Consider the following 108,266-nt stretch of genomic DNA (forward strand, 5'->3'; position numbering starts at 1 on the left):
CAAAGATCAGTATCTGTAAACGTTCCTCAGCCTTCCCATCCCTGACCGACTGAAGGCAGATTGTATTATTGTGTCTGTAGAAGTCTGGCAGCTCATATTGGTGGAACCAGTGCAGGTAGCCTGAAACATGAACCTTAATGCTGACAGGATGTGTGCTGAGGCAGCTGACCTGATGTAGCCTTCACAACACTTTTCTCATTGTTAGATACGGTGAACAGTGTGCACTTCTTTTGTTTTTCTTTCATATCTCTGAGTCCTTGAACAGTTTCCTTGCAGGGTTGTGGAGACTACAGGAATGAAAGGCGCACCGCCGTCACTGCTGGGAAGTGTTTCTGACTGCTCAGATGATCAAATATCAGATGGTTTAGGTTGACGAAGCGTTTTATTTCTGTGCCGCCAGACATTCTGCAAGCGCTGAGTATGGGAACTATGCTGAATTTGCACCATATATTTTCTAATAATTCATTTTTAGGAAGGTTTGTCATCACTCAGTAGGTTTAATAGTATTTTTTTCCAGTGATTTTATGTTGTCATATCTTTGTTCAGAAAATCCCATGTAAATTTTTTATATAGTAACTATTTGGACTTCATATCAAATAGACTGAGCTTTAAACACTTCATTTAGGCCAGTAGACTGAGATTACAGCAGTACATCTATGTGTCAGCAGGGAGCTCTGTTGCACTCGTTACAGTTGTGACCTCAGTTAAAAAACAAAAAACAATTAAGCACGTAATCAGTTTCATATTTTTAGAATAGATGCATCTTCCTTTGAACTTTATTAAGACTTGAATAAAAATCCTGATTGTTCACCATTGTAGCTTGAACAAAATAGTTTGTTCAGTTTACAAATTTAAGGTCAGGACTTTAAAAGCTCATAAAGAACTGCACCAGAAAAGAAGTGTTCAAGATGTCTTTGCTGAGCTATAAATGTAGCGCTTGTAAACCATTTTCTACTTGTGTGTGCTTGTGTGGAGAGCTGCTCACAGGTGTCCCCGTGGAAATATTAGGCGTGTGGAGACTTCAGTTGTCTTGGATGCAGTCTCAGTTCAGTCAGCCAGAGTGGCAGAGAGGACAAGGCCAACACCCGGCAGACAGAAGAACGACTTCCTCGCTTCAACCTCAGGTAAACACAACTGGTAAGATGTTTGCAAAATTTGCTTTGTGTAGCTGTGAGTGTTTGTGTATGGCAGGGATGATCTTAAATGGTTTCAGGAAGCTCATTTTTTGAAGTAGGACTGGGTGGGGTTTGCTTCATGTAACTGGGAAGAATACCTGAGGCCACAAAGTTACTTCAGGTGAGTGTAGCAACCAGGAGAAAGCATACATGTGGTTATTTTCACAGTAAGTGGAGGATAAGTGAGGATAGACTGACTGGCATGGCTAATAATCATGGCCTATATTTTGCTTTTTTCAGATTATCTGTATTTCTATCGATTGGTCAGGTCTGATGCAGCTACTTCTCTGTCTGTATCACTCTGTGGTGTCAAAAATGTCTCTCCAGCAGACTACAAAAACTGAACAAGAAACACAACCTGTTGCCACAAACCAGGACATTGTCTCACATTGACTAAGGCTATGCTAACGGCTAAGTTAGAAAGCTGCCACAAATTATACATAGATGGATGGATAGTTATTCATCCGCTTGGGGAAATAAAGCAGAGTCTGGAAAACAGTTGATAATGCTTTCAGAGAGGGGTGTCAAACATGCGGGCCGCGGACTAAAACTGGACCACCAGAGGGTCTAATCTGGTTCTCAGAACGACTTCGTAAAGTGTAAAAATTACAAAGATATTAACTGCAAATTGTAAATTTGTCAAACTATAAATTTAAAATAATTTCTAGACCACGAAAAGTTGTTTTGATCTTAAGTGAAATACGGTATTACTCATTGTTCTTTTGTAATTTTGTGTCTCATTTTTGTAATATTCTGTCTTGTTTTTGTTGGGTTTTTTTGGCTGACTTTTGTCATTTGTCTCATGTTTTTGTCATTTTGTGTTTCCTTTTTGTCTTGTTTGTGTTTTTTGTCTTATTTTGTCTCATTTATGTTTTTTATTTGTTGTTTTGAGTGTCATTTTGTATTTTTGTCACACTTGTTTCTTTTTTGTCATTTTTTGTCTAGTTTGTGTCATTTATGTAATTTCTTGTCTTGCTTTTGTCAATATTTCATCCAATTTTTTGTCTCTTTTTTTGTTTCGTGTCGTTTCTCAAATTTTTTGCCATTTTGTTTCTCGCTTTTCTCCTTTTGTGTCTCATTTTTGGAATATTTTGTCTTGTTTTTGTTGTTTTTTTGTCTTACTTTTGTTTTGAACATACAGTAAAATACTATATCATTGAGTTCCAGATACTTGTGATTAAATGTTGTGTGCCTTTTTGTAGATAAACTCTGATCTGTAGGTTGTAATGTCTCAATGATAAACTGAGTCATAATGTTGTTGAAATTAAATTTATTTTTCTTATGAAATTTTGGGTTGTTCATAATGTTTTGTTAAAAGATAATTCCTTAAAAGTGAACATTTTCAGAATGTACTTTCTGGCAGTTTAACAAAGGAAAAATTTGGAATTGTAACGCACAGTGTAGTGCAGATATTATTTTTGTTTTCATTGCTTGTCCTTTTCCTTGCAGGTGTATCAGTGGATGAGCCTCATGGCGAGCCTGGCAGCGCTGTGCCTGCTGCTTGTGTTTCCACTGAGCAGCTCCCAGAGCACCCAGCAGATCAGCAACCATCAGGCCCCGGCAGCACCTCCTCATCCTCCTCCTCCTCCTCCTCCTCCACAAATACGAGACCTGCTCAGGAACGAGGAAACCGTTCATTTAAACACCAAGCGGACATGTAAGTCTAGCTCCAAGGTTTAATATTCGACAGATGCAGGTCAAACCAGGACGTTCAGCGTAGACTTATAGCCTGCAGTACGCTGTGATAAAGAAACTTTGTAAATACATTTAACTGTATTTTTTTTTTTTGAACAATTTACTTTTAGTTTTTCAGGTTTTCCCTGTTTTGTTAAATTACAGATTAAATCACAGCAAAACCTATAAATTCACGTTAACCAAAGATAAATAAATAAATCCCAAACTGTAAACAATTCCCAAATTTCACAGAGTAATTTGTTCTTTTACAGTGTTTGACTGTAAAATTACACTATTTTCAGCCCAAAATATCATTATTTACAGATAGTTGCTTTTATTTCAAAGCAAATTATCTACATTCAGTATTGAAATTGAGAAATATTTTTATAACTGTTATTCTAAAGTTATCAACAGCATATTAGCAATTATATATCATTTAATTATGTTATAAAGATGACAATAAAACATCTGTACTGTTCATTAACAGATTAAAAAAGTAGCTTTGTGTACCAATTTAAAAAATAAAAATTAGTAAACATATATATTTGCAGACTAAAACCTATATATGACAGAATAATACACGTCAACTATTAGATTATCAATTACAATTCAACAATAAATTGATTCTTACAGCCGCTAGGGGTGATGATGTTACATGGGTGATCGTCATGTCTCTTACACATGTTAATTCAAAAAATCAAGAATGAAGTTATTTAAAACAAAAAAAACAACATTGCACTTTACATAAGAGTAAAACTTTTATTTATTAAACTGATTGATGTAAATAAATGTGTAGAATTAAAATTATGTTCGCATTTGCTTTTAAACCCAGTGTCCTTAAAATTTCAAAAATTGCACCTCATAAAATAAATGTTTTTGCTGCAAGAATCTGCAATGCATCACAGCTTGTCACAGGACATGTGCTCACAAATGACCATATTTAAAAATTAGCTTGTATTTCTCTGGTGTTGTAAAAAAAATAATAAAATTGGATCAAAAATGACGTGCATCTTAAGACCCGTCAAATGTGACGCTTTTATTTGTTATTTACTCTGATGTAGTTTGGGTGAATGAACCTTATGATAGTTATTGTAATAGCTGCTCTTTCGGAATAGCAGAGTTTATCTGTTAAATTTCTGGGATTTTTCTGTGAAGAATTTGAAGTTTGTAATGTTCATTTCGTTTGTGCCTCCACAGATGCTCATGTAGACAAAGATAATGGCAAAGTAGGTCTGTTCATCGCCGCTGCCATGGGGACCTTCACTCTGATGGCTGCAGTTTACTGTATCTACAACAGGTTCTACACCAAACAGCAGTACCTGCACACCGAGCTGAACGACGACCCAGGTAGAGAGCTTCATTGTTATCGAGTCACACTTGGGGAAACTGTGTGGCACTAATTTGCATTTTCAGAACATGAAAGAAGAAAAGGGATGGTTGAGGTAATTTAGAAACATCATCACGTCCAGCTGAGTGGCTCCAACTTCATTGTTTTCGATCCTCTCAGCACTGTCTGCAGCACATGTAGCAGAGCACCTTTCACATCTGAGCATGTTGTATGTATACATATGTAAAGAATATTGACCTATATATCAGTACATTTTTAGCTCCATACGCACCAGTTTTGTTCCAGTTACCCAGGTACTATATTGATTAATTCAACTGGAAATTGGAAATATGAGCTTAGCTGAGCAAACATCAGAATAAGACGAAGTGAAGGTTGAAGTGATGGGGATTCATCCAGCGGCTAACTGTCCTCTGCCTGAACCCTTCACACTTCTATTTCACTGTCCCTCTTACCGGTCAACCCCAACAGTTTGGCTCATGACAGCTCCATTTTATCTTTTATTCTGCTTTCTGGATATTATCTAGGCTGCAAATATACTTTTGCTGTCAGGATAATGTTGATTTCAGGGTCTAGACCAGCTGACAAGAGCCTTCATCTGAAGCCTTGTGACTAAATAGAGAGTAGTGGCACAAACCTTCAGATAGCAAACTTCGGAAGAATTTTCTTTAAATGCATATAATGAGCTTTATTTGATTTGATGACTTTATTTACAGAAGAAGAGGGTCTGTCACTGCAACAGATACTGGAGTCAGTTTGCCTTTGCTTGTCCTTGCTACTGATAATGCCTTTATCTACCAAGAATGTGCTGCTAGTCCAGCAAAAGCTAGCAGTTCTCAAATAATTTACAAGCTGTTTCATGAAATGGTCTAGGAGTTCCTGGCAGCGGCAGGGTAAGGACAGAGCTGCGTGAAGGAATCTGATGAGTCCTAAATGAAACAGTCATGGTCGCCACGACAGACTGCTATGACAGAAGATGCCAGTAATAAACAATACAAATGTTATTCAGTTCAAAGGTTTTGAATGCAGAAATACAACCATCAACTAGAAAAGCACTCAGAGAACACAGTACTCCACCAAGGCTGCTCAGTCGTTGTATAATTTCTGATGGATAAGTCCCGATAAGTCCCCGGCGGTCGATTTATAGTAGGATTACAATCATGTGATCATCAGCAGGCAGCTGACGTAGTGTTCACTTGTCATAATTCCAATGACTCCGTGCCGTTATCAGTGATACAGAAATCGTGGATCCAGACTATAAGCCGCATCACTGCCAACATGTAATCACTTGGTCTTTGTGTCATTTCTGACCTTCCCTGAAAATTTCATCCAAATCTGTTTGTCCATTTTTGAATATTGTTGCGAACAAACAAACCAGCGCAGATTGCCACATAACTCCCCCACGGAGTAATAAACAATTAAATCACTCTTTCCCTATTTTTATCTGTTCTAATTTGAGCTGAAAAATCTCAGACATTACTGCCATCAGCTCTAGTAGTTGTTTAATGAAATCAAAAAGAAGATACTTCTTTTATCAGTCAAAGTGGTGCAGTGTCAGTCGATAAGTGCATGCTAAAAATAGCAAGTTTTTAAAAAAAAAAATCTTTTACTCTTCTGTTAGACAGTTAGAGATAGCATGACTGAGCTCATGATGTGTCTGTGATCAGGTTCATTGACCTACTAGGGTCAGAACGTCCCCAGTTCTCTAGTAGACTAAACAGACAACAAAAAAAGTCCAGTATTACTAAAGATCTAGTAGAAATGTGTCATTTTCTGCTTCTGTGTACAACTTTATAGTGTGCTCTGCTCAATCATGTGTGTCCTATGAGCTGAAAACAGCTTTTACATTTATAAAAAATCACTTCAAGTTTCAACTTTCTTGCATCTCTGTCCACAGAATTAACCACAGACCCGATGGACCCTCCCGCTGTGTTTTTCCACGCCTCTCCAGGCTCCAGTGTGATGGATGTGCATAAAGCAGGTTATGGTTCGCTCTCAAACACTCCGTCCATCATTTCTGTCCCACCCAGTCTGTCCCCTCCTCCCTCAGCCATGCCCTTCCCTCCCCTCTTCCTCTCCTCTCACTCTCTGAGGACTATATCAGCTAAGGACCTGGAGAAGAGCTTTATCTGATATAGGAAGTTATCGGTAGCACAGTCAGGTTTTTGAATCACAGTAAAGGAGACGTAGCTGTTATTTGAATGTGATTGTTGTTTTCTAGTATCAATACATATCAGACTACTTTTGATTTTAGCTGAAAACTGTAGAAAAACACAGAAGAAAAGAACTTTGTCAGTAGCATTTGGTGACAGGTTTACAGGAGAACTGAAACCACCAAATCTGTCAGTTATTGTATCGTCTCCTCACTGCCTTTAACCTTCATATCTATCTTAAACATTCATAACATTTACAGTCATATATATGAACTGCAGTCACTGTTTGTTAGCTCCATTTAACTGGAACTTTACTGCATCTTATCTAATACCAGCCACCTTTTCAGTAGAAAATAAACTTTACAGTCACAAATGACATGTTGTCTTTCAGATTTCTGCTTTTCTGATCAATATTTACAGCACCATAGCTAAGATGTAACCTATTTAAGCAAAACACATAGTTCATAGCTTAATAATTTAAGAGATATGCAGATTTTCAGATTAAAGTCAGTGTTTGTGCCTGTTTTGTTAAAAATAAAACAACAAATTAATGTGGAGTCTGACTTTCTCCTTTTCTCTTGCTACTTCTTATATGACTGTGAGGCTTTACAATTAAGAAAAACTGTTCCAATTTGAAGGCATTGTCTTCAAATTATCATCATATCGAAGTCCAATAGCTATAGATCCTTTTTGACTACAAACATGACTTGCCTGTGCTTTCATCTCTCACCTATAAAGCTTGACAGTGATCCATCATAAACCCAAAGCAGCTAAATGGAATACATCAATCACTGGTTTAATTATTCATATTTTTTCCTACAGTGATGATTTTAGATTTTAAAAAAGTAAAAAAAAGCACCCCTTGGTGGAATAAAAGGAATACTAGCAGACAGTGAAAGTCCTGCATTGAAAGTATATAACTTGAGTTAAAGTGTGTATTATTATATTAAAAGTAAAAATACCAAATGCAGCTATTATGCTATGCTGTTATGCATCAAAGTATAAAATTAATATTGCATGCATTAGTCAAGAATTTCCTTTGAGATTAAAAAAGTTTTATCTTACTTTATCTTATCTTAAGGTAAAAGCAGCTCGTGTAGCTGAAGATAATTTTGACATTGCATTCAAATGCACCTCATAATGATTTTCATTCATCCGCTGATTTTTTTTCTCCAGTAATTAATTGATTGTTTGGTTTGTAAAAATTCTAAAATAGAGAAAAATGCCATGAGTGCTAGAAGTGATTATCAGAACAGTTGTCAATTTTCTGTCAGTTGACTCACTGATTAATGGACTATGGTCTCAGCTGCACTAAAATGGAAGTGTAGTTTAATTAATGACAAAACATCTGTTTTTATTTGTGCAAAAATCATGATTATTAGAGTAACTAAAGCTGTAAGTGAAGCAAAAAGTTATTTTACTGAGATGTAAAAGAAAAAGACTCAAGTGAGGTAGAAGTGCCTCAAATTTATACTTAAGTACAGCACCTGAGTAACTGTGTCCACACGCATAATGACAGCAATATCCTTAAACTCTGCGTTCTTTATAAACTGGGCATTCATAATTTACAATTATATTGACTGTCCTTTGTGCTTCATATCCACATGTCCTCAAAGAAAGAATACCTGCTGTTTGTTCTTTTTATTTAGCTTCTCCAGCCACATGTCCTAAATTAAAGTTATAAAGTAAATGTATTGACCAGCTCTCACACCCATATCTAAGTGTAGGCAGTGTTGATGCATTATGTAGCTCTGCTGCCGCTGCCGCGACGCACAGGAGACGCTGAGATCAACGCACAACAAAGTAGAACCACAAAATCTGGAACCTGCCTCATCTCCAGAAATCATCATCTTTTTTTTTCCTTTTACTTTTAGTTTTTTCTGCACATCTATGGTCTTTTTAAATCGAATTTGTGGCCTTGAAAGCTCAAATAACCAATAGTCCACACCCATCTCGTCCTCCAAATACCTGGGAGGTCTGTTAATATGCTTCGATCGGACACTATTTACTCCAAATCTCTCCATTCAAGGCTCTGTGCGCTCCCAGAATAGCCGCCGCTTGGAGAGTCGGTGCTTAAAACGCCGGGCTGCGGGGAAGGAAGTGACATGCTACCTTCCACTCACTACACACACTTGGAGAGATTAGCGCGCAGGGAGCAGTAATCTGTTTTCAGGACCACGGCCAGAGACACCGTTTGGCCATGAATCCTGTCGAAAGTTGCCAGCGGCGCACTGCGAACCTTTACGGACACCAAAGAGTGTGAAGAAGTTCGTTTGGACCTCAAGGACTCTGGGAAAGTGGAGCTGAAAGATGATGATTTTACACAAAGGCACTTGAAGTGAACTAAATCTCTGGACAATCTGAGCCGCTGACTGTAGATTCTGTTGCACCGCGGGTTAAGGAGCCTGGTGACCGAGTGAAATCTTTTTTTTTTTTTTTTTTTTTTTTTTTTTTTTTATGTGAGTGAGAAGAACGAGGCGTAAGGAGCCGAGGAGAAGGGTGTGCGCGCAGTCAGGAGCGCGCAAAGACTGTACATCGGTCCGGTCCTGGAGTCGTGAGGATGGAGATCCGGCCGGACAGGTTTAAGGCCGTGGCAGCCAAGACTCTCGGGAAAATATACGGGTATGTAAAACCCCTGTGGGTCCAGATACAACCAGAGAACAGCAGGCTGCACTTAAATGTTAAAAATAAAGTTAAAGTCACAGATAATCTGAGCAGCTGGAGGAGAATTGCACCTTTAGTTGCTGCTCTAATTGGAGCATTCGTCATTTGAGAAGGTAGGAGCTAAAGAAAAGATCAAGGTGTCCATGATCCTGGATAACCTGCCACATCTGCCTCCACAGTCACTTTGTGAGGCACTGCAGGCGTATAGAAGTATTTCCTCTGGAACCTAAAAGTAATCTCTACAGTCTCTTTCGCACGCAATGCTGAGTAAATTATCCTCATTTGCTTCTGAGGAGTAAAAAAAATAAAGCTGAATTAAGTTTCATATCAGGCACAAACTGTTCTGTCAGTGTAAGATGAAGCGTTGGATCAATAAGTGGATCCATTTCTCCGAGCTTGCCTGCAGTGCTGTCACATTGTTATATCACAGGAGACTTGTCACACTTTTATCTTGTGGAATGAACAATCAGACATTATGTTTCTATGAATTACTTTGATAATGTGATATGCTTATTCCTCCAAGACGTAACTGTGTGTTTAGTGTAGAGGAGGCCTGAGAGGCTTTTATTTTGTCACACACTTCATTGTTGGAAAGCAACTCAAGGAAAACTGTCATTAAGTGAAGGCTCCAGCGTCTTTGCATTGTCAGGGAGGAAACCTGTGATGGGTCAAGGTCAGATCACGCAAGAAAACCTGACATTTTTGGACATAATGAAGCATTTCAGTTTGGCTTTTTAAAAACTTCCATGTCTCTTATTGGTCCTATTGACAGCAAGCTGCAAAAAATAAATCCAAAATGCACTTGTGCATAGTGTGTGAGGTTGCGAGGTGTGAAGAGCCTGGCTAGTGATCTGAAAGCAAAAAAAAAAAAAAGGTATTGATGGACTCCCCTTTCTTTCTCTCGGGATTTGATGCAGAGTCTAAACACTTAAATCCTCTCCAGAAATAGCCTCTCCTCGTCCAAGCTGTCGGCCCACGTAAATCCCTGCAGGCCGTACACCTTGGACACTTGTCTCTCTTCCTCTAAGTAGCCCGATAGCTCGTCATTGCGTCCCTTCCCCCTCCTCCTCCTCCCCACCTTCCTTCCTTCCTACCTACCTTCCTCAGGGCATCTGACAGGCAGGATAAGGCCGGAGAGCGCGCAGCTATCGGTTCCGTGAAGCGCACGTGCTCTCAGGTGCTCCCAAGGTGCGTCGCTGCTGTGCGTAACGCGCAATGGCACGCAACGTCCCCAACGGGGGCGCATAGAGAGAGGAGCAGGCAGATGGTTTCTGCGTAAAAAAATCTGTTGTTGTGCGTTTTGTTGTGAAGGAATGGAGCTGCCTCTGTTGCTCTGCCCAACTCTGTTTTCCCATCTCCCATCTTTTTCAGTTATTTTATCTGGAATTCTAGTTTAGATCAAGATCACACAGCAGCCACCTATCAGCTGCTGTGAACATGATTTCACTGATGTACAACCAACTGATAGTCCCCTCCTGTCATTCATCCATTCTATTTTAAATCTCTTGTTTATTGGGCTTCTTGAATGAAATCTCCTCTCTAATGTTTATATGATTAACAGTCCGGATCAGAGGAGAAAACCATTAGGACTGACATGTGAGCAGGATATGAGAGAAAAATAGCTTGTTCAGTGCATGATTTGGCATTTTTGTTACCTCAAGAGCAATAACTTTGCAGTTAAATTCTGCAAATGATGTTCAAAATGTACTTATTTTGTTATGTTACGATGTTTGTAGCAGTTTACAATAGATATTCTAACATTTTGTGTTCAGTAGGTACAGTGCTGAGGCTTTTCAATCTTTCAAACACCAGTTTTTTGACTCATCTCTTATCCAATCAATGATTCCGAGCTGCTGAACTGCCCTGACATTTGTCCTTGACATATGAATTAAGAGATTAACCTGAAGAGACAACCAAGTCTACTCCATGAACAGCAAGGGCAATATGAAATCAACATTCTTATGTATGGTTAAGATTCAAAACTGTGCTTGATCTCACTGAGGTGAAGCTGCCCCCCCAGATTTGCTGCACCCAGATCTGTCCTCGTGGTGTGAGAGCGACTAGGAGAAGGTCAGCTAGCTTGGAAGGATTACAACGGATTTTCCTTAACTCGGGGTCAGTCATGAAAAGTCAACTGATACGATCAAGAAAATGTGGTAAAAAATCGCTGTATTGCAGAGGAAGAAAACTCCACATGGACACAGTTCAGATGCAGGGAAATAAATTGGTGTCGAGGACGAAAGAAATGTTGTGAATTGTGTGTGAGACTCTGCGTGAGTCAGGGGAGCTGACGGTAAAAGGCAGGGTTAAAGATGAAGAGGAGACAGGAAGAATGAAGCGAGAGGCCCGCCCAGACAAAAATAGTCCAAGAGAGCCAGAGATATAAATAATTTAACAGTGAGAATCATTAATACTTGATCAGTGTTGAAGATTGTTGGAACCCCTGCTTACAGTAACTAACAGAGCATGTATGTTTTATAATTGTGGAGCTGTTGTTTCCTCATCTCTGTTGGTTTGTTTGCAGGGATTCTGCTGTTGGAGCTTCTCTTTTTGTGACTTGATATCTTAGAATCCATGTCTTTTTTTAAAAATAAAAATCGTCACCTGAAACACATTTTATACACCTGGACAGCTGCAAGATCTGCTGCTGTAAGCTTTGCTGAGTGGACAGTGTGATGACACAACTGGCAGGATTAACCTGGTGAGCCGACAGCATGCATGAACAAAGGCTTCTTAATGCTATTCAGTATCTAAGAATGACACATTTTTTGGTCGAAATGTAAAGGAATCTGAGGTGTGTGTTTAAAATCGATGATTTATGATTATCTGTCTCTCCGCTTTCAATTATCATCTCCAAATTCATTAAGTTACTTCAACTTGAATTTAGTTTCAAATAAACTAATGCAAGAGTTTGAGTTTAAAATGCACAACCATATTAAGTTGAGGCAACTACCAACCTCATCATGTCAACCCAAACCTTCGAAAATAATGTTGGTAACTTAAAAGCTTTACCTAAATCCTTAAATTTGACTTTTTGCAACCATGCATTTAATTCAGTGGTGGGAATAGATCCTTTGAATGACTTTTTAGAGCTTTGAATGAACATATTACATCTCTGCTGAACCGACTATAATTAAGATAAACTTAGACCGCAACCAATTCTCCACAAATAATTCTACAAAGCTCTCAACAACTAAAAAAATTCCAACAAAAAGTGGAGACTGACACCGAAAACTTATTTTCAATGAATGCCTTAAGGAAATATCCAACAGTAAGAGTGTGGAGACAATATAAGCTGGAGGAGCAACATGCCTGAAAGATTCAACCTGGAGACCTGTGCATCTTTTTACTCTTTCAAAATAAAAGTCAATGCATTATGTTATATGTGATGACAGGTTTTGTTTAATTTGTATCTAGATTACTGAGATTGAATGCAAAGTTTCACATAAATATAACTGTTAAAATTCAGAGGAAAACTTTAAATTGACAGTATGGGCTTAAACCTTTATATTAAGGTCTACATATTTAATTACAGATGATTATTATCGTTTTTATCTAGATCTGTGTGTAATTTCAGAAGGCAGGAAAACAAATAGTGTTGCAAGAAAGAGAGAGAGAATTTAGTATTAAAAGCTGTTGGGTTGTTCATTTACAGATTATTTCTGTAATTTTATGGACATTTCTATACATTTTCTAAAAAGAAAAACAGAAAACTAATGTAAGATTATTGTGGTTTTTCCATAAACTTAGATTTCTACAGTGCATTTACCAAAGTGACATATAAAATAATGGATGAGGTATTCAGAGCTGGAGGTATATTATAAAATATGCCTATTAATTTTACTAATTCTAAGCTTGACTCTGACTGGTAGACACACACTAAACACATGAAAACAGTATAATCAACCTTTTTGGCATTTGACTGTATTGGCCTTTTTTTATTGCTTTGCTGTTGCTGTAATTGAGTTCTTTCAGTGTGTTTTTCACAGGGGAACTGATGTTTGCCAGATTTCATATATTCATAAGATACTAATCTGCATAAGCAGCTGTATGGTTTACAATATCCAGGCTTGTAGTTAGAGACTGTCATCCCGGCCATGATAAATATTCACAATGGTCACTGTGAGTGACTGTTATTAATGGGGCACCCTGATGATAAGAGTCTTAATAAGAATCATAATACAGAATCAGATAAGAATCATGATACACTTAAATGTGGTTCATTTCAACTCCCCGTGTCATTACAACCAGCTGCCAAATAAAAAATAGTCTAGAAAATACACTCCAACCCTCTACTCCAAGCTCTACTGTTGCAGTTTGGCTAAAAGCTGAGTTGACTGATGCATTTGGCTCAAGTATAACAGAGTACTGTGTGTACAATTTAGCTGTAAATCACATTTACCAGACAGAGGCTATTGGAATATTTGTTTTCAGCTTTTGTACATATGTGTGAAAACCTAACTGTGTATAATAAATAAAGGTGAAATATGAAAGCAGCTCTGTGCTCCAACAGCTGGAGCTGCAGAGCTCCAGTGTGATGTGAGAACTCAGCATTGCATATGTCATGTTTAATAAATGACTGCTGCCTTTGGATACATATTTGATGCTTGTTAGAGGCGGGCAGAGGTCACGGTTTCTCCATAGCTTTGTCTGAAAGGAGAAGAGGAGCACGAGTTTCTGTCTTTTATTCGCGTTGTTTCCCTCGCTGTTGGCGGGTTCTGTCAGGAGATCTGCCAACAAAACTTCTCAATACATTAACACCTTGAAAAGACATCAGAAGTCAAAGCTTTTCCAGCCGAGCCTTAGCTTTGGGAGACAAACAGACAACTGTGCTGACTGTCTCTTGTTATGGTGCTGCAGTTACTTGTCGGACCGACAGCGAGAAAAACTGGCTGAACATCCGGACCTTTGCACTTTTATCTAGCCAAGCTGTCAGTCAGTGAGGTCTTCAGAGCCGGATCTGTTTTCACTGTGGCAGCAGGAGTTTGGAAAACCTCAGGCTCACAGACAAACTGATTCGTCTGAAAGAAAATCAACAATATAGAAGTCAAAAAGTAAACAAAACATGAACTCTAACCTTTCTGGAGGGCTAAATAAGTGTTCGAAGTTGAACCACTTCCTGTTACTGTTGAGAAGTTAATCTGAAATGAGTCAGTAAACTCTTCACTTCGACTATTTGAGAGGGGTTTCTGAAATGGTTTGCATTAGAGGACGTTTTGATGTGCATTGTCAAGGTTTTTTCTGTGGCAAACTATATTGAGAGGTCAAAAGTTGCTATGTAATGTTAGAAAGACAAGGTTTAACTGTTAGGCAGCCCAGAAATTCATATAAAACTATCACAAGCGAAAATATTTTTTTTTCAGAGAGCAGATTTTCTTAGTGCATGTATACTAAAAAAGCGACTTGAAGCCAAATTATAATAGTCATTTTTGGATTTTCCGATCTCTTCCTCACAGAGCTCTTGAGAAGAAACAGGAAAATGGCGAGACCATCGAACTGTCGGCTGAGGGCCGGCCGGAGCTGGTGGAGGAGAAGGAGATGCCCGTGGTGGACTGCACATGCTTCGGCCTGCCCAGGCGCTACATCATCGCCATCCTCTCCGGCATTGGTTTCTGCATCTCCTTCGGTATCAGATGTAACCTGGGTGTGGCCATCGTCAGCATGGTCAACAGCCACACCATCTACAGAGACAACAAGGAGGTCATAGTGGTGAGTTATGGTTTTTTTGGCTGTTTTTCATGCCAGAAAAAGCACAGATGAAGCATGTTTCATCCACCAGACCTCCATCCCATCAAGTGTTTCAGTAAAAGCCATGACAGCACAAGATCCTGCAACAAGACTGTACCTCTCCTCTATCAAATGTTTTAATGCCGAGCTTTTCCTGTTATGACGGATCAAAATGTCTGCTGTGAGACAGGTGAATTCATCCCAAGGGAAGCCTTAATGCTAAAGCGTCCGGTCATATCTTAGACAACAGTGTACATGAGTCAGGGAGAGGCCTTTCCTCATACTAACTGTTTTGCAAGTTTAAAGCAGTTTTGGAGGTGGAAATTCTAATTTGCAGGTCAAACAAAGTGGGTTAGTCATCAGAGTTAAAGGTTTAAGAGTTGTGGAGGAATACTGGAGAGTGTTCAGTAGGTGTCAGTGGTGGACCATGACACTTGCTGTCCTGGTTCTTCCTTCATGTAAGCTGCTGGTTATCCAACCTAACCTAATATCCAGCATCATAGAGTCTCTGCTCTGTTTGACACCATATTACAGATTCTCATGTCTTACTGTCTGTCCAAACAGAAAGCACAGTTCGACTGGGATCCAGAAACAGTGGGAATGATCCATGGTTCCTTCTTCTGGGGATACATAGTCACTCAAATCCCTGGAGGCTTCATTTGCCAAAAGTTTGCAGCAAACAGGTCTGTTTATCCACCTTATTGCGTATTTATTGTTTGCAACCCTTCCTATACAGCATATTGAATGTTAACTTTCTCTCGGTCTTCTTTCTCAGAGTGTTTGGCTTTGCTATAGTGGCCACATCTTGCCTGAACATGCTCATCCCCACAGCAGCACGGATGCACTTTGGCTGTGTTATCATTGTCAGGGTGTTTCAAGGACTTGTGGAGGTGCTTTACTCAAATAGAAAAAAACTGCGATGAGACAGATCTCTATTTACATAATGCATCTTCAGACTATTTGTCACGGTCTAAATTCCTGCCTTTAACTTCAAATCCCCCAGGGGGTTTCATATCCTGCCTGTCATGGTATTTGGGCAAAATGGGCGCCCCCTCTTGAGAGAAGTCGTCTGGCCACAACAGCCTTCTGCGGTGAGTCCATGGTCACCAAGCCTTTCAATAATGGATGTCCATTACCACTGTGCAATACATGTTGCTTCATGTAGCTGCAATTTTTTTTTCAACCAACAAATCTGAGGAGTTCCTGTTTTCCTTGTTCTACATTTAATTACATCTATCTATATAAATACCTTTGAGTTGGGGCTGCCATGATAATATTACGTTTACTATTTACTTTTAGTATGACTATAATTGCTACATGATAACTGTGGCCCAAATTAGTCAATATAACAATATTAGTACAATTGTTTAACAACTTTTTTCAACTGTGGGAAGACTCATATCCGTCACTTCCTGATGTTTTTGTGTGCCAGCAGAAGCCACACTGTGATAGTAGATATCTAATTACACCCTTTTCCACCTCATCTTTTTCACTTCTCATGGTGGGTAACAACCAGCACCAACTATGTTTGCGTGTCACCCAGATTGCTATTGATCTTGGATTATTTGAAATATAATAATAACACCCAGTAATAATACTTATATTTACATATAGGTATTATTAGTATGGTATCAATGTAGATATTTTTTTTTACATATTATTATTGTCAACACCACCACATTGCAGCACCCTTTGTGTTTATTTTAGACACTTGGCAAACTGAACTTTTGGTAAATTGTTATGGCTGTTTTAACAGTTGTTTTGTTTTTTTGCCATTTTATAGACAATTGGCTTGAGTGACAACACAGGTGGCAAATTTATATGTGATGTATAAATGAAACAGATTATAATAACCTAAAGTGCCACCCTAAACCCAGTCTTCCTCCCTGTTTAGGTTCTTATGCCGGTGCTGTGATTGCCATGCCGTTAGCTGGAATCCTCGTGCAGTACTCAGGATGGTCGTCTGTTTTCTACGTCTACGGTAAGAAACCTTTGATCTTTAGATCTACAGCATTCATGAAATGTGGCCTGAATATTGATTTGATGTGTTTAAAAAAAACTGAAGCAGGATTTTTGTACCAAACTACAGCACATTTGTAGCAACATACAGTGTAACTGTTTTCACAATAAAGCTAATAGCAGACTGACAGTCATGAATCTGCAGTAACTATAAATACATTAAAGGATGATTCTTGTGTTAACAGCAACACAGTAGGGACTGACACATACTGAAACTGCAAGCACAGGAAACCATAAAAGGCCACCGCCAGAAACACACAGAGTGGGTCAAAAGTAGGCTAAAGAAATAGCTTAATAACATTTCCAAAATGTGAATAAGGGATATGGACTATTGGTAACAGACCCCTCACACACATTATTAGTGAACCGAACATTTAATTCTGTACCAAATCATCTACAGTCCAAACATCTGTTCTTTTTGGCCTTTCTTCCAGTTTTAAATTGCTCCTTTTTTTCCATTTCTGTCCAAACAACTCCCCACCTCCACCTCCACCTACAGGCACTTTTGGTGTCTTATGGTACTGTTTCTGGATCTTGGTGTCGTATGAGAGTCCGGCAGTTCACCCCACCATCACTGACGAGGAGAGGAAGTACATTGAGGAAAGCATCGGCGAATCCGCCCAGCATACAGTCACGGTCAGTGCATGCAGCTGCAAAATACCTCAACCACTGAACCACATCATAGTGGCTGAAGTTAAAGACATTGTTGTGGCTTGTTCTGACATTTTCATACAAGTGAATAGTTTGCAGCATGCTGGTACTATTTTTGTTCATTGCAAAAGTCCTAAATAAGGATGAGATCATGTAGATATTTTAAAGATGAGTGCATAGATGGTAAACAAACATGCTGAGTCAGAAGAACAGATAACGGTTTATAACAATGAAAGCACTGCTGATAGATTTAGAAACTTCTCATCCGTTGTCATTTTTGCTCTTCTGTCTTTACATTCTAGTAAAACGAAGAAAGTTCCACTTTCTCACTGATCTGTTCTAGTTTCTACTGAAAAAGGACGGATCATCAGCTATTTATCTGATCATATTTTTATGTAAGTAACTGTGTATGTATGCTGAGCAAAATCACTAAAACTGGTTGCACATGTTGCTCTTACAGAAGTTCAACACACCGTGGAGGGCCTTTTTCACCTCCATGCCGGTGTACGCCATCATTGTGGCAAATTTCTGCAGGAGCTGGACCTTCTACTTGCTCCTCATCAGCCAGCCTGCGTACTTCGAGGAGGTGTTTGGGTTCGAGATTAGCAAGGTAACAGAAACCAAATGTGGGCAGTGGGTTGGAACAAAAGCTTCCACAAATGTCTGCTCTCGATGTTTATCTCAGTGATCATCATCACAGGGCTTAGATCTGACTTTTTTCCTCTCTTTCCTATCAAGGTGGGCATAGTGTCTGCACTTCCCCATCTGGTTATGACCATCATCGTGCCCATCGGTGGTCAGCTTGCCGACTATCTGCGCTCCAACCACATCATGACCACCACCAATGTCAGAAAACTTATGAACTGCGGAGGTGAGAAGACGATGAGCAAGCACAGTTGCACTTGCAAAAATGAAACACATGCATGTACTAGAGATATAGCTAACTCGCTAACAGGCCAAAGCTGTTGTGAAAGTAGGATAAAAATGCGTATAAAATAGCATTTTACTGCCTTTTCGACATTTTTCAGTCAGACCGTATGGTCGTGTAAACAGTCACTCAGCAGCTAATTACAGCATTAACCACATGTGAACTGGTGTGAGGAAACATTTGCTGCTTTAGGGGTAAGTGATGACTAACTGTAAAGCAGAAGCCCTGAATCTGTTTGCTATTTTTGCTCCATAGAGATAAACTGATAGCAAAGTGAACTGGAGAAGCATGCAGCGTCCCGTACATATCACTCAGCAACTTGAGATACCTGCCCTGTCAGCTGCATCTTATGCAAACAAAGGAATGGACTAAAATAACTTGCAGCTAAATATGGATCTTAGATTGAAGTGTAATGTATTAAAGTGAGTCTTTGTTTGCTTCTGTGCTTGTGATGCTGCTGTGGATCAGGGTTTGGGATGGAGGCGACGCTGCTGCTGGTGGTTGGTTTCTCTCACACTAAAGGTGTTGCCATTACATTCCTGGTCCTGGCTGTGGGATTCTCTGGTTTTGCCATTTCAGGTGAAACACAATGTGTTCCTTAAAACATTACGGCATTTTGGAGATTTGGTGGATATCTAATCTTTTGTTTTGTTATCCCTCGTAAGGTTTCAATGTGAACCACCTGGACATTGCTCCACGATATGCAAGTATCCTTATGGGCATCTCCAACGGTGTGGGCACTCTGTCTGGGATGGTGTGTCCACTTATAGTTGGTGCCATGACGAAGCATAAGGTGAGAGTATAGACATGTACACATATAAAGAGTGACGCTGTATACTGACGCATTTAATTAATTTATTTTTTGGCAGGATCTTAGAGTCATCTTCGGTTAACTGTCAACAACAGCAGCAGAGGTGTCACTTCCTCAGAGAGGCCTTTAGAACATTTCCATGAGTCATTTTAGCAGAAATCTGTCACTGAAGAGGAAATGACATCAGTTTAGAGAATACAGAGTAGCTCAATATACCAGAGTTCTCAGTTCTAAAATACAACACGTGAAAAAACTCTGAATAAGTTTATAATTTTAGAATATTTTAAAGTCACAGTAGCAAACAAAACCCATTTTTCATGTATGTAACTTGTCTTATATATATTTTTCTCTCTTATTCTTTCTTAACAGACGCGAGAGGAGTGGCAGGGCGTGTTTCTTATTGCCTCACTTGTTCATTATGGAGGTGTTATATTCTACGGTGCGTATTTACCCTCTTCTCTACTCAGTAACATTTAAAACAAGACAGTCCCATATGTTTGTATAGATATTCTTCTATTTATATTAATATATTGTGATACAGTACAGTTGTGATACTGAGATCTTAGATATGCAAGTATTTTTTGCACACTGCATATTTTTTCATATTTATTTAATACTTCACTGTAAGTCTTCAGTATTAATAAATTAATACTTATGTGTATTCTGTATGTCCATATATCTGTCTATCACACAGCAAGAAATACACAGCAGTCTGTGTGTTGTTCTTAATGCAACCATAGTGGAAGTTCAGATAGATAAGTTCTGCAGATTTGTTGTCAGCTCTGTTAAAGGTCAGATTGTGTAACTGATTCATGCAGCTGATTGGCTGATTGTCTGTGTGCTGCAGGCATCTTCGCATCTGGAGAAAAACAGGCCTGGGCCGAACCAGAGCAGCTGAGCGATGAGAAATGTGGCATCCTGGACGAGGACGAGCTCGCAAATGAGACAGAGGAACTGTATCGTACGAGCGGCGGGGCCGGCTACGGAGCCATGAACCAGGGGTCGGATCCCAACGGAGGCGGAGGCGTGGGAGGAGGAGGAGGAGGAGGAGGCTGGGTCTCCGACTGGGACAAAACCGAGGAGTACGTCCAACCAGCTGGAACCAATAATTATCTTTACGGAGGAGAGGGAGACCGAGAGCTGACATAAAACCAGCAGATCCTCCTCAGAAACAGTGTTTCAACAATTGGAGTCTCACCTGATGGCATGAAAAACTTTGGATTTAAAATGGAAAGTGGGAAGGGACAATTTTCAGCAGGTCTGAACTGATTTCAAGAGACTGCACAGTGGAGGTGGAGACGTTAGTAGATGTAAAGTGTGTGTTTGTGTGTGATTGCAGTTGTGATGATCTAAGTAAGAGTGTTTTAGCAGATATCGGCCTTCCTGTTGGGGGGAGTGCTGAGCTGTAGGCCTGGTGTGGCTTCCTTTGGTGTTTATTTGTTGTAATGATTGTAGAAATTTCTATATGAACTGACACAACATGGATTTAAGTTGTTAGCCTCGAATTTCTATCTGAATCATTCAAGATTTCAAATTTTTGAGGCACTCATTCATCACTCTCACATTTCATTTTTTTTTAAAAATCAAAGTTTCTGCCTCCCACAGCAGAGTACGCACCTCCAGTAGTCTCCATGCAATAATATGAAATCATATTTCCTAAGAACAGTGTTGTTTTGACCTTAATCTGCACACTTTTAAGAAAAAGCATGCTACTTGTGCCAATACAACAAAATATTTTGTTCTGTAGTATTGGTTTACCACTGAGAAAGTAATTGAACACCTGCAAATAATACTGTACTGCGGCTTTCTGTGGAGTTGTCACTTTTAAATAGCCCATATTAACATTTTTAGACGCAATTTTGATTTCCTCACGCAAAACTATACTGGGCCTCAAACCTCTCTGCCTGCCGACTAACTGGGGATTTAAAATGCCTCATAATTGACTAGAAGGAAGGGAAAGTGTCTCTTTTTAATTTAGTCTGTTAGTTAGAGCAACTTTTGTTTTTAATCAGGCATCTCTGAGGTTGTTTTCTTTCGAGTCCAACACAATTTTGTTCTTTCACTTTACATCTAATATGTGATGTTATTCTGTCGTGCTACACTTGTGGCAAAGGAGGCAATTCATGCTCTTAAGAAACACACTTTGCTGTCAGTATATATCCTAGAAAATCCAACATATGCACTCTGTCACAGGGGCAACGCACAAAAAGCACTGAGCCAAGACTGTGGTTTGACCCCAGTAATGTAGAAATAAAAGGTGCACTTTCATTGCCCTTTATTTTATAGTGCTGCAAATCGAAGATGGAAAATGGACAATAAAACATCAGCATTTCCCTGTACAGGAGCAGTATGTTTAATCTGTGTTAGTAGATGTTGTAATGTCTCTAGCTAGTCCCAAAATGAAGGTTTAAAATGAAAACATATACCCAACTTAGGACATGGGATGGTTCTGTTTCACTGAGTGGAATCCACTGATAGAATGAATATTAAATGTTAGGATTTTTACAGCTTTTCTTTTTTCATTTTTCATTAATTTATTGTTCAATGTTTTGTTCTGGATTCTAAACTCAAACCGTATATGTTAAAAAAAAAAAAAATCATGTACATGTTGAAAAATATTGTATAATAAAACCTAGAGGTGATCACTCCTGTACAGTCTTTATGGCAGTTTATGCTTCTGCGTTGCTGCCATGTTTATGCTTTAATGTTTGCTGGTGCATAAACTATCTTGCTATAAATAGATGATTTCAATGCAATGCTACATTTTTAATCAGCTTTATTTGTAATTACAGCACCCGTTTTGTCTTGTTCCAGCCAACTTTCCTCTGCTTCAGAACTGATTCAGCCTCTAATAATGTAGGTCTCTAAGCCCTCTGAGGCCGAGGTTTCATGTTGCCTCTAATGCTGTACTCCTCTCCACACGGCATATTGATTACCGAGCTAAAGCCTAAGGAGCATTGAAAGGGAGGAAAAATTGATTCTGATGGCACCAGAACAAGGGGCTCACCAGTTTTCCCGCAACCAGTGAGAGGAAGAAGTGCAGAGGCTCGAGGATTCACCGTCACTGCTCTGCCCCGGTCTCTAAAATCAATCGGATTATCCTGAACCCATCTGCCAGGAAGAGAGAGGAGGAGCAGGAGACACATATTCATCTTCGCTGATATCTGATAATGCTGCAGTACTGCATCCCCTGTGCTTTGTTCGTACCTTTGCATGGCATTATGTTGCAGGATGAGCATAGGCAAAGGACACAAAGAAGAAAGAACTGAAAATGCAACTTGGGCACATTAGATTAACATAAGAAGTTACTATTTGTGCTTTATTTCTAACTTCCTCTGTTTGACAGGAATGCAGGTATGAGAATGCAGCCAATGGCCTCCACTCACCTTGTTCGGCTGTACCAAGCAGTCATGGGAGAGAGAGGGGCGGATGGACGTGGGGTTTGGTTATTTTTGACTTTTATTTTGCATTATTGCAGTTAATATGCATTTAGGTTGATCGTTGTTACTCAGTGGCCCTATGTAGTTTGTGTAAGCGTCAGTCCTAAGTTTGATCTGAAAATGCTTGGTTCCATATGTGTGGTTTGACTCCCCCTAATCTGTGTTGGGAGTTGGTATGGGCTAAAGGTACAAATACTGCAGGGAGCTCAGTGAATGGTGTCAAGTTGTGTCTGACCTTTGCTGGTAAAATCTTTTGAGCCTATAGTTCTGTTTGTTGCACCAAAACCTTTTTACTTCTTTGTGTTGGGAGAAAAAAAAAATCACACTTCCATTATTTGCTGCTGCCCATATTTCTACCATCCTTTAAACCTCAGTCCTACTGGCTTTCATTCTGCCCGCAAGAGTTTAGCACCAAAAATCTTTTTCTGATTCAGGTGGAAGATGCCATGAACGCTGCTGCCTTGCATTGCATTGCGTTGTGACTCCCTGCATCTCTGCAAGTCTTCCAGTGACAGCTGTACATTTTGACAAAAGTTTTTTTTTTTTTTCAAGACCTGAAGAAGAGAAGCAACAACAGGCACACAATGTTTGGAAGTCATCTGACTGGACTGACCCTGCTTTCTGAGGACAGAAACGTCAGATATCCCAGAGAAGGATGTCAACAGCAGAGCTCGCACATGGTGAGGTATTCAGCTTTGTATCGTTATTTAATGTTTTTCTGCTGTTTAATGAATCTGGGCAGGGAAACCAGATTATTCCTGTGCACACCTCTGAGCCGCACAACATCTTGAATATGTCTCGAATCAATACGGGACGCAAATTGTTCCGTATTTTCATAAACGCCCCGGACACGTCTGTCACACACTCATCCAAACTGCATAAGGAACAAAATAAAAGACAGGAAATATTAAGGGCAGCTAATAATAAACTTCGTAGGACCCACGTAGCGAGGACCCGATGCCAGGTCCAGCAGATCACGCTGCACGCGTGTTTAAAAATGTTTACACCCGAAACTCCACCACGTCCACAGAAGCAAAAACGTCTGCAAAATTACCGATGTGAGTGGGAAGAGAGAAACCCCTGGCAATGAGAACAAGGCAGACTGTGTTTTCTGTTGCTCGTGGACTGGCTGAAGTAAAGCAGCATCAGGAGACCAACATGTAAGAAACATGAGAACAGAGAGAACCCAACCAGTAGGTCACAGTTTATCATCCCCCAGTCATCTCCTGAGGTCCATATGGTGAGAGACATCAGTATCTGGTTGTTCATTTACCAGAGGATGCTTATAATCATGCTGATGTGGTCTGTACTCTACAGTATTTTAGTGACTCAATAAATGCATAAGTTATTTTTTTTAATGCTTTTCAGTTTTTAATAAACATTTATTAGCCTATATGTAATCAATAAAGGACCTTTGCCTGTCTAAAGAAAAACTCACTCAGAACTCTGATATGTTAACAGCACTAAATAAATCAATAAATACATGCATACACATAAATAAGTTAATACATTAACTGTTAAGATAAAATTTACATTTAGATGAAAAAAAATGTCTGTAGAGAATTTCTTTGTCCAGTATTCTGCATTCAGTTGTTTATGTTTTTGCAGAATCCAGTATTTCACACTGGTTGGTAATTATATTTCATTAGTTTGGTTTCACTGTTTAAAATGAGGCCACTTCTGTTCAGGCAGAACCTGTGATCATAAAACAATACAAAACTCTTAGTTTCATGTTAATAAAGCACTTAAAGCTTTAAGTATGGCTAAATGCTTTTTTCAAAATTAAATATATCACTCCTTAGGTGGTAGTGGCCCCAAGTTCAGTAAAGTTGGAAAGATATTCACAGATTCAGACTTCCAGCATCAATAACTCATTAGATATAGGTTGTCAAAACATAAACAATGCCTCTTTCCCATTGTTGTAAGGTAGACAATGTGCTACAAGGCCAGTTTTATCAACAGTAGCTGTCTTTCAAGCTGCAGAAATAACATTGGTGTCTATGTGCAGCTGGCTGTGTGACGTCTGTCTGCAAAACCACTGCAACAGCGAAGAGAGACACAAATATTCAGTAACTTCAATCTTGTACTCTGTAGGTACACAATGTGCTACAAGCCCAGTTTTATCAAGTAGCACATTGTGTACCTTATAATGATGGAAAAGAGGCATCGTTTATGTTTTCACAACATATATCTAATGAGTTATTGATGCTGGAAGTCTGAATCTGTGAATATCTTTCCAACTTTACTGAACTGTGGCCCCGAGGAGCCGTGGTGGGCGTCCTTTATTTTCATTTCTGAAAGGTGGCAACCCTAGTTGCAAGGCTACAAACATCTTTTAGTGTCAAAAAGCAGGTTTTGAGTGACATTTTTATTCTGAAACACTCCTTTCAAAGATAACTTTACCGTCTGGAGAGAAGTCGGCACCAAAGAGAAATCCAGGAATCATGTTTGTTGGAATGATCAGCGTTTATTGTGCAGACATGTGGGTTACAGTCTATCAGCACAGAAGCTGCATCAGACTGTCACCAAATGAACAGAACTCATAAGTCAGTTTTATTTCTTCAGAGAGATACATACCTCCCAAATATGATCATTCTTCAGAAGAGAGTGAGAGAGTTCCATATTAAAAAACAGACAAATTATCTAGTAAAACACCCATCACCAACAGCAAAGGACAGATAATTCGTTTTACAAGAAGTCCCACAAAATCTGTTGTTTGATCTACAAAGGAAGGAGTTGTAGAAGAAGGTGGATGCTGCCATGATGAGGAACTTTCTGTCAGACAAACGCTAAGCTTTCTTTAAGGTTAGTTAGTTTTGTTTAATAAATGACCGTTGCTTAGATGGTAGCAGATCAGCTGTTTGAAATGTCTCACAGCACTGAGTATGGCAGCTTCGCACCACTAGTATGTCTAAAGTGCTTCATTAAAACCGGTTAAGCTTAAAATGTGTGGACCACATACCATTTGGAGACTATAAAACATGTGGACACAGAGCTTTGTTAGATATTCCTGTATGTCTCATTTCACTATGTGAGATTTATTGTAGCAAATGATATAATTCATAAAGGTTCCAGTTCAGTTTGTCGATTGTTAAGACTGTCAAAAGAGCATCTTTTCTCTCTACCACAAACATTAAATCATGTTGTTGTACATGCAATGAGTAAAGCTCTTAAAGCTTTCATTGGTATAAACTGGTTTAATATAGAAAGCCATTCAAATGTTCATCAGCACAAATTTTGTGATTAGGTTTTAACAACAACAAAAAAAAAAACACACCAAAAATGAATCAAAATATATTTATTTCAACACAGAATGCAGCAACATGTCTTATAATTAGCAATACACACTGTATAATATAATATACTATATATTGTAAAATACATTTACATTTGAATGCAAAGGAGGAATCTCTGTTCAGAACATTTTGCTGTTTTTATGTGTGCAAGTGATAGAAAATTATGCAAAATGGTAGCAACGCAAGTATATTTTTTGACAGAAAAAAGATACCTTGGATAAACACATCCTGATTATCAGAAACCACACTGTATGGAGGCCCACTAGTCCGGGCCACGGATGTGAACGTGGCATGACACTTATATCTTCCCTCTGCAGAGTCTGACACGGCAGCAATTTCGTAGGTAGATCTGTCACCTTCCTCAATGACTCTGTCGTCTCTGTAGAAAACAGTGCGACTGATCCGATCTGTGCCCCACACGAGACACCTCAGAGTCAGACTCTGTCCAGCCACAACAGACTGAGGGTACATTTCCAGCGATACCGCCTTATCTGAAAGAAGACGCAAGCTGGGTTAGTTTCCCCAAATCATCCATCCATCCATCCATTATCTATACAGTCATTAATCCTCATTAGGGTGGAGTCTATCCCAGCTGACTTGGGGTGAAGGCAGGGGACACCCTGGACAGGTCACCAGTCGATCACAGGACTATAGAGTGACAAACAATCACACTCGCATTCACACCTGCACCTGCATCAGTTAACCTCAGCATGTTTTTGGACTGTGGGAGGAAGCTGGAGAATCCGGAGAAAACCCACACATGCACAGGGAGAACATGCAAACTCCATGCAGAAAGATCCCAGGAAAGCCAGGATGCGAACCATGGATCTTCTAGCTGCAAGACGAAAGTGCTAAGTGCACTGTGCAGCCTTTCCCCAAATCGTTTAAAATAAATAAATAAAATAATGCTATTAATTAGAGTCTGAAAATTCTTGTTAGTTTTGTCATCTTGATGATTTGTATAAAATGAATGAAATGGAAACAACTGCCTGCCATCATTTTAACCGTTGCAACAAAGTGGCTGTTTTGAGTCAAAATATCTGCCTGTAATTTTCACACACTGCCTGAATTTGTTTGCATTTAAAGTATAGTATATGTCAAACCCAGAAGATGAAAGACGTAAAATGTGAAACAGATAAAACAATTTGGGTGACATACTACAGGCTGCTCTAAAATTGTACATTTTCTTTCTTGGAGCCTCGTTAAAAGGCATCTGCACTACTATTTTAGCTTCTTGAAAGCTGTTGTCTTCAAGACCTGGACGACTAAGAATCTACACAGACATAAGCACATTTTCCTACTACCCAAGCTTTGGAATAACTCAATAATTGTGCTGAGTGTCTTGATCTACAACCCAGACTAGTAGGAGGCCTACCTGAGGTCCTGATAGTGATTTGGTTAGTTCTGCATCCTGTGTTGTTCGTGCACCAGTAAATGGTCTCAGGGACTCTCAGCCTGCTGGTGTGAAAGGTCAGACTCACAGTGTCGTTTTCCAGCTTCAATTTAATCTTATTTGTCTTCTCTCCTCTGTTGACCCAACAGTTCCATCCCTGCAGAACGTCCTCATTGTCGATCTTCAGGACAACTGAGTCTTCTGTTTGCATCACTGGCTGGCCTGTGCTGATGCTGAGGGAGGCAGTGGGGACGTATTCTGAAAGGTAAATCTATGAATTATATCATTATATGTACGAAGAGTAAACTCACTCTTCATTTACCTGAACTTTTATGTTCATGTGGTACATTTACCCAGGACTTTGATGGGGACAGGGTCGCTCTTTTGTCCGTTGCTCTCATACTGATAAGAGCCCGAATGTTTGGGGGTTTGTCCACATATGTTGTTCCACATCATCTTTGTACCATTTCACTGTGTTTCCACTTGTTTTACAAGTCAAGTAAAACAAATCCCCAGTGAAGATCTGTTCGAGCTTCGGTGACATGAAAACTAACAAGGCAGACGGACAGGAAAAGAAGACAGACATTAAAGTTTTTGTTTAGGTGTTTTGACAGTTTTTCCCAGTGCAAAGTATAATATATAATCACTTAGAGCAAATAGAAGAGACCAGACAACTTTTCAGCAGGTGTTGATATTGATTACCGTTTGGCTTTTGCTGACATCTTGCCACGACTGTGAACGCTGCAGCAACAAACAAACAAACAATCAAAGTCCGTTATTCTTTAAACAAAGTCTTTCTTGATCAAATAAAACACATCTTGTATTAGTTTCCTGCCATTGTATTGGCATTTAGTCAAACTTGTCCTTTTTTGTGACATTCACAAATAGATTACTTGCAACTCGATGTGATCAAAATCATCTTCATTATTATTTTTTATTTATTAATTAAGAGAATTCAAATTTTATTGACTGATCAAATATGAAACATTTTTTAAAATTTTAATTATTTAGAAAATGTAATATTTCATGAAAATCTAGCATTGTCTAAGCATTTATGAATTCAATTTAATCAATCTTTTACATAGCAATTTTGTCAAATATTTAGCTAATGTGAAAACAATTTTTTAAATTATTATTTTTAAAAAATAAATTCAAGTAAGACGTGTAAATATGAAAAAACACTAGTCTTGATCAAATGCCAGATTTGAAGACAGCTGCTAAATTTTTGGATTTATTTTTTTTACCCTCTTAGCATGTTTTTGTCTTGCTTTGACGCTGCATTTTCTATCATCTTGATTGTGTGGCCTGCGGCATTATGTGTTGTTGTTTTCTGCGTGTCTGTCAAGTTCTGTTAAATGCGGTATCTTGGGAACACCTTGAAGGAAATTTCTCTTAAATTTGGCACAAATGTTAATGTGAACTCAAGGATGAATCAATTAGATTTTGGTGATCAAATGTCACCTTGACCTCACATCCATCCCATAAACTGCAGGGTTAATATAAACATCCATGGAAATGATATAAAAGTCAGCATCTAGACATATGGAAAACTAATGTTATGCATGTATGTCTATATGTCTGTGCATATTTTTTCAGCCTTTTCACCAGTGTGGTAGTCATTTGCCATCAATTTGCATTTTTACAACTAACAGAAGAACATAATTTGGCTCATAAAACATTAATCTTAATGCAGAAAAATGGATGACTGGGTTTAAGACTTAATACTTCATTTCAGCGCATGTCTGCAGAAAAACTGCCAAATGTGCTTATATGGTATGGTATTTAAAATAAATGATTTCAGTTAAATTAATTTCACAACAGTAAATTCAGGAAAATACAAGACTTTTTGCGTATTTTCCTAGAAATATTGCACTTGCATAATTGCACAGCGTACATTGTGCAATTAGGATGATATATGACAAATAAATATCAAAGAAAATAAAATATTACAAAATTCAGTGTCAAAAGCTTAATGTAACTGTCATAATAGTAAGAATAAAAACCCTTACAGCTCCAAACCTAGAACCACCCAGCAGCCCTGCTTCCTGTTTCACTGGATCTTTCTTACCTGCCAGCAGCAGCAGCAGCAGTTTTCCAGCCTTCATCGCCCAAAATGATGCAGATTATTATTAATTATTCACTCATGTTGAGGAAGTTGAAGAGTGGGGGGTGTGGGCAACCAGTGCTGCAAGACGAAAACATATTTATTGATTCTTTGAAAGTTTATCTATCAAATAAACTTCCCCTTTTGCAATAAGATTTCTTCTTATTGCTCTTTTGTCATGTTTCTCTTGCGAGATTAAAAAGCCATCTTCTCTGAACTTAACTTTACTCCAGGAAATTGGCCAGGAAGTTGGTTAACACAAAAGACAAAGCATGCAAGCTTTTCATTAAACACAAAGATGACATGGACATAGAGTGAATTCACATTTGTTATAAAAAAGACAAAGAAAAAAGAGAAACTAATAAGTGACTGGACACTTGCAGAAGAGTAATTTATTTACAGAGAGCAGTCAGCAGGTTTCAGAATTACAAATATTAATTGCAGCATGTACAAAAGCCTAAGCAGCACCAAGGGAGGGCTGAAAAACTGCAGTATAAAGACGTGAAAGCTAATTAACATGACGGAGAGACACTAGGGCTTGAAAGCAAACAGGGACGGACTAATCGAAGATCTCTATTAATAGAAGCTAAAAATCCCACCAAAAATGGGAAATAAAAGACTTAAAGAAGGCCAGTTTCGTATGGGAAGCAAGACTCCTTCACTCAAGAGAAGCTGTGAGGACGACATGAAAAGGAGGCCGAGTTAGGAAGCAGGAGACGTAGTCGTGTCCCAGCAGGTGTCTTCATTAGCCTTCTTGCTGCATCTGTGTTCAGTGCCTGAATCTTCTTGTTAATGATTATGTTTTGAAAGATGGTGCGGGTCCTTCAGAAGTAAAACCCAACCTTTTGACAAATGACCATCAGGCCTCGCACAGATCAAAACTAGAGCTGCGTTCAGGTGGCAGTTACCAGAATAATGGCTAATATATGCAGATCTCCAACAAGACAACGACTGAGGATCATTCCCGGCTTTTATGATTTACGTCTTGCGGTGCTTGTGATTTGATGCAAACTAAATACTGAATTATGGGACCGTCTCATTATATGATACACCTGATATGTTCCATCTTTATCAGTCGCTGAGGATCAGTGCTGAGGGCTGCAAAGATACACCAGCTGCATTCTGAGGAGCATCTGCAGGAGCCTCCAGGAAGCTCATTAACACATGCAGCACTTTTCAGTCTTGTTAACCCTCCGAACCCTAAAGGCATGTTTACGCTTTTGAAAAAATGGAAAAATGTACTTTTTAACTTGGTGGAAGTCCTTGAGAAAATCATGTGATCTGCTGTTCCATCAGGAAAATTAACCAAATCCGAGCTTATATTGGTGGTGTTTCCTCAAAGTTGCTTCATTCTAGGCATTTCATTTAAAAACATGCCAAAAATAAATAGTTTATATGAACTAGATTCTGTAACAAACTAAATATTCTGCAGTCCTCATCACAGCTGTGAGTACATTATTGACTCAGCTGCAACCAGCTGTGACATGACAAGAATTCAGGCTGTGTTTGCACAGAGCAGACAGGAAACAAATAAAGAAACTAATTAAAAATGTAAGCAGCAAAATATCCATTACATATAGAGTCCCCATTTTTTAAAAGTGAAAACAGCAGCTGTGGGCACTTGGAAAAAGTAAAAGGATTTTTTTTTACATTTTTGTAAATTAAAGATTTTGAACTTTAGTTTTTTTAAATGATTTGAGTTTCAAAAAAAAAAACAAAAAAAACCCCAAAACTACTTGGTTTGTATTGTGTGAAATGTGCAGTATTTTGTAACTATTGCCTCTGAGTTTTCATGAGACCAGTAAGCAGTTCTAGCGTTACAGTTGCGGTAATAATTATACCAAACTGACCTTCTGCTTTTCATTTGGCTTCTAAGAACAAACAAAAAGGTTTCTGAGAAAACAAGGAGAAACTGCCTCAGCTGCTTATTGCATCTGTTACAAGTCCTTACAAAGACCAAAAGACCGAGAGCAGTCTCCAAGTCTGGCCATCAACTTCTGCTTTTCTGCAGTGTGTGTGAAAAGTGTGAAAGAAAAACTTTTTGTTACACCATATGTTCTATCTGTTTCAGAGCTGACCGTGAAGAAACAAATGTGTTCTCTCTGTTTCTAAGAATTCAAACCAACAGATAGTTTCATTTTGTGCAGGAGGGACTTACCATTAGTAGTGTAAAATGAAACCCTGACCCATCAGATGTTTCTATTCCTTTGCTTGTTTCTCTCCCTGTCACACAGTGTTCTGAGACCTTATGTTTTACTGCTCATTTTAAAAAAATAGTTTGCGCTCCGTGTTTCAGTTGCTTGAAATGGCCACCAGAGTCCAGCACTGCATCGGTTTTCTGTTAGAAAATAACACACGAATGAGGCCTTCTAGAAGATTTGAGCCTGTTTTTCACTGACTGTCTTTAGAGTAAGCAGGTCTGTCAATGTACATCACAAGACAGAGGAAACCTTTCATTTAAACAGTGAATGGCTGCATTTATGGATCGAAGTTTTCAAATCAGGCTGTGAGTAAAGCACTCCCAGGCATCGAATCTCAAAGTGTGACTGTATTGTTAGAGCAGAATTAATGGAAACTGCTTTGCCATTGCAGTTTTTTCAAAAGCAGTCACGCTGAAAATGTCCGGACATCATTTCATATTTCAAACCAGTGATTTAAGGCAATACTTTCTTCGTGCTTCACAGCTTCAGATTCATAAATCAATACTTTGTCTGACTCTCATTCTGCCCTCTGCTCACGTCTCTTCTTCTTTGTTTTCTTTTTCATTCTTGCTTTACTTCACCTAAAGCAAAATCGCTGCACGCACTCTCAAAAACACACAAACGCACATAAAAAACTAACTAAATAAATAAATAAAATCCTAGCCAGCACATTCTTACTACTGTATGCTCCATCTGCCCGTGACCCACTTTTCTCTCCTTGCTTTTGGCATGAGGAGGGTTAAAAGAGAAGGCAGGAAGAAAGCTGGTTTCACAGAAAAAGGACATTGGGCAGCAAAGACAGTGGAAGCACGGAGATAGGATGAAAAGTGTGCTGAATATATAGCATGGAGTGGTGCGCTAATAAGGGAGAGCAGCCACTAGAGCTCTTATCGAGGGTGGCAATGCAGGTGTCATGTCGTCCTTAGGAGGCAGGATATGGCAGGATTCATCTACATCTCCTCTTAGCAGAGGTGCATTAATGTATTTTAGCCCAGCTTTCCTTCCTCCATCCTTCTCTTTGATGGGCTCTAAAAGCAACCATAAACCAAGCATAAGGACATCTTTTTCACTCAAACACTTCAACTGCATAATTCACTGAAACAGAGTTATTATATAAACTTACATGGCGTCATCACACATATCCGACAGAGTGCTGATAAGATCATTTTCGAAGGAATCGGTTATTTATTTATATGCGATCGTGCAACTTTTACTCCAAAATTCTTAAAAACATAGGATTTTGCTTGTACTGGAAAGGTTACAGTGTAGTTATAGACAACCTACCACTAATAATTAAAAGTTTTGGAGGATTTTGATTGTTCAGTCTCGGTTTGTTTTGGTGAATTAGGTCGATATTGAAAGTTCTCGCCTCCCTGCATGCAAATATTCCACCAAAACAACTATTTTGAGGGAAACCATTGCTACATCATTTGCTAAGATAGAGTCAATTTGGTCATGATTGATTTAAAGTAATAAAAGCAAGCCTGTGTTTTCCACCTGTAGCAGAATGATACTGAGGTACAGTCAGACCATTCTGTACTGCAGAATGGTCTGACTGTCCTTGCAGGGGGTTAAACAACCAGTTTAAATGATATGGGAGAGCAACATGTGCCAAGCTTTTTCCAAGTGGAACCCACAGGCTTTTTGACCAACACCAAATCTGGTTTGAAAACGAGGTTCCACTCATTTCGACCAACAATATAAGGGGTTGGTTGGAAATGAAGTATTGGTTTCAAGCAAGAACCAGATGCCAGTCAGATTCAAAACCTTTGGAAACAAACAAACCAAGTGGAGAAGAAGCATCAACATTTTGTGTCAATATGGACATTTGCTGAATTTCAGCAGGAGCTTGAAGGCTTTACTTGGATAAACAAACTGCATGCAGAACTTGCTGGTGAGTTGGCGAAAACTGCCACATAGCGGACTTAAGTGTGGAGCTAATGCCAAACCAAGCCAGTTCTCTGTCAATTTAAAAGCCTCAACCATTGCAGTCACCCCTTGAGCTTATCACAAACAGACAGGTATGGCCAGGATTCATCAGGACTGGACTGTCAAGGTGTAGAGGCATTTAAATACATAGACACAGCATCGCTATCAGTTTAAACTGTATACTTTTTAAATTAAAACCACCCTCTTCAGCGTCGAGTCCTCGCTTCTACTTGTTTACTCAAAACCCTCTACCTCACCATCTCTCTGATGTCAGAACTAGGGGCTCCCCGAGTTCAACAAATTCTGTAACTAATCAAAGCCAAATATCTGATACTCACACCCACTTCACACAGTGGTTGGCTGAAAGTGTGGAGATGAGAAATTAGGTAGGTTTTAAACATCCCTCTCAAGCTCTGTTTTTAAAATCATGGAAAACTACTTTGATCACAACTGTGCACAGCAGTATGGATCCTTTAAAGGAAAGATTGTTCGATAGTGGCACAGTTATCCTCATCGGAACAATTGTCACGTCGTCAGCCTCTCTACAATTGAACCTGGGGGAGGTTTTAGATGCGAACATCTTCTGAAATGGTGAGAAGATGTGTATGTGTGCCAGTCACACCTCAGCCTTTAGTTAACATGTAAACATGACGGGTCTGTGTAGAGTAAAAGCAGTTTGTGTTGCCTTATTCTATAAGAAATCTATGCTTTGTGCTTTTATGCTGTTGCTCCAGGCTTGAGAAAATTAAACCACAATTTCCAAAAGTGTCAAAAATAAACACGTTTGGAGCTAAAATGAATTTGACGGCTAAAATGTCTTTAGAGATCTGTAAAAAACCTCTGCTTTAGGTTGCACAGAGGTCAGATCATCTTCTAAGATGAGGTATTGAGCTAAAAAAAATCCAATAGCATAATTTTATTTATCAGCTTAAGTTAATCTTTTTATCCGGTTGTGTATTTTCTGCTTTTTATGTAAAGCAGCCCTCGAGGCCAGTCAGCGCCTGGAGGTGCACACTAAGTTGCATCAGTTAGACTTATAGCAGTTATATTACTGGAATACCTGTTAAAGTAGCGACCGTTGAAGCTTGACTGTATCTCTTTCATCACTTCAAACCTCTAAAAAGTAGGTCTCAGGACTTTGTTAGTTTTGGTGAGAAAACAACCCCAAGGTACACAAGTCCAGACCAGATCACCACAGTAACATTTAGCAGCAACACATGCCTCCATCTTTTCTTTTCTCTGCAAAGTTAACACATGCATCAGTGGAAAGACACCAAACAGATTTTTGTTATGTTTGCGATGACCTCTCAGCATCAAGGATTCTGGAGGCGGGGGGAAGCTATGAAGTGTCCAAACCCATCTCCTGTATGTGTGAGTCAGGCAAACATAAAAGGGTGGGAATCATATCACAGGACGAGTGTGAGTGCGTTTGATTGATAGAGTGGCCGAAATAATGAGCGAGAGACGGTGGAGAGGTTAGAATGTGGTGGAACAGCGAAAGACAAAAACAGTGAGAGACAGAGAGTAATGAAGAAAATTGGTGATAATTGAATAGGAGAGCACTTGGGTGTGAGGCGGGGAAAAAAAGCTGAGAGAGCAACTGACAGATAGATGGTGAAGAGTCGGTACACAGAGAGGAAGGAGAGCGATCAATCTAGCGGCAGAAGTAAGACGGAGAGAGAGAGAGAGAGCATGAATGTGTGCAGTAGAGAGAGAGGGAGGAAGAGAGAGGAGCTCTAGCAGGGCATAGAGTAGGTGAAAGTGTGTGTGTGTGTGAATGAAAAAGAGAAAGAGAAGCTGCACAATACAGTGGCTCAGACTGGCTCACACCGATGCATATTTAAAGACTAGACGGCATGAAAATGTGATTTTGAAAGAGAAAAAAAAAAGCAAATCATTTTTTTTCATATTTTTTTCCCTCATCTATATTTTATCAACTGGATCTTTCTCTCATTTTTTTTTTTTTTTTGATCCCGCTCCCTTTTGACTCTCTTTGTGGTTTATCAAGGAGGTCACTGCGGATACAATAAGGAGCAACACAGACTGAACTGCAGACTACAAGGTATTTACTTTTTTGTGTTCACTGACTCTCAGATTTTTGTATTGGTTGGAATTAACTTGATCTCACAATCAAAGTAATGTGAAGTGTTCATGTTGTAAAAGTAAAAACATAAAGGCAGAGATTGTGTGTGTCAACTCTGAACTGAATATAAAGAATAAGCAATAAGACGAATTGGGTGCAAATTATCTTTAGCAGCAAGGTGAAAGTCTTTACAGAAGAAGTGGGTGCTGCTGAAATTGTGGCAGGGGGAGAGAATGGGGGCGGGGGACATGTCCTCTGAGGTCTGATTCACATGTTTTATGTAGGTGGGGAGGAAGAGCAAAGTGGGACAGAAAGAAAAAATGCAAAGATCACAGAGCCTTCAGAGAAATTCTCTAGTAGTCGTGCACATTACTACAGAAAAGCTTTAAGACTGATTAGCAAGACCAGACTGCTCGATACTGAAATGCAAATAAGCTTTATTAGATTTTCAGCATCAGGAATGAAGGTTATGTAGGTTTGGCTGCTTGTAGTTTATGTAAATTATGCAATTTCAGTGACAAAAAGACTTGTTTTCTAACTAAAAGGATTACTGCCAGGCATTTTCTCGTGGCCACAGCAGCAGAGCTGCAAGAAAAGTTCATTTCCCTAAATGAGCCTTTCATGCTGAATCCTACTTTATAACTATAATTGAATTCCTTGCGACTACTTGAGACCCTGCTTCATGTCGATTGTTCTGTGTCCATTATGAATCATAATTGTAGACTTGGGTATTTTACAACTGCTTCCCCACGGCTACAAAGTAGGTTACGACCCGTAGTATGGCAGCGATACAAGCACAGACGAAATGTGGGGGATAATTTATGTAGACAACTATGTTTGAACTCAATCTGGGAGTTTGGCAAAGAAAAAATTAACACTTGTGCTTATGTAAAACTACATTTATGTAATGCCTATATTAATACCACCTATACACTTGCAGTGTTGAACTGGATGAGTTCAAAGAGAAAAGGCGTTGAAATGGGAAGGGTGAATCAAACTGAAGCTTATCAACACCCGCAGTTCACACACTTCTTCAGCTGCAACTTGTCAAAATCTGTTCGCAGTATTTATGGAGTCAGCTGGTGGAAAGGTGGAAACCCTCCAAGGACCCCTGAGAACCGACTGCATGCAGCCACACACACACCTCATTTATTCGGGGCCTGGTTGAAACAGGGTGTTACAGTGTGAGCTTGCTGTAGTGTTCCAGCTCTGTGCACTCTCATCCTATAGATACAACATAATTGACTTTGCACGGCCTCCTAAGACCTGTCCCGCACAATGTAGTGCACAACAAGCAGTACTGCTTTTAAAAAGCATAGTTTTTTTATTGGAGAATTGCACCAAGGGGAATTCATTTGGAAAAAAAGGGAGAAAATAAACAAACTGGGCAATTTAGAGCAGAGTGGGCACACAGTAAGATTAATGGCTTCCTCAAAACACAGAACAATTGATCATAATGGAACAAAGGGAGTGGGGTGACGTTATCAATGCCAGAAAGGGACTGAATGATTATACGTAATGTGTGGGTAATGCCAAAAGAGAATGTGATTATGAAACAATTGAGCGGAAGATGAAAGACGGTAAACACAAAGAACTGTCCAGACAGCTTGATGTGTCAGTGGAGATGTGTGTCTTTCTAATTCTGAATATTCCCATCACAACTGCCTACTTATTTGCACTGCATCCTGTCCTGTCTCATGCTGTCCTCTCCGATCACTGCAGGAGGAGCAGGAGTCGATAAGCAGGCTGGTCAGTGTAGCAGATGTGACAGTGCTATATAGTTCAGTAATTCTCCAGGGTTTAGTGTGGAGAGAGTGTAGGACAAAAGACAGACACGTTGAGGAGAATATTTCCACTGACATCTCGCTGCTATATGAAGGAGCACAGCTAGGCTCAGTTAGCTGCAAGCTGCTGCTGTATCCAGAAATGCAAGAACCCACAAGAAAATGCTAAATTTTAATTCAGTCCCGCAGGAGAGTTACATTGGGATGCGGCTGTATGGAGCGATGAAAAAACAATATATAAGCAAAATGCACACATTTGCACATTCAAATTCACACACACGCACATTCACGGCTTGCAATTTGTTGACCAACACTGCGAAACCTGTGCAAAGAAAGGACACAGACCATCCCCTGTCCAGCATTTAGTCATATCATCGAATAACCTTGAACAGTAATATTATGTTTAAGTAAAAATTAGCATCGAGTACGGTTTTTAATGAACGTCTAATTGTTATTTGTGGAACTGGAAGCGGCTTATTGTTGTGCTCATTAAGAAGGAGTGCGAGAGAAGAGCTGTTTCCCCTGACTCTGCAGGCTTTTCATTATTACATACAGGGAGATTTCCCCCAGGGGAAAGATCTGGAGGATTGCCGTAAGCCATGAAAAATAGAAGCCAGCAAACTGCAACACATCCACCATTATGAAGAGCTCAAACACCTCCAGCTTTACGTTTCCTGAACACAACTTTGAATTAACGGCAGAAGAAATCCAGGCGCCGGCTTCTCACACAGACAACAACTGGATATTAGAAGCACAGATTACAGCGCCTTCATAAGGAAACAATATACACTTGGCAGCTGCTAAAGCACAACACAAGTTAGAGTTTAAATTATTTAAATCTAGTTACATGCAGTGACAGCTTTAGCACAAGTGGGTGATCAAACATCTTTATGTCAAACTTTATAAGCTCATTAACCTCACTGTTTCCTGATGTAATGCAGTTTATCACAAGCAGGTGTAAAAACATGCTCCCTACTAAATATCTTAAACAGGAAGTGCACATTTAAAACCTTCATTGCTTTTTCTGCCCAACATCCAGCCTCAGTTTGGATGAAGGTGCTTCCCTAAAGCAAGTGATGCTACCAAATACTCCTAAATGTTAGATATAGCTTAAGTTTTCTCACTCTTCCTCCTTCCCTTTTGGTTTAAAGTTTATAATATCTTGTTTAGGATGAAGGTTTATTATAGACTTTGTTATTTGGAGGTGTGGCAGCAGTTGAAAGACGTGAAGTGAAAGTGCAAAGTTGAGTTTGAAGGGTTGTCCAGTCTGTACAACCAATTACACTCCATTACGCGGGAGATGGACGAGCTGTAATGAGAGCTGACAGGCAGTGACATGGCCCTCACTTTGTCAGCCATGTCTAACAGCATTTATTAGTATCTTGTTGACTTTTGTCTCTCAGTGTTACCTTTTATGTCACTGGACGTGCAAGGTAAGTGAAACTGTCACTAGTGGACAGTCTTGTGTGTGGCTGTTTACCTGCCATCAAATCCACCCTAAAGCCTTAAAAACCTGCGCATCATGTCCGCATGTCTGACTAGTTTGTCTGTGGCCTGCTTTCATTGTATCTGAGGCCTGAGGTGTTTTGGTGGGAGCTCTGGGACAAGTATAAAAAGAAAAAGACGCCCTTGAAAAAGGTGCTGGATGTGAGGAATTCTATAGATGGTCTGTTTTGCTGGAACTGTTCTGACCGTACATCTTCCTCTGTGCTCTGTTTTCATGACATATTATTGCAATTTCTGTCACGTCATGTGTAGTGAGAGGAAGCGACATTTGTGTTGACATGTCAGCACTGCACCAACTACGTATTTCTGGTGATATAGTCCAAGTCGGGAAGACATTGGACATAATACAAGAACACACAGGAGTGCCCATGGACCTAAAATGTGGTGTCATTTAATTCACTGATCTAGGAGACACTTTAATACTGGAGAAAACAATTAAGTTTTGGCCCCCGTGGATTAGCTCATTAACAGCAATAATAACTTCCAGTAAGACATGTAATATTAAGATGCTCTAAGATAATAAATGCACGTCATAATAGAATATTAAGACTGAAAGTAGAGATGAAGTCGTGATTGCGAGATTTAAAGTCCTCGTGCTTGAAGAAGAGGTGTCTTTTACGGGGAAATCAGGTATATCAAGTATCCGATCATAGATTAACAATGTGGCTTCTGTGGAGTCTGACAAAACTCCACTATACACGGATTCACATAACTGTAACTCATAAAAAGGAGGTCATGGGCCACAAAAAGTAAAAGTTGAGAAGCCCTGATTTAGGGATTTCTGTTGTCGACAAAGGAGCTTTAGCTACTGTACCAAACAACGTTTACGGGAGAGGGGGAAGTCTCGAAAATAGCGCAGGGGATGTTCGCTCCTAAATCTGTGCTGCATTGAGGTCTCCCGGCCCATCCAGCCAAGTTTAGCCCAAGCGAGGCCCTCAGTGCACGCTCCACCTGACCCAATTATATCCAGTCTGAGGGGAAAGATAGCCCACTTTGAACGCACACGAGACCACCAGCCAAGCTCGGGCTGCCTTGGTTTGGCACTTAATGCTGCTTTCTGCTTGACATTTTTCCAGGACAGATGTGTTGCTTAAAGAGTCCATCTGCAGCGTGTATGTGTGTGTGGGTGTGTGTGTGTGTATGTGTGTGTGTGTGTGTGTGTGTGTGTGTGTGTGTGTGTGTGAGATCAGGCAGCATGTGTGAATGCGCATACAACACGTGCTCGGAACATCAGGCGAGCGGCTTGTAACCTATGAAGCAAACTGTGGCCCCTTTTTCCTGAACAAAGATGGTCCTTGGCGGTGCTGGGAAGGATCGAGCTGGAACGCAGATCAAAGGAGCGAGCTATTAATTGTAAAATGGAAAGCTGGGGGTAATTATTTTTAATTATCCGTTTAATTACTGATTAACGGGGTGATCATTTTTTGTTTGATTTCCATCAGATATGGAGTTGATTAAAAGGCATGTGTTTGGGTTGGATAGGAGCATCTACTGCCACCAATCTATGGGTGCTTAGAGGATACGTCTATTGGTACTAAAGTGCCTGTAAAATTAATCATTAATGCTGTGATTGTCAATTAGGCACTTGCCTTTCATTGAATTTTATCAAGCACAGAATTAATTAGAACCTGAAAATGCCAGTAAACCGTACAAATATTTTAAAAACCCTCAATGAATATGTATTTTTTTTTAAAGCTTATTTTTATTCTTCAGATAAAATAAGCATTGAAGCTTACAAGATATTATATACATTACATCATCCTTTGGCGTTAACTTTAATCAGCGCATTACACAGTAGGGTGCCACTTACCAAACCCCAGCTTAGCCCTTCCCCCATTAACTCCTACATCAGAGCGCCACCTCAGGAACTGATGGCTAGTGCAGCGCTGCACCATTCGTATAAAACTGAGAGACCTCTCCCCTCATATCAGTGACTCACTCCATCCATCCTATGTTGGAGGAAGCCTCAAGTGTTCCTGACACTTTCTCGTCATACCGACGGTATGAAAGAGGCTGAAGGGTGGAGACCCAGTCAAAGAGAGGGATATAGAGGACAGAACTTGGCCGCTCCACTTTTGCAGGACGTAAAAGTGGGACAATCTGTTCCTTGGATGATCTCCAATTCTACTTTCCGGGGACTGATACACTGAAAATATATCTATACACATGCTCTGTCCTACATAGGGAGAGAGTGAGTGACTGAGAGAGAGAGAGAGAGAGAGATCGACACAATGAAACAATATGAGTGGAACTGACTGTCCATTAGGTCCTTACAGTACATTGCGCTCTTTGGCTAAAAGAAGAAGAGAAACCCTGCCGTACATGGGGGTGACACTGTGAATGTGAGATATTTTAAGATGTTATATGGAATCATTTCAAAAAGCTAAAGTAGGGATGCCACATCAGTACGGATCCAACATTAATTTGTATTGCCAAAAACTTGACTTTGGCGTGTTAGATTAAGCATCCATAATGCTTTGTCTGTAGGGAAAACAATGGGACAAATACAACTAAATAAACCCCAAAGTTATTGCAGCTTTACAAAAAGCAAGATGTACAAAAAAATACCTGAGAAGAGGCAAAGATGAATAGAGAGGAAATTTATCAGAGACCTCTCTCCGCAAACCTCTCCATCCATCCATTTTTGCTTTCCAGGTGCTTAAGGAGGGTATCCATCTCTGTCCTCGTTACCATGATTAATCAGTTCCTGACTCCTCATCTGAGTTTCACTCCATTTCCTTACTGTCTGTGGACCCACATCCGACCACATCTATTGAAATTCTCTCTTTGTGGCTTATAATCATTAGAAGTCAAGCTTCAGGTATGAATTCACAAGAAGCAGTCTGACTCCCCAGCTTCTGAAACCTTCAGATACCCCTTTATTCTCCTCTTAGAGTGTATGCCTGTTGAAATTTTGATGTTTGGAGCTCATATTAGAAGGGAAATGCAATCGTGTGACATTTTTGAATTGTAGTGTCTTAGTCTGAAAAAATGTATTTTCATTGACAACCTGCTACTGTGCATAAATATTTAAAACATGACATAATATACAGTATGTTTTAAGATTAAAGGACAAATTCACATTCTTTGAAGTCTCTCTCAAAGAATAATTCTGAATGATTTCAATATGGCGTGGCCCGGGTCAGTCTAACGTTACACTGCATCAGAGCAACTATCATGAGCTCTCTGTAGTTTTAAAGAAAAAAAACAGGATTTTTGCATGAGTAATTACAAACATTAATTTCTGAGTGGGGGCTGCACAGTGGCGTAGTGGTTAGCACTTTCGCCTTGCAGCTAGAAGATCCCTGGTTCGCGTCCCGGCTTTCCCGGGATCTTTCTGCATGGAGTTTGCATGTTCTCCCTGTGCATGTGTGGGTTTTCTCCGGGTACTCCGGCTTCCTCCCACAGTCCAAAAATATGCTGAGGTTAATTGATTACTCTAAATTGCCCGTAGGTGTGAATGTGAGAGTGATTGTTTGTCTTTGTATGTAGCCCTGCGACAGACTGGCGACCTGTCTAGGGTGTCCCCTGCCTTCACCTGAGTCAGCTGACCCTAATGAGGATTAAGCGGTGTATAGATAATGGATGGATGGAATTTTTGAGTGTGGCAGAAAGTAAACAGAAAACTAACTGCCTGGAACTACTGTAGGGATTTCCAGTCAGAGATATTTGCTGGTTGACCCAATCATCCTGCATTAGGTGAGTAAGTAATCTCTGGAGAACACGAGTGGGTGTTCCACAGCCATCCATAACACTAACCCTAACTGCATATGACAATCGTGGAACTCATACACTTTGATTGAGAAACGCCTACTTGTGTTCTGCAGAGACCTTTGCTTGCAGTAGGTCAGGCAGCATATTCACCCACACACAACGATTTGTTTACATGTGTTAAGCTGTGCCAGCTTTCTGTTTAACATGTGTTCAAGGTATAGAAGTAGTAGCAAATGAGATATTCAGCACTTAAAAGGATTTTTTACTTGTTGTACCAGCTTTAACTTAGCATATGGAGAGCTGAGTTGTCTGTTCGGGTGGCCTTTTCTGCCAGCTGCGAGCTGTGGTAGTGATATGTGCCAGTTGTAGACACTTCATCAACAGCAAGGAGAAAATTACTCCATAGAATGTTTGACAGTTTTGCTCAACGGCATCGAATGCAAAACACCATAAAACGCAAAGTTCAGATGCATGAACAAACCACAACCACGCTCCCTCCCTGCCTCACTACCAACCTATCATACCCTCATAATCCTGTGCAGGTTTCCCAAGGTGTGCTAATCTGTACTCACCTCCATCTGCACCCGCAGACCTCCCCTAGTGGAGGCTGTGGCTTTGCAGTTTAAAAATCTCCACAAATCTGCGTCCCCCTCACGACCTAAACCAAAGTGCCACCACCGTTAACAGCTTGATGACCATTCCTTTCTAATTTATTTTTGTAAATATATTTATTTATGTGTCACTGACATTAAAAATATTACCTGTATACCTTGATAAACAGACTAAAGTGGTTAGTCTCAAACTATAGTAGGGTCTTTATTCAAAACAGGTACTGCAAAATTAAGATTATTGGTATTAACCCATATAAAACATTTTATCGTGATACACTTTTCAGCCATATCACTCAGCCCTGTATAGTTTCACAGCTAGAATAATCTATAACCACATGGAGGTTTTCCATGTTTTTAATAAACTGGTCGCATTCTTTGCAGAAACGCTTGTCCTCAGAGTTGCAGAGCAGCGACTGCAGGAACACCACGTTTCTTGAAGTACATCATCTTTCAGTACATTCCTGTTGTCATTTAGCTGTCGAGTTTCCAGAAAGTCAGTCTCACGCATGTAAACAAACACATGTGGATGAATATTCAGGATGAATAGGTCTGCTGGAAAATGAAAGCTTCTGGAAAAGCTGCAAGGTTAGCATGACCCAGAGATTTACCCTGAAAACAACGGTCAGGCACCCTTATGAATATTTTTTTAGTCCGTATAATTATTCCTTCCGGTCGTACATTCGTCCATTAGAAAAAATCCTTTCCTAATACACTTACAACATAAGTGGTGGGGAACAAAATCTGCAGTCTTCATACTGTGTAAAAATTCATTCCAACATTTATCTGAATCTAAAATAAGGCTTCAATAGTCAAATTTACGTAAATCAACTGTGTATCTTCCATTGCTAGGTCTAGTATGAAATACCATCTTTGCATTAAGATGCCATCACTGCAGCGCAACAAGAAACAGCTCAACAGCGAGTTAGGTATAAATTCCTTCCTTGCGTTGTATGCAACCTGTTCCCGGAGGCGTAGGGTGCAAGAGACCAATACAGGACAATTATAAAATAATCCTGAGGACAGACAGCCACTCTAAAGGAAGATTCTAGTGAGAGGTGAAGAGAAAGAAGAGTCTCAGTGTAAGACAGTGAAAATGAGATTTCTGCAAAAAGACCGTTCTGCCAGGAGAGTGAAAATCATGCTTCCTATTCTTCTCCCAAGAGGAAGAAAAAGTCAAGTCTAGTTGAGAGATGATGGCCAGCACAGGGACAGGAGAGCCAAACAGCTGGCAAAAGGAGCTAAGTCTGGCCTATTGTTGTTGCAGTGCGTAGGAGTTGAGTGACTTGATGAGAAGGCAAAGACGAGACAAGTTCGACATCCGTCATGGCTGAGGAGAGAGTTTCAGGACGTGTGACTGGGGTTTCCATTGTTATAATATTCCTTTATTTTTCACAAGACTCATCCTTTCATCCTGGATTTATCCTAGTGTGACTTTTTTTGTTTGCCTCTCACCCCTCTCCCAGCCATGGCTGTCCTCCCACACTCCTGCTTTTCTTTTTTTCCTCTCTCAATCTGATTACTCTGCTTTATGCAAACTACAACTCTCTCTGTCTTTCTCTCTTGTGTATTCCCCCTTTCGCTTTTACATCCCAATTAGTTGGATCCTGTCTACTCTCAGCCTGTCCTTCTAGTTCCTTATCTTGCCTTGTGCAGACTCAACGTTGTTTAATATTTGATGAGACTTTGTTCATAAATCAGCCTACTCTATTCCCCCTAGTGTACTTGAATGATAGTGTTAATCTCCAAAACCTTGTGAGTGTTAACATGCAGCTCTTTGTCAGCTTTTAATCTGAGCAGCTTGCGGCCTAAACTCTGAATGTGTAAATCACACTTCGAACAATGACCAGAGGTGGGTCCCATCATGTGCTGCCCCCAACCTTTAAATATGTGCTGAATATGGATGGATAATTGAATCGCTGAGCTCTCTCATGGTTATACTGATAGGCTTGGAGACCCTTGACTTTATTGCCAGCAGTGGAAAACTTTAATGAAGAAAGTTTTAAATATGTTAACCAGCCACATTATTTCCCCCAAAACAATTGTGCTTATTGCTTTCAGTGCTTACTAATTTATCAGCTCATTTTTCCCAAAGATGTCCTAGGTGGGTTTGTTTTTTTTTTTTTTTTTCCGAAAATCCTCCCTCAGCTTTCTCCCCGTTCAGTCTCCTCTGGTTTATTTGCCCTGACAGACATTGTGCTTGTGTTAAAGTGGTCCACCCTGTCACTCTCAGAGAGTCTTGGGGAATCGACCACAGTCACTCCTCCTTCCCCCTGTGGTAGATTTACTCCCAGAAATGCTCAACTAGCAGACTTCCTTTTGGCTGGTGAGACATGGACAGAGCAGGATTGGCTCATTCTGCATACATCCAGTCAATCATTTGACTTTATAATTATGTCATTTAAAATACAATTACTCTAAAAGATGCTGTGTTTTTGTGTTGTTTCATTGCATGAAACAATCAGATCTTTACAAACCAATTTTTAAAATCAGAATTCCAGGTCAATCCCCATCTCCCATGTTTTTTTAGAGTGTACAAATTTATTTCAGACATTGATTAAAGTTCCTTCAATTCTAGGCCAAAAACTGAATCTAATTTCAACACAGTGGTTCCCACCCTGGGGGGTCAGAATCTTCACAAAGGAAGACCAGATAAAAAAAGAAGTACAAAGAAACAAAAATAGAAAAATAGCTCTGCAACATCTATTTTTCATGAATTTTCTCAGAGTTGTGAACAGCCAACACATACAAGCAATAAGCAGGGGTCACACTTCAAAATATTATTTTGTTTCAAACCGTAAAGGTTGTCTTAACACAAAACTAGAAACCTAATTCTGATGCCTAAACATACTTAACACTAACACTAAGTTAAGCCAACCAGCTTCATCTTCTTGTTATTGGTAGGATATTAAATCCTCAAGAAATGGACGGAACCATACAGACACCAGCATTTTCAGCTTTACAGCAATCAGAAGTGGAGGCAGCACAAGCAAACCAAAAACCTGATTTTGTTTTCAAGCCACAACCTCAATTAGCAAAGCAGTGTTCTTGGTGCAGTGTTTTTAACGTGGTTATACTCTTCATCACATGTTTCTGTTGGATGTCTGGCTATTGGCTCGCTTCTTCATCTCTACATTATTATTTATGTCAATTGCAGGCCACTGTACGCTGTGCCAGACACCTGTCGATGTCCTTGGTCCCCGATAGAGGTTGATAAGTCAAAAGTCATAGATCACTTAATGCCCCTTTAACCTTCATCAGCACCATGTTCTCTGCATATTCTAATAATAACCGACTGAAGTGTCTGCATGTTGGTAATCTGTGACTGAATGAGTTTAGATCTGTGTCCTAATTTGACTTGTGTCTCCATGAGTTCCATCTGTCCATCTGAGCACTCTGATACTCATTTATTTCAGACTCCCAACTCATATGATATTCAGAGCACCAAACTGCCAATGAGACAGTGGGAGATCCCTCGCGTCATTCACCATCATTAAGGCGGCTGTTGGCAATGGTCCAGATCTGCATGATGGCAAAGCCCCTGTAGCCAGACTTCACCACAGAAAAACCAGGACAAAACATATGGAGGCGCCAGTATGCTAAATCTGAAGCAAAAAGAAGCAATGAAACCATCTTAAAGCAAAAATCCACCCAACAACACTTTCACTACAGTTTTGCAACAGTCGTTAGTGATGCAGCTGGTGTATCTGAGTCCATTTTATAGCATGTTATTCTTCCTGGAGGTAACTGACATTGTGTCAATTAAGAGATTTTTCATTTGCAGCAGGAAAGCTATCTTTAACACTGATAGTAAGGTCCTCTTCTCAGACTTTGTGCTTACATTCATGAAGAAGGAAATCAATATCACAGGAAACAGTTTTTCCACTCAATGAGCCCTCAGTGTCCATCGTTTCTCTTGCTGCTCACCTCTCACCCCAACCTGTTGAGGCAGACAGCCGCCCACCCTGAGTCTGGTTCTGTTGTAAATTTCCTCTTGCTAAAACAAAGTTTTTCTCTGTAGTGCTGCCAAGTGTTGGTAGCACTGGAGAACTGCCTCAGCCATACTTGAAAGTCTTAACCTTATTATGTAAAGATGGCAAATGTAATGACTGAGTGCTGGAAAAGTAAAATTGAGTTGATTAAAAAGTGACCAGAAAACCCATCCAAGCACATCAAAAATTGCAGTTTTGTCACAGTTGATGGCTAAAAAAGCGTCCTTTGTTGTTGTGGAGGGATTTCTTTTGTGCTTTCACTTTCCTGTAGGTGCATAGGAGAGACAGTGATGGCATCAGCAGAGAACATCTGGGTTTGGATTTTTTTTTTTGGTCTTTTTGTGACATTGACAGATTTTTGTAGGTCTATTGAACTCTTTGCATTGAAACATTTCTGTTAATGCTACCAGGTATGTTTCCTGACAAAACAGCAGTATGTGACAAGTTGGGAGTGAGACTGGGCTCAAAACCATGCAGCCACAACACTCATTTTATTCAAATGAAGGCCCGCGACTGTAGCTTTTCTCAGCTTGAAAAAGTCCTGCATTTTTGTAGCATAACTCAACCTAAGCTGAATTTTAACATATTCCCGAAAGTATATCAACAGCAAACTCTGCAAATGTCAGTGTATTCCGATGTAACTTCCCAGAAACTGTTTCACTGAGTTATCTGCATACATTTGCTATGTGAGATCAAAAAACCTACTTATTCTGGAACATGGACTGATGTTAAGGCATCCAGATAACCTGCTCCAATAATCTGACCCTTTAATGGTGATTAAACATTTCAGATTTTCCAAGAAGAAGCTCTTGGATGTTGTGAATAAAATTCACCACCTTATTTGTGCAAATCCACCAAATGTAGTCTGGATTACAATATACCACATAGCCACATTGCTCTTATTGTGGCTGTCACAGCTGCACAGAACTTTGTGCAACAGGTTGAGGCATGTTTTCAGAGGTTGTCACAAGGTATTGAAGGGACAAAATCTCATCACTGAGCCGCGCAGACATGACTGAGGCAAGTTGAGAGCAATGAATGTTCCACAAGGTCAATTCTAACACTTCATTTAAAAATAACACCTGCATCACACAGACAATGAAATAGTGAAATGGTGTACAAGTGTCTGAGGGTGGAATTTTCCTTTAAGAATCTCACATTTAGCTGTTAGCCCTGGGCTGTGCCTCAAACCGAGGTCTCCTCCATTTTCACAAAGCAGCAATGATCTTGACCTCATGTGATGCTAAATTGCACATCCAACTCACTCTCTTCTGCACAGAACCTGTGATGCAAATTCACAGAGTTTATATTTAGCCTGTCTTTCATCAGCCTGCTATTCCCTGATGCATTCCCAGTGGCTAAATGGAAAATGTGGACCAGCTCTGTGCTAATTCACACATGTGGACTTATTAGCATTGCCAGTGGCAAGTTTTTCTATTATTGCACGTGTCTTTTACATACTTGAATTACACACATTCTAATTTTGCTAAGTTCACTCTCTTAATGTAATAAGAGTTAAATGACCAAAGTTTACTCCCTTCTCTGCCTGTTTCCCACAGCATGTGTCTAAGGATGAAGCCAGTCTCATGGGATAGCCATGTTTTGTCTCCATGACAGCTATATCACTCAGCCCTCTCTGCAGTGACCCCTGCACAGCAAAGGATGCTGGGAAATAATGAGCACTTTTATCCCAGTCAGGATGACAAAGATGGGGAGGATGAAGAGGAGGAAGAGGAGCAGGGAGGAGAAGACAGAGAAGATGAAGGTGGACGTGACACAGAGAATGGAGGATTAGAGGGTCTGGAGGAGAAGGAAATGACGGGAGGACGGCAATCCTGGGAAGGGAAAGGTGGCGAGGTGGTGAAACCAGCAGCCATTGTGGTCGGCAGACAGAGAGTAGACCGGCCACTGAGGCCGGGCAACCTGGGCAACAGGGGTATCAATTATATGCCCAATCTAGGCCCAGTACATCAACAAGTTGCCAATAAGCAGCAGCAGCATCTGTTGGCAGCAAAGAGACGAGCTCTCATGGAGCGCAGCATGACCACAGTGGCTCCGCTGGAGGACACTTTCCTGACCATGATGGTGTTCCGCATCGGGATTCCTGACATCAAACAAACAGTACGTGCACCAGAAATACTGCCCATTTAGCCCTTTTTGTGAAATTGCTGAAATGTGTGCACACAGTACCAGCATCTTCATGACCCAAAAGTCAGAACAAATTTAAATAAACAAACCAGGAAAAAAAAACTGTCGAGCTTATTCAAAATCAAACATTTAAAAGTTTAGTTATCTATTTTTTTAAAAAGTCTCCATCACAAACAGGGCACTGACTGGAGTTCTTTCCAAATGAGGAAGTAGTTCAAGTCAGGTCTCTCTGGTATTACTGCCTCAGAGAGAGAAAAACTTTATTTTCACAAACAGAATTTAAATTGTTATATTTATTTAAGCTGTTAAAGCAGTTATGCATTTGGCATATGCGACTATTTTGGATCCTGATCTGTTTGTGAGTACAGACAAGAATAAAACTGTTCAGATATTTTTGTATTTGTACAACAATTACATGAACAACAAAACTTAAAACAATAAAATAAAATTTCAGCACATGATATACATTGGTGACTATCTCTCAAAAATTAGTGAACAGAGATTTCATAAGGGCACATGCTGAGGCTTTGGTTGCTTCTTTCCAGTGAAGCCCCTCAGTGTTCATCCTCTTACTGTATTTTCTCCCCGTGTTTCTCTTTGTTGAACGTTGAAAGGGACTACCTCCCTGCTAAATCCAGCTGTTCTGCATCTCCTTATTAAAACATTTGAAGTAATTTTACTGGAGAGTTGACGCTACATCTGCTTCAAATTAGTCACTCAACAGAACCCAGGAGTATTTGACTCAAGGATTTTTTTTTTATATATTTGTCAAATCATGCACAAAACTGTATAAGCACATCTCCTATTTCAAAGCATTTTCATTCCAATCATCCCACATGCCCAGAGACGAGTCCCAAAAGGAAGTAAAAATATTACAGAGCTCGACTTGTGTTGAGCAGCCTGCAAGGACAGACATATTCAGTCAACAACACCATGCAAACATCTGCCTTGGGTCAGGTATGGGCATAATTAGTTTCCAAAACTGAAGTTGGCATCATTTCACACTTGCAGCAGCTCTCAGCTTTACGGTGGTGGCAGGTGAGAATTGGTCAGCCCACACAAACCACATCCAGGTGAGAATGGCCGCCCCACCATAGTCCCTCCCCATCTTCCATTCTCCCTTTTCAACTCCCTGAACATGCCGACTGTTCTACATGCCAGCTAATCTGCCCTCAATATAACAGTAATTGCTAATTATCTAATAGGTTTTTAATGAGTTTGGGGAGAGCTGAGGAAGTGAGTGACTCTGGAAAGGAAAGGAATATGTGGAAGGCATCTGCGTTGCTCATAGGTCTCCACGAGCCACAGGCATCGCATTCAGCTCTGCAATCACTGACAAACACTCAGCATCCGAAACCTTGCAGCTGAAATATTACTGAGCTGAATTAAAGAGAGAGAAAGAGAGAGAGAATGTGTGTTAGTTAAAGAGACTGAGGGAGGGAATGAATGTGATGAAGGCAGACGTGGGGAGTAAATTAGTAAAGACTCAAATATGTGTTCTCAAAAACTGTATGATGAAAGTCTAAATATTTCTCCTGAGAGGGGAAAAGTGCTGCCAGAAAAATCTCAGAAAATGCTTGATTGTATAGAACAGAACAATGGGGAGAGAAGTGTGGCTGTTATGTACAGTGTGCATTACATTAGACTTCCCTCACAGGAATTAGCCACTCGATCGCTTTCTCTTCACACAGACACACAGAAACTAGAAAACTACATACACCACACTGCACAAGCACACTTCCATAACAACGCTCAGACACACACATATACTTAACGGCTCACTTATATGCGTGCGCATAAACACACACGTGCTCATCCACATCATGTGGTTTACCTCCCAGGGACCACCAAGACATTGCTACGGCAACGGGTGCCTGCCTCCACTAATGAACTGGTTGCCATGCCAATAGAGTTGACTACACTATCAAACAGTGCAACCTAGTGGGGGCTTAAAAGGAGGCGCGGGGGGACAGAGGGGACATAGAAGTGTGCTGAGCTGTGCAGTTTTACCTGCACACCTCTGAAATGGAACGATAGCATGAATGCATATATCTCACCCAGACCTCTCAGCCCTGTTGTTAAAGCCTTCCTTCCTTCAACGTTCTCCTTTGGCTCCAGACTTCAGTAAGAAAAGGGGAAGAATAGACGGCTCTCCTGTGGCAAGGCAACAAAATGGAACAATATGAGGAAATGGGCAGTGCACAAATCACAGTGAAATCTAGTTAGGCACACTGCGCTCCCATAATACAGCCAAGGTATTCTCTCATTGTGGCCAGTGAGCCTCTGGTGTTATCGCACACAGACATGCTGTAAGAGGCAAAGGAGATTTTCTCTTCAAAGTAGTTTGTTCCTCCTGTTCTGAATTGTAGCACAAATGGTATGCTTTTCATACGGCTATCAAAGAAGAAAATAACAAAAGGTGAAAATTTGTCCCATTATGTGATTCTTACCCCTTCATTAGGGGAGAAAAATATTATGTGAAAATAAATGTGAACCAGAACCACAAAAGCGGGTAGCCCAGACGAAAAGGATAGCATACGTCTTCTAAGTCATGACTGTGGCAGGCGATTAATTATTTAAAAGTAATGCATTCATATTCTGCACATACCACATTCTCATACATTCATCATTCACCAACTGATTTGAAACCATCATGCTACATTATTAAACCATAATAATAAAAAGGATTTGACCAGATATTTAACCAGAAAGACTAACCTGTTTATACAGACAAAGACTCGCATTATCCAATATAAAAACACTAGACATTATCACTAAATTGTTTTAATGATTTAAAAAAGCTTTTTCCAGATTAAAACGGCAGTAATAAAAAAAAAAAAATAAGGTTTCTGTTTTCAGACACTGTTACTTAAGTAAAAGAAACAATACTGTAATGTAAAAACACAACCATGACAAGGACAAGTCCTGCAATCAAACTTTTACTTAAGTTAAAGCACACATACCAGAATTTTTTCTGTCTCAGAACAGGCCTTTAGCCTGTGTTATTGTCACATAGTTGACAGAAAACTGTGCATTGTCCCAATATTTCTGACCATTTAATAAGCAAAAATGTCTAATATGCTTGTGTAAATGAAACCTTGATTAACAAAACTGGTTCAAAAATTTCAGTTCCTGTCATTTTAGCATTGGTTTTCCATTGGGACAGGCTAAAATCTCTTTGGGAGTTGCCAAAAATGGATCTCTATGCAGCAAAACCGCTACATTATCGGCTATATGTACTTATCAAAGGAAATAAACTCATTATTTATGGTATATCTGGGTTAATGTTAGTCATGTATGATGATATATTCTTAAGGTTGTAGCTTGTTGAGATGCTAAGGACAATGTTTATTATATAACATTGTGTATCATATTTTAATCATAGATTTTCTCTCTAAAATCTGATAAATTCTGTGTATGCATTCATTTAATGGAGTAATGAGCACAATATTTTTTCTAACAAATAAGTAGTAGTGAATTACTAAATTAGAACTTAAAATTGGCCTTACATCTAAAAAAAAAAAAAAAAGCTACACACAGTACATTAGCCCAACGAGCTAACTAGTTAGCCGACAAGTTAAGCTGGTCCATAGCCTACAAGCTACTGGATTAGCCAACGGCACCTCCTGAACGTTAGCGTGGCAAACATAATATTTTTGACAAAAAGTACTTTTCATTGTGTGCTAACATTGTCCTTTTGTTGTGATAGTTTCACCCCAGAAAGAATATATGTACTAGTACATTTATATTTCTTCATTGAACTGAATAACATAGATAGCTAATATACAGATGAGTGACAAATTGAAAGAAAAACCAATATAAGGTGTCTTAGTAAGTGTTGGGCCACCATGTGCTGCCAGAACAGCTTCCTTGGCATTGATTCTTGAAGTCTCTGTGAGTCTATTAGAGGGATGAACATTATTCTTCCAAAAGATATTCCCTCATTTGGTATTTTGATGAAGGTGGTGGAGAATGTTGTTAAACATGTCAGTCCAAAATCTTCCGTAGGAGGTGAACTGGGTTGAGATCTTGTGGCAGCAAAGGCCAAGCAACTGATTTACATTATTATCATGCTCATCAAACCATTCAGTGACCCCTCCTGCCCTGGTAATGGGGGTATTGTCATTCTGGAAGAGACTTCCATCAGGATTAAAACGTTTCATCACAGAATGAAAGTGATCATTCAGAACTTAATATTTATTTGCAGTTACTCTTCCCTTTAAAGGGAAAATTGGATCCAAACCATGCCAGCAAAAAGGCCCCCTGCAGCATAAAAGAACCCCCAGAAGCCCTCACTGTGGGGGTCAAAGGTTTAAGTTTTTCCTTTCATTTGTCATCTGTCTGTTGTTTATCCCAGCAATTTGGCAGTGAATGGCAATTTCATCAAAGGATTGAAAAATGTCAACACAAACAGGCTTTTATAAAATCAGGGACAAACCTTGTCAACAATTAACATTGGTGCGTCCGTGAAACAACCCTTCAAAACCAGACTTTTTTCACCATTGTTAACCCTTACTATTGCCTTCAGAGTAGATGTACAAGAGAGAAACATGAGCACGTCTGTACTCTGCCTCTGACCTTCACTCTGCCCTTTACTTTCTGCCTGTCAGAGGTGTCTCCAGTTTGACCAGGACTGCACGGTGTGGAACGCCAAGCAGCAGATCATCTGCTCCCTCAACGAGTCGCTGTGGGATGCCTACAACTATGGCCTCTTCCAGCCCGCTGGAGACGGGCGGGACGCCAAGTTCCTGGAGGAGGAGCGACCCCTGCGGGACTATTCACAGTCCTTGGAGAAGGGGGTGCCTTACCTGGAGGTATGATGGGACCACTGAGTACAGGAACACTTAACAATTACCTACTAAGTACCAACACTTCCCCAAAATTCTCATCATATCATAAAGGGTCTGAGATTTAAATCACTGAGAATATCTGAATTTTAATATTTACTTTTTACTGTCATCTGTTCAGTCATATTGTCAAAAATTTTACCTCTGAAAATGAAAATCCTAATACTCTTATATAGCCTTTTCTACATGGTCAGGAATAACAGTGTGGTAGCGTACTTTACTTCATTCATACTTTGTTCATTTCTTTACCTAAAAGTAGTCATATTTAAATATACTGAGTCCCCAAATCCCCACAAAAAGTACAGAAGTTATTAGTTCAATTTCTTTTGGATATCAGTGGCCCTCTTTACTTCTGAGACATTGTTTCATGCAGGCTCTTTTTCAAGGTTTCAAGAAAAAAGAATAAACAGATGCAATTTTGCATTTTTCTTAAATACACCTAATGCACATGTTTATTTTTTTTGCAACTTTTCTAGTGGCTTTAACTATGGAGCTAAATCATACTTTGAAAACTTCACAGCTCATAACTAAATAAAAATACAAGAAATTGTCCAAACGAAGCAATGTTTAGTCTCCTTTATTAGAATCCCAGTGCTCTGCACAGTAAATGAACTGAGTAAGGGGAATCTTTACACAATTGGATGGATTTAATTGAGTTCTGTACATTATGTAACTTGCAAATTGTATTTCTCCTCTTTTTGGTTTAAGTGGGTTGTGAGATATCGTCACTGTGAAGTTTCCATGCTGTAATACAATTATCTCACAGTGCCCCCTGCTGGTGCAGTTGCGGTATAGGCTGCAGAGTTGGGTGGGGCTGAAAGAGGATCCTGCACTCACAGTTTGGCTTCAGACCAGAGTATTTACATTCTTGACTGAGTTCCAGATGAGGACATGACTGTGTGCTGATGAGGCCTTGTAGCTACATTTTGCTCCACCGCAGGATGTGCAAAAGTTTCAGGCACAGCAAATAAAAATCAAGATGACTTTCAGAAATAATATCATGGATATTTTTTAACAGTTAACCTCACTCAGTGCAGTAAAAAGGTAAAAGCTAATCAATATATGATGTGACCACCCTTTGCCTTTAAAGCAGCACCAGTTCTTAGTTTTTCAAGAAACTTGGCAGGTAAGTTGCTCCAAACATCTTGAAGAAGTTGCCACAGTTATTCTGTGGATTTAGGCGGCCTCTCCATGTAATCCCAGATTGTTTCAGGGATGACGAGTTTAGAGATCTGAGGGAGCCACACCATCTGCTGCCTTGCTCTTCTTCTTAGAATGAATTTGACACCAATCAGACCCCTCCCAGCATGATTGATAAAAATCTAAATATTTAAAGCGCCTGAAACATTTGCACGATACTGTTTCTCACACATCCACAACTTTATATACTGATGAAAGAAGTACTGCCATCTGAATCACTGCTGTGCTTTTGTGATATACAGAAGCGTCTGGATAGTATTAGCTCTTATTGTGTACCACAACTTGCATACATTGTAGTTATTTTACAGCCAGTATTAGGCCTGATTGCTTCTTTATTCTGGTCACCAAACTTATCTCTGCTGCTGGCAGAAACACAGCTGCTCTCTAGATGTCTGAGGTGCGATGGATAGTTCAGCTCACTGTCAGCTGTGAGATAAGATCTTAGACTTCCCACATCCAAGCTGCTCAGCTGGTGGTTGGTTTGAAATCACAATATTGTTCTGATGTGGAGACTAAACCTCAAGTTAAGGGCTTTACATTGATGGAGTTTTCAGTCAAAGATAAACCCAACTAAAGTCATTTTTTGAAGCATCATATGTGGCGGATGCATGGATTTTCCAACACTGATTAGAATTTTTCCACCTTTTTTTTTTAAATTACTGGTAGAATATAGGGCTCTTTTTAAAACACATTAACACTGTGGAACATACTGCTGCAGCCCTGCCATCAGAGGGGGTCAAAGGGTACGGATGACCTAAAGCCCAAGGCCCAACGGGGGTTCATGCAGAGGTCTATGGTTAAAACAAAAATAGGAGCAAGTATGACAAACAAATGAGGGTCCCAATTTGGAAAATGTTCTCGCTTTTTCCATAATTCCAAATGTACAAATACAAAATAAAACAAAATGTCTAAACAGATGCAAAGTTTTAACTGTAGTTCAGAAAGGAATCTCCATTTAAACATCTGTTAAATGGATATGGGACATATTATCAGTCAGAAAGTCTGTATTGAAGGAGTTGATTGTGCAGGATGTTAGTTGTTGGGATGTATTTGGCCTTATATGAGCATGACGTTGTGTGTTTGCTGTGATCAAAACTGCCCCAGATATAAATGAGTATAAGCACAGTTTGTTATTACCTAATCCAACCACAAAAAAGACAGCAAACTTCTCCAAAACCATCTATTGAAGCTCTATTTAAGCTTTTCCCCAAAACTAACCAAAAATCTGACATAATGGTTTAAAGAAATAAAGCATGGGAGTGTTTCAGCAACTCTGAGTGGGAGAGGGAATTTCTGGAAACAGTTAACAGGAATAACAGTTCCTTTTTCTGAGCTATGGATTTACAGTGCAAATAGTAATCTGTTAGCTATTTCCCCTATGTAGGCTGTCTGATAAATTCAACTGTGTTGCAGTGAGATGATTCATATTTTTCACACGTATCTTTTTCTGGTCCTCAGTTTAGGTACAAAACCAGAGTTTATAAACAGACCAATCTGGATGAAAAGGCTCTCGCTAAACTCAGCACAAAGGTATTTCTTTCCCTGCGAACTGAACGTTGCCGTTCATTACTGTTCGGTGTTAAGTTCCATTCACTGACATGCTTTTCCATCTTTATCTACACTCAGGCCAGTCTGAAGAAGTTTCTGGATTACGTTCAGACAGGCGCAATAGAGAAAATGGCAAAAGTCCTTGATAAAGGTCTGGATCCAAATTTTCATGACCCTGACACCGGAGGTGAGTTTACCACAAGACTGTGTGCAGCATCTCACCAAGAAATTATATTTCCTCCTTGCATATGATATTAAGTGTTAATATAAAATAGAGTGTCTGAGGGTCACTTTCATCCCTCTGTGTCATCCCTCCTGCCCCTGAACCCCTCTCTGTGGGTCAGAGACCCCGCTGTCTGTGGCCATGCAGTCGGGCCTGTCGGTGGAGGGCATCAGGGTGCTGGTTCAGGGCGGCACTCACCTCGACTTCAGGAGCAGAGATGGCTTCACAGCATTGCACAAAGCAGTTCGGGCTCACAATCATGCTGGGTTGCTGGTAAGGACAAGTTAAAGTCACACGCATGCAGAGTACAAACGCACTCAAGTAGGGCAGGGGGGATTATTTTAATTACAGGGTAAAAGCAAAGCATCAAAAAATACCCCATGGAAATGGTCTTTAACTAAGTAAGTAAATAATTGAGCATTTTGAGCCCTGCATCAGAGGTGGATGTTAGCAGAGACATTTTAAGGACTTTAAGTAGCCTCTGGACTGTATGTATGTATGTATCCCATAACTTTTTGGTTAGTTTGCCCTTTCCTGTACAAAACCTGGTGTATCACTGACAAATCATCCCATAATGTTTCTAGAAGTGATAATATTACCTTAAACTCTCCATTTTTTGTTGTTAATTCTTTGTATTAGTGTTATCCATGTGATCAATTCAAAAGCAATTGCATTATCACATACTGTTCCATCTATTGTATAGACACCCCCACACACACACACACACAAACACAAAGAAATACACATCCCACTGCCATCCCCCATGATCAGTTTGCACTTTTTCAGTATGTGCTATTACATGTGACTATATGATAAAGCTAACTGCCTGATAATATTCCATGTTCAGATTTGCTTTGCTTTTTTGTAATTAGTGTTGGATTTTTCTTATTATGCAATGAATCAGAGAACACAATAATAAAAATAAACAATACAACACAATAAGAGATGAAGTCAAGGTGTCATGCTCTACTTGAGTCGAATGTCAAAGAGGTGAGTCCCCAGCAGCAACATTTAAGTCTCTGAAGTCTGAGCAGTTCTCACATGGGGAAGATGACCCATTCCACAGATTAGAAGCCGCTACTGTGAAGGTAGGATCAGCTTTACATTTGCGCCTAAATATCAGAACATCTAGGAGCATCTGGTTGGTTGCAGATGTAACCAGTATGTAAAGATGTAAGTGTTAGGAAGAATTATAAGTGTAACTGCATGTAAATAAAGAGATGAAAGGTGGAGAAGTCTTTGGGAGAGCCATAGGCCATAACTTTGACTAAAAAGTCATAAAGGAAAAAAGCTAGTTTTGACCACTGAGCTGATTTGTCTATGAAATTTGAAGTACCTTTTGAAGATCAGTCCAAGGTTTTTCTGCAAAACATTGACTGTATGAAGCCAGACGGTGGAGAATACCCTTAAAAGTTTTAGTCCATCGAGGTTTTAATGTCTTTTGAATAGTACGGTATGGGCAAACCCTAACCCTAAGTCTGTACTTGTTTTTAAACCAGACTGAAACTTTTCTTAAACGCCATGGTTATCTAGATAAGTCTGCAGTTGGATAACAACTTCTTTCTCCAAAGGTGTCTTAGAAATCATCCTGAAGTTTGAGTGGACAGAAAAGTCAATATTTTTGCTTTTGATGAGAGGTTATAGCACAGCATATTTAAAGACAGCAGGGACACGGTGTGATGTAAGAGCAGCATTTATCAGGGCAACAATATTTGACCCAATAATATTAAAAACATCACTGAGCAGTGGAGAGGGAACACTGTGTTTACGGAACAGTTTGTACGCTGCAAACGCTGAACCACCTCTGATACTGGCTCAAAATGATCATGACATAACAACTTGTCTCAGGGTGTTTCACCAAAGATAGACCCTTATACTTTTATTACAGAGAGGAACCCAATCCGTGGTGTGAACAACAAAATATTTATCACAGCCAGTTAGAATTATTCAGTTAAACCTTTGTGATTTCACTTTGAGATATTACTGCTACACACAGACAATAGAAAATTACTTTTCTTCGCCTTGCTTCTTTTCAGGCTCTCTTGTCCCTCGGAGTGTCTCCAGACCACAAAGACCGCTGTGGCCTGACCCCGCTGTACCACACTGTGCTGACAGGGGGAGACACCTCCTGCTGTGAGACTTTGCTGTATTACAGGGCGAGGCTGGGGACGAGGGATGAGAACGGCTGGGATGAGTCCCATCAGGTAAACCCATGTTATAAACTCAAAAGCAAGTCAATCAATCCGTCTGCCTGTCTTAACTGTTCATGGTTTCCTCTCATATTTTTATGGAAATCTGGTCTTTGTCGGTCTTCATGTAAACTTAAGCAATGCACCATCATTTCACTGTCTTATTTCTGTGTCTGATGTCGTACACCATCACCCTCAGTCTCTCTCGGTGTTTAGTTACTCCTCTCTCCTCTCAGCCTTCCTCACTCGTCTCTCCATTCTCTCTCCTTCCTCCCCTCCTTCTCTCTTTCCATAGCACAGGGATGAAGAGGAGTTTGGAATGGAAGAAATACATAAGGTACCCTTCATCCCACCATCTCATCATCCCTACCAGCCTTACAGAGGCGAAAGCACTTAGAGTTGTCATGCAGTTATTATGTAAATAGTGAATGAGGTGACCACATTATTTCCTCAAACATGTCTAAATTGAAGTCATTTCAATCCGAGCCAAGATCAGAAAGAGTGTTGGATATTACCTCTTTCTTGCTACAGATATGGGTGCATTGCCGACATGATTGTCTCTGTGACATTCTGGTAAATTTGTGTTTGTGCTGCGAGCCGGTTGTCATGGTGTTTTATTTTGGATTTCTTTACTTTCTTGTGATATTTTAGTCCCTGCAGAAAAATATGAGGAAACCTCTCAGGCTGCTGTAAAGCTCATTTCTGTTGTTTTACTGGTTTTTGTTTCCTTTCTTCTCCACCATTGTGCAATGTAATTGGCTCTTACCTGTTTTTCTGTGAAAGTAATTTTGGGTCTAAATGTGGATGTAAGACATATAATTTCCCTTTCTCTTGCTTTTGCAATGTCTTTCTGTTTTCTTTTTTTCATACTAATTCTCTTGCACTATCCTGTCCTTATGCTGTGTGAAACCAAACTTATCATTTGAACTTTTCTCCCTCTATCCTTTATAATACTAACAATTTGTGGATATTTCTATTATACTCTTGACATTATAAGGCTTGCCAGAATGGCTTTGCACAGCACTTGGAGCATCTGCTGTTTTATGGGGCAGACACCACTTCTCAAAATGCCTCAGGGAACACTGCACTTCATATCTGTGCCCTGTACAACAAGGCAAGTAGGGAACAGATCCCTTATATGAAAACGTTATACCATAATAATTACTGCTATTTATTCTAAAGGTGTTAACTGATCACTGTTTCCCTCTAAATGATCAGGAAAGCTGTGTCCGTGTTCTTCTGTACAGGGGAGCAAATAAGGAGGCAAAAAACAAACATGGTCAGACCCCTTTTCAGGTAAATTGCTTGACTTTTAACTACTATGTGTGCAAAATGTATTTGTAGAGTAGCTTTGAGCAAGAGTTTCTTAAAGACAGAGCAATAATGTGTCTAATAACAGCTGTAACAATAATGTCCAAATTTGTGTTTTCTGTTTGCAGCTAGCTGTAATGTCTGGTCACTTTGAACTCGGGGAAATCATCAAAAACCACAAAGATTCTGACATAGGTAAGCTTTCCTGCCAAACTGTCGCGTCGGACGTGTTACAATCAGCTCCCAACACCTGCCTGCCTTGTGATTTCCCAAATTTGTTGTGTATGTGCCCCGACAATATCTTTTTTTTCCCTGACAATCTGCCTAATTTCTCCCTGCCCTTCCCTGCTGTCACATCGAACGTCTTCACTCTTCTTCATTTGACCTCTGTGCCTTCACCACAAACCTCACCACATCTTCAGTGCCCTTTTTGGAATCGCCAAAGTTTGTTCCCAAGCGAAAAGAGAGCTCCCACACCCTGCCTCTCCCTTCGCATCTCTCCCATCCCCTCCTGCGTGCTAATAGCGATAACACCATGACCCAGTCCGACCCTATGGCCCTCCCCAACAAGGCTGCAACCAACCCCAACCCAGGACAGGTACTGAGCACCTTTAGGTGGATGCTCATCTTTGTGATCTTTGATATGCTTTCCTGATGTTGCCGTTGCTTTGTCATTCTTTTATGGACAATATGTTACTGCATCAGTTTGATACTCTGTCACTATGGAACAATATGTGTTTTGCAGGGCCAGCGCAGGGCCTCCATCGGTATGAGAAGCTCCAGCAGCCCCAGGACTCGTACTCGCTCCCCCTCCAGAGGCAGAGGAGGCCAAAGTGACACAGAGGAGAGGCACCGGCAGCCACGGGGGAGACAGGGGTAAGGAGCTTTTAAACAGAACATTTAATGTGCAAAAGAGGAGAAGGATACTGCAGGGATCTAATTCTGACCAGGTCCTTTAAGGTCAATCAGCAGAAGGGAGTCGCTCATCTCTAGTTACCATCAGCTGTATGCAAAGAAATTACTATTTGTGTCTCAGTTGCATACTATGCTCTACTTTTAGCTACAAATATGTTACATATTTTAAGTGCAGTGTGAATGGACAGTGTTCTTTATCACACCCTGAAAAAAAGGTTTAAAAATGTCATAAACTTGAGTCTACAGCCACATTTAAATCTCACTGAAGCTCAGCAATGGAAGAAGAATTCAAATCCTTTATTTAAGCAAAATTCCAATAGAGCAATGTAATACTCCATTGCAAGTAGAATCTTGCTTGAAAAATCTTGTTTTGTTTTAGTAAGTGCATCAATATTAGTAGAGAAATGTAGTTAAAGTATTAAAGGGAAAGTTCTGGTTTGGTCCCTCTGACTGATATGTTATTTGGTATGACAGCATTAGAGTATTAATAGTGGACCATTAGTGTGTCAGCAGCATGTTACTATTTTAGCAGCTGTGGTTTGAACTACTTTATATACAGTTGTACATACTGTACATGGGCAGCAGATAAATCTGAGGGCTCATCAGATGATTAATGTTAATGTAAAGAAAAAAAGTTTGAAAACATGTTTTTCTGCAGTCTTTAATTTTTTGGTGAAATATTGGATCATGTAAATGTTTGCTGAGGTGATAACATGTGGGAAGTTTAGAGAGAAAAGTCACTGTTTCAGGTGCCTTTAAAATCTCATAGGCATTTGAAATATATGACCCCGACAACACACTGGTTTTTGAAAGATGTCAGAGTCCAGAAAGATTGGGAACAACTGGTTTAATCTTCTTCAACAGTCAGTTGTATTTTAAAACCTTGTTGTATTATCCACTGTCAAATCTTTATCTAAAAGTAATGCAGATGAATGCAACGGAATTGAATGTTCAATTTAACTTCTGAAATGTTGCATAGAAACACTTGAGTTAAATATATGCTTAAGTACAATATTTGAATATATGTACTTTACACCACTGGTGTTGCTGTGCTTTCAGATAAATGCTGCTGTCAGTATACTTATAATTGTGCAATGGCATTGTTAACATGCAGATGTCTACTGTGTTCACTATTTCTGCTTAGTGTCTTATTTATGCTAACATTTGATGATTAGCAATGAATACCAAGTGCAGCTGAATCCACTTAGTTTTGTATGGCTGGACAAGTTAATGAAGTCCAATAATTGACGTGATGATGGTCCAAGATGTGATCAATCACTCAAATTATTAGGATTCAGCACTAGTTACTTTCAAGATGAAGATTTTACACACTGGATAATTAAACAAGTTTAATGTTAGTTTGAAGATTAAACCCATCGTTTCACAACTTTTGTACTTCTTACGTAAAGCAGTGTGTAATCAGGGGTACATTTCAGATGTCTATGAGTTGTTATAGTGATTTTTCCCTCTAAACTTCTCACATGGTTTTTATAAATGTTCAAATGATCCAATATCTCACCAACAGTCAGCGAGTCCAAAACTGAAAACAGATTTGTATGTCAGAACTGATATTTCTTGTTTCCTCCCATGTTAATCATCTAATGGCTCTTAAGATGTATGCGGTGTCTCTATATAAATGTGGATATAAATTAACTCAAACTGGTTCCACCTGCAGGAGCTACAACAATCTGATGCACTGATGCAATATGATTAACAACAATATTAATAACATATCAGCCCAGTGGCTCAAAACCAGTACTTTTACTTGAATCATTTACCTACATTTTACTGCTAATACTTATATACTTTATATACTTACTTAAGTAGGTTTTGGCATGCAGGACTTTAACTTTGCTATATTTGCTGCTTTTACTCAAACAAAGGATCTAAATACGGTTTCCACTGCTGACAATCATCAGAATTATTAGTATTTATTATCTAGTAACTATGAATTTTGGCCTGATCCACTGAACATTTTTTGGGAAACTTAGTCCAGACCAAAGCAGTGGACAATCCAACAAACTGAAATGAGTGCAATTAAAAATAAACAAATAAATCATTGGTTATACCATATACAGCCCATGGGTTATACAAAATGTATAGTACTTGCTTTATGTCATAGTATTCCAAAGTTGCCACTTAAATTACATCCAGTGCATGCTTTTCTTTATTTCCCATCAATAAACTTCCAATTATACTACTAATTTAATTTGTAAACTAAATGACATTAATTACTCTTTATGTGAATTTCTTCTATTGCATTTGCCATAGTTATGTAAATTTAATATTGTCATCATTGCACAGAATAAACTCACAGTGGCTGTCAGAATCGTTAGTACTTTCTATACACCTGACATACTGAATGTGAGACGCTGTGAGTAAATACAAGATTGCCGCCTGCATTCTGACTGCTGCTGTGACTGATTAGTGTGACTCAGCTCCTGACTGTCTCCGATGTAGCCTGACAAGCTGTATGTCATCCCACTTGTTTATCACAGTGTGAAACTTATCTCAGTATTTTGTTATAGACTCTCTCCCACCTCCTCCCTCTGCAGTGCGACCTCAGCGGGCAGCGGGGGAGCTCAGATGAAGCGTATGTACAGTGCAGTTCCAGGACGAGTGTATGTAGCCACTCGCGCCCACTCTGCTAGTGGAGACAGAGAGCTGTCGCTTAATAAAGGGGACAAAGTTAAAGGTGAGAAATGCCAACACGTTCACACGGCGAAATATTACAATACAAAACAGTTCAACCCTCTGAACCCCAAGCAGTTTCTGGGCTCTTGCCATATTTGTTGCTCACTGTGGGCTCATTTTTCACCGGAATAGAAAGCTCTGCACCTCTATGGAAATAGAACATTAGAATTTGAGAGAACTCAAAAGTGTCTGTTGTACATAATAAAAAAAAAGATCTATACATTGCTGAAAATTAAAGTTACATTTCTTTGATTATTTAGTTCCCAAAAAAAATTAATAATGGGCATCAACATGTACAACATTTTTCCAAGTGGCCACATGTGTTACCAATACTGAAAAGAAATGGTCACTTTAATTACTGTAAGTATTCTACTATCTACGCTGAAATTTGTTTCTATATTTTTCTCCTCCCTGACTGTGTAAACACAGTCTGCAGTTCAGCCTAATTCATAAAAAAGGCTCTGAGTTTTTGTCCCATGAGGGTTAGTTGCAGCTGACAAGAGCAGAATTTCTTGCTCTTTTTTACACAATCTCATTACTGCACACAGTTTATTTTGGACATTTTTTTAATGAGACATGTAGAATGAAGTGATTTTGATGAATGATCATGATTTGAAGGCTAAGTTTGGTTAAGTTTATGGTTTACTGGTATGTCACAAATGAGGAGTTAAAAAACTGCTGAAAATATGAAAATTCTTTCCGTTTTTACAGGATCTGTTAAATTGTGTAGTTTTGGTCATGTAAAAATATATATATATAACATGCCTTTCAAACCCACCGGTGGGTTTTGTATTTCCGAGGTTGAAATACTGCTATTAAAAAATTATCTAGTGCCTTTGTTATCATGTTGTTGTTTAATTGTGAAATTAAACAACATTATTATCGGATGATTATCTAAACGCTCTGAACTGCAGATAATTGGGTTTAGTGTTCAGATATTACTGGTGCAGCTGTGTTACAGTTTAATATAGAAAAGTATAAGCCGCTGTATCTAAAATATCAACAGCAAGGAGGAGATGTACATAAAGGAGGAGAGGACTGTAAACAAGAGAAATGAGAAGCATCAGCAGACATTTCCCAGTTCACCACAAAGCAATACATGTTCCCAGCTATTCTCAGAGCACTGAACAATATAATGATGAAAGAGGTCGCTGAAGCAAAACAAGTACTTACATGACGGTAGATTTAGTGCCAAGCTAAATTCTAGCCATCGATCTATGTGTATGTCTGTTTATGTTGTTATTAATCTGTGCCTGTATGTGTCTTAGTGTTAAGTGTAGGAGAAGGAGGATACTGGGAGGGAACAGTGAAAGGTCGCACTGGCTGGTTTCCTTCAGACTGTGTGCAAGAGGTGGCGGCTCCCAGCAAAGACAATCGAACAGGTGAGATAAAAACCTGCAGGATCTGTATATATTATTACATATTACCATGTCCATAGTAGACTGTTTTTAAAGCCCCTTTGAGTCTCGTGATAATCTAATGAGAGATTTTTTTTTTTTTTTTTTAATATTTAAGTCCAGGCATTGACTAAACCCCTTAAACCTCATCTCTGTGTTTTAAAGTTACATATTTAGAAGGCTTTTTTGAATGAAAAGTATCCCTTCGTGCCTTAAAATGGCTTAGATATAACACTATGCAGTGGCTTCTTTTATCTAGGAAACCTCTGCCTGTCTTCACTCACTGCAGTTCAGCAAACCAGCTCACTTATCACCCTCTTATTGTAAAACCTCTCTACGCTACACAATGGCAAGTTGTAAGAAGAACAGTGATACAAAGAGTTCCACCTTGCAAGCCAACAATACTGGTTCTTCAGATTTGTTATGTATGAAGTCCTGAAAGTCAGTTATCAGTACGCTGCAGCTCCAAGGTGGAAATGCTCCGCCATGGCATTTGCTGTCTGTTATATAGAATGGTTGGCAAAGTAAAAAAATAGATTTTTTAACTAGTCTTGTGCCTGATAGATAGCCTTATTTTAACTATTTGTGTTTAAAACTACAGGAGGCAGAAATCTGAAAAAAAACTCAAAATAAAACAAAACCAAAAAAACAAAACAAGAAAACAAACATGGCACAATTTAATAATCCTCATGCAGCTTTAATCTCTCCTCAGTGTTTCTGTCCTAAACACATCTCAGCTGAATTATTAGCAGAGTTCAACATAGCCACTCATGGCAGGCTTGCATGGTAAATCTACTATGCAACCAATCACTACGGCACCTTAAGATATCACAGGAAAATTAAGTTAATGGCTTACCTGCCCAAAACAAGAATGGCAAGCTCAGAATATAGACTTTATCAGATATATCTCTAGTTCTATGAATAGGATTTGCTGGTATTATGACATGTTTAATGCATTTACTGTCAAAATCTCTTTGTTGTTGATGTTTTTGCGATTGCTCTCATTTCTCTCATTTACTCAAGAGGTGTGTTAACAAGATGCATATAAAAATAGCGCGTGCATTGGAGAAGAGGCGTGTTGGAAAATGGGTTACATATTTCCTGAGGCTGGAATTATCCTTTGAATCATTGTAACGGCCAACGCATGTCACACTCATGTTTACCAGCAGGCCCTTTAGCAGCCCGTAGTGGTACATGTACAGTTATTCCATTTTTCCCTATTTCATCTGCTGCACTGTTCACACAGCGAACAAACCACATGCCATGTTGGAGACACAAAAGCAGGGTGTAAATATTCATTCATACATCTGTTGTGCTGCAGACACAACGCTTCTACAAAAAGATGGAGAGGGTGTCATGACGGAAGCTGAAAGTTTAAATTGGACATATGTTTTGCCTGCATGTGCCTTGCAGAGACCCGCAGTGAGAAAGCCAAGAGGAAGCTTTTCCGTAACGTCACTGTCGGAGCCTACGATGGCACCGATGGCCCCAGGTAAGAAAAGCTGCTGTGACTCTAACAGTGATCGGTCAAAAGAGCACCAGTCAATAAGTAAGTTAGAGCTAAAACAGTAATCTGTCTGCTTCAGTGCTGCTGTAAGTCAAGCTGCCCTGAAGTAAAACAGTGCTCTGTGAATTCTAAAATGCTGGAAAAATGTAAATGTGATAGAGTTTTCACTGGATGCATGCTGGGTGTGCAAAATAGATGGATTAATAAAACTAAGCCTGAGTGGCTGCTGCCTCTGATGTAGTTTTGGATTGTCACATTAGTGTGGGCAGCAAATGAACTGTCTGCTCTCTGTTTATCACTGTAAGGCAAGACTGTGAGGCCAGTCAAGGTGATTGAAATACACTGCTGGTTCGTGGGCTACAATAGGCTCTTGTGTGTGTGTGCAGAACGTGTGTTTATGTGCTCACTTGTTTCACCTATTGTGCTTTGATGTCTTCCTGCTCGCTGTATGCGTCTGTTTTCTGCTGATGCTGAACTGTGCTTGTTCTCTATTGTTGTGCCGCGTGAACACGTCGCCGCTTAAAAGAACAAAGAGCAGCCATGTCATTTTCAGCTCGTCCCCTTTTGACTCTACCAAACATATGCGCTTGTCTCTTTCATACTTCCATCCACATGCTTCTATCTCCCCTTGTTGCTTGTGTGCGCTGAGCGCAATAATGATATAATGAAAGGAAGAGGGGAGTTTCTTCTGCTCTTCCGTGGCATCTATCTAGAGCTGCAGCTCAGCCCTGGGCTATGCAGCTATGTGTGTTTGTTTGGAGTCAGTGTGCATGTGAATGTGAAAGTAGCTGTGTCTTTGTGTGTACATACATCATCCAGCTGATGAGTCATGAGGAGGCTGAAGCACTGGTTAGATCCCTGGGCTAGTGAGGGGGACTTACTAGTTGCCATCCCGAGGTTTTACAGCCTCTTACGCATCACGGCTGACATTGCCGTTGTGCTGAGCAGCTTTCACTGTCATTCAAAAAAAAAAAAGGCATTCACTTTAATGCAGCTGCACTTGTGTTCCAAATGGAGACAGCAGCCACTGGGGTTGTATTACCTGTGCTAAGTTGGTTAAGCATAATTGCAGAGCTGTGGTGAAGTGGTGCTCAATTAAGAGCAAGGTGATCCGGAGCATGTTCTGTCACTGCAGCTAGGCGTTTGGGAGAATGTCAATTACCGTTTCAGAGGGAGATGGAGAGAGGAAGAGTGTTTGTTCGCCTGGGTGCTGATGACAGCTCTGTTTTAGAGGAGAGCAGGGAGCAAAGTTGGCAAATACGTGTGTGTGTGCCAGTGAATCCAGGGTGGGAATCAGCTGTTAGCATATCTGTGATAAACCAGTCAGGGGATGTGCAAATGCAAGCGCTGTCTCCCCCCCTCCCCGTGTTACATTTATACCCATCCCCTGCATCCCCACCCCACAGATTCATCTCCATCTCCCCTATTTTGCAACCAAACCCTCATCCAACACACGTTCTGTCTTTCTCTGTTGTGACAATCGCTGGTATCCTCATCTCTCTCTCTCTTTCTCTGTCTTTCTTTCACATTGTCTTTCTCTTGTCTGAAGTACGCCGGGTGCAGACCATCGCACTCTCTCTCTCTCTCTCTCTCCCGCTGATTCCCCACCTTCCTCGCTCTCTCTCCTCCACTCTCACGGCTCTCTCCGGCTGAGCTCTCGCTGGGAGGAGGAGGGAGGCAGCAGGAGGAGGGAGGCAGCAGGAGGAGGGAGGTGGAGGTGGTGGTGGAGAGAGCGCGAGAGAGAGAGGAGGGGGGGACATGGCAATGGGGGGATGCGGAGAGAGAGATTTCTCTCTCTCCCTCTCTTCTTCGTGGCCGTCACTGGGCCCCAGAAACAGGAGCGTGTGGTTCATTTACAGGTAGCGGCTGTTTCCTCATTCATTGGCTGGCTATGGATGTGAGGAGAGGACAATGGAGAGAGGGGAGAGGTAGATGATGCTATTGAGAGGCCGTGCCTTTTCAAAGACAGACTAATAAGCTATGTATTCTGTGTGTGCGTGTGTGTGTGTGTATGTCTTTGAGTGTGTGCGTGTGCGAATGTGTGCGTGTGTCTTAAATTCGTATTTTCCCTAATGCATGTGCAAATCTCTGGGACGGAAGTATCTATTGAATGGAGACTCTGCAGCATGTTTATTTCTGTGTCTTCCTCTCCGTATGTCTTTGAACACCGTGTATGTGTGTGTGTTAGTGCATGAAAGAGAGCACATATTGATGCATTTCAGTCAGACAGTGTGGGTGTATTTCATTCTCTTTGAGTCATGATTTCTTTAAGCAGATATTTTTAATTCACCAGGACTTCCCATTTATCCCTGTTAAACGCTATTGTCACATCCTGTATTCTTTTAATGTATTTCACTGTATCATAAAAAATGTGTGGTATCTTAACTGTACAGAGGGATGAAACTGAATAAGCCAGAAAATGGCAAGAGTGCGGTTTTTTGATTCCTTTAGAGCTCTAATTTGAGATACCAGTCATTTCTGTGCATGTTTTTGTCTGTGCATGCATTTGTCTTGATGTGCGCGTGCATGTGACTATATACACTGAAAAAAATATATGTGGTCTTCACATATAAAGGTGTATGTCATAGTGCTTGCTGTGGCAGTGTCTTCCCTCTACACATATTCATGTGCTGCTCATCCATCAACCGTGTCTCCAACCACAGTGTGTGTCACTAACATCTGTCAAGTGCTTTCACTTGTGCTGTGTGGGTAATGTCCCCACATAGCCAACCTATCTGCATGCACATTCAGCAGGTGAATGGTTAAAAAGCTGCCTTTTTTCTCAGTGATTGTGGATAGAAGAGAGGATGACTCAGGAGGGTACATAATAACTCTAGTCTCTAGTAGGCTTACAGCTTCATTGCAGCCAGTTCAGAGAGAGCGTGTCCTACTAGCCAGCAGCAATTAACCGTGGACTGGGGACGATAATGCTTTTTGTGGCCCTTCTTGGCTGGGCCATGGTGGTCACTGTAGCCACCGATGAGTGGAATAGATATAACAATGTAAAGGAAATCCAGTGTGTTACTGTGAGCCAGCAGTGCAACTTAGAGGCACCCGGAGGACCACCGGGGCCACATTTCCCCCTTTCACAAGCGGATGGATGGAGAGCCCGATAGAGCTGTCCACCCACTCTGTGTTACTTTGATCCTCAGAGAGGGAAAGCATGATGGAGGACAGGGTGAGAGAAAAAGGAATGAGGTGTGAGGAGCAGATGGCTGGAAGGCGGCTGTGCGTTGGCGAAACAGTAACATTGATGGAGAACACACAAGGGATGGACCTCAGTAGGGGAAACTAGGCATCGTCTGTTCAGTGCTAAAGTTACGGCTTGATGTCGAAGTCTGGATCTTCTGGCCTGTAGGCCAACGCTCATAACTCTGCTGTGCCTCTGTGCCTCCGCAACCAAACTTTGCTTAATATATGCTCAGATTAAATACACAGGAACTTGCAGAGTCTGTACTGTAAGAGACAATGTGGACTATAATATTATTCTGTTATTGTTGTTTTAATGCCAGTGGGTGTTGCTGAAGTGGTTGAGGCAGAATGGAGTTGGAGGGACTTGATGCTTTGCCAGACATAAAAAAACGCATTATGTCTGTTGCCTACAACTTAAAAATGAATTAAAATATTGGCTTTAAAATGTTACATCTTTTTTTCTAAGATGTCATACGGGCTAGTTACCCTGAGGTGCCTGGCTGTAGACCTTTTGGCTCAGCAATCAATCAACAAGTTGTATTTATTTTATAGTTTGCTGGATTTAGTGCCACTGTGTGAGATTGGGTCCACTAAATCCCACAAACATTTTCTACTTCTCATGAAGGTTCTGGTGTGAATTCACACACATTTGCCCAAACTTCCTATTTAAAAGATGGAGGGAAAAAACTTTTTTCCCAATAGAAATTCTGTCCTTGAGCTTACCCAGAGCAGTTTTACTGCATTGTTTTGGCAGTCAAGCTATCACTATAAATAAAGACAATCCTTCGATCAGACCAGTCATCCTGTTCACTTACAGTTGAGCCCCTCTAGGAAATCAAATCCTTTGATTTGATTTCAGTTGGCGTGTCAGTTTGAGTTAACTTGAGGACCACAAACGAACAGAGAAATGAGCTCCCTATGAAAGAAATATCTGGAATTCCTCTTAAATCATACAGCTCTGTTCAAGTCCCGGGGCTCTTTACCAAAAGAGGCAGGGCGAATTGACATTGTTAGAAAGTCAAGTCCACAAATGAGTCATGAGATGTGGCTGTGTGAGGCAGTGTGGAGTCCATTTAACCAGTCCTATATTAGAGAAAGTCTAGTAAAGCAGCGTGGCCAAATGTCCCAGACATGGTAATAGAATAATGAAGGCGCTTGCTGAGCCACAGCTCTAACCGTCACATAATAAGATTGCATCACAACTGTCTGTGATCGCTGTTTCTGCCCTCTCAGGCTGTAGCCTTTAAGCAAGAGGATCTGTCTGTAGGGAGAGATTAGAGGCCTGTCCAACTTCTTCTCGTACATAATTTGAAGTGTCATGTATGACCAGTAGAGCTGCGCAGGAGTCAGTGAAGCAGTATCCTGCAAGAGCTGCCAGAGGCGGTTGAAGCTAATGCAGCGATTTAGGTGTATTTAGAAGTTTCCATTATCAGTATATATGCACATTTTTCTAATGTGCCGTTCCCTCTGGCCCAGTGCTTGTCAGCTCTAGCTGGATTTTGCCAGTAGTATGGAATGTCATGTCATATGCAATTCCTCCCATCATGACACTAACTGCATCCCTGCCATCAACCCCTCTGTGCACCAGTGCTTTTTGTATGACATTCTCAAGCCAACCGATCTTTTGCTGCAGTGTGATTTCATGATGTGATGCAGTATAGCTGTTTTCCTCATTGAGAAAATGCGTTATTTGCATCACAATAAGACTTTTTTTTGTTGCGCCAGAAGTCATATAGCTCTCCCCCTCTCCAATTTTCTCTCTTTTTTTACCCTGTCTCTCTTCATCCCCTTTTCCCCTTCTCCTGTGCTCCCGCTTTACTCTCTTTAAGTGACTACATCATTAAGGAGAAGACAGTGCTCCTACAGAAGAAAGACAATGAGGGCTTTGGCTTTGTGCTTAGGGGAGCCAAAGGTGAGCCTCTTCGTTACCAGTTCCACATTTCTATATTCTAATCCCTCTTTTCCTACGTCATTCTCAAATCTCTTGTTGCTGTTATCTGGGTCCACTCATGGCCACCCTATTTGTCTTCTCCTTTACAGCTCAGACTCCCATAGAGGAGTTCACTCCAACGCCAGCATTCCCCGCGCTGCAGTACCTGGAGTCTGTTGATGAGGGGGGCGTGGCGTGGAGAGCGGGCCTGAGGATGGGGGATTTCCTCATCGAGGTGTGAACTAACACACCGCCTAAACCCACAGCTGAACCTAATCTCAAGTCCTGACTTTTACTAACACAGTTTATCCAGAACCCAGATTTAGATGAAGCCTAAAAACATCCCAACTACTCATGCGCCTTGCTCAATTGGAACCATTTTATCATTTGGTGGCATATATTTCTCATTTTCAACTCAGAAGGAGAGAATTCAAGAACTGTACAGGAGGAAGTCTGTGTACAACGAGAAGATTGATTGCTCATTATGCAGCAATCACAACAAGCCACTGGAAACACAGTATTAAGTTGTTTTTTTTTTGTTTGTTTTTTTTAAACCTCTGGATGCATTTACAGACGAGAAAATTTCATTTTTCATTTTCTCCTCTGTAAACACATCCATGTGATTTTTTTTTTTTTTTTATTCTAGAAGGCACTTTATGAACAAAATAAGCAGCCAGCACCATGGCTGAGCATTTTCACCTTGAAACTGCCATGCACTGATGATAGTCTGAAAGACGCAGATTCAAACAGTCAATATCTTAAATGTAAAAAACCTAAGAAACCGAGCCTGTTGATTTGCAGGATGGGACTTTCTGTATCATTTCTGAAATGGCTTTTGGTTCTAACGTGTCTGCTGATTTATTCCAAGACTAGAACTTTGCATTGTGTAGTCTAGAGTAGTTTTACAGTGTTACAGTTAGTCAAGATACACAGAGATGAGTTTTTTGAGGTTTAATCAATGACCTGAGCATAACCTGTGCTTTCTCCACTGTTCAATAACTGAATGCAACAAGTCTAGGGCATGTTCCTTTAAGACTATCAATAGTAACTCTCTGGGAAAAAAACAGATAGGGTGAGATGAATTGGGTTTTTACACTGTTTCTAAGATGTATTTTAATTAGAGCTGGTTAGAGGATGTTGTACTTGTAACCACTGTTCCTCATTAACAAAGCACAAGCAGTTCGGTCAACATCTCTCACTCCATTTTGTACCTTTCAAAGTTCCTGTGTGCTGCCTTGAAAACTCAAAATGGTGATTGTCAAACCTCCATTAAAGCTGACACATACTGCTTATTGGTATTCAAGCTAATATGAGTCACCTATAGAGCTGCTCAAGCTTTTGAAGCTGTGATTTGCTTTAGTTGTTTCCTGAATTGCTGGTGCACTTGTCCAAAATCCTGCAAAATTATGTATGTTTAATGCTAAACAAGAAATGCCACAATACAGGAAAGCCACAGTCTTAACTTGAATATGCATTCAGTCCGTCTGCATCTTCGTGTCTGTCAGGTTAACGGCCAGAATGTGGTGAAGGTTGGTCATCGGCAGGTGGTCAACATGATCCGGCAGGGCGGCAACAGTCTCATGGTGAAAGTTGTGATGGTTGCTCGGAACCCTGAGCTGGAGGACACGGCTCGAAAAAGAGGTGAGAGTCAGATTTTCCTTGTATGTCGTTTCCATCCTATGTTTATGATGTGACGATAAAGCTGATTGTGTGTTTACTTCATCCTGAGAGTCTCCTGCAATGTGGTTGTCATTGGTGACTGCATGTTTATACAAGAATCCTAAACATTAAGTCTGCATTTGGCTGGCTTCCCTTGGCAGCCCCGCAGCAGACTAAAAGACTGACTCCTCCTGCCATTGCCCTGCGCTCCAAGTCAATGACATCAGAGCTGGAAGACATGGGTAAGATGACAGAGAGGACAAAGGACTGAAACAAAAAAAAAATCTAATTTACGTCTCTCCACTGCTTTTTTGTTCTTGTGGTTCACATTGAAGTAGCTTCTTTTAGGTGGGTTAGCAGCTTTTCTGCAGAAGGAGGGTATAGTACCACGGTGCGATTAGGGAAACACAGCATTAAATATTAACCGAGTTGATGCAGAGGGCCAAGAAAATTATCCAGTAAGGTGCAATTTCCTTCTTTCACCAGCAGTAGCTTGATGCAGGAGTCTTTTGATTAATTTACACTTTTGATGTTAAGAAGAAAGGTGATAATTAAACAGTGAAGAGATACAAAAACAACTGCATGTTGTGAAATCGTACTTTTCAATTGCTATCGGTCATAAACTCTCTGTTTTTTTTCTTTCCTGAACCAAATGTGCTGCATACAGTCGACAAAGGTGGGAGAATCACGGATTTGTGTGCTCTCATGATCATTTCTGTTCCTATCACCATCCCTCCCATCACATCAGCATTCACACCATCACATGTGTCTGAGTATGTATTTCACCCTTTCATCTGCTTTATACACATGACTACCTGGCAGATCTAGTCACACCTAATTTCTGTTTCCCGAATTATGTATGCAACAGCTGCCTCTCCGTGGAAAAAGAAAGCAGGTGAATACCAGCCTTTATCGTTTCCCCCATCAGCCCCTGAGCTTTAATTAAAAGTCAGCCTGTTTGATGCTCCTTTTTTTCTCTTCCTTTTCCAGACTACGAGTCCTCTCAGGGTCCTGATAAGAAGAGGACAGTCTATCAGATGGCGTTAAGTAAGAAATCACTCTCACCGCTCGTGTCATACTGTAAGAGGGTGTTTTTAAATCTTAAGGGGGCATGAGGGTTCTCACTGAAATCCTATTTCATGTTTCTTTGTTGTGTTCTCTTCCAATACCTCTCTGCTGTTTTTATGCCCTGTCCCTGCTCTGTCTTTGTTTCAGATAAACTGGATGAAATCTTGGCTGCTGCCCAACACACTATTACATCAGACAACCAGGGCCAGAGAGGTCACGGAGGCAAGAGGGACCGGAGCAAGAGTATTGTTCCCAACCTCTCCAATGAGGTACTGCTGAGAATTAGCAGGAAATGGTCCTAGTTGTTGTCGTTACCCTAACTGGGGGAGTCCTGGTTGTTTTGTGGGCGCAATTTCTGCATAATCAAAATATTAACAAATCCTGAACAGCTATGCATCACTCTCCTTGTCCTGCAGTACAGATTAACATACACAACAGAGCTTCTCCACTGCTTCAAGATGTAGCACATATTTAGTCATGGAAGTGACTAATGCTTGCAGAAATGATGCCTATCTATAAAGCAGCCAGGTCTTAAGCTTTTTTTTTTTTTTTTTAGCTCTGTGTATTCTCCTGCCCTCACTGCACTTAAGAGAAAAATGATTGACAATGAACCACCCACACCAAAACATTTGTTTCACTGTGAGTCAGGTTGTGTCCATTCATCTAAGCTGTGCTGCCTGGTACACTGACACTGACTGGTTCTTCTGTATTGCATTATATAGTACAGTATATCAACTCAATATCAGCTTAACAGCGAATATCAATTTTAGTTAATTAAATCTGAGTAAATCTCTCCTCTCTTCTCTTTACTCCCTCCTTCCTTTCAACTTTCTCTTGCCCCCCTTTCTTTGTTTAAAATCCATTTTAAACCTGAAGCAACCCTATGAGCAGCAGTCATCAGTGAGTATGGTACAGCCCGGACCAGGTTTTGGCTACAACCAGGCTCATTTTCAACCAGGCCACGGTCCTCAGCACGCGGTCATGATGCGTCAAAAATCTATCGGTAACGACAGTTGTCATGGAAAGATTTCTCTCAGCTCAATATTTCATTTTTTTCTTTGGTGAATTTGTAACTGCTTGTGTTTCTGTGCTCAGGTGTAACAGAGGAGGAAAGGCAATACCTCCACCCACCTGCTATGAAACTGGCTCGCAGCTTGTCAGTGCCAGGACCAGAAGAAATCCCCCCACCCCCTAACACATCTGCACCAGAGCCACCTTTATCGGCAGGCCCTCATCCTGGGAGAGGTCCTGCCATGCCCATACCCCCTGTATCTCAACCCCACTACCAGATCCACTCTCAGCCAGGCCAGCCTACTCAAGCTAGCTGGGAGAGGGGAGGAGCTGGTGGGATGAACCAGCAGGTCATGGTTCCCACACTCCGCAGACAGTCGGAAGGACTGTGCATCAGAGAGCCAGATGTGCCCAGGAGGGGTGGTGGGAAGATGGGAGGATTAAGAAGAGGCTACAGCAGTGCTACACCACCAACGAGTGCTAAGCCTAAGGCCCAACAGGCACCACAACATCACCCACACGTGCCCAACAGGGAGCAAGTTGGAGGGGTTGGCAGGGGGGTGGCAAGGAGGGGAGGACGGGGTGCTTTGATGAAGCAATCAAAAGTGGAAGATGGGCTGAGACAGCATCGGGGGAAAGGAGGTGCAGCTAAGGAGAAGAGCTCCATCCCCATCCCCACCATCATTGTCAAAGCACCCTCCACCAGCAGCAGCGGTCGAAGCAGCCAGGGCAGCAGCATGGAGGCTGAGCACTCTCAGGATGCTGAAGACCAAACCTCCATTGACGCAGCCCCAGACAGCCCCAATACCAACCTACCCTCACCACTCACCCCTTTGCCACCTCAGCCCCCTATATCCACTTCTTTGCCGTCATCGACTGTTGCACCTTCTGTTTCCTCGCAGCAGCACCTGGATAATTTGGATTACACTTCAACCTTAGGGTCGACTTTTGGAGGAGGAGGAGGAGGAGGAGGAGGGGCCCGCAGGGAAAGAGAACGTTTCAGAGATATGAGAAGAAAGAGCGCATCTTTCTTCCTCTCATCTGAGGAGGATATCCAAGGGGAGGCAGGTGGAGGACTAGGGGAGGCAGGAGGAGCACTAGCGACACGCATCCAGCCTTTACAGGGCTCACAAATGGAAGTACCAACACCTCGACTACGGCCTTCTAAGTCTATAGACGAAGGCATGTTTTCTGGAGACAACTATGTCAACTATTCCAGCAGCATGCCCCCAGCCTTTGGCCTACCTGAGTATTCTTCCCCTATCCTCAGTCAGGATGGCCAGCCCAAGTCAGCTCCATCACTGTATGGCACACAGCCCACTACTACCTTCATCCACCCACTGACGGGAAAAGTTCTGGACCCCTCGTCCCCACTTGGCCTGGCCCTGGCTGCAAGAGAGCGAGCCCTAAAGGATGACCGCAGGACACGCCGAGAGGAGAGACACTTTGGTCGCCAGCTATCCACAGTAGGAGCCTTCCCGACTCCTGTTCAGACTCCAACACCTTCCCTTTTTGCAACCCCGACACAATCAACCTACACCTCTCCAGTGTCCCTCCACCTAACATCCCCCACTACCACCACCTCACCTGCATCTCTGAGTCGACCACAGTCACCAAGAATATTGCGTTTGGGAGGAGTAGGAGGTGGGGAGAGGATGGAGAGAGAAAAGGAGGGAGGACCCAGGGAGGGTCTTAGAGTTCGCTTCTCTGAGGACAGAAACAACCAGTATTCAACACAGTATTACCCACAGAGCCCCAGGGAGAGAGAAAAGGAGGTGTACGACACCAGACCTGCTCCACCAATACAGCCTCCTCCTCCACCAGCTCAGCCTGCCCCCCGCAGACCTTCGTTTCTTCAGATGGATAGCACTCCCAACACCAGCTACATTCCTCAGTACACCGTCCCTACAGCTCCAGCGCAGACACATGACGCTATGGGAGAAGCAAGAGCCGGGGCAGGTGGAAGTCTAGGACTGATGGTTCTACCTCCGCCAGCTCCCTCAATAGATGCAGATGATGAATTTGTCTTTGCAGATCCCTTGCCTCCTCCTTTACAGTTTGCTAATGGTAAGAATGAGAGAGTGCAGCAGTTTCCTCAGCATCATCAACACCAGAATCAACATTCAACCTCTGTTGCTCCACCTCCTCCACCTCCTCTTCCATCCTCTAAAACCTCAAATGCTCCACAATCCTCTTCGCAAGGGGGTGATTCTGCTGCCTCCAGCCTTACCTCCTATGACAGCGAGGTGGCCAACCTCACACAATCTGCTCTCTCTCCATCTTATCCATCCCCACAGATATTTCCCCCTTCCTCTACCACCGCCACCACCACCTCTGCTGCTGCTCTGCCTGCCACATCACTTCACAGACCCCAGCCCATGTCCCATTCTCACCACTATTACAGCAGCTCTAATGACCCCTCAGTAGGTGTTCACACTGCAGCCCAGGACAGAGGCACAGCTGCCCTTACTACCACTATGACGTATGCTACCACTACCATGACAGCAACTGCTGCCGCCGCCACCACCACAACCTCTCCAGCGTCCTCTGACTACAGCATGACCATGGCTGGGCCCAAGGCCGGCCTCGGCACAGGAGGTAAAGCTGCTGACCACACCCATCATACGACTATTATGCCCAAGAGCGGGGACTGGCAAGATGCTGTGGTGGACTCCGGGATTGAGGAGCTCGACAGTCACAGCAGTAGTGACCATCATTTAGAAATGCTGGGACTGAGTGGCTTGAGAGGAGAGAGAGGAGGGATCGGGGGAGATGGGCGAGGTGGAGAGGGAGAGAAAGGCGGTGAACATCAGGACCCTTGCACAACCTACTCAGGTGGGCAAGCATTTGAGGTGCACAGCGCCAAAATGGCAAACCCCGTGTTTCCAAAGATGACTCATTACAAGGAGGGGGGAGGGAGGGGCCCATCTGTAGCATTACGTAGGCAGAACAGCACCAACCCTGCTCCTTTGCAGTTACAGAGGCAAAGCATGCCAGAAGACGGCAGTTTAGATGGAACTCTTGCAGACGATAGGAAGCACAAGCAGAGTCGATCCAGAATGGAAGATGGTTTTAGCTCCACCCTTGCTGCCTGCTTAGAGAGGCCCATGGACACTCGATCGGTGGGTTGGGGTGAGATTGGGGAACACGAGCAAGTCGCAATACAGAGAGGTGGTTTGCTTATGGAAGGCCGCAGACTTCACTCACCTCTGTCGGGTGTGAAAGCCAGTATCATCAATGAACTCAGTTCCAAGCTGCAACAGATGAGCGGCATGAAGAGCATGGATGACTGGAGCCACACTCCAAAGTCACCCACCATGCATAGGTTTGTTTGTTTTCATCAACTGGTCTTTGATATTAAAATTACCCAAATTTGTATATCTGCTTGTTTTTACTAGTTTTATGTTAAAACATACATTTTGTGTGTCTTTCAGATATTCTGCAGATTACACAGATGCATTTCACAGCCCCCCCACTGGCCGCTCCACCTCACCGCTACCTACCTCCTCCCCTCAGCATCGTCAGATCCTGACACCCAACCTCTCGGCTACCCCTTCTGTCTCTCCGTCCCCTCAAGTCCCAGTTCAGCGCAACTGGACCCGATCCCCTTCTCCACAGATGCCTTCCTCTCCGGTTCATTCACATCCTCCCCATTCTCCAACCTACTGCCCATACCCAACATCACCCAAGCATCGATCCAAGTTCCGCAGGCAGACTTTTGACTTTCAGTGCAGTCCTACAAAAGAGATGCGGTCCTCAGTTTCCCGGCGGCGGGCTCCCAGTCCTCTAATCTATAATACTGAACAGTCAAACCCCACCCCTCCCAGGCCCTCCTCCCTCCCTATCCTCCCCAGTACACCTGTCTACAACAGCCCCTTTGATTTCCCTGGACCCCTCACTCCTCCTTCTCCTGGCCTCCCTCTAGGAGACCCTTACAGGGCTTCAACTCCTCCACTGTTCTCCCCATCTGGTGTACCAAGTCCAAACCCACTGCTTGTCTCCCGCTCTCTCTCCCCAACTCATTTTCTCTCCGGAGCATCCTCCCCCATGCATTTGCCACCCAGCCCTTCCTGTCTCAACTATCCTCACCTCAACCCTCCTCCACCAGCCAAACCATTCGCCATCAAGCCCCTGCCCTACTGGACCAAGTATGATGTGGCTGACTGGCTGGTTTATCTAAACCTGGGTGAACACAGAGACCGTTTTATAGACAATGAGATAGATGGATCGCATCTGCCTTCACTCACCAAGGACGACTTCTTGGATCTGGGAGTGACACGTGTCGGACATCGAATGAACATCGAGAGGGCGCTGAAGAAACTCACTGACAGGTGAGGGAGGACACATAGACTCTGGAACACGTAGAGACAACGGGGTCAAAACATCTTAAAGGAAGCGCTGGATGGTGAAGGAAAGTGTCTCATTATTGCCATGCAAGTTTTCTCGACCATCCCCTTCCTTTATTAGATGCATATAATTTGATAAGTTATCCCATCATTTCCCCCCCCCTTCTCTTTCTCTTTATTAACCTGTGTTATCAACCCTATTTAGTTTGCACTGTCCTTAATTTCCACCCATTCTTATTCCTGATTTGCCCTCCTTCTCTCCCCAGGCGGCTTTCCTCTCCTTTGCATGTCACTACTTCTCCCCGAGACACAGACTGAGAGAGTGAAGGGATGATTCAAAGATGAAAGAAAGGGAGAGAAACAAATTGACAAAGATGAACAATGACAGAAGATTTGCAAGAAAAGAACAGTGGACATCAAAAGGTTGTGTTGAACTAAAACTAAGGGATGGTTGTGTGGGGGAAGATGCTGTCTTTGCTATATACATGTAGAGAATACTGCTGTGAAATCTGTGGATGGCTATTGGTCAAGAAATGGTATGAAGAAAGTAAGAATTTTTAAAGATGACGCTCTTTAAGTGAAAATATACTTTCGAACTTTTGATGGACAGGCATTTAATTAACGCACCATTTTGTGCTGTAAAAGAATAAACACACATACAAACTTACACTCATATTCTCACACACACACTGACAGATGGATTCTCACACCATCTGCTGCTTAGCAGCAATGTGAAAACTCAAGTCTGTGTTCAAAGAAAAGTTGAAAAGTTGCTGCTTAAAGGGTGAAGCCCAATTAAATGTTCTTGATTGTGACTGAGCTTAAAGCTCTGATGACAACAGAAACATGAGGGCCACATCCAAACATCAGTTTCGTAGCTTTAAGCAGATCAGAGTATCAAATGGCTGTGAGTCCTGGAGCCAAAGTCAGATTATGAGAGAAAGGGTTTTGTTTGTAAATGATGATAGAAGAAAATGATAGACAACAATAATATTATTGTTTTTATATATTTGCCATATTCCCCAAAGGATGCCCCAATAAGCTTTGTATGTATGTACTTTGCGAGCGCTAAATATATCTTACATGTTTAACGGGATTCACTATTAGTAGAACCATTTGTTTTGTACTAAGTGCTGATCGCAATCATTCATTTCAAACTAGTCAGGGTATTTATAACTGTTGAAAACAAGTTGTGGGTAATGAGGACATACAAATATTGAGAAAATATCGTTGTGAAATGAACGTTTTTTAAAAACTTATTTTCCGGATTCCTCTACAGAAAGGAGAAGATATATTGGATTGAAAAGGGTTAGTACGTCATTTCAAATCCATCCTTTCTTAGACTTTATTGGTGTTTATGGCCATAGCACAGGTCAAGGGATGGATGCATCCTCTTTGATGCCATAATGTTGACCGCTCTCTCTCATACAGCAGGTGAAGTGATCAAAAAGGGCTTTTTACTGCTTCTCTGTCTGCCTGACTTTCCTCAGCCTTCAGCCTCTGTGAGTCAGTGTGTCTGATTTTGTGCGTGTGTGTTCGTCAGCCTGCATTGGTAGCTAAAATGCTTTCCCTGACGCACACCTTTCTCTTTCTAATGCCTTTTCCAAAACATATTTATAAAGGTTAGAAAACAGTTTTTTTTCTCACCACTTGACAATCCCAATGTTTCCCTGCTCCACACATTAGCCCTGGAAAAGAAATGCTCTGACCCACTTTTAAAAAGTTTTTTTTTTTTTTCTGTGATAAGCTTAAAATACTGTATGTGTTACATCTAGGTGAACATGAACATCCTGGATTTTTTTTAACATGCCAGTTTAGCCATTCCCTGCAGTGGATTCAACTGTAAGGCGAAAAACAGATCATTTATAGCTCTGTATGTAATGATGATGATGATGATGACAATGATATCATAAAAATATAGTATAATAAAGATTATAATATTAAGTATGTAAACATTTATAAGAATCTCCGTCTTCCAAATAGTGTGGGCAAATTCTTTGAGGCTTTGTTTTGTTTCTGTTTCATTTTGGGTTTTCTCTAAATGCTTTCTATACTGCTCGCCCTGTGGTGACCCCAGTGAAGCTGACACGTTAGTTAATGCATATTTTCTACGTGAGTTTAAAATTATGACTGTGTACTCTCACGCTGAGTTGCCTCAATGCTGTCTCACGATGGATGCTACTCTGAAAAGTGGAAGGACTGAGCAGTAGTGTAGAAAGCATTACATACTATTATTTAAAAGAATATTTTAGGTCTAGTGAAATGCATAATGAATATGACTACATACAGTATGAGCATAAGTATGCAGAGATAAAAAGGTATATATATATATATATAAAAAAAATTATATAAATTTTGTTTTAAATAAAATACAGTATCTATATATATATATATATATATATATATATGATAGAGGTACAACTAAGGTGTTGAAATAAATGCTAAAATAAACTATGGCCCTGTCGTGGTTCTCTTTTCTCCTCGGATCCCCTCTTCTGACAAATTCACATAATGATCTAATTTAAAGAGCTCTGTTTGAATTGAGTCATTTGGCAGCAGCTCGTCTCAGCCCTGCGGTGGTTCAACACAACATTGTTTTCAGGTCCAGGATTGTTTTCCCATCAGGCTCACTGAGCTAATAGGACAAAAGTTTAGAGCTCACAGATAGTAAGAAGATGAGATGGCTTAATTCAAAGCAAGCAGTGGCTGCATCCATGCAGCAAAACCAAAAGATGCCTTTAAGGCATGAAGAACAATGAAAACAACTTGGAAAACGATGACTGTGAGACTGTTTGCAAGCACGGTGGCCCGTTTAAGGTTCGAGGGAGAATAGTGTAACTATAATGCTGTTGTTTTTTTTAAAGTTTCTTCTCAGTTGTCCAGGTTGTCTGTTCTTTGTCTTTGGATTCTGCTCAAAGTTTAAACACTGCAGATGCCAAGAGTAGTTTTTGTCTGTGGGAATGAAGGCACAATTGGGACCCCATGTGCCAAAAAGAACAGTTTCAGTGCACCTTGGTACAGAAAGTCTTTGGACTTACACAGGAAAGATGTACACCGTTTGTCCCCAAAATAGTCCGTAATTTATAGATTTAATGATGTTGGTTCAGAGCACTGTTCTTTAAGATGTCGAACATGTTCAGATTGTAATGAGATCAGCAAACCGCCACATCAAATCATCATCGAGCTTTTGCAACTGTTCTTCTTTCACTTGTTTAATCAGATTTTTTTTTTTTTTTATTTGCCACCCTTCCCCAAGTGGAGGCTGTTTTGAGTGATAGGAAGTAAACGGGCACTAAATCACGAGAGCAGTTTTAGTCTTCTAATATGGAAGTAGACTTTTCCAGTGCTGTAAGTACCGCATGTGCTGTCTAGTTTGCCTGCATTGCACTGGGATGGTAGCAGACATCTTTCAGACATGCGCTCTTTTCCATTAATCTGACAGCATCGAAACATATCAACTGTATGTTTGAATGAACACCCATGTCTGTAAACGTTGAGAAAGCTATTTTTGGATCAGACTGACCAACATTCATGTATCACTTTATACTTGGCACAATTGTGAACTGCATGCCTTCACATTAACAGACAGGCAAACAGATTTGACAAGCAACATGGTTTTGGTGCTTTCTTTAATGATTCATATTCATGTTTCTTATATGGCTATAGAAACGCCACCATATCCGCAATGCTTTGGCTACAAATGCAAATATTCTACTTAGAGATTGTAACACCAAAAATCTTGGTAAATTAAAAAAAAAAAAAAAAAAAAAAAACTATGACAGAAAAATAGTTTGACTTTAGAAAACAGATCAGACTTTTACAATAAAATAAAAGTATCCCTACAGCTATGATGGAGCTCAGGACTGAGGATGGCCGCTAACTAATAAATAATTTTACTGCAGCTCATAAACTGTGACTCTGTGTGTAACAACTCACCTGTTTGTAGTGAGGACAAGTACACAATGACATTTACTGTTAGATCCTGAACAATCCTGTCCTCTATGTTAATAAACTATTAGCTTAGGTTTAGTCTTTTGTTTATTGTGCTGTCCAGTATTTCCTGTATCCCAAATTTCACATTCCGTGGCTTTCCGTCTCCATCACTAAATAAAGCCACAGGAACTTTAAGGTAAAGGCGACCTTTGTCTGAATGACAGAATGCCGTCACTGTAACAGACCGGTGAAGCAGCAATGTTATGTATCTCATTTGGATGAAGTGGCCCTTTAATGTCACCCTGCATCCCTTAGAAGAGGTGTAAATTTTAAAATCATTGTGACATCGTTGCAGTTAACAGTGTGAGAAGGGATGACAGTACGGCACAGTGTTGTACTGGCATAGTCAAGAGGGCTCTCGATTTACCAGTCGACCCGTATTGCAACCCTTCACCTGTTGTCATGAGTCTCTGGGTAGTGACCAAAAACAAATAGATTATAGATTCAAGCAGCTGAAAGTAGTTTCAGAGTAGAGTCACTGCTCCGTTGCATTGAAAGAAACCAGCTGAGGTGGTTGGGGCTGTGATCAGGATGTCTGCTGGGTGCCAATGTGGAGGTTTTCTGGACAAACGGGACGAGACCCCAGGGGCATCAAAACTCGATGGAGGGATTATATATCTCATCTGGCCTGGGAACGCCGCAATTCCTCAGGATCCCCCAGGAGGAACTGGAAAACATTACTTGGGAGAAGGATGTCTAGAATGCCCTGCTCAGTTTGCTGCTACCCAACTCCAAATAAACAGAATAAAAGGGAAGGGAAGAGGGAGTCATTAAATAAGACGAATACAAAATACCCTGGAGATCTCATTAAAGACTTTGACTGATCATCCTCTATGATCCTTGACATGAAGAGAATAAAGATTCAGGATTCTAAACAACATTATATCACTAACAAATTGACAACGAATGAGTCAAAACTGACTTTTGTAAACTCATGATTTTTGCCCAGTTTACTGCAGAAGAAAACTTATTACAATTCCTGACCCCACAGGCCTTAAAGGAACCAGCGTAGTGTGATCTGTCCACCTAGACAGTGCATCTGTGTTGCCTTGTTTGACAGGAATCTGTGCATTTTCCTTTTATTAATGATTATTTGATGAGCAATTGTGTATTTTACTTGAATGAAACCCCAACTGACTACACAGGCTGAATATCAAATTTCTACTTTACAAAAATTCCTCTGTGCAGGAAAAGCCCTGCTGTCACAATTAGCAGCTAAAGAGACACATATTGTTCTCAAAAGATGGTAGTGACCAAAATAGAGTTTTAAAAAAAGCGCATATTGGACTTAGATACAGCAACTATGACTCCAAATCAATCATAACGTTGCTCTACACCCAAAAAAAAGAAAGCTTTTGTTTTTAACCACTTTTTTTCTCAGAAAAAAATATTAATCTGCATGTTAGAGTAACAGTAAATAATGTCCACCTCAAAAATCTGTATTTTAATATTTGGTCAATTATTCTTTTACAGTGTTTGACCATAAAATCACACAGTTGTTCTGCTTTTAAGTAATCTAAAAATATCAACAGTAGTTGTTAACAGTAGTTAAAAGTATTTTATAACAGGAATAAAGACTGAAAAATGGTCAGTTCATTTTAAAACTTAATATTGTTATTTTACAGATTGCCACTGTTTTGTTAAATTATTGATAATACCTAACAGAATCACAGAAAAAAGTATTAACTTATATGTTAACCATATTTGTAAAAACTGCCCATAATGCCTACATCCAACAATAAATAAATAAATAAATAAATAAATAAAAAATCTGTATTTTTTTGAAAAAAAAATCTGTTTCATTCTTTTACATTCAGTGACAATGAAATACTGTGTAAATATATTTGAAACTGCTAAAAAAATATTATTAATTTACAAATATTTGCAAATGTTTTTCCCACAGTTGTACTCTTCAGTGCTCCCTTGTTTTTTAATATATTTTTTCTGGCACTGTTGCTGCCAGATTTTGAGAGTTGTTTTCCAGTATTTTTTTTACAGTGTGTAACTGCTGGTTGAGCAAAAACACAATCGGGAAAACTTTCTCCATGTGACTTCAAAAGGTGAAATGTCAGTTTTGTGCTCACAACCTGTTTCTGTTGCACCCAGCAGCCCACAGAGCCTCAGTGAGAGCAGACAGCAGTAAATAGACGGTAACTCTGGATGACACCGGCGTTCTTCTTTAACTTCTGGCCTGCATCCAGAAGAGTACAGAGCAGAGTAAGCAAACAGTGTGTGGGTGAACAACATGCTGTACTCTCTCTAGGCCTGAGCTGAGAGGATGGCAGGTCAGAGAGGGGCAGGGGGCTAATGTGGCAGTTCACGGGACACTCCCCCCCCTGCTGTCGCACACTCTCACTAATAAGCTCACATGACTGTGTGCCACACTGACACGATTCTGTGACCAGTGAGCAGTCGAAATGAAGCTTCAGCATCTCATTAGCACCATATTGAGAGAGACAGAGGGCGGGAGGGACGGGCAGGCAGGCAGGCAGGCAGGCCAAGGGAAGGAGGGGGATTCCTCCAGCTGTTTTCCTAATAACAGAGTGGAGACAAAGTGAGAGGGTGATAGTCACAGGGAGCTGATAGGGAGGAAGCCAGTGAGTTAAAGCAGCAGAGGATGGGGTTAAAGTGAAGGACCGGGAGAGAAAAGAGGAAGAAGCGTCCATCCTGGTATGACAGCGAGCTAGAACCACAGCTGACGGGGGGAGGAGAACAAGAAAGGTGAGTTTTCTTCCTCCTACTTTGTTTGCCCTGGAGCCAATTAGCGTTGGGGTGATTGCCATGCAAATGCTCTGATTTATTTAACTTCTTTTTTTTTTTCTTTGCTGCTGGCTTGAATTGTCAGAGTGTCTCACGCCCACTTTTAGATCAACAACGTGTGTGTGTATAACTTTAAATGCCAAGGGAAAATTGGGTCAGGGAGAGAGGGAGAGAGGGAGAGAAGCATGTGTTAGAGGAAGAGAGGCGCTCTGGGAGAGGGGGAGACGGGCATGGAGAGAAATCCTCAGCAGCCCTTGAACTACAGTAACAAGTGGTCACTTGAGTAATCACTGGTGATTCAGAGGGAAATGTAAGTGCTGGTCGCTCCCAGGCATGACTGCTCTGCTGCCACTTTTTTGCTTTTTATTTTGGCTTGAGTTTTTTAAGAATTAAAGCACTTTGATATGAATGTGTCTTTGTGATCAAATGAAGCTGCTGTCCTGTTTCAGACTTGCTCGCTTCTCTTCGTTTCCACTGCATGGACTCGTCTAAAAGTTACTCTTCGGGGACTTTCCATCATCTTTCCATTCGCAGAAAGGGTGAAAAAGCATGATAAGACCAGCTAATGGAGGGAAAGAAGCTGCTAGATGAGCCAGACTCTTGGTCATGCTCAGTCTTGTGATGAGGTGTGGTTAGTCACTTTCATATTAGTCAGCCGAGTAATAATAACATGTTACTCAAACAGAAATCGACCAGAATGTGACTGTCCTTTACATGTTTGTGCGTGCATCTACCCTGTTTTTCAATTTCCCTCCAGTGTCTCTGCCTCATGTGCCTTGATACTGTGCAAATAATGTCTGCAATGTGGACAGTTTATCCCAATGAAATCTTACATTTGCAGCCAGATCAGAAATCTGCCCCTGTTGCACTCTTGTGGTTGTGATCTGTCGATTGAATGGCAGGAGGAGTCAGAGTGGGAGACGGTTGGTTCTAATAGGCCTTGTATGAAGCAGAGCAAAGGGAAAGATGACCTTTCTCTGCTGTTTATTTTGGGAAGGCAACAGGAAGAATGCTGGAGCAGCTGTTCTATTCCTGCTGGCAGATCCCACCCCTGTGAATTCCAGTCTGCCACTGGAACGACACTCCCCCTACTCACGCAGGGGGGCCTGGGCTGTCTGGGTGTCGTACAGTGTAAAGAACACCTTGTCAGGATAAGTTGTGGTGGCAATAAGCCACTGCATACAAGTTATTTTCTGTCAGACATGTCAGCCGCGCATTGGTTTGTTTACAAGCTCTGTTGTATCTGCGGACGTCCAGCCTGTTGCATGATAATGAAAGTCAACTGTCTGCCAATGAAAACTGTCTTTCCTTTCTTGTCATTCATTTTAAAACCAGTCTCGCAGCTTTCTGGTTTAACATATGTCTTTTGCTTTCTGAGACAGACGCATTCCCAACAATGGCGAGCCTCCCCAAAGAGCCGCCTGAGGATGCCAGGAAGCAGAGCTTCTGGATGGTGAGGATTATATTTGTGATCACATCTAAGAAAACTGCCACCTCAGTTAATCCAGCAGTGTGTGTGTCTGTGAAAGGCGGCTATTCTTTTCTCTCATCACTGTCTTTCCTCCTCTCCTCTCAGCCAGGGAATTATGTGCGTACAGTGCACCGAACTGAGCAGTCCTTCCAGGCATGTAACGACATAGTGGCCTGCCTCATCGAGAGGGCAAAAGTAGAAAAACAGTACGCCCAGCAGCTCAGCCAGTGGAGCAGCAAGTGGAAGTCCGTAGTGGATTCTAGTGAGTACGAGAAGCTGCATGATGGGGGAGCCATGTTGGCCTAAAACCAGATGTAGTCCGTAGCCTTTTTCAGCACCTCAGCTAGCATTAAGTTAAAATTACATCTCAAATTCTTAATAAATGAGAGCACCTGTTTGAAATTTTCCCATGCACAAACTGAGGTCATTATTTCCCTATTGGTTCCATGATTCACCTATGTGCTCTGTGTTATTTCATTCCTCAGCCTCTCTTTTTCTTTTCACCCCCTTGCTTCCCCAGGGCCACTTTATGGCTCCCTCATGAAGGCGTGGCAGTGTTTCTTCACCTCCACCGAGCGCCTGTCCGCCCTCCATTCCTCCATCTCCCAGTCGCTCATCGCAGAGGAGGGAGAACGGGTGAAGACCTGGCAGAAAGAGACGTTTCCGAAGAAAATCTTTTGCGGCTTCAGGGAGAGCCACGAAAACAACACGAGTTTCTCACGTGCGCAGAAACCCTGGTCCAAAAAGCTGGCAAAGGTGCAGCACACATTTCATTAACGTTTATGCTCGCTTCTCTTTATTAGCGAATGGAATTTGCAAGCTCCCACTGATGAAACCTGCAACATACATTTAAAAACCTTAAGTGCCAGTAATTTGTGGGACCAATTTTCTCTTCAGCAGCCACTTAGCTAAGCTGAACACAAACACTGAGCTGAAAGAAACAGGGAAACAGCTGGAATCTGTCCAAAAGATTCACACGTTACACCATGTTTCTTGATTCCTTGTGGTGTGGTTTTAACAGGAGCTCCTTGCCAGTGGTCTGAAGCTACAGAGACACAAACTAGTATCCTAAACTGTATATTTTCTCTATCTATTGAAAGTGCATATAACATGAGAGTAAAATGAGAGAGAATTCAAATATTTCACAGATGAAATATAGTACTAAAAAACAAATGTTAGAAATCAATTAAAGCAATTTAAGTTGACCAACAGTTTATCTTTGAGGGAAAGAGTGAAAACAAAACTCCGTCTGGCAAAACGCAGTCAAGTGATGCATGAGTGATGTAACAGGGGTATGAGAGCATTACTGTTTTTGGTCAAGTTTCATTCTCCATTTCTTTTTTTTCTCAGTCATTCTGTTATGTTGTATAATTTTGTACCTGTTCTTATATTAGGCTGCTTGCATGGGTAATAAGAGCTGGGGTACACAGGGACTTCTTTTTATACACACCTCCTGCTGGAAAGTTTTGATTAAAGAAAGTTGCATTCTTGGCTGCAAAAAAGACAGAAAATATGGTAACAATGTATGAAAAGGTGCAGTCCTATGTAAAATGAAGCCTTTTGTGGTGTTATGAGAAGCTATGTGCCAGACTATTTCTTGGACAATTAAGATTCCAGGAAGTGTAACATTTACTGAGTTTTTTCTCCTTTTTTTTTTAAATGAACATGATATAACGTGATAAATAATGAGCTAAAGCTGTTCTGGTATGCTTATTATTTTTTTTTTTGTGCTTTTTGAAAGAATAAGGCTAGCTGTGTTCCACTGTTTCCAGCTTTTTTCAATCTAAATCTCATAAGGCAAGCATATTTCCCAAAATGCAAAGTTATCTATTAACATATATACACAAATGTGCCTTCAACAGCTGGAGAAGGTCCGAGTTTCGTACCACAAGTCCTGTCAGAAGGAGCAAGCAGCCCTTGACAAAGAGAAGCAAGCAAACGAAAACTCCGAGATGACTCCGGAGAAAAAGCAGAAGTTCACAGAAGCCAGAGAAAACGCCACAGAGGAGAAGGAAAAGGTGAGGAGAGATGTGAAAACACACTGCAGCACTTCACTCCAAGTCAGTCATGCATGCTGAAGAAGGGATGCATTCATCCCATAACTTCCTCCCTCCTAATTCGACACATGTGACAGTTCGTGTCGCATTCCAAGAAAGTTTTGTCGACTTGCTGCATGTGCTGATATTTATTCAGTTAAGAATGTATCGACTCTAAACACAAGCATCAGCCTTAGGTTTCTGTTCCAAGCAGCTCCCTTGTATGGAGATGCGTTATTGTTGCTCTGCTCTGTGTTTATGGATTCCAGCATGGGAACAGCAGAGAGCAGCAGATGATTTATGCATATCAAATCCTCCATTAAAGAAACACAGCAGAGCTTCTTCCTGTGGCGCGTACACAACTTCTCATCATAAAATGCTTTGTCCTGAGCTGCCTGCAGGCCAGAGAGCGATATGAGAAAGTTCTGGAGGACGTGTCGTCCTACACGCCTCGCTACATGGAGGAGATGGAGGCCATTTTTGAACAGTCGCAGGAGGAGGAGAGGAAGAGGATCAGCTTCCTGAAGCAAGCCTTCCTCTCCATTCACAGACATCTGGACATCACCAACAACGAGAGGTGAGCAGCCGCCTCAGTGTTTGCTTGTGTCCATATTTAGTGTATAAATTACTGGGGTAAGACGGTGTAAGTGTTGTACATCCACTGCTTTGTGTCCTTGTGTCAGTGTGAAGGCAGTTTACAGTGAACTCCACAACACCCTGATGTCCATCGATGAGCAAGATGATCTCAAATGGTGGAAGAACAATCATGGTCCAGGCATGCCCACCGACTGGCCAAAGATTGAGGTATGTACAAAGTTTGTACATGCAGAAAAATCTCAAACTCGAATGACAAAGATATGACAAGAAACAACAGACAAAAACATGACTTTTTCATGTATTGCTTGTAATAATGATATACAGTGTGTGCTCATGCACCTATGTGTTGGCTGGATTATGTTTTTCCACTTCCTTCAGGAATGGGTCCCACCAGTAAAGAAGCTAAAAAGAAAGAAAAGAGACCAGAAAAGAAAGGACAGCCGACCGTAAGTTATCCTGGGTGCTGTGTTTATTACAGAATATCACATTAATTAACGAATAAGTAAGAATAAACCAGAGCTGAGCAGTACACAGTCTAGCTTAAGTATTTGTGGAATTTGACATGTTTTCTCCTGTTAGTGTGATGATTGGAGGTGTGAAGGTGCGAGCTCTGTACGACTACGTGGGAGAGGAGGGTGATGAGCTGTCCTTTAAAGCAGGTGACACATAAAGTGTGATATGATGATGTTATTTTGTTCTCAGTGTAAAAGCAAATTTGAAAAAAAATAAAAAAATTATTATTGTTTTGCATTGTTGAGTTTGAAAATAACTTTTTTTCCCTAACAGAACTTCTGAAACACATCATGACATTAGATTAAAATTATGGATTTTTTGGATTTTAACACTGTTGGAAAACATTTGGAATAAGGAAATTAGTCAATGAAATAAAACTCGAGTTGAGTGATTTTTTTTTTTAACATTTTAATGTGGAAATGTTCCATGTCATACCTCTAACATCACTCCCTTTCTGCAAAGACCTAAATTTATCTTCAAACTGCTTGAGAAGAGATATTTGAGTCTCGTGTCACTGACTATTTTGTCATATAATGCTGCTTTGTGATGCTTTGCTATCACATTTGAACACACTTAGCACTGCGTAGTATCATTTTTCAATGCACAAGTTAGTCCGATACACCTATAAAAAATTTTAAATGTAAGAAATAAACAGCGAGTCAATAGCCAGATGTTCTCCTCAGGTGTTGTCACTATTGTTTCTTTTCGTTAGGGCGAGAAGTTGCCTTCTAGCATTGTTTAATTCTGTGAAACCATCCATTTTATCCCAAAACCATGATCTTTTCCTCAACCGAACTCTTATCGTAACCAAACCATTAGTAAAAACAAGACTATAGCCACAAAATAATTGAAAACTCAGAGGAAAAATAAAGGTCTCCTGTTTGAAAATCCTGTCACTAATGCTGTCTCTGGCCCTTCAACCTTCTTACGAGACTGTTTTAAACTGTTAAAACTCCTTTACATCTATCAGGATTTAATATTGATGGAATTGGCACAGAGAATATCTTGGATGCATCTCTATGACACCGGCAGCTTTAACAAAATGTCAGTACTTGACATCGTGGGGATGAGAACAGGTTGTATATTTTCTCCGTGAGAGTACTTTTTTAAATGCCTCTTTCGTTTGGTTAGATTCTCTGGAGCATTTAAATCTTAACTGTAGAGAAATGGGACATACTCTAACATCTGCGAGGATTCTGTAAGGAATTTTGAAGCCTAGATTTACTGCGTGGCTTCCAGCCAATGTTTTTAGAGCCAGAAAACCCATATCTAGGCAACTAGAGGAGGCTTAGGGTGAATTTTAGCAAACCGCAACCATCACTGTCAATTAAGGCCAATACACCACCTGAAGGCAAAACACTTTCCAAAACATCATCCAAACTAGTGACTATTTGGATTCTAACTCATATAATAGTGAGAGAAGTTGGAGATTGTTTGGTTTGTTTGGAGCCTGGTCAGGGCAGAAACTACATATTAGTGCACTTTTGTAACATACTTGGATCTGCTCACAGCTACAGTATCTATGCCATCCACAGTGGTTATTTTATAGTGACAAACAACGAGCAAGATGCCTGAAAAACAGACTCCAATGTTAAAAATCATTCCACCAATTTGCATATTATCATACACAAACTTATTATTGAAACAAGGTTGCTGGTTATGTGAATGTGTTTACTCATGTCAATTTTAACAGTTTTTTCAGTTGCGATTTTGTCCTCCTCCAGCTGATTGTTATTGTTTCTGTTGCCAGGTGAAGTGTTCCTGAAGGTAGAGGAGGAGGACGACCAAGGCTGGTGTCGAGGAGTCCTGAGCGGGGGGAAGGAGGGCTTCTACCCGGCCAACTATGTTGAAGTCGCCGAGTGACTCTCCAACATATCACCTCCTCAACTTGTTTCTCACTAGGAGTTACTTTATAAATTCTTCTGAAAATAACAGTAATTATTATTTAATGTCTCAGATGTTGCCACACCGATTCCAAGTTGATGTCAGACGTAACCTGTTCCCAGACATTTTTGAAATGTAAAAATTTAAGGCCTTAATATTCTAACATCTGCAATAAGAATTAACTTATCAAAGACTAGAATGTACTGTTTGTGCTGAATGTGTATATGCGTGAGTGTGTTTGCATGCAAGTGTGTATGTTAGAATGAAACTAAAGAGAACAAAAGAAGATATTTATTTTCTGCCATCCTGTCCGAGTCATTTGGTCACTCTATTGAAGACACCGCTGACAGGAAAATATGGGGTTTACACAGGCAGAGGTTTACATAAGTGTGTGCAATCAAGGTTAATGGTCCGTGTATATTTTGGCAATTGGATTTTCCGTTCTGAAACGGGTATTGAAAAACAAAAAACGAGTGGCTATTTGATTTTCGTTTTAAAATACAAAAAATAAAATTGAAATGCAAGGCATTTTTCCTTATCATGATCAAAAAGGGATATACGAAATTTTAAAAATGCTTTGATTTTCATTTTATATGTAGAATAACAAAAAATAAAATCAGTAAGAGAAACGAAAAAAATGTCCGTTTTTTCATTTTCTGAGACCGGAAGTGGTCATCAGCACGTGTGGAGCCAAACGACAACAAGATTCTCAGAGGGCGGAGCCAGAGAGCAGTGATTGGTCAGACCATAGATAATATGGAAGACAACGCGCTAGCGTATCTCGTCTTCTCTGTATGGTAGCATCTCTGGCTGCTGTTGACTTTGTTTTTGGAATAAAACACGGTAAGAATATAAATACTTCTAACCAGAGGCGTTGTTTTATTGTATGTTAAGTCAGCGACTTGTGAAGAGTTGTGTTTTGTCGTGTTTGAGCAGTTGGTCCGGACGCGTTAGCTAGCTAAGCGGCTAAGTTAGCTAGCGGGCTAATTAACACAGGTGGCTAACTTACCGCTGAACACCTGTGTTAGTTGCTGCATGTCCATCATGATTAGAACGAACTTCTCAACCTGTATTTCTCTGCTGTGTATTTTAGCTTTTAAAAAAGTTATTTTACTTTAAGGTTAACTGAAACCCGTTCAGCTGCACTGAAGTTTAACATTCAGCTGGTTTGAATTAAACCCCGCTTAACTTAACATTGCGCAACATTACCTCTCTGAATCTCCATAATTTCATTAAATTCCTTCTCTCTTCCACTGCTCAAGTTCAATCCAGTATATAAAGCGACATTAATAGTGAATAAACTAACAACCAACCATTGTATTTATTTATTTATTATTGCATGTATTTGTAGTAAAACATGAATTCAAACATCCTACTTTTGGATCTAGAACTGCACAAGCTGTTCATTTTCAGTCACCTGATGAGTTAAACTCCCCTTTTTATGTGAAGTTGAAGCAGAAAGTCTGAGTTAACAAAGAAAGTTGTTTATAATTTGTGATACCTGTTATCTCTGACTGAGGCTTTAGTTTTTGTTGAGCTGATTTACAAGTAGAAACTTTGTTCAGGAAGATTTCTCAGTAGCTCAGAGGACAGGCTGCTTTTTACACAACCTTGTAAGAGAATGTCTGTCAGTGCTTTCAGCAGAATTTAGAAACACACCACTTCCTAAACAGATATTTTGAGGCTGTGAGGTTGAACGTTTGAGAGTCTATCAGTGTGTTTGTTTGTGGTCTTTCTGTTTCTAGGTGGAAGTTGAATTAGTGAGGATGACTCCTGCTCCTGTCATCTCTAAGCTCCTCACACATCTTTACCTGCACATGAGGAAAATCACTCCTGTAGAATGTAGGTATGTTTGTCATTATTATAAAAAGATGTTGCCTGGTGACCTGTCAGAAACCCATTATACAGAGTCAGCCAAAATAATGTTTACACACATCAGGAAAAGAAAAACTTGCATAAATATTTCAATGCCAAATTTATTCAGACATCACGAGGTTAATAAAAGTTATCTTTGGCCTCTACAATTACAAGAGGTGCTCAAAGTGGTGGCCACTGGCTTCCAGACATTTCTGTTGTGTTGTAGACGTCACTTGTTGATGCTCCATTCATGAGAGTAGCGCCATCTGTTGGGAAAACATCGTACAACAGGACACAGAGTTTTTTATGATTTGATCAAACTTTGAAAGAGGAATCTATATGTGTAGAAGTACTTATACAAATGAAATATCTATAAAAAATGTTCTTTTCCTGATGTGTGTATACATTATTTTTGACTGACTGTGAACTTAATGAGAACAAAACTGTCATTTAATTGTTGCTCTGAAAGCTTGTTTAGTGAAAACCGGCTGGTGTTCTGCTTTGAAACAAACTGCTGTTGAGGTCTGTGTTTTTAGGTTTAACCCCACAGTTTCTGAATGAACTGATAGTTTGTTTTTCCCTGATCAATGTGGACGTTATAATTGATGGTAACATTTACTGATCATATAATCAGCATGACAATATAACAGTATAACATTCTGACCACCTGACTAATACTGTGTTGGTCCCTTTATGCTGCTAAAACTCCTCTGACCCAGTGGTTCATCAGAACCTCTGGGATGTCCTGTGGATTCTGTGGGTCCTGTGGGTTGCAAGGTGGGTCCTACCTAGACCAGGCTGATCCTGGACCATCCCACAGATGCTCAATCAGATCTGGATGTGGGGAGTGTGGAACCCAGGTGAACAGCTTAGCTCTGTCGTGTTCCTCGGACCACTCCTGAGCAGTTTTAATTTGTCCTGCTGAGGGTGGCAGCTGGCATCAAGGACTGCTGTTGCCATGGAGACTAGGGGGTTGTTTGTCCTGCAGTGTTTAGGTGGTGGTACATGTCAAACATCCACATGAACATCAAGGTTTCCCAGCAGAACGTTACATTAGAACAAGATGATGGATGTTGTTCTCTTCAGCTGTCAGTGGTCAGAATGTTGTGGCTGATCGGTGGATCTGTCTGCCTTTACTCTGACATCCAGAGTTATACAAAAGTGTAGTATGTGTGCAGTGCAGAAGAGATTTACTCTACTGTATGCAGTTTTAGTGGTCCCATCAGAGAAAATCATATCCATACACAGATTTTTATTAATTCCAGGGCTGGTTCATTAAAGGTTCTAATAACTACATCAGATAATTCTTTGTCACAGTTGGAATTTTGCAGACAGAGATGGTTGAGAAGGTTTGCAGTTCTTGTTTTAGCAAAATATGTTATATAGAAGATCTTTATTATCACTGTACTTGAAATTATCTGCAAACCAGCAAAGTGCATCAGTCTGAGGTATCTAAAAATAAAGAAAAATGCTTCTAAAGCCAATAATAAACAGAATATTTTGAGTGAATATTCTAAAAAGGAAAGAAAAGCTCCATTCTCACTCCTCTCAGGATAAACTGTCATTAAAATTGACTTTAAATTTAGCTTCAACATGAGATAAAAACATTTACTTTCATTACTGATGTCAAGTTTTAATAAAGTTTATGCTACTTTTATAAAATGATGAAAGTGAATAAATTGTATTTCTATCATCTGTTTGATTTCTGTCTTTTCTCCTGTCATCCAGATGTTCAGAGGGAGATGATGCCACATCTGGTCCAGCTGATGGAAGGTCTTGAAGTTCTCTGACTGGCCTGGACTGAAGATGGTCGTCTCACTGGATTTAAGGTTCAGATGCTCAGTAACAAACTCCACCAATGTGCCAACAGGGAAGCTTTAGGTTTATTAAATGTTGCTATGAAGGTATCGCTGTTTTTCTTTGTGAATGCAATGTGCTCCAACTGAAACTTGAATTAGAACTTAGAAGTAAATCCTTCCATCTGAAAGGATCTAGTTGTATTAATAACCTCATAACATTCTAATTTTTATTCCAGTCTTGGTTGGAAATAGAATCTCTGTATTGATTCAGGTAAAAACTGAACTTCACAGCATGTTGGAGCAAAACAACCAGATGAAAACTGTGATGGTGTTGGATTGTCAGACCGTAATGTTGCAGCTCAAAGCAGCTTTTCTAACTCAATAACTAGCTGAATAGCTGCAGTCTAATGTAACAGCTGGAATTGTAACATCTGTCCTGATATTGATCATGAAGTATTGATCAGAATTCTAATGGTCAGCTGTCATCCCTGAAGTTTTACATTAAAATCTTTACTTGTGTTGTGAACTTTGGTAAGAAGCAGAAACTTTAGCGTTGCCATGGATACATGAGTGTTAAATTCAGTCCATGTTTCATTTTGGGAAATTCAGTCCAGCAGATGAGTTTGTCTTTACTGCCAGCTACCGTTCAGTCTGAGATATTAAGAATAAATAAATGTGCATAATGTGGAAATGAACAGATTTTATTTTTATTTATTCCTACAGCTGCTGCAGGTAAAGTTATAGAATGTGGAGGAATTTAGTCTCACAATCACAGACAATAAATATTATCTGAAAGTCAGGTTATTGTTGTTTATCAGCACAATACAAAAAGATTCATGTGAGAAATATTCCAGTTAAGACTCTAGAATATCATGATTTATGTGAATTTACCTCAATATAAATGTTCAGGTTAAGATTGCACAGTGATATTTATTATGTAAGTTTAGCTGATTAAAGTTTATGACTCTGCACTACAATATTATTTAAATTTCCATCATTATTATAATATTTAGGGTCAGACTCTACAGTATTGAGATTAAGAAATCAAATATTTCATAAAATGTAAATACACTGAACAAATTTGTATATATTTAAGTGAGAATCTACAATATTATTTGACACAAATCTCTCTAAATCAAAATTTGAATCATTTTTACTCCAAACATTTACTGGACTGATTTAAATATTAAAATCACTCATTTCTAATCCTCTGCTGTACGTTCAAACCTGAGGCCTTAAATAGAAACACACAAGTATCTGTTTGAAGGAACTTCTGCAGAGTCCTGGTTCCAGAACATGATGATAGAATTATAGACAAACTTTAACAAACGCTGCCTGAGAGTTTACAAGTTTTTATGTTGGATTTCTTCAGTAATTTAATGAGAGTTATCAGCAAAAATCAAGTGTTCATTTGATGAACTTCATTTCCTAAAACATCCAGAGTTGGAACTCATATCTTTGGCAGCTTTAAAGTTTCTGCTCCTTCAAAGTTCACAACACAATGAATGAATTCCTAAAACACTCTCAATGCTGGAGAGCGTTTGATGCTGAAGCAGTGACCAGTTTTTCTGTTTCTTCTCTGGAGATGCACAATGAGGGACGTCTGCAGAGACTGAGAAAGAGTCTCACCACATCCTGACATGAGGAAAAAGACTTTATTGAAGACTACAATGAGAAAAACTATCAGACAGCAGACGGCTGCATTCAAGGTGAGCTCTGAACATTTGATCTGGAACAGGAATTCAATAACGGCAGCATGAGCTTCATTTCAGTCTGTAGCTGCTGAATTCATGGATGAATCATCTGGCACTAGAGAGGAAGACTATCAAACATCCACGTCAGCTGATGGAGGTCCAAGAGTCTCACCGAACAAACAACCTACAGAATGAAGACCTCAAATCTGATTGGACGGCCTCCTATTAAGCCACGTGTGAACAAATGCCTCTAAGCTGATTTGTTTTCTAAAATAAATCGAGTTTGAGTCCTAATCTATGCCTGTGTTTGCTTCTTTACACCGCTGTTGACAGTTTAGGCTGTTAGATTGTTCCAGATAAGACAAGTACAAGATTCTTCAGAGCCGTTCTACCACGAGCCTGACAGGAAGAACTCCAACAGCTACTGAATGTTCCTGTGGTTCCCTCAAGGCTACAGGAGGAGTCCTACGAGGACGAGCCGGTCCACCTGATGGCGGCCAGTCGCTGTGGTTCAAAGCCAACATCGACTACGTGGACTTCTACTGGACCACACGGAGGCCTTCAAACCGGACCAACAAGTTCAGCGACTCTCCGACTCGTGGGTCTGAGGACGCCGCCGAGCCTCGATCCAGCCGGCCTCCTGTCTGTGGGTGTTTGAGTGCTGAGAGGTTTGTGGATGTATGTGAACATGTCTGTGTTGAAACAGCAGCTTTTGACTCACTAACGCCGGGAAAAACCAAGAGCTCCTTTATTTGTGACTTCCACTAAAAAACTGAAGAAAATAAGTTTGCCAGGGTTTTGACTGATAACAGACTATTAAATAATGAAAATAATCATTTAAATATTCCTTTAAACAATCCTTTTAGGTCTACATTTCCTTTACACTGACTTCTTGGTATATGTACAAGTATTTTGGGTGGAATATACCATTAGGCCTGATGTTCAAGGGTTTTTCTGGGAATATACCATTAAACCAACCTTTTAGGTAAATGTTCCAGGATGTTGGGTAGAATATACCATCAGATCAACCTTTTAGGTCTACATTGGAAGATTTTAGAGTAGAATATTACTCCAAACCATCCTTTAGGTCTACATTTAAGGTGGAATACTCCTTTACACCAAGATTTTTTGGTCTAGGATTTTGGATGGAATACTTGGTTAAACCAACATTTTAGGTGCATGTCCAGGGATTTTTGGTGGAATGTTCCTTTAAGGTGGATGTGTGAGGACCTTGTAGGTGGAATACTTCCTGAAACCAACCTTTTAGATCAACATTCAAAGATTTAAGGTGGAATATTCCTTTAAATCAACCTCATTATCATGTTTTGATCATTATCAAGTGAGAAACCTCAATCCAGACTCCTCATAATGACGTTTGAGATTTATGCTGCTGTTATTTGTTTAGTCCAGACTAAATGACAGAAATCCACAACTGTAATTTTATTTCAGGACTCGGTTATTAAATGTCAAAACAATCCATGTGACTCTAAACTCAACAGCTTTACAAACTCTAAGATTAAACTCTCCATAAGGATCCAAAATAAGGTAGACTTCTACATGAGAGCTTTAATTATTCTTCATCTACTTCCTGGAAAGTTTGGTCAATAAGAAAAGACAAAAACTAATATTTTCAGCTGAACTAAAGACAGACTTTGTGATTTTTCTGCTTACATGTTGTGTTGTTGTAAACTTAGTCTTTCAGGTATCAGAAGGTGATTTTCAACTTTCTTTGTTAACTTTCTGCTTCAACTTTAAATTAAATTTCCTTCACTAACCCAGCCCTCTGGACTTCCAGTAAGCTGTGTTCCTATTGGCTGTCCAGGTGGCTGCTTGGTGTTATCAGGAACACCTGAGCAGCTCAGTGTCTTCCTGCTTTATTTAGCTGCAGTCAAACATTTCCTCTGCTTCTCTTCACCACTGAACTGGGTTTGGCTCCATTGCTTTAATTTGTTCTTTAGGCGTTGGCTTGCAGCTTCCAGCAGTAAAATCATCTTTAATGTGTTTCTTGGTGTGTTTTAGGGCTTTGTACCGCATAGTTGTCTTGGCAAATGTGGTTCTTTAGCCACAGTTAGCACATGGTGCTAATGTGTGCAGTGATTAATGGATTTGGTGCAGCTGAGTTGTGTCTTTATCTTGGCTGTAGTGAGTCTTTAGAGGTTTTTGGTCAGACACATTCTGTATTCTTGTTTGTGGACCAGTGCTGGTTGTCCAGAAGGTAAGAGTTCCTGTCCTGATTCTCTGTTCTCAGAGGTTCTCTGGTAGGCTGCAGGAGACTTTAGCGTTTGGGTTGTGCCTTAGTTTGGTTTTTGTATGGTTTCATTTGGATGACTATCTTGAGGCCCCTCCATGTGGTTTAGTGAGGTTTTCTGGAACAGTTCTACAAAGCAACCTGCAGCAGAAGAGACTTTGAGAGTTTTTAGGAAGTTTTGGAGACCAGACTTTCGAGCAACAGAAACATTTGTCAGCAGTTAGAGCAGGAGAAGGTGAGCTTCAGAGTAGAAATGAGATGGAAACCTTCTTGACCCGTGTGGTGAGGTCCTGTACCAAGAGTTTGAGCAGGTTGTGAAGAGTCTGTAGTTCTTTGGTCTGAAAGCACAAGAAGAGTCGACTCATTAAAGGAGAAAACAGGAGATATTGTTGGTTCTTCTGTTGCTCTGCAGTTTCCAGTTTCCTTAGACTGAATATCAAGTTTATATTTTAAATGATTTCCCATGTGAGCCCAAGAAGACTTCAATAAACTCCCTCCATCCCCTGGACACATTTTATTACCATGTTAAAATTTTTTTTTTTTTTTTTTTTTTTTTAAATATGTTTTTGAGTTTTAATCATAGTTTTAACATAGTTTTTTCTCTTTGCTTGTTTAGTTTTGTCATCTGTGTAAAAGGTGCTAAACAAATAAAGTTGAATTGATAAACTGAATAATTGACTAACTCATGATTGTGACAACAGAAGTATTTTCATTGTGATTTAAGGGTTTATTTCATTTTTAAGGTTGGGGTTAAAATCTTGACAGAAAAAGAAGATTAGAGAAATAAACTACATAACAAAAAGCATTTAAATCAAAGGGGGAAAAATGAATACAATAAAATGTGAAAAAAATATATAATTTTTTAATTAAATGTTTTGTCTTTTTAAAGGTTTAATAATCTAATGTTTTGTATTTTTTTAAATGTTTAATATTATTCTTGTTTAAAAAGTATTTTTTAAATGTTTAATTATCTAAAATATTTTCTCTGTAATTTTTAATAATGTTATTTTAAAAATTTTGTTTAATTTCATACTTACATGTTTTGTATCGTGTTTAATTATCTAATTCAATATTTTCTCAGTTTAATTTCTTTTAATTGTACTTAATGTTTCATTTTGTTAAACTGACAAAATACTTAATTAGATAATTAAACACGATACAAAACATGTAAGTATGAAATTAAACAAAATTTTTTTACAAAACATTTCATTAAAAAATTCAGTGTTTAATTAGAAAATTAAATCTTAAAGACAATAAAACTTCAAATAGGAATTAAACAGAAAATACAACAAATCATTTAAAAAGAAAATTAAACATTAAAAGGTGGTAAAACATTTAACAATGATTTAATCGAAAAATTAAATATTGGGAAAGAAAAAAACAATTGAAACAAGCCGATAAAACATTTGAAACAACAATTAAACATTAAAAAGACAAAACACTTCTAAATCAAATCAGACATTAGAAAAGAATAAAAGGTGAGAAAAGAGCAAAGTAAACGTTAAAGAAGAATCAAACTAAAGACAAAACATTTGAAAAGACACCAGTTAAACTTTAGATCAAATTAAGCAGAAGAGACAATAAAAGGATCAAAATGAGCAAAAACAGATAAAAGTAAAGTGTTAAAGCGTTTCTAGTCTGAAATGAAAACATTGAGTTGTTTCTTCAAACATTTCCTCTTTCTATGTTCTTGGTTTGATTGTGGACAGATTTACTAAGAACTCATTTAAGAAAATTGCTTTCCAGATAAAGTCTACTAGTCGTTGAAGGCATTGATCAAACTAATGTTACCTTCTGATCTCCACAAACTTTACTGTTCAGTGAAGAGAATCAAAGTTTGTTGAGGATTTCTAAAAAACCCACAGGTGAAGGTCTGACAAGAACTCAGATTGATGGTCTAAATGTGAAATCAAGACCCATGGTCACAAGTTTTAAGGCTTCTGTAAACCAGAAAGTTCAAGCTAACAGAAAAGTACTGAGAAAATTTTAAGATTTCATTCCTCAGACTGTCTGAAGGTTCAAACTAACAGAGAAGTACTCAAGAACTTCTAAGATTTCAGTCCTCAGACTGTCTGAAGGTTCAAACTAACAGAGAAGTACTCAGGAACTTAGAAGATATCAGTCCTTGGGCTGTCTGAAAGTTAAATCTAACAGAGAACTACTGTGGGACTTAGAAAATTTCAGCCCTCAGACTGTCTGAAGGTTCAAACTAACAGAGAACTACTCAGGAACTGAGAAGATATCAGCCCTTGGACTGTCTGAAGGTTCAATCTAACAGAGAACTACTGTGGGACTTAGAAAATTTCAGCCCTCAGACTGTGTGAAAGCTCAGGTCCTGAGGACTCGGGAGGTGTGGAGGCTTTGGAAAGTCTTGGAACTGACGGTTCCACCCTCCAGCTCAAAGGCTGAAGTCCAACCTCCTGAGAAAAACGGTCGAGTCGAGACTCGAGTTAAAAAAAAACTCGAAAATGGCAAAAAATAGATGATAAATGCGCAAAAAAAAGATAATTTAGTATCTGAGCGAGTAGCTCAGGGGGATAAGAGGAGAGACTACAGAGCGGAGGGTCGCAGGTTCAAGACCCACCAGCGGCAGTTTTCTTTCTTTGTCTTTGTCAGAATTTTGAGAAAATTTAAGAAGTGTCTGGTCTTGAACCGGCGACCTGCAGCTCCATAGGCAAATCCTTAACTCACTGAGCTACAGATCAGATACAAAGAAATAAATTCGTCGTCCCTTTGACATCGTAGTTTCCGAAGTGACCACATGGGTGGAGCCAAGGCGGAGTCTGGGTGGAGTCAGGGCGGAGAGTAGGTGGGAAGGTGGGTGGCGGCCTCCCCCCTCTACTCCCCCACCTCTCCCCACCACCCACCACACCTTCCCCCGCCCGACGAGTTCTTCGAGTCTCCACGAGTTCTTCGAGTCTCCACGGGTTTTCCCGAGTTTCTGGAGTTTCCACCAGGTCGGAGGCAGAACAAGTTGTCATGAAGAGGTCTTGAAGTCGGTCAGGATGGACTGACTTTTTACAGCGACTAGAAGGAAGATGACTAGAAGAGCAGGTCTTTAACCACCATCCATAAAATCCCTGGAGTCGCTCCACAGAAATAAAGGGACGTCAACTTTTATTAAACTCCAGCCAGATGTTCAACTTGATATCTTTGACATTTTTAGCACCACAAACCTTTAGTATCACACTTTATTATCATTTATTAGGACTTTAATGGAATCCACCAGCAGATTTAGTTTTTGTTGACAAACTTTATTCTTGTCGTCGTGGGACTGCAGTATTTAAAACGCTTCCTTCTATTTGACCTCGTGTTTATTAGTTTTAGTGGAGAAAGTTATTTTAGTTGTCCATTAGTCTCTTAAAAACTAAATAATAAATTGGATTAGTCAAGAGGTTAAAATTTCTTACTTTGTCATATTTTAAATATGACAAAAAATATAAAAATAAAGCGTCTTGAGACAATTTGACCTGTAATTGGCGTTATATAAATAAAACTGAATTAAAACTGTATGTATCTTGTAATGTTGGAGTAATTCAGCCATATATGTTGAAAAACACATTTTCTTTGTCCATTAATCTGTTGTTTTCTCCAATAATTCATTTCTTCTTTTGGTTTATAAAATGTCAAACCCAAATATATTCAGTTTACTGTCATAAAAACCAAAAAGACTTACATTCATGATGCAGGAATCAGACAGTTTTTCACTTTTTATCTTAGTTTAGTCAGAAAGATAGTTGATAATGTGTGAATTGCTGCAACTTGTGAGCCGTAGAAGGTTTTAATCTTTGGGGCCGAGTATCAGAAAACATTTAGAAACCAACATCAACAAAACACTCAACAAAGATTTGAACATCATTAAAGGGAAATCCAACTTTTGCATGACAATGTCTAATTAAAGGACATTTATTTCCAATGTAAATGTGTGATATTCATCCTCTGGAGCTTTCTCTTCACATCGTCTTCCACCTGGACTGGTTTGGTCGGGAGCATGTGCAACAAACATTTGAAAAACTGCACTTTAACATCAATAAATGACACTGAAGTTTAATCTCTACATAAATGAGACTGAGTCTGGATGTGCTGCTCTGTCATTAACTCCTAAGTTTAGGGAAAGTTCAAACAAAAGAGGACAGTTCAGAGAAGACTTGAGAATGAGCTTATTCTGAACAAACATCTCAGACTTTCTGAGCTTCAGCACCTACAGCAAGATATTTTAACAACAAGCAACTCAAGAGATCCAGAAGTTGGAGAGAGTTAGCTTTAGCTGAGCCAAAGAACATGTGGGACGCTAACCTAGCAAACATTTCAGACTTTTCTCTGTGAATTCTGAGAAATAATTCCCTATTTATTGACAGAGCTACACATCTTAACTCAGTCTCATTAAAACAGACTCTAATTCAGTGTCATCCATTCATATTAAAGTGCAGTTACCCAAAATGTTTGTTGCATGAGCTCCAACAAAACCTGTCCAGGTAGAAGGCCACTTTGACAAACAGGAAGTGGAAGATTCCAAGCAGATTTATAGAAGGGGGAACCGGACTGTACTAAGTGTGGTGGAGAATAGAGGGGTGTTTTGTGGGTTTTTAAGGCTGATAATGATTATTAGTGAAACATTTGGAGTATATTCATTTGCAGTAAATGAAAGTATTTATAATGTTGGAGTTAAACTTCGAAGAACACAAACTCTAACAGAAAACTTTGTTGATACGTTTTTGTTTTGTTTACAGATGTTAAGTTAAAGGAGTTTTATTCGTGACGTATAACCAATCAAATCACTCCAGAAGATAGAACGACCACAGGTAGATAAACATTCAGAGCCAAAGTAGCGCCATTTTTACATTTATTTACTACCATAAATCAGTAAAAAATAAAATACTGATAATCAGTAAATCAGTCAGCCCACTATTACTACAATTCTACAATGTATGTCTCTTTCCTTTGACTTATTTGTACAATATACAATGTATATTATGCCACTTTTTCATCCCAAAGGCTACACTATGATGTTTTCTAAGAGACATACTCTCTTTGTTCTGGCCCTGGGCCACTGCACTCCTCCTGTGTTGTTTTCTGGATTGTACTCAGCTGCATGCCTTCGTCCACCAGGCCTCCGTTGACTCGTCCCGCCTGCCGTCTCTGGAGCTGAAGCTGGATTGGAACAGACCAAAGTACAGTCCAATCATGATGCCAGCTGCCTCTCAAAAGGTTCCTTCATCTGGCAGCACTTCTTCTGAGGGGAAGCTGAGCTGGCCCGGCAGAACTTTGGAGGTGTGTTACAGTGGTTGGTGGATCTGTGGGGAGATAGAGAGGGACCTTTGAATTGTTCAGAAAGGAAAACAGGGAACCCATTGGTAGTTTTAGTTTAGGGTGCTACTGCGGTGTGTTTTTGGGTTTAAAGAGGTGAAGAGGAAGAGTTTTTTTTCGTATTGATTATCTTTTACTTTGTTCCTGGTTGGAATGCCCATCAATGTCAACGTGAAGTTCACTTTCAGTTCTGTTTTATTTATTTTTATTTTCATAACACCCATTTGCTTTTAAGCCCCTCACATGTTGTGTTGTTGTAAACTTACTCTTTCAATTAAATACTCGTCTAACCCTCTGGAAACCAGCGTTTGGACTGTTTTTGTGTTGCTCCTCACTTACTTCAGACAGCCAGAACGTAACGTTTTGTAGACTAAAGGCTATACTATGACGTTTTTAGACTGACATACTATGCTATGACTTTTTTGTGACATTTTGGACGACATACTAAACTATGACTTTTTTTTTACACATTTTGGACGACATACTAAACTATGAGGTTTTTGTTACATTTTGGACAACAAACTAAACTATGACGTTTTCGTTAAATTTTGGACGACATACAAACTATGACATTTTTTTCCATATTTTGGATGACATACTAAACTATGACGTTTTTGTGACATTTTGGACGACATACTGAACTATGACGTTGTTTTCCATATTTTGGACGACATACCAAAGTATGACCTTTTTTTCACATTTTGGACGACATACTAAACTGCATGCCTGCCATTGGCAATGTGGTGCAAAGCGCTGAGGAATTTGACCCTGAAGGATTGTGGTGGAGGAGGCCAACAATCACTAACACATCATGAATTTGTGCACATTTGACCTGAAGTAAAACTGACGTTTTAGTGACATATTGGACGACATACTAAACTATGATGTTTTTGTGACATTTTGGAAGACATACTAAACTATGACGTTTTTGTTACATTTTGGACGACATACCAGCACTACTCAAAGATGGTCGAAACTGTAATATATCAAGCTGTCACTCATATATCTTTACCCACTCTAACGTCAGAGAAAGATGTATTTCAGTTAACCATAAATCATGTTTCAACCTTGACACGGCTAACTGCATGCCTGCCGTTGGCAATGTGGTGCAAAGCGCTGAGGAATTTGACCCTGAAGGATTGTGGTGGAGGAGGCCAACAATCACTAACACATCATGAATTTGTGCACATTTGACCTGAAGTAAAACTGTGACGTTTTAGTGACATATTGGACGACATACTAAACTATGATGTTTTGTTACATTTTGGACGACATACTAAACTATGAAATTTTTTTTAACATATTTTGGATGACATACTAAACAATGACATTTTTTTCCAAATTTTGGACGCCATACTAAACTATGACATGTAAAAACGTGCCATATGATGAAATAATGTAAAGGAGGCCGTGAAAAACACTCCAGAAAGGTTTTCTTTGAAAAAAAAATCATCATGAATTTTGGCACAAAAAAACGCCTTACTATACTATGTCGAAAAAAAATGAGATTTTTCAAACATGTTGTAAAAACGTGCCATATGATGAAATAATGTAAAGGAGGCCGTGAAAAACACTCCAGAACGGTTTTCTTTGAAAAAAAAAATCATCATGAATTTTGGCGCAAAAAAACGCCTTACTATACTATGTCGAAAAAAAATGCGATTTTTCAAACATGTTGTAAAAACGTGCCATATGATGAAATAATGTAAAGGAGGCCGTGAAAAA

At 40.2% G+C, this 108,266-nt stretch overlaps 4 protein-coding genes and 2 long non-coding RNA genes across 11 annotated transcripts; 5 read left to right on the forward strand and 1 right to left on the reverse strand.

Moving 5' to 3' along the window:
• Positions 1–8,141: 8,141 nt before the first annotated feature.
• LOC111582627 (vesicular glutamate transporter 1-like) lies at positions 8,142–21,789 on the forward strand. Its single transcript, XM_023291415.3, has 13 exons — positions 8,142–8,969; positions 14,468–14,720; positions 15,303–15,421; positions 15,514–15,628; positions 15,742–15,829; positions 16,633–16,719; positions 17,257–17,393; positions 17,869–18,018; positions 18,147–18,279; positions 18,805–18,915; positions 19,002–19,129; positions 19,517–19,586; positions 19,995–21,789. Exons 1-13 carry the CDS (start codon positions 8,908–8,910, stop codon positions 20,294–20,296), a joined length of 1,755 nt encoding a protein of 584 aa, XP_023147183.1. The 5' UTR covers positions 8,142–8,907; the 3' UTR covers positions 20,297–21,789.
• Positions 21,790–22,817: 1,028 nt separating this feature from the next.
• Positions 22,818–82,838, forward strand: LOC111582621 (SH3 and multiple ankyrin repeat domains protein 1-like). Of its 5 annotated transcripts, none has more exons than XM_035957742.2 (29): positions 22,818–23,267; positions 27,426–27,541; positions 48,757–49,318; positions 53,956–54,159; positions 56,851–56,922; positions 57,019–57,127; positions 57,285–57,436; positions 59,200–59,367; positions 59,648–59,689; positions 60,350–60,466; positions 60,571–60,648; positions 60,792–60,858; positions 61,086–61,261; positions 61,409–61,539; positions 64,134–64,273; positions 65,541–65,654; positions 67,083–67,161; positions 72,198–72,280; positions 72,409–72,533; positions 73,804–73,939; positions 74,119–74,199; positions 74,625–74,633; positions 74,826–74,852; positions 74,948–75,004; positions 75,173–75,294; positions 75,902–76,028; positions 76,121–79,361; positions 79,471–80,367; positions 80,649–82,838. In XM_035957742.2, exons 3-29 carry the CDS (start codon positions 48,860–48,862, stop codon positions 80,698–80,700), a joined length of 7,065 nt encoding a protein of 2,354 aa, XP_035813635.2. In that variant the 5' UTR covers positions 22,818–23,267; positions 27,426–27,541; positions 48,757–48,859; the 3' UTR covers positions 80,701–82,838. The 5 variants fall into 5 exon arrangements, with proteins under 5 accessions (XP_035813635.2, XP_035813634.2, XP_035813633.2 ...); XM_035957741.2 differs by lacking the exons at positions 22,818–23,267; positions 27,426–27,541 and adding exons at positions 35,199–35,572; positions 46,363–46,414; XM_035957740.2 differs by lacking the exons at positions 22,818–23,267; positions 27,426–27,541 and adding an exon at positions 35,199–35,572.
• On the reverse strand, positions 25,898–28,161 carry LOC118471719 (uncharacterized). The gene is made up of 4 exons (XM_055004529.1): positions 27,979–28,161; positions 27,630–27,825; positions 27,259–27,534; positions 25,898–26,374 (listed from the first exon to the last, which is right to left on the reverse strand). Exons 2-4 carry the CDS (start codon positions 27,730–27,732, stop codon positions 26,022–26,024), a joined length of 732 nt encoding a protein of 243 aa, XP_054860504.1. The 5' UTR covers positions 27,733–27,825; positions 27,979–28,161; the 3' UTR covers positions 25,898–26,021.
• A 4,056-nt stretch (positions 82,839–86,894) lies between the features above and the next one.
• On the forward strand, positions 86,895–94,274 carry LOC111582624 (protein kinase C and casein kinase substrate in neurons protein 3-like). 2 transcript variants are annotated; one of them, XM_023291409.3, is made up of 10 exons: positions 86,895–87,096; positions 88,518–88,588; positions 88,712–88,868; positions 89,127–89,362; positions 90,469–90,624; positions 91,044–91,219; positions 91,326–91,446; positions 91,618–91,685; positions 91,819–91,898; positions 93,503–94,274. In XM_023291409.3, the coding sequence occupies exons 2-10, from the start codon at positions 88,532–88,534 to the stop codon at positions 93,613–93,615; spliced, it is 1,164 nt and encodes a 387-aa protein (XP_023147177.2). In that variant the 5' UTR covers positions 86,895–87,096; positions 88,518–88,531; the 3' UTR covers positions 93,616–94,274. The 2 variants fall into 2 exon arrangements, with proteins under 2 accessions (XP_023147177.2, XP_023147176.2); XM_023291408.3 differs by lacking the exon at positions 86,895–87,096 and adding an exon at positions 87,287–87,445.
• A 1,222-nt stretch (positions 94,275–95,496) lies between these two features.
• Positions 95,497–99,284, forward strand: LOC129347419 (uncharacterized). Its single transcript, XR_008599520.1, has 2 exons — positions 95,497–96,353; positions 97,222–99,284. It is a non-coding gene; the product is annotated as an uncharacterized LOC129347419 (long non-coding RNA).
• A 5,653-nt stretch (positions 99,285–104,937) lies between these two features.
• On the forward strand, positions 104,938–106,842 carry LOC129347420 (uncharacterized). Its single transcript, XR_008599521.1, has 2 exons — positions 104,938–106,036; positions 106,344–106,842. It is a non-coding gene; the product is annotated as an uncharacterized LOC129347420 (long non-coding RNA).
• Positions 106,843–108,266: the final 1,424 nt, after the last annotated feature.

This window comes from Amphiprion ocellaris, chromosome 18, assembly GCF_022539595.1.
Source record: "Amphiprion ocellaris isolate individual 3 ecotype Okinawa chromosome 18, ASM2253959v1, whole genome shotgun sequence".
Taxonomy (NCBI): domain Eukaryota; kingdom Metazoa; phylum Chordata; class Actinopteri; family Pomacentridae; genus Amphiprion; species Amphiprion ocellaris.

Bases quoted from the DNA above. Each gene is read 5' to 3' on its own strand.
- LOC111582624 (XM_023291409.3), top strand. From the start codon at position 88,532: ATGGCGAGCCTCCCCAAAGAGCCGCCTGAGGATGCCAGGAAGCAGAGC. The intron at 89,363-90,468 runs GTGCAGCACACA...TGCCTTCAACAG, and splicing joins GGTCCAAAAAGCTGGCAAAG to CTGGAGAAGGTCCGAGTTTC. The intron at 91,686-91,818 runs GTAAGTTATCCT...TTCTCCTGTTAG, and splicing joins AAAAGAAAGGACAGCCGACC to TGTGATGATTGGAGGTGTGA.
- LOC111582627 (XM_023291415.3), top strand. From the start codon at position 8,908: ATGGAGATCCGGCCGGACAGGTTTAAGGCCGTGGCAGCCAAGACTCTC. The intron at 8,970-14,467 runs GTATGTAAAACC...TCTTCCTCACAG, and splicing joins ACTCTCGGGAAAATATACGG to AGCTCTTGAGAAGAAACAGG. The intron at 18,916-19,001 runs GTGAAACACAAT...ATCCCTCGTAAG, and splicing joins CTCTGGTTTTGCCATTTCAG to GTTTCAATGTGAACCACCTG.
- LOC118471719 (XM_055004529.1), bottom strand. From the start codon at position 27,732: ATGATGTGGAACAACATATGTGGACAAACCCCCAAACATTCGGGCTCT. The intron at 27,535-27,629 runs GTAAATGTACCA...TTTACCTTTCAG, and splicing joins TGTCCCCATCAAAGTCCTGG to AATACGTCCCCACTGCCTCC. The intron at 26,375-27,258 runs GTAGGCCTCCTA...GTCTTCTTTCAG, and splicing joins AATCACTATCAGGACCTCAG to ATAAGGCGGTATCGCTGGAA.
- LOC111582621 (XM_035957742.2), top strand. From the start codon at position 48,860: ATGCTGGGAAATAATGAGCACTTTTATCCCAGTCAGGATGACAAAGAT. The intron at 74,853-74,947 runs GTGAATACCAGC...TTCCTTTTCCAG, and splicing joins TCCGTGGAAAAAGAAAGCAG to ACTACGAGTCCTCTCAGGGT. The intron at 79,362-79,470 runs GTTTGTTTGTTT...TGTGTCTTTCAG, and splicing joins AAGTCACCCACCATGCATAG to ATATTCTGCAGATTACACAG.